General features: G+C 45.1%; 1 pseudogene; it reads right to left on the bottom strand.

The window, feature by feature from the left end:
- Positions 1–31,082: 31,082 nt before the first annotated feature.
- LOC120839590 lies at positions 31,083–101,700 on the bottom strand (annotated as a pseudogene).
- Positions 101,701–103,137: the final 1,437 nt, after the last annotated feature.

Genomic DNA, 103,137 nt, shown 5'->3' with positions numbered 1-103,137 from the left:
AAGTATGGTGCAACTCGTGCGGAAGTGAGTGAATATTTTTCATAGTTGCCTAGAGACGCCAGTATCAATATTTAGCTTTCAATATTTTAATGGAAAAAGAAAATTATTATATATCTTCATTCTTCGCATGACGCCTAAGGGTGCATTGCTCGTGTCCACTCCACCTGTGTTATCATGCACAATAGTGAAGAAATATGAATCGTGAAGCACCTAAATTGCCAGAGAACATACTCTGTGGTGGTAACACGAAGGGGTTATAGTGGTCAGGTTGTTTGAACATGCTGGCACACAGGAGGGATGAACGACAATGGTTTGGAGGCACAGGGAACTCCCATACCTTGGGACGCAGAGAACCGCAGTTGTCCGCGACTCTTTCCTACGAGTAGTGATTCGGACGTGACCAGTGTTCTGTGCTTCCCCCAAGTACGTGAGTGTCATGTACCCTACCCTATACCCCCCCCCCCCCAGGACATCAGCTTCTAGTTCAGGTGATCAGCGATGTTAGAAAGTATGTTGGTAACCATTTGCAGGTGTTGACGTCAGGACAACACAGTCGGAAGACGGGTCTTGCTGGGCATTCTTGGTCGTCACCAGGATCGTGCTCCGCACACAGCAGCTGGCTGCGAGCAGCGAAATCGTCTTCCTGGACTCCACCTCGTCGACTGACGGCACTCGGAGCACCACCATCATGCTAATAGTTCACACCATGCTGGTGCCGGCCCTCTTGCAGTGCTACTGCGCAACTGCCAGATGACGGAGAGCTTCCGGAGTCTTCCAACTCCCGAAGGATGCCTATCTGGTCTGCTTTGGAGGAGCGCATGTGAGTAAGCTGTATGCAAGTAACACCGAGACAGACTACGCTCATAACTAGACAGAAAGTGGAAATTGCAATACAGTTCCCACACTAAGTTGCAAGATCATTGCAATTCGAGTTATCTTCTGTTCAACCCATGCATATTTGCACTTGTTTCAGTGAGCAGATTGCCCAATATTCTCATTTACTTCTGAGTTTCCAATATGAGCAAATCCATTTGTTTCATTTGTGGATTGCTGAATGTTGTGCACACTTTCACATGGTTAAAAATATTAGTTGGGAATTTGCTACATCAGCGAAATTCCACAATAAATATTTGCATCTGCTGACTTGACAACTTAGAAGTGAGAGCCTGTCTTACATAGGACCCTTTAAATATTATTTCTTCAAAAAAGTCTGGAAGTTATGAGAGGTCATGTTGCTATCTGATGCAATTTGGAGAAGCCAAAAATTGCAGCATGCTCATGTTACATTGCTGTACATGCCATTAGAGATTCTCACTCTTAATGTGGCACTTGCAGGCCCCTCAGGCGTTCATGACCGATAATGTGTCCGCTGAGTAGGCAGCCCTGCGAACAACCTGGCCTGAGGCCGTCCAGCCGTGTGCCACTTCCATGTGGCTCAGGCAGAGTGGCACTGTGCATTTGCTGCGACAAACCAGGTTGGTGGGGACACGATGCCGCTACGTGTCCAGCCACGGTGGGCAGAGGGTTCCTGCCATTTTGCTTTTATTTTTTATCCTCATGTGCAATGCTCCTACATGTCAAGTCACGGTGGACAGAGACTTTGTGTCATTGTGCTTTAGTTTTTTTTATCCTTGTGTGCAATGCCGCTACATGTCTAGTCACGGCGGGCAGACTTCTGCCCTGCCGTTTTGCTTTCATTTTTTATCCTTGTGTGCAACGCTGCTACGTGTGAAGTCAGAATGAACAGCCTTTCTGCCGTTGGGCTTTTATTTTTCATCCTTGCCTACAGTGTGGTCGCCCTGGTGCAAGGATTACTTTCAAAGAAGGCTCCTCTCGAATTCACAAAGTTGTAGCCCAGCCCACCAGCTGAGACAGATGCCTGCCTCCAGGGCCGTACCCAGAAAAAAATTTCCGGGTGGGGGGGGGGGGGGTTTCGGGGTCGACGGCGGCCATTTTGAAAGTGTCTATTGTCTTATTTTCGCCTATGAATCATGTGCATCGGTAGCATATAATGGAGAGTTACAGCAAACCGGAGAACCGGTCCCGGTTTGGTACCCGGTAGCCGACTGGCGCCACTGCGCGTGCGCAGAGGCGGAGATTAAAATCAGCTGGCTGCAAGTGCACCGACCAGGGCCGTACCCAGAAAAAAATTTCGGGGGGGGGGGTCAGAACCCCCTAACACCCCCCCCCCCCCCCCCCCATGGTTACGGCCCTGCCTGCCTCTACTGCTGAGTACATCATTCCACTGCAGGACAACATGTATGACATCTGCCGTAACATTGGGACGTGTAGCTGGACAGCAGGACGCCATCTGTAGTCGGCTGGCACTGGTCCACTACCACTACAGAGAAGCATTTTCTAATGTTCCTGTGCTTGCACCAAACTGCTTACGTTAAGAGGAAAATGCCCAGCCGTGTTGTGTCATGAAGACTTCCTGTGGTCATCGCAGCAGCCGTCTACCAGTGCTGAAATTGTCCAAGGAGCCGCACCACTATCGGAGGCAACAAACAGCCTTTTGGTGTTGGGAGTTCCTAACTTTTCGCTATAATTGAGGGAGAAAAATAATTCTTATCATTAAGAAAGACTAAGCCATTTGAAGGAAAAAGCTAGTCACGCTATTATTGACAGAGACAGTACACAGAAAGACGCCTGGAGAAAAAGGACAGAAATAAGACATGCATCAGGAAACGAATATAGGTGTTTGGTTGTCAATTAGGAGAAGAAAGAGTGAAATTGAGCTTATCAGTTTTGTTTCACTGAGGGAAGCGAAAGTTCAGTTTTGCCATGTGTCGAGGTGCAGTGCAATGCAGGCACCGGTTGAAAGCTCGCAGCTATGAGATTCGCTACTTTTGGTTTTATACTGTTGAATTTCTTGAGTTGGTGCATCCCACAACGTTTACATGCCACTCTCATGTGGAAGCCAGAGTTGAAAGGATGTAGAAGGGTTCGATTGGCGTATTGGTGTGTCCTGGTCTGGTGGCCCGACTTGAGTGCCCTATCGCCTTCCACGATCCAACGGTGCTCCACATGCCCGCTGTTCTATCCTCCCTTTTCCTTGCCGCGTCTCGTGCCCCTGCGCGCTCATGGAGACACACAGACAGACAGGGAAGAACAGGGCTATCTGGACCCCTGAACGACAAACAGCTCAAGATGTTTTCCCGCCCCGAATTAAGGGGACTGAACCTTTAAAGAGTTTTTGCTCAGGACAGACGCCACTGACACTTGCGTAGCCGCTGTGCTTCTCCAAGACCACGACAGGCTTCTTCACCCAGTATGTTACACTAGCCGACAACTTTCTTGTCCGTGTGTCGTTGTGCACTTTTTAAATGCTGTAAAACCCTTTTTTCGTGGCCCCTATTTTTCGCGAATCCGTCAAAGAGGACTAGTTGCAGCCACTAAATTTTGCGAATTCAAGACGCCTGCATTGAAACTTAATTGCGCAAACTTTTCAGTTTGCGAAGTTTAGGAGCTCTTGAATATGAAGGGTTTTACAGTACTATGGAGGTGTCCAATTTTGCCGCAAACTAGCCTTCTTTCTTTTTTTGCTCAGTCTCTGTGGTTCTGGATAGTTGTCTTGTTTACTTTTCTGCAGGTGCCTCATCGTGTGTGTCACTGTTTATTTGGCAATAAATTTCATGTACATTTTGAAGAAGTGGCCGCTCTAGCTTTAATGAATTTACCTGCACCGGTGTAGGGCGGTGTGCTTCAGGTATTGTCTGGACAAGGATAACCCACAAACTGTTGCCCCGACGTTGAAAGAAGCTTTTATTTATTATTTTCTCTCTAAACTTCAAATTTTAACATGTAACTCGGACCAATAGAAGACGTATTTGAAGAAATGCGTATTACTGAGCGTCTGCGCTGGCCCAAGCAAACATCGGTGCAGCCCCACTACTCCTTGCATTGCAACATGGAATTGTCAAGGGGCAATGTGGGATTTTTCAGAAAGGTCTATTGGCCGAGTTGGAAAGTGCTGATGTCAATGAACCGCATTCCACATGTAAATTAAGGGGCATGCCATAGAAACTTTTTCAAAGCAACACTGGGTACCGAACATAGTCAATGTGCATGTTGAATTAACATCAATATTTGACGCTGCCTGCAAGCTTTCGAAAAATCGGCGCATGACTCGCCAACTATTGAGTGCAGAGCTTTTAATGCTTACTGCATCAGATAGACCTGGTGAAAACCCTCAGGCCTGTTCAAAAATATTCAGCACTATTTATGTCCACAAATAGGAAACAAACTACTACGGAGCTGTCATTGTTTTTATTGACATTTTCAATTTCATCTGAATCATTGTCATGTACCACAGTTTCACTGCTCAGTATTGGCTGTTAGTGGCGATACCCTTGTAAAAGGTGTGCAGCAGACCCAACTCTGATGTTCTGAGTGTAGGTGTGTGGATACTGACATTTCAGCCCGAATGGAATCGAGCCAGAAAGTGACGACAAAGTCAAATGATAAATTGGATATAGAACACCAAAATTTTTATTTGAAATGCACAGAAACGAAACAACTGCCTAGCAAAAGAAAACACCTGCACGGCGTATTTTGCATAGAGCGGCCATGCAAACAAAAAGCGCTGACGACAAGTTGGCAACGACAAACTTGAGACAGCTAAAGAGTGTGTTCACTTATCCATGCTGCAGGTGTGGATACCCAGCATCTGCAGCGTGCTGGACAGATACGGCTGAACCTTTTCAATCGGGTTGCTGTCTTTGCCACCTGTAGTCGCCTGCATGTTCAGAATAGCAGGACAAGCCCCTCCCACAAAACTATGCGATTGGTGGGTTCCTCCTCTCCAGTGCTCAGTCTGCTAAAAGGGAAAGGGTGGATAGCTTTGTGGAAGGTGCTTGTCCTGCCAATCTTAATGTCGCTCAACATGGCAAGGCATGACATGTTTGTGGATGAAACTGTCATCGCAGAGCTAGTGTCCAGACTGAAAACTAATTCACGACTTCCTCTTTTGTTACACCAAAATCTCGTTTGTGTCTTTTCTATAAAATTTATCATTTAGATACTTCTGTAATAACAAACTAATGTTAAAACCAGCTTTCATTTCACCATACGTAGATAATCTATATAAAGTCAGGATTCCTCATTGTGTTATTTAGCCTATTACATCTCATTAATTCCCAGCACTTTCTCAGACTGGAACAACCTTCCTACAGAACTAGTAAACATACCATCCTCCGATGTATTGAAAAATGTGGAGACCACTTATGTGAATATTACGACCTCTCTGATTGGTTTGTTCTATAATTTCACTTGTATACACTTTTCTTTGTATTTTGTGCGTTTTTGCTACCTGGCTTATGTTTGTATATTCCTGATTGTATAATATTTTGTTTGTCCCACCCCCCTCTCTAATGCCTTCAAGTCCTAAGTGTGTTACAAAACTTTTCAGGGAAGATTGGTGGTGCCTGAATAAAATCCAGCACAAACCTGCGGTATCATGGAATTCTAGGGAGAGTAATCTTAATTAAACACGAATTTTGTTTAACAGCATTTCATGTGTCAATTCGGAAGTCCAATTACAATCCAATTTTAATTCGATAGTGATTATCGAATTGAAATGTTTGCACACCCCCAGTTTTGAAGCATTCACATACGTTTGCAGAAGCTCAGGCAATGGTTTTTTCTTAACATATACACAATAAAAGTGTGAAATTAGTCACCCTTTAAATTTAGGTTTCTTAAAAATGCAAATTAGGCATTCGAAGCCAGCACGCACGCTTAGTCTCCGTCACCAGCACACTCCCATGAATGAAGCAATCGGCGTCTTCCAAAGTGAGTAGCGCTAGCACTCGAGTCTGACCTCCGTTTTCCCATGCACGCAGTCGTCCGCTGCCTAGGTACTCACAAATTAGAAATGTTCTGCACAGGTCATCATTCCTGTTTCTGGGGCGTGTTCCGACATTTACTCGATCCTATTCCAGGGTAAGGTTTTTTTTACCTTGGCGTTCCAAAACCTACCCGTGACCAGCGTTTTTCAATCTCTGTTGTCACGTGACACGACCCGCCGGAGTAACTCGGATTCATTTGGAACACAGCCCTGCTCCCTTCGCTTAATAAAAACAAGAATATAATAGTCTGTTCCGTCCGCAGCCCTGTCGAAGGCACACGGGTGCGTGCGTTTAGTACAGTGGGAAAGCAGGCTGTGAAGCTACGCGTTGACGTGCCACAGCTGCGCAGAAAACTCAGTCTAGTAGCGTCGTAAAGCCAAAAGCGCGTAGATTTGCATCAAACACTGATAGACTCTGGCTATAATTGCCGAGGGAGGCGAGTGTGAATGCGAAGCGTCGTAGCTTGTACGCGCGTACTAACAGCCAGAATCGCTTTCTCAGGTAGGATATTGTTCGTGCAACTTATGCACGTGCGAATATTAGGGCGTTCGCTCGCGTCCTTAGACCCCACGGAGGTCAGTCGTCAATCGCGAAAGTCGGAAAGACGTTTGATAATGGCTGGAATCCAGCAGTGGCGATCAACAAATCGGTTAAACGCAAACAACTAGCTAGCGGCACCGCGCTGTGCTGCGCCAGGGCCGTAACGCGACAAAACATTGGCGTCATCAACGTGTACGCCTGGGCGTGAGGTGGTGAGGAAAAGTTTATTTGTACACGACACGGTAAATAACTTCGGCACGTCCCTCCTGCGCGCGCTAGGCCTAAGGCTATGTGTAGCTATGTGCTCTGCCTAGGTTTGCTGGGAGTATATTGGGCGTGGCGTCTACTGTGAGAACGTCGATCTCACTTCTATATTTTCAGTTTTCTGGATTACACACTCGCGGTGTCGTACCTTTGACTTGACTTCGGCGGGGCCGGCGTGGCGTCGCCCCAGAGCCAGCCAAAGGCCGGTGGCGGCGGTGGCCGTCTGGCCGTCTGCTCGCGGGCGCGGTTTGGCGGGGGGGTGACGGCGGAACAGCCGGGTGCGCGTATTACGTGCCTACGCGGGCCAATCAACGGCGGCTTCTCTCCCCCTTTCCTCCTCTCTCCCACTTTTTTTCCCCTCGCGGCTCTGTGTTCTCCGGCAAGTGTATATACACCGCCGGCGTGCTTGACGACACGTAGCGAGGGACCGCAGAACGCAGGCCCCGGACGAGATGCAGCCAGGAACTCAGGAACAGCGACGAGATGTTTCAGCTTTCTAGTGAAGGCTAATTTTCGACCAACTCCATGGTTACGTAGTTTTTGAGTGTATTTCGGGGTAATCCTGAACAAGCACCTGATATACCCCAAGGACCTACCTGATCACTTTTAAAATTGCTCGTCAACGTCCGCATTTTTATACTGCGCATGCGATCCACCTTTCAACCTGGCTGAGCTGCAGAAATCTCTTACAATATTATCATTCTCGTGATTGTTGTTTGAGCAAGAATTGCTTAAAAAGCCGATAATTCGCAACAACTAAAACCAGGATTTATCTCGGAGTCCGCGGGGCTGTTTAGAGCATTTTTAGCGTTTCTAACTTAATATCAGCATCATATTAATAAGAGATTTCTGCAGCCCATCCAGGTGGAAGGGTGGACAGCATGCACAGTATTAAAAACGCTGACATTGAGGAGAAAGTTTAAAAGCGATATGACAGGTCATTAGGGTATATCAGGCGCTTGTTCAGGGTGACTCCGAATTATGCTCAATACCTGTGTAACCACGAATAGGGTCGAAATTGCCGATCACTATGGGGCTGAAGGAACACTGTTCCCATGATTCTTTTAGGGCGGGCCGGGGCACTTCGGGGATATCGCAAATGGTCTATTGCAAATTTGAAATCACCACTGAAAAATACATCAGTATACTAATTTCCAAAGCAATAAATAAGTAAAAAAAGATAGTCCAGCGTTTTTTTGTTTTTTTTTAATGGCCGCCCGACTTTTGTTAACTTTTTGATGGTAATCGCTGCACATGTACGGCGACGATGACATTTGAAAGTGGTACGTTCAAATGCGAAACTGCGCACGCCGTGAGAGGCATTGCCATTTGTAATGCCTTTGGTGAACTATAAATGTTGCATTCGAACGTTGTTTCGCATTGCTGGACTGGTTATAGCCTTCGAATTAGATGCTCCGTGCACATGGTGCTCACTTTGCTTGCTGTCTGCTCCGGCGATAGTGCCAATGGGAGCACTGGCTCTTCCGATTCGTACTTCCGACGCTTTTTACAGCGGAGCTGTTAAGGGCTAGTAGTTTCCCCAGGATCATGGCCCCCGCAAAGGAATGAAGACACCAAACTTGAACACCAATTGTGATAAAAAATACATTTTTCAAGTCTATCTCGATGCAGAGATGCAGATACTAAGATGTATTTGTTCCTACACCCAATGGCAGTGTCGGAATAGGAATGTATTGCGACCGTCAAAAATGTACAAAAAATGGGTCCGGAAAAAGAAAATAACTGGCGAGGAAAGACCATTTAGAGTAAATATATTTTCCGGAAAGAATGGTCCGAGGTGGCAAGTGGGAAACAATACTTCTGGTGAAATCCACTTTGGAATGGAGATAATAAACTGCCGAATTTCCCCAGCACAGTAATCAAATTCTTGGTGTAAGTGCCGTTGTTTGTTTTTGTTTTCTTTTTTCTAATAAAAAGAAGCGACGAGATGCACTTCAGCACACTGGCGTCAACATTCTAAACACAAGCCGGGACGTTAGATTCCAATGGTATGGACAACTGCACGCGGGAAGACTCGAAATATTATCATCGCTGTGGCGTACTCTTTACAAAAGTTTTGAGACGGCGTTGCATTTGAACGAACGCGGATTTGCTCCCCTTCTTGGGAGGAGCGCCGAATGAGCCCTGGGCATGGTGTGGAACCGAACCCGAACAGAAAACCGGAGCAACACCGTTATTTTTGACCGAACCGTAACAAAACCAACCCGAAATCAGACATTGAATATTGAACCGGAACGGAACCGTAATCTCATGTGGCGGTTATTGGTTCATTCGAAAACGGTTCGGCGTGATCAACTATATATGAGCCGCGCATTATTGCCGGTGGCGGCGCGCAGACAATTAAATATTCGCGACGGTGGTGTCAGCGGCGACGTTCTGAGTAAACAAACGGCGGCGACGTGGAGGCACCTCAATAATATTAAACAAACAACAAAAACATTTCACCTTTTTGTGCAGCGCGATTCAGTGTTGGTGAGTCGGCCGAGTGGCGGACACTTTACCTCTTTTCAAGTTACGATGTTCCGCAAAGGTCGCAACAGACCGCCAGAGCGAATCCATGGCTCGAAGGGTGTCACGTGCACTCCCGGTTTGGCGGTGTGACGCCGGGAGCCAGCAGTCACGTGACGAGCTACGAGCTATGGATTGGCGCGGGTAGCCTCGTAGCGTCCATTGTGGAACATGGCCAGGTGAAACAGTGTATCTGACTATCCCAATAGGCTACAGCTGTTGTGTGTGTGCGTGTGTGTATGTGCATGCGCGCACGTGTGTGTGTCTGTGTGCGTGTTTGTGTGTGTGTGTGTGTGTGTGCAGTGCTCCCTCAACATAACGCCACCACTGGGTTCCCAAACATTGAGCTCGTGTAGGCTACTTACTGTTAAATTTGTCACCAAAACGTTCGGGATGCCTTCTCAGGATCGGATAGAAATCGGGAGGCCAAACATTCTTCAGATAGTTTAATCGGCCGCCGCAGGACCTGTCAGAAACTGCAACTAATGTGGCGATGCAGGCGAGTTGGTTATGCATGTTGAAAGTAGTGAAAGCGCACAATAAAGACGAATACGAAGACAGAGAGGCACTTCCGGAAAAGAAAAAGGCAAAGATGAGGCGGCAATGCACAGTGAAGCAAGTAAACAAATACGTGGAATGTGCGGTGGGCGTGATCTATACAATTTCATTGGGGTGCGGCAAGGTTTACATAGGCCAGACCGGAAGGTACAGCCTAGAGCCCTGAAAGCCGCTGGAATATTATTTTTTTTTTTTGTTTGTGCACTCTTGAAACGCAGCATGTGGCCCTTTTTTCGAGTACTTTAGACCGTTTTTCGTTCTTCCTTCTCTTGAACTCAGCAGGTGCATGCTGCCGTCACGATGTCACCGTACGTGCCGGCTGCTCGACTTCACATGTGGGTACCGTACTTTGGTACTGTTTTTGGGTGCCTGTATGACAGCTGATATTTCGTAAAAGGGTGTATGCAATAAAAAGTCAAGACCACAAAACAAAATTAAGCATATATTTGTTTTGCCGTTCACGTTTCTGTGAAACGGATTTTCATGAACTTTTTTAAGATACAAATTTCGTCCAGTTTAATACACTTTTTGTTTGACTGAAAGGTGCGGACTTTACTTTTTCATAACCCGTTTGAACCGTTTCGGAGTCGGCGTATTGAATTCATCACTGAACCGGAACCAAACCGGAATGAATTGCGAAGCCACTCAACCCCAACGTGAACCGAACCGAAATAATAACCGGTTGGACTTCCTGGTCCTGGGCCATCTTTATGATCCATTTCTCTAAGCGTAAGGCGTGGATGGCCGTCTAGCCTGTTCGATGACTCATGGTTGTGACCGATAATGCTTCCAAGCCTTCTACTCCACGCTTCACACCAGTGTGTCAAAGTGCATTCCGTTTTCTTTCTTTATTTTTTTTTTAACAAAATTAAAAATAAAAATGCACCACTTCAATCTAGAATGAAATTATTTATGCTTGGGGGAAAGTTGCGTTTATAAATCCCATTTCAAAGTGTGTTTCGAGGAAAACGTATATATATATATATATATTCTTTTTTTTTGTTGGACAGTTTTATTTTACTTGCCGCTTGGAACCATTTTTTTTTCGGTGTGGTTTTTCCGGGGCCGTTTATTCCGTGGAAATTTTAGTGGGTTCATTTATCTCGGCAACCACTACACAGCCCTGGCAAAGAAACGTATTGATCCGATGGTTCTCACGTAGCGTGTCTTGGAAAGCTTCATGTGGCCTAAATCGAAAAGGCGGTACGACTGTGAAACGCTTAGCGACCACGAAAAGTGTTTGCCATTCCATCCAACCTCGTTAAGGAAGGCATTAGAAGGAGCGGACATGACAGCGCAACCTTTCCTGAAAAATCGACTCTCGGATTTTCATGGTCTTGAGACCCGCTCAGCACTTCCGCCATCGGTCACACTCGCGAGGCTGTCTTCACTCCTTGAGCCACCAGACAAACACCAGGCTACAGGGGGTCTTTGTCGCAAGATCATCTGTACCTCTTTCGCCCAGCCACGCCGAAATCTGAGGGCGAGACTCGGCGGAAGGCAGACGTGGACAACAGTGCCCCCAGAACATTCCACTGACAAAAAAGGCGAGTATGGCCGCGTTTAAAAAAAAAATATATGAATGCTTCTTTAAGATTTGATTTTGTCACTTGGGTTTTTTCAGTGACCCAGTTGCACAAGAGACAAGTCTCCTGGAGCCTTCAGAGTGCCTTAGAAGATAGCCGTCGCTTTAGAGGCGTAGCTTTTAAGCTTAGCTTACATGGTTAGCTTCGTGATACCGCTCAGCGACTGAGTACAGAGGATTAGGTTAGATACTTCAAGTTCAATGTCAAGTTTAATTACTCTCAAGAACATGTGAATGATGTATTACATGATAAGTTCAAATAGTTAATGAATTATCTTAGTGTACAATAAATGTTTGGATAGCAGCACAATGTAGGTAGTTAACAGTAAACATGAAAAACACGAGAGACATGGGAACAGAAGTGGTCACATTTCCAAAAAATATTTTGCCCTTTAAAGAAAATAGAAGTGCGTCCTTAACAGCTACGATGTTATTAGGATGTGAGTTCCAGTCTTTGATGCAGAGTGAAAACGGAGAATATTTATGTCGATTAGTCCGTAATTCTGATAGTTCAATTTTGAGTACACGGTCGCACCGTTGACACCTGTATAAGGAGGATAACCGTATATAGAGTTTAGGTATGGAAGGTTGTAGTACATATTATAAAGAAGCACTACCGAGGTAGTTTTTTCGTGCTGACAAAGGCGAAATATTAGATTCTGACTTGAGTTGTGAAACACTCGCCACGGGGGAGTATTTGGGATGGAAGAATCGGGCCGATTAATTTTGTCTAACTAGTTTTGGTCAGGGATCCATATGATGCTTCCACATTCTAATCGTGAGCTGTCGAGAATTTGATATGTTATGAGTGTAGTTTAGTAAGAAGCTTGGAAAAAACAACAACAACAAAAACACAACCTAGAGTTTGTGCTGCATATTTTAGAACGGTTTCGATATGCAAAATCTACGTTAGGGCTTCGGTAATTGTTATTCCTAAATTATTTTAAGAAGGCACCTGTACTATGCTGGTTGAGTTCAGTGTATAGTTTGCTCTGTAAAATTTAGTTTTATGATTACTCGTGATCATTTTTGCTTTAGAGCGCAGCTCTTAGGTGCCCGTTCAAGGCTTGAGCGGCGTCGCCGTCGCCGTTGCTGTCGGTGTAACTGCGCCTTGCATTATGTTAAGCTCCCATAATGATGTCGCAGATGACGTGACGTGTGACGTCCCCCTATTACGTCACACGGCGCCTATTTTTAGAGGAATATAAATTTAGCGGAAAAAATTCCTAGTTATATTTAGCGGGGTAATTTTCTCGCAAAATTTAGCGGAACATTACCTCGCTAAATTTAGCGGAAAAATTTCCCCGCTAAATTCAGCGGAAAAAATTCCCGCTAAATTTTGCGGAAACATTTTTCCGCTAAATTTAGCAGAAGAATGCCCTGCAAAATTTAGCGGAAACATCTCCCTGCTAAATCTAGCGCGAAACGTCTCCACTAAATTTAGAGAAAAGACTTCCCCGCTGAAACTACCAGAAAAAAATTCCTCACAAAATTTAGTGGAACACTCCTCCCAGCTAAATTTAGCAGGAGAATGTTCACGGTAAATTTGGCGGAAAAAATTTACATTAAATTTAGCGAACAAATTCCCGGCTAACTTTAGCGAAACTAATTGCACCATAAATTCAGCAGAAAAGTCTTTAGCTGAAAAAATTTCCCGCTAAATTTAGCCAAGAAATTGAGTGAAAATGTCCCGCAAAATGGGAGGGGAGCTGAAGAGGAGGACGGGCTTAACCTTCCGTCCGTACCCTCCCCTTCTCCTCCTCAAGACCTTGATAAGGTTCCTCGCTTCAGGGAGAAACCTTATCAAGGTCGAAATTGAAGCAGAGACAAATCGTGAGAATTCATAACAGGGCGGCAAATGACGCAGTAATCCGCAAACCGGCGTATATATGAAGTAACAGAACATTGTAGATCGTTTACGTACAGTGCTAATCACACTTGTCTATAACGCGCGAGCGTGCGGCTTTCCCCGGGGAGCGCAGGACTGGTGGCAGTCGCGGAAACTAAGCTAGTCACGTGGCGCAACATGGAACGGCCCGCTCGATGTGTCTCCTGCCCACTCTATCAGCTTGATAAGCGATAAAAGTAAAGTGCTTTATGATATATTTTTGTTTTTTGATGACGACATCGTCGATACGGCTTCATGCTTTAGCTTGTTTATTGTTCGAGCAACGATGTTTGTAAAAAGCGTGCGAGCAGCGTTCCGCGTTCCCCGCCAGCTGATAGAGTGGGCAGGACGACACCCCTCGAGCGGGCCGTTCCATGTTGCGCCACGTGACTAGCTTAGTTTCCGCGAATGCCACCAGTCCTGCGCTCCCCGGGGGAAGCCGCACGCTCGCGCGTTATAGACAAGTGTGATTACCACTGTACATTAGAAAGAGTAAGGGATCTAGAACACTTTCCTGTGGTACCCCTGATTGAACTGGAAGAGGTGACCAGTTAAATTCGTTAATATGTGCAGATTGCTCACGGTTCAAGAGAAATGAGGCAATCCATAATATTACTTTTTCATCAATATTAAGCGGCGAGAGTTTCTGAAGTAAACGCTGGTGAGGAGCCCTATCACAAGCCTTGGCCAAGTCTATAGAAATGACATGAGTAGAAGTTGACACGTTGAAATTTTTCGTGGAGGTAAGAGACGAAGCCGAAAAGTTGAAATTCGCAGGAGAGGTGTTTGCAGAAACGAGGTAACTAATTACTTGAGAGTAGATTAGGTGCTTCATAAGTTTACAAGCTATGCTGGTGATTGATATGGGCTTGTAGTGTGAATCAAGATTATGGCTACCAGATCTAAAGATTGGTATAATGTTAGCAATTTTTCAATCATGTGGAATGTCTGATTTTATTTTCGAAGACTGAAACAAGCGTGCCAGGATTACCGTAATGGTATTTTTGGTGATGATCAAAAAGCCGGATGAAACGCCGACACTGCCTGGGGCTGAGTTATGACGTAAACGGTCAATAGCTTTGGGAACCCCGGAGGGATTAAAGTTGTATTGTATTCGCGCAGCTAGAGATTGAAGGGAGAGGAAATGTTTTGTGTGTAAACTGAACAAAAATACTCATTCAAAATAAATTATGCTTTATCACCGGCTAGCTCCCTCCCACCATCGTAAGATAGTTTTGGTAACTTCGATGAACTTTTGGGTGCTGTAGTTTGCCAATCAGTTTTGGGATTATCTCTTAATATATTCTAAATATCTCGTTAAAAATAAACTTGCCTTAAATTACTTCACCTCGCTTTTATATACCTTGGCACATTAAATATAATAATTCTATAACTCAGGTGAATGCATGACCTTGTACGTGAATACTGCTTTTTAAAATTATCCTGTTGAATTTAACGGAAGTGTCAAAATTACCGAGAAAATCAGTTTCAAATGTGTGAAAGTCTGACAAAATTTTCTGTGAAGCTGCCTTATGATAGTTGTGGCAGCTTTTTTTTTTATCGTCATCTTTCGTGGCGATACAGCAATTCACACAAAAAAAGTTTTATGATCACAACGCGGTTCCAGTGTACTGCATGAAACGATACAAGTAGAATCGCTTACAAAGAAAAGATAAAGAATAGCATTGGATCGTGTTGGGTCAGACACAAACTGAGAAAGACCTGACAATTCTTTTACAACTAGATATTTCCTGCAATTAGTGACATCGCGACGGGAAGAGCCAGTGGAGCAGTCGGTGCAGTTGGTACCTGGATAATTGAAGTCACCGCCAGTTATTGTAGGACTATTAGGATGACGACCCTTAAGGAAATCTACACATTCTACGAACATATCAGCCGAACCACTTGTAACGCACGGTGGTCGATAGTATACAGCTAGGATCAATGAGGAATACTCCAGTTGTACTATAACCCAAAGCATCTCTAGGCTACTTATAAAATCTATAATTTCTCAGTAAATTATGTTTTTGACTGCTCTCATCACACTGCCACCTTTGCAGTGGCATCTGTCTTTACAATAAATTGCGAGTCGATGAGGTGAAATTTGATCATAGCGCAGGCAGCTTTGACTTGGTAGTGATTAGAATGTACAAAACAAAAAAGGGTAGACAGTTGGTCCAGTTGATGCTAAATTATTGAATACGTTAAGACAACGCATAAAAACGAGCACAATAAATAATTCTAATCCTGGTTTATTTTATTTTCGTCTTTTGTGCGCTTTTTTAGCAAATTTTTACCAGAACGGTCAGTGTTAATTATCTAATTTTAATAAGAACGATCCCTGTACTTCTAATTCTACATTGACTAGCATTGGGTGATTGAAGATAGAGTGAGTAGGCAGGCGAGTTGGTTGATGATGCACATTTTTGAACAAGCGGAGACGGGACGGATGAAAAAGGGGACAACACAAAACAACGTTTTGTGTGTTTTCCCATTTTTCTTCCGTCGTTTTAGGTTTTTCAAAAATAGTATAGACCTTTCCAGCGACAGTCTCGAACGACGCGATTTACAGCGCGCGTCCCTGGTTTTGAGAGGGCACGTCAGTGTTGCCTGACTACGCTGGGCTGTGGGTATCCTTGTCAATAGGCTGTGGCAGCCTGCGTAGGCGCACTTCCGGACGCTGGTGGCGGCAAAATTGCCTCGTTTATTTCTGTTTTGTGTTTTATGGTGAAGTAAATTTCTTGCAGTTTTTAGAAAGCATTGCACAATTTTCGGGACCAAAAACAAACAAATGAAAGCTATTTTTGGCGAGTTCGTGCGCCGTGAAACAAATTCAACTGAAACGTCTATTCGATTTTATGTTGATCGTTTTTAACGGCACTATACACTCAGTCGTGTGAATCTACAGAGGTCTTAACTGCCCAGTATATTTGACCACACCACAGGATAGCCGACCTGCGTGAGTATTCCCCGCGCTCACAACATGAAATTGAACGAGTCTCAACAATCGAACAACATATATTGTACGTACCCGACGGTCCGAGTTATCCAAACAGCATTTGAGAAAGGTCTCAAACAACACAGCATATCTAATATACAGTGTCGACGATAGCCACTTCAAAACAATCGAACGGAATCCGGCTTGTCTTGGGGTACGTTTTGAAGACTGATGCTTTTTTACACAGCACTAAAGCAAATGAAGGTACATGTAAATTCAGTCCACATACCCTGGACCCAATTAGCTACTCCTCGCCAAGACCAGGAACATAGCCGCGAAGGCTTTTTCGGAGATTATCTCAACGAAAATAATTTTCGAAGAACGTCGAAAGGCCCGCGTCGCAGGCTGCTTGACGTTCGCTTTCTTCCTTCGTTTCACGCGAAAGAGGAGCAGGCTGCGAGCCCTGGTAATCCCTTGTTCTCATGGTGGAAGATGACACAAACACGCAAGCATCGTGAACAGGCAAACAAAGTAAAAACTTCCAAGGAAAGTCGGCGAAATTCGAATGCAGAATGCAGGTGGGGAGCCGCGCTGACCGGGTTTCTTCAGCTCAGGCGGGTGGCAAATATGTTCGGCTGATAGGTGTCACTCGAGTCGCAAAATGGAGACGGCCAGAGAGCTCTTTTTGCAAATGTCTATAGGGTGATTGAAATAACAAGGCTCTACATAAAATATTCCGTAAAACTTGGCGCCTGCACGTAGCAATCTACACTTTTCGTCAAAGGTGTATTTCACAGGTCCGTTTTGTCTTGTAAAATTACAAGGTGTAGCCTTCTCTTTCTGTAAAAAGATAGGGCCAAAAAACCTGCCATGGTCAACGGCAGACAGCGGCGGGGACGACCGAGTCGATTGGCGTGGCGCGTTCGGGGCACATATTGATAGATTGCGCTACTTCTTATCGAGACTGCTCACGACGACCGTGGCCTATTAAAATGAACCTAATTTTTTTGTAAAGTACATTTGGTTTAAACATAAATGTCAATAATAAAAACTAAGCTAAAATAAAAAACAAACACGTTTGCATAACGACGGCGCTTTTGCTGCCGATGGATCTTGTGTGCGTGTCGTCTGCTTTCTTTCGCTGGTCGGCTACACCTCCCAACGCTGCTCCCGACGCCATCCATCGATTCGTGCGCCAATAACGCCAAGTCACCCGAGTCGGTCATCTGCGTTGAAGTCCGTCGTTGACTCTGGTTAATCTTTTCGGTTTTTACAGTAAAGCAGCTACGCTTTATTACTTTACAAGATAGAACCGACCTGTGAACTACGCCTTTGACGCAATGTTAAGATTGCTACGTGCAGGTGCCGATTTCTACGGCCGATTTTCGACCGAGCCTGGATGTTTCAGAGACCCTGTATATGATTTTATCCAAGTGAATCAAAGTTTTAGTATGCAGTACATGTGGAGCTTTTTTTCTTGTGACCAGATATTAATATTCACCTATCTTTGCTCTTAGCGTAATGTTCGTTTCAACTTATGATAATCAAGAGCGGACGATACAAGTCATTCCAGTCAATAGGTCGCTGAATACAAATCACGTGACGGCACGCTCCACGCCTGGCTGTTCTCCTCCCGAAGGTCACCGGACACTGACACGGCTTTGGGTTGGCTTCGAAACTTTGTAGCATCCTCATCAGTCTACCGAATTGTGAAACAGAGTATTTAGTGAAGATTTTCGGCCTCTGCCAGTCCCAGTGTAGATCCAGCAAATGAACTAGGCTTTAGAGTGACGACTTTCAGCTACCTTGGAGCCTAAATTTACTGCTACTACTTTCCTGAAACTTTATCTCAAATCGAAGGGAACTTTTTTTCCGCTTTCGCGAAACGTTAAAGTAGGTTGCGAATGAGGAAGACGATGTCGCCTTAGCTTCTTGACACCACATCGAAAACTCACAAAGTCGCATTTTCGAATCTGAACATTTGACAATGGAGGCTTAGCCTAAAGGGACGCAGAAAATTGTTACACCGGTGTAAGGAACGAATAAAAAAGCATGAACCGTTAAAATAATGTGTCACTTTTTTATGACATCGTTGAAAAGCATACAAGAGGAAACAGAAGGACGTCATAGGAAGAAGCGAAAGGGAAGAGGGAAAATAACTGTGTGAGCAGCTCTTGAGAGAAGGAACGTCTACAGGAAGCCCCGGGCAAGTTTACTGTGGGAGGCCCAGTATCTTCGCACAGTCCATAATAACACCCCGACACGCAGATACCAGAAACGTGAGGGAGATGTGACACCTGTCCTCAACAAATATAAAAAAAAAACTGGTCAACATTGGATATCGGCAAGCTGAAAAAGTGACGTGATAGTGCCCGATATGCCTTCAACGTGGTTTCACACATTATTGGAAACATCTGAACTAGTAACTTAAGTTACGCCTGTCAATACTTCTTTTGTGAACTTTTTGAACCTTGACGTCAAATGCATTAATATGGGGTAGTACAATTCCATGAGAATTGCTAGTGTATACGAGTACCGTTTGCTATGTTCTTATTTAAATAATAATTGGGTTGTGTGTGTGTTTATACAGCCTAGAATTTGGTCTGCCTCACAGGGGCGACGAGTCTCCCAGCTGTAGATGAGATATTTAGCCAGTGCGGTACAGCCACTAGCCTGGGGTCTTTAACGTGCACCACGCAGTAGTGATACACGACCGCACGCCGGTACGATGCTCATCCAGATCGAAACGGGCAGGGGTGGGGCTCGAACCCAGGATCCCTGGGTTCTGCAGCGCAAGCTTTCGCTTCACGTGCTCCGAGCTGGTGTGCGCTAGACCACTCGGCCACCGATCCCCCATGGTCTTATTTATTTTCAACTGATGAATTTATTTCTTTTTTTTTTGTCTAATTTATCCCACCTGACAAAACGCGAATATTCTATCCGTATCCGACGGAGAGAGTTCTGGAATATGTCCTATCTTTCTACCCATTGCGCACTGCACTCAGTTGCTCCTAGCCTGCTTAGATTACTTAAGGTTTATTATAAACCTCATTGACATTTACCGTTTAACAAACAAAAAATGTACTCGCATTTCTTGTTGAGACAAATTATATTGTGTAGTCTTTTTTTTATTACCATGTCCTGTAAGTTCAGGGGCACCAGACCCAGTCAAGCTACTTTGTGGAAGCTTTTTTTTTTCTGGTGCCCTCAGCACAATAGTGCTGAGATGAACAACTTCAAGTTCAAGTTAAAGTTACCGACTGCTTGACGGTGTGGAATGAATGCTGAGGAAGCTCAAGTCACCACAAACAATGAGACAGCGCGAAATACTTTTGTTTTTTTGCTGCCTGCTTTACTTGATAATCGCACAACATGTGACATCAACGGATTGAGAATCGCAGGGTTGATAGTAAACTTGAACTTAAACTTTTTTTTTTTCAGCGCTATTGTGCTGAGGGCACCAGACAAAAATCTTCGACAAGGTGGACAAGGTGAAAAATCTTCGACAAGGTTGTGCAAAACACTATACAATATAATCTGTCAGAACGAAACATGGGCGTACCTATTTTTTTAAACAGTGTATATCAATGCGGTTTATAATAAACTTGTTAACTTTATTATAGTGCGTAATTGGTACAAAAACGAGACACATTCCAGATTTTTGTGCGTCGGATATAGGTGGAAGATTCCTGCTTTATCAGTCTGGACACATTGGTAAGGTTAATTTGCCGTTTTCGTAATATCTATTCTTAATTACAAGATAATAACTACCGTGCTGCGAAAAGTGTAAAACGTAGGTATTTAAAAGAAATTTCTTTAGCTCAGGTAACTAAAAAAAACTCCTTTAGGAGACACGGCGAGTGCCCTAGTGATATTTGCCATTTTTCTGGAATGCATTTTTTTCATTTCTTTTCATACCTTTTTAACAAATAGTGTTTTAGTTTTTGAGTGTCGAATTTGTATGAGGTTTTTATCGTAAACCCAAGAATTACATCGTGCAGGTAACGCATTTCTGAGGCCGTTAATGGCTATGTAGAGAGACACGTGTTCTTGCGTCCCATCACTTACCGTTTCCGATGCTACAGTTACGGTTAGTTTGGCCAGTTGGCTGAATATTGTTCAAAACAAAAAAAAAAAGAAGAAAAGAAATAACGCTTCACCTATGTACATCTTATACTTGTATCTGTCATGAGTGTTGGTATTGTTTCCTTATAAGCCCATTTGATTTTTTCTGAATTTTTTTTCCAGGACCTGCCACCTGCATTTTGCAAAAAGATCTACGAATACTGAAGGGTAAAACCCAACAAGAGGCAAAGTTTAAATAACTTCATTGAGTGAAACAACTCTTTCATCGAAAGGCTTGGATAGAGGCAAAACATGTGCCTCGATAGCTTATATTTTGTATACCAAAGTGCTACTGAATTTCCGAGGCAAAAGCAACCCTAACAATCGAACAACCATTGCCGAGGATAACACAAAGGACAGCACGACCAACCAGTGAAGTGGACATCGATATTCTTCCCTGTGAAACGAGCTCCTGGATCGCTTTCTAAGAGACTGAGCTGCGGTTGGATGAGGTGTCTTCAAGTGTCATATGAAAGACCGCTCATATCCTGCCACGTTTTTTTCACGTTGGTGCTGATTTTCAGACAGGACAGTAAACGGCGCTAGGGGACCTGAGTGACGAAAAGCGCGTTGAGAAATATACTCTGCATCAAGAGGTGCTTTTCTCAGAACCGCTTTCCATACAATACAGGACATAGATCTAAAGGCATTGGGGTGTACGCGTGGACATTATAAGTAGAAATCTTGACTTCTGCCTTAAGCTCTTTCTATAGATGTGTAGAACAAACATTTTATAAAACCATACTGGCTAAATATATTTTAATCGTTGCTTGTTCGCCGCTCCCCCCATCTCCCTCCGCCCACCCCCTACCCGTCCTCCACCCCCTGCCAAAGTTTGGGCGACCAGGGATATATGAACTGTGCGTGAATCCGCGTAGGCAGCTAGATCACATCAGATAATCGAACCCTTAGTCACGACACCTACGAAATTTAGCCGATGCCTTTGGCTTTGTGTCCAAAGTTCGAGAACTCAAAACCGTGACACCGCGCCAAGGTATTCTCGTCCTCATCTTTGTTTTTATTGGTTTTCTAAACGTCATTAGGCTATCATATGACATCAGTTCAGATGATTTTTCCGTGATTTTACCGTAAAGTGCACCTTTACTGACATTATGATATCTTCTTGGTTCCTACATGTTATAATGATGCTCGCTCATGCCCTCACATTCACGTGCGCTGGCGAATGCACTTTTTGGAAGAAAATCGTTGAAAATCCAGGATTCCGTCGCCACGTCTTGGCCACAGCAAGAATGGCTCGTCTGGATATTGGACTCCCACCCGAGTTTGGGTCTGAAGAAACCCATTTCCTAACTAACTTCCTGAAAGAAGCCCCGATCTCTGTCAGAATATTCAGCGAGAGACATGGCTTCTGCACTAAGCGCGGTTGCGAACGCGTGCGAAACGACCGCCGCGCTGTGCTCCTTATGTATTGCAGAACAACCGTCTGGACAGTGCATCGCCTTAGCCTTGCCAACCCCTACGTCATTTACTTGCACGCCATTTCTGCCAACGTGAGCGACGACGATAAACCGCCCGATGAACGTATTGTGGGAGGTAGTGGTGTTTACATTTTTACGGTTCGTGGTCGTTGGGTCGTGGTTACCGAGAATGACCAGGCACGTATATTAACCCATGAAGACGGGTCTCCAAATGGAGCTGCAACTGCTCTGATTAAAGACTTGCCGCTCAGAGGACGGCACATTAGAGTGTTGTGTCTATATCCGTATTTCTGCAAATCCCCTTTGTTCGCAGCGCTCCCGGAAATATTTGTCGAAGCGAACGCATCATTCGAAGCCGTCCCAGTAAAAACTGACGTGGATTTAAAATCTGGCTTCATAGAAGTTTTCAACGAGTCAACAACAATGTTACATTTTCATAGTTTCTTTACCGTCAACCTTTTGTTCCCGGCGACCACCGTTCCTTGCCATTATGACCGCTTAAACTTCTACCACTACGTCAAAGGACTGGTGCCCATGGCGAAAGAGGCGGTGCTCTTGTTGCCTTTCGAAATGCATGTTTGGGTGACCTTCTTGATTTCTTTTGTTCTGTGCGTTCTATGCAGTTTCCTTGTCACTATGTTTGAAAACCAAAGACCCATACAAATCCAAACACTGACAGTCCTCTTAGGCGCATCGTTGCTGCGTCAGAGTTTCTCTATACCTAGGGCGTCGTCCCGTAGTCAATCCTTCCGGATAATTTTCGGCGTATGGTCTTTGACGGCGATGGTAATGTCAACAGCGTTTCAGGCTGTTCTGGTCTCCCTCTTATGGAGGGTTCCCCTTGATGGCGTGCTCCCAGACGTCGCTTTCGTTGCGTATCAAGATAGACATGATTTTAGGGTGTGCCTACTAACCTTCCCGCTTGATCAAATAGTGAAAGATTTGCCAAAGGTAAACGAGCCCTTCAAATCCCGCAGGGGCGGAGATATGACCTTGAGGTACTGCCTTGATCGTTCAGATAGAATTCAGTACGAAAACGAGGCAAAAACTGTGTTCTTGATCTTCGGTTCCGGCTTTCCTAGACCGGAAAAACTGAAGAAGGAACTTGTTAATAGAGGATACGTATTCTTGGCGAAGGACTTTCTCCCTGTTGTAAGCGGTCCAGAGCTAAGGACCGCCTCACCGCACCGAAGAGCCATGACTAAACTTTTGAAGGCAGCCTTAGAGTCGGGCGTGTTTGAACACGCTGCTCGTGTTGCGCGGTTGAAGGGTAGCGACTACCGCGGGCCCCCGCCTGATACCAATGCCTTGGGTTACGCAGCGATGAAGCTCAGCGACCTCCGTCCTTTCTTTGTTGTATTACTCATAGGAACCACTTTTAGTTCCTTTGTCTTCACACTCACGGTTGTGATCTACCGGATTCAGCTGGGAATGACTAGATTAACTCCTGAAGGACGTAAAACGTCAGCTTGAGGATCTCTGTAGCTTATGTTATCCAGAAGCAAATAAAACAACGCCGTACAATCAGAGGTGCATGTAGAATAGAGTTACAGTTATTTCATCTATTCTAGTGGTTCTGACGGCTTATAAGTAACTACCATCTATACTTTTATTTCTCTCTGCGGAAGAGCACCACATACTCTTGGTATTTTTAAAGCGAACTGCAGACAATGTCATTATCTCGGATGTCTTGGGAGGGTGGTTTTATTTGAAATGGTTTAAACCTATCTGGGGAGGGGGGTTTACTTTAGAATAAATGTTTTAACGCAGACGTCTAGAGCTTGAGTGTGGGGGAATAGTGTTACACTATGGCGAGAGCACAAAAAAGGATGCATAGACCGTAGCGGGCAATGCATACCCTTCCAAAGCATAGATAATGAATAACTACGCATAACAATTTATACATGCTAAAAACTAGGAACAAGCAATCGAGACCAAAGTGTCACCAAGAAGATAAGCGGGAATCGAACACCGGTTCACGCAATTCGCAGTGGACATCTTTGCCAGGCGCCACAAGCAGAACATGATGGAGAGCGCAAGCAACTGGACCAAGTATGACTTGCCACCAACAGTCTATTGGGGTGACACGCGACTGTCTGTGTCCAGTGATACTTATTCTAGCATACTGAGAGTTCGTGACAGTTCACTGAAAGTCATACTTAGTCCATGATACTTAGACTAACATAGTTATACTTGAATCCTAGTGCAGCCAATGGAACACTTTTGAAAATAATACCTCAGCCCTGCTGTGTTTTTGGACCCTCTAATCCCATCAAACACCTCATCCTTTCACACTCCTTCAACCCTCCAAACCCTTCAGCCCTTTAAAGCCCTTCAGTACTTCAGACCCTTCGGCCTTCTAGACTCCCTCAGCCCTTTAACAGTTTAGACTAAAAATGACTGTGAACAATAAACAAAAATCGCAGTTTAAGACGTCATTGGAAGTTTATTTCAAATATTGCGTTTTACATGCAAGTTACATCTTAAAAAGACGATAAGAACTAATATGTACTCAAAGCCGGACGCAATTAGCTGTAGACAAGAGTGATCAAAACAAATAGAGAGAACCACGTTTTTTCTCTCAAAATATATCTATCGACACAATGCCGGTGAGTAAAGTCCCGAGATGTCAGGTAGTTCAACTAATAAAACAAAACAGGGGCACCACACGCACACATACACTTTGAGTAGCACGTTTAGCGAAAACCACGAACGCGAAACCAACGTCGGCCGCCGTTGAGAAATTCTGAGCACGGTCACGGTGTCGTCCGTGGTGCCGTCGCGGTGGTGTACCCGGAGACTTCTTGCTCGATGGATGAGCTTTTAAAGGTGGACGGACGAAGAGGCGAAGAATTCGGACGAAGAGCTCGTCGAGGGCTAATTTGTCAAATCCGTTTTCTTTGGAGCAAGTTAGGAGTGGGAGGGGTATACTCGATGGGCACATGAAGGCTCCCTGGGCAGTACCGAAGTCTTTCCGTGTACGTATTCTGGCTATTTCTCGAGCAGTTCTGCCAATTTTGACGCGCATGTTTGCTGGAAATGTCGCCTACAAAAAAAAAAAAAAAAACAACAGCAACAACAACGATTTAGTCGGACGGGATAGTGTTGTCGTTAGCTGTAAAAAAAACAGAAAGCGTGTGCGGCAACAGTGTGCTCAGCCCATGCTGTACGGCATCAGCATTGAGGCTGTGGCATGTTTCTGCGTTTCCCCTCGATCGAGGCCTTCGTCGGTTATAATCAGTGAATTTAATTCAAAACGACTTCTTGCCTGCAAGCTGCAGCCGCGTGCTTTCTGGGCATTTTAATCACGGCGAATGAACCGCGCAGAATCGGTGCCCAAGGTACACCTTGAATACGCTCGACATTAAAGTCACCTTATCTTACCGGTTCTATCAATGCATGTGTAATCGGCGTATCTTCTTTTTTTTTTGGGGGGGGGGGGGGCGTTTTACGTTTAGGTGGTAATTACGAAACGACGAGTACTTCGGAACCCTACCAGACCGCCGCAAACTAGACAGTTCATAACTTGAACTTATGGATTTCTTTTTCCCAATAACGGTTCCGCTTCCGCTGGTCCTACAAAAAGACCAGACAACGGGGCCAACATCGACGCGAAGATATCACATTTAACGACCCAATCTCTTCAAGTATGCCCCCATCCTTTACAGCCTAGCGCCGAAAAATGAAAGGGTCAAAGAGATTCGAAATTATTTGCGCAGAGAGAGGTGAAGAACGCGCTCGAAGTTGCTGTATACGTGCTGTTTGTCGCTGTGCTGTTTTGACGCCGCGCTGTTTTGGCACGTGCTCTTTTGTCGCTATGCCGTTTTGAAGCTGTGCTGTTTTGACGCAAGCTGTTTTGACCATGCTGTTTTGTCGGGTGCTGTTTTGTCGTGTGCTGTTTTGTCGTGTGCTGTTTTGTCACGTTCCCGTGAAATCCTGGGGCCATTACTGTCTTTGACATAGGTTTATGGTATTGTTTTTGTTGTTGCCCAAATTGTGAGCATCCGTTTATTTAATGATGGCTGTGCGTTGTTTGAAGAAGCAATGTGTCCAAGGGATCAATTGCACTGAATTTTAGTTTAAAGTTTACACAGGATCGGTGCGATCATTGCAAGATGAGCCTGAATCTTGAGAAAGCTATTTTTAGAATCACAAACAACAACAATACTTTTCCTTTCAGTGGAAAATAGCGGATCATAACGTTTCTGAGGTAGATAATTAAAAGTATCCTGGACTGATATTAAACAAACATCTGAGCTGGTCTAACCATGTAGACAACATAACATCTGCTGTTCTTAGGACGCTTGAATTGATTAAGCACAAACTACAGAATACGTCCTCTAATGTAAAATGACTGGCGTACAACTCACTTGCAAGACCTAAACTTGAATACGCCAACATTGTATGAAACCAATTTGCCAAAAAAGATATGTATAAAGAAAAAAAAACGAATGAGGTCAAAGGTGGGCAGTCAGATATATTTGCAATGAATCCAAACGATCCGACTCTCGATCCCTCCTCACTAATGCTGATAAGCGAAATTGACTGTTACATTAAAAAAGGAAAAAAAAAGCCAGGCTCAAGTGTTTGGTTTTCTTGCAAATGATAGGATTTCTATTTACCGCCACTCATATCTCCAACCCGTCACTACGAGACAGACCAGATCAGCCACCCTTACTGACTGCTTTCTTTGCTCGCACCAATCGCTTTAATTTTTTTTTTTTTTCACAAAACAATCATTGATTAGAGTTATCTTCCCACTGAGTTAGCCGTTTCCTCCCAGTTTATGACTGCACAGGTTCTCACTGCTACATTACCTTCTGTTGCTCGTAGCGTTTATGTTCTGTATAAACGTTTTTTATTTGTGTTTTCTGTCGAAGGTATTGCTGGTATATTGCCGTGTACTGAGTGTGATTTACTCTCTCGCATCCACTTCTGGACCAACGCCTCAGTAACAAGTTTGGGAGGGGGGGGGGGTGCAGTCGACTGCATGCTGCTTGACATGGTTGACGAGGTGGAATGCTCTCACACCGTTGACACATTTCGCTAGTGCTACAATACTGCAGCCGAAAAGTGGAGTCGTTCTGTGCAACGAAATATTGCGGATGACCTGAAATACACCAAAGAGTGATTTTGATATCGAGTGCAGATCGTTAACCCGAAAGTGAAAGCAGAACTGCCTCGAACGTTCAATACGCATGAGCATTTGTTTGCTCTCGTCGAGCAACACGGGCATGACCTTACCCAGTTAGAAACAGACTTGTGTTCTTATCAGGCCTACGCTGTGATGGAAATCGTTTAACCGCAAGTGTTCTAAAGAATGCATGCAAAAGAGTGGCCCATCATTTCACGCTGTGGGTAGTATATGAACCATGTTGAATTAACCTGAGACTGGGGTGGAGAAGAAACATCAAAACGTAGAAAGGACAGAAAATATACAGGACGACGTCTCAAACTCAGCTAACTCATTTATTTAGTCCACCTCCTTATATAGTCTCAATCTCAAGGTCATCTCCACCAACACAAAAATACGAAGTTATGCAGATCAAGCGCCACAGCCTTCATCACACCATGCAATAACGTTGACAACGTATACAGGTCGACGCGATAAGGCAAGATCCATCCACACTCAAACTTGAACAACTTTTGTTCAAGTTTGAGGGTGGATGGATGTTGCCTTAAGGGTGGATGGATGTTGCCTTATCGCGTCGACCTGTAAACGTTTTCAACGTTATTGCATGGTGTGATGAAGGCTGTGGCGCTTGATCTGTGTAACTTCGTCCTTTTGTGTTGGTGGAGATGACCTTCAGATTAAGACTATATAAGGAGGTGGACTAAATAATTGAGTTAGCTGAGTTTGAGACCTCGTCCTGTCTATTCTCTGTCCCTTCTGCGTTTTGATGTTTCTTCTCTACCCTAGCCTCAGGTTACTTCAACATGGTTAATATTCACCAGCTCGCCTGCACCCTTACGATTTTTTCTACGATTTTTTGTAGTATACGAACTGGGATTTCCCATATCCACTGCGAAAGCGGCCATGTTTCCGGCCTTGTTGCACAAGTAGAGAAGCACATGTTTATTTATTTTGTTTTTTCGCTCACCCAAAAACTGAAACTAAAACTGTAAGTTGAAAAGAGCGTTCGTGAGTTAATGCAACATAGGAAAATATGTCGATATTTACTACGAGAACTTCTAAAAAGTCACAAGAGCCACTGCAAATGGTGAAAATATTGACTACGTAATAAAAGTGCATCTGTAGCTATCTAGTATTTCTGTACTTCAACATTATTTTTATAACGGGTGAATGTCACGCCGATATTCTGAAAAGCTGAATGCTTTTTACAATAAATAATTAATAAACAGACACTAAAAGAAGTTTGAATTTTGCGTGCCATAAAGAAACGACCCGAAAAACTACGAATTAACAAAAAAATATGAAGTCCGGAACACCCTCGGAATTTGTCCAGAAATAAACTCCCAAAAAGCATAGCCCTACCTATCATTTATTAAATCCATTATAGAACCTTGAATGTAGAAGTCTCTGCCATTTTTTTATTGTTGTTGCTACAAATATATTATAGAGAAGATACCTCCTTAATTTAATCTTTTTAATGCAGTGCTAAAGATAAAATGTCAAGGTGAGGAGCCGAATGAATATAATAGACACACTTTATTTCGAAGACTTCTCATGCCATGAGAGCTTGCAAAGTTGCCAGCTTCTTGAGAAAATAGGACACATTAATTTGACCACAGTATTACTGCCGCAAGGGCCGAAGCGCGCAATACATAGTATTTTTGTTTGTCTATGCAGCTTGTTGAGTTTGAAAACACCTTTATAGATGTACGTTCTGGTTAACTAAAATATATATCTAAAATATTCTAAACCTACTTTATCATATTGAACTTTATTTTCAAGAAAAACTTCGTCAACACTAATTCGTCTTGTGTACATCTGTTTTCGCAAGAGCCAACTCGATTTTGGCATCGCTTAATTTGCTGTTCTAAACTTTTCTGTAGGTACATCACTTTTAGGTTTTATCAATTGCTGGATAGTTTTTTGTCAATTTTAATAAATTGTTCGTTTCCGGTACTAGCACACCGGAGACAGAAACTCTTGAGGTAAAATATAAAATGCGTAAATTATAATTTTAGTGCGTTTTCACGTCTGTCAAAGCTCATTGCTTGTAATTTTTATGTGACCAGGTACTCACTTTCTATTAAAACATGAGCAGATCAATCGCTCGCAATATTTATGACGCATTTGAAAACCAATTTATGAAGCACCTTTTGCTTCGGATGTTTTTTTTTTCTCCGAGAGGTTAGTTTGCTCGTGACTCTTTAGAGTAAGATTCACAGGTCAACTTTTATGATTGTTTATGACTAAGATAACACCTCTTAGACATAAAGTAGTCCCTCTGCCTCTTTTCGCGCAGAGTTTATTGTGCGTGATATGCAGATTGAATCTGTCTTTTTTACGTACACTGTTATTTTTGATTTCAGAATTCAGCGGCATTTTCATGCTCGCTCTTAGCATATGATTGTTTGCTCATCGTGTTGCTTACACACGAGACTTAAGTTAGTACACCACAATAACTTTTAGAGCATGAAATGTTTTTTTTGTTTTGTTTTAACGCTGCTTCTAATCCCAAAAGTCTTTGTGCTTGTCCGTGCATTTTCTACTAAATTTAAAGGGAACATTGATATCATGAGGCTTATACACGAATTCAGTTTCTCAGTTACATTTAGGGAGAAAATTGATGTCAAGTGACTTGACATCACGAGATATACAGACCAATTCAGCTTCCCCGCTCAAGTTAAAAAAATAGTTGACGTTACGTGACCTGTACTATACACCAATGCAGTTTCCACGCTAAATTTGGCGGAGAAGTGGTGTCACGTGACGCTCTCTGCCGTAACGTGACGTAACACATTGAGAAAATTGATGGCACGTGACCTATACGTTAACTTAGTTTCCCAGATATACTTAGCGGGAAATTTCACGTCTCTTGGACAAAACATCTATTCAGTCTCCCCCTAAATTCTGCAGGAAATGGAAGTCATGTTACCTATACACCAATTCAGTTAGCCGCTAAATCTAGCGGGAAAATTCACGTCACGTGACACACCGATTCCCTCGGCAATAGACCATATGCAAAAAGAACCGCTATCTAGATTTATTGCACTCATGATCAATATCAAACTTCCGCCATATTGGATGGTTCCCGTACCGATAGCTTCGCCCGCGAAACAATGGTCTCGGAAAAGCGGGAGTGGTGGAAGTGAAATCTGATCATCTGCTGCAAGTCCGGTGTGAACCCTTCCCTGTACGAACCCTTCAACGAAGACCCAGAAGGTCTTCGATGAAGTCCGTTCACTGACCTGGACGGCCCAGTTCACTGCTTCAGTGACGTGTCTTGCGACCTCGCCACTGACATTTCCTTTTCTGAAATTTCATGGCCGTCTTTCTTTTTTTCTTTGAACCGAAACTGAAGAGCAACCCGTCGAGTGCACAAATAAATTGTCCCAGTGTCATGAAAACCGACTTAAATGCAGATGCTGCTCACCCACAACTTGAAGACGTGAAGAAGCAACAGTATGGCGGCCCCTTATGGCTGGATGATGATAGCTGGCAAGCTTTTTGCACATGGTCTATTTCCTGTAATGCATTTCATCATCATATGACTCTGAAAGTAAAGGTCGCTGCCAACTATTTGTTTACACTGTTTCCAACAGCTGTTTCTCAAAAAATCTGTCGGAACAAAAGTGTGCAAACGATGCTTTTACACTTCCGGATTTACGGGGGGATTAGCGTTGCCGGCGAGCGGTTTTTGGAGCCGTGAGGCGAAACCCCCTCATCGTTGGCTGAAAATCTACTTGAGGCCGAGACCCATATCCAGATTTTCCCCCAGCAACGAGTGGATTTCAACACCGGGCACCAAAATCTTCTCACCGCCGGCGCGGATCCGGCCGCGAATCCGCAAAAATAAGCTCACCATGACTGCACTATTCACGATACTAACTGATTCCTTAACTCAAGATGTTGATCGGGTAACTTAATCTTAATCGCATAGCGTGGTTTGATTTATTCACGTTACCAATTCCTTATATGTCTGCGAAGGGTCCGAAACACAAACGACCGTTGTCAATCTGCTATTAACACACTCAAACGTGGTCATCAAGAGTCATAATAATTGTTTGTTGTTTATAACATCCTTCACACGTTTGAAGACGTTGTATTACACAAGCAGAGAGATTCCGTCTATTAGGAATATAGCAGAAGTCATAATTTTTTACTTATTTTGCCTTCATCACGGTGTGCCGGTTTACCAGAGAAAGGACTCCCATGTTGCCTAAATTTGTTTTCCGATCATGCTTCTTTGAACATATATATTATGTGCATATCTAGATTTTTATTACACTTCTTGCAATTGTAGTTTGCACTGGAAGAATAAAAAAACACTGAAATGAACGAAGAACAAAAATGCACTGTTTTTTCAACGAGCAACGACACATATGTATGATGCCCATCGCACTACGAACACCCTTTTGTTCACAAAGGAATTAAAGGAACATTAAATACTAAAAAAATATACCAAAAAAGATAAAAATAAAATTGCTAAATTTATCTCCCTGAAAAAGTAGAACCAAATTAAAAGATGCCTTTTTTGGGATAACTCTGTCGCAAGGAATTCCAGCTCTTTTGTCGATATCTGCTAAGAAGGCTCTGAAACATGGTCTGAAGCATTGTCCCTTTTAAATGCTTTAATAATTTCCCGCCCATACTTGTCCTTCTGTGAGCCAAGCACTGTAGTGTTTGTATAGCTAGGGGTGCGGCCATGATAGGTGCGGGCGTGCACAACAATTGGATGGTAAAAGTCAGATGGCGCCCTGTTGACTTCTAGAAACTGTTCCGTAAGGTGAATGTTCAGGCATCGTCCTGTGTGGCCGATGTATTGACCGCCGCAGAAAATTTAACATATTTTTTGAAGCGCTTGATCGTGCATTCTGGTAGACGACTATCAGTACTCACTCTTTGCCACATTTGTTTTAACTTCATCTTCATGTGAAGACCACTTTCGGGTCCAACCGAGCAGCGAAACTCTTCAGGTGGTAGGCGGTGATATGCACGTACCGAATGAAGGCCGGACGTGTGTGTCTGTGTCCTTTGTTGTTATATGAAAGACGTTTGGAGGCTGGGATGAGACGCTGAAGGGTAGTACGGAGGAGGTCCGCTGGGTACCTGACTTGGAGCAGTCGGTCATGCTGACGTTTGACGCTTGCTGATGAGAGGTGGGGACAGGATTTTGAGCGAGAAGAGGCAAACCGGGATTGGGTAATCCCAAGCTTTAACGACTCAGAGTGGCTGCTGCTGAAAAGGAGAACCGGTTTCTTGCATCGTTGTTGGAAACTTCAGCACAGGCCTTGAGTTTGAAGATGAAGTCTTAGATCCAGATATTGTAGTCCCACAACTTTTGGCGTTTTGCTAGTAAACTCAAGACCCGACGAGAGTCCTTGTCCTTGTGTGAGGCTCACACGAGAAGAAGTATGGGCGAGACATTATTGACGCATTTAAGATCAAGATTGTTACATTATTATAGAGCCCTTGTTGTCGCTATCTACAAAAGAGCTAGAATACCTCGCGTCAGAGTTATTCCAGAAAAAGCATACTTTGATTCGCTTTGTCTTTTTCAGAGAGTGAAATTTAGCAATCTATAATGTTTATATTATTTTCGCTATTCTTTACTTCATCCGTGACCAAATCGGTGTGCCTAGTGCGATGGGCGTCACATGAATGTCTGTCTGTGGTTGGAATGACTTTCCTTAAAGTGTGACAGGCGTTGCTGCACATGATTGTTTCGCTAGAGCGATAGACGCTTGTGTAGATAAGTAAACATCCACGAAGGAATTGACATTTGTGTATAATTTAGTATGCGACATTTTGTACTCTATATATTTACAATGTCTCTCCGGCAACTGTACATGCAGCCCTGCCTTGGCCCACAGGAATGGGCCGCAAGTACTCCTGAAATAAAGAAATAAATAGATACAAATGTGTCGTTATTAATTGTAAGAATTGTGGATTTCTGTCAGTTGTCAATATCAGTGTTTTCCATTCTTTCTGCATGAACATAGCTTACCCAAAGCGATCTGGTACGTGTACTTGATTTTCAATTTTATTCCGAATTCCTTCCAAGGCCTGTGTACAGCCAGGGTACTTGCACACCCAAATACTCTAAAAAAAAAAAAAGAGCAACAACAACAACTACAGATGGTTATTTATTAAATCCGTCTGTCGTCAAGTGTTTCATAGATTCGAGTGATTAACGCCTCAATTGATAATTTAAAAAAAAATCTTAATATCCAGAAGCACCAAACAGTCTAGAAAATGTTCTAATCGAGATTTTTATGGTGCTTCTGGGCTTGGCTCGTTTAGGAGCTTCCGAATGCCTAACACGCCTCGTAACGACAACTTCCCTGGCAGACCACCAAACTTTGAAGACACTCGCGGGCCTTAAAACACGTTACTGTAAAATAAATGAAATTTAAAGTTGAAACAGTGTACGATATCAGCAGCTTACAGATTCAGAGTGTGGTTAGAAAATTGTGCTGATTTTTTCGTTTCGCTTTCTCTCTACCTTTGCGTGATATTGTCACGGGTGGTGACCAAAAACAATAAATAAACAGGAAGAAATAAACGTTTAATGTGGCCAACTTATGCCGAAAATAAAAGGGTACAAAAGATAATAACCGAGCGTCGCGGGCGTCGAAGTCGGCGTAACACCAGAGTCGACCACTGGGGCGAGACTGACTCCGCTCGCCTTGCGGAATCCCTTATGTACACTCGTGGGTTTCTGGATCGTTCGGCGTAGAAGGTTCGGCGCGTGGAACATTCTGACCTCGGGCAAGCAACATGGTTCTCGAATTTACCAGAACATCACTTTACAGAGTCAACAAAAATGCGCCTCCGTGGCCAGGAATGGAACCCTGGCTTTCAGCGTGGAAAGCGCGCGCTGCCTTCCTGGTCAGCTGCGCTCGCGGCATTATCCCCCCCCCCCCCCCCCCCCCTTTAAAAAAGTTAATCGTCCCGATGCAGCACAAAACGAAAACACAGATCCACAGCAAAAGGATAGCAGACTTGCGAGTCGCACTTAACAGTTCACTCTTTGACGAAAGTCCAGAGTTCAATCGTTCCTAATACGGCTTGAGCCGGACGACGTGCACCACTTCGGGTCGTGGCTGGCGCCTTGCAGATGGGCGCGTTCCGTCGGGTAGAACTTCGTAGTTCGGATCGCGGAGGCGTCGGATGATTTTGTAGGGTCCGAAGTAGCGTTTGAGAAGCTTCTCGCTGACACCACGGCGACGAATGGGAATCCAGACCCAAACCCTGTCTCCGGGCTGGAAGTGAACGTACCTACGACGAAGGTTGTTGCGGCCAGTGTCGACGCGTTGTTGGGCTTTAATCCGGAGTCTGGCGAGCTGACGGACTTCTTCTGCCCTTTGGGCAACCACCTGGGCGTCGTCGCTTACGTCGACAGCCGGTTCGTGGGGCAACATAGAGTCCAGCATTGTCGTTACCTTGCGCCCATGCACCAGTTGAAAGGGTGCCACTCCGGTGGTCTCTTGTACGGCCGTGTTGTAGGCAAATGTGACGTACGGCAACACCTCGTCCGGTAGCTTCTTCCGTCGTTGACACTCGTGGCAAGATCGGGTGTAGTGGTGTACTGTCTTCACAAACTTGGCCAGTAGTACCTTTTGCGTATCCTTGCAAGAGTCCTGCTGTAACCAAGGTGTCCCGCCGTCGGGTCATCGTGGCAGGCTTGAAAAATTTCTTCTCGAAGACTGGAAGGGATAGCCAACAGCCACGCTGTGTTGTTGTCGCTGAAGTTCTCCTTGTACAGTACGCCTTGTCGGATGGAGAAGGTTGGCAGTGTTCGTACAAAACCGCAGGGAACGGCGCTTCGTTGTCCCTCTAGGTACTCGATGAGTGCTCGCCGTTCAAGGTCGTCTCGTTGGAGTGCTGCCATCTCGCTGACATCCAGAGTGCCGAGGAAACACTCATCGTCGTCCTCTTTGGTACAGGCAGGACCGGCCTCCACTGGGGCCCTTGACAGGCAGTCGGCGTCATTGTGCTTCCGGCCGGACTTGTACACCACGGTCATGTCGAACTCCTGCAGTCGTAGGCTCCACCGAGCGAGGCGTCCGGAGGGGTCCTTCAGATTCGCCAGCCAGCAGAGCGAGTGGTGGTCTAGCTAGTACCGCACCCAGTCCGGTGTTACTGGCGTCGGTCTGGATCTCGGTGTCAGCAAGCTGGTCGAAGTGGCCCAGAATAGGGGGCGTCTGGAGTCTTCGTTTGAGCTCGCCGAATGACCCCTGGTGTTCTTCTGTCCACTCGAACTTTACGGCGTCCTTCGTGAGGTGTGTCCGCGGTGCGGATAGCTTGGCGAAGTCTCGAACAAAGCGCCTGTAGTAGGCACATAGTCCGATAAATCTTCTCACGGCCTTCTTGTCAGACGGCGGCGTAAATGCAGCTACGGCGCGGGTCTTCTCGGGGTCAGGAAGAACACCCTTGTAGTTCACGACGTGGCCAAGGAACTTTAGTTCCCCATAAGCGAACCGACACTTTGTTGGCTTGAGTGACAGGCCGGCGGTCTTGATGGCTTGAAGCACGGCTCGAAGTCGTCTAAGGTGCTCGTCGAAATCTCGTGAGAATACCACGACATCGTCCAGGTAGACGAGGCAGCTCTGCCATTTCAGACCTGCCAGCACGGTGTCCATGACGCGCTGGAAGGTGGCTGGTGCTGTACAAAGTCCGAACGGCATCACTTTGAATTCGTACAGTCCGTTGGGAGTGACGAAGGCAGTTTCCTCCCGGTCACGTTCGTCGACTTCAATCTGCCAGTAACCACTCTTCAGGTCCATCGACGAAAAATATCGGGAGTGGCGCAGTCGGTCTAACGTATCGTCGATGCGGGGCAGCGGATAGACGTCCTTCTTCGTCACAGCGTTCAGTCGACGATAGTCCACGCAGAACCGCAGGGTTCCGCCCTTCTTCTTTACAAGGACGACTGGGGACGCCCATGGGCTCCTTGAGGGTTGAATTATGTCGTCGTCGAGCGTCTCCTGGACTTGATCTTGAATCACTTTCCTTTTCTTTAAGGAGACTCGATACGGCGACTGGTGGACAGGAAGTGCGTCGTCGTCGGTAACAATCCGATGTTTCGCCATTGGTTTTTTGCGAGTCTTCGATGTCGTGGCAAAACAGTCACTGTATTCGGCAAGGAGATCAACCAGTTGCCGGCGCTTCGTAGCTGGGAGCTCGGGGTCGATGTCGAGCGGCGGCGGCGTCGTGCTCTTCTGCTGTGGCGACGAGGTTTCCTCGGTGATTGCGGTGACCACGGCTGGCGCCTGAAGCTCCTCCACATGGCCCACGGTGGTACCCTTCGTTAGGTGCTGCGGCTCCTGTCGAAAGTTCGTCACAAGAACAGTTGTACGTCTTTCTTGGAGATCCGTTACGCCTCTTGCAACACCGATTCATTTTTCGAGGAACAGTTGGACGTTGCCTTTGAGAAGAGCTTCACCGTGCATGGCTGCGTCGGTTATAACGGTGACGAAAACACTCGACCGCGGCGGTAGGTTCACAAGGTCGGCGATAACTTGGATCGCGGTTGACGTCGTGTTGGTCTCCACCGGCGGTAAAACAGGTTTCGCAGAGTCAACTGGTTTGCCCCGAGGTCGATGACGGCGCCATACTCGCAGAGAAAGTCCATTCCGAGGATAACGTCCCTCGAACAGTCTCGCAGAACGACGAACTTCACAGGGCACGTTTCACCGCGGATCTCGACGCGAGCAGTGCATCTCCCGACTGGCGTGATGAGATGTCCTCCGGCGGTTCGTGGTCCATCCCACGGCGTCATGATTTTTCACAGGGGGCGAGAGAGCCTCCCACTGGCACCACGACAGAACAGCACACGACATAACAGCACGCGACAAATCAGCACGGTCAAAACAGCACGCGTAAAAACAGCACACCGTCAAAACAGCGCAACGACAAAACAGCACGCGTCAAGATAGCACATGACAAAAACAGCACAGCGCCAAAAGAGCACAACGACAGAAGAGCACGTGCCAATAACAGCACGGCGACAAATCAGCACGGTCAAAACAGCACGCGTCAAAAGAGCCCAGCGTCAAAACAGCACGACGACAAAACAGCAGGCGTGAAAATAGCACATGACAAAACAGCACAGCGTCAAAATAGCACAACGACAGAAGAGGACGCGCCAAAACAGCACGGCGTCAAAACAGCACAGCGTCAAAATAGCACAACGACAGAAGAGGACGCGCCAAAACAGCACGGCGTCAAAACAGCACAGCGTCAAAATAGCACAACGACTGAAGAGGACGCGCCAAAACAGCACGGCCTCAAAACAGCACAGCGACAAAACAGCCGAGCGTTAAAAGGGCACAGCGACCGAAGAGAACGGCGTGAAAACAGCACCGCGACAAAAAAACACAGCGTCAAAACAGGACATTGACAATATAGCTAGGGTTTGGCGTTTTAGGTTTTTATTATTTTGAAATTCGGCGTACTTTTTTTAGGTTTTTATTCCAATCAGAAGTTTTCGGTTTATTGAGGTGAATATTTGTACACTCATAAACTTCTTGGTTATTTTCGGTTTATTGACGCAAACCGGTATACTGACGAAAACGCAATATTTAAAAGCCCTTGTTCAAAATGTATAGTGAGTAAACCAGGTACTGGTTTTCATATTTGTTGCTGTCTGTGGCAGCCGGCGCGACCTTTTCTGCAAGAAGCACTGGGGCCCTATATCGTCATCTGATATCGTCGTGTGCTCGCCTTTGTACACAGGGCTAGTATGAGCTTCACTACCACTTCGGTCGGAGAAGCAAATATCAAAATCCAGAAATTTGCAAGAATTGTCCTCAGTGCTTTTTTTTTTTCTCTCCCATTTCACGACTGCGAGAGGTGGCATAAATTCGCGCCGACCACAGAAACGACAATAAAATTATAGCATTTATGCCCCCCTCTGGTAGACGGAAGCTAGGGGTGTTATAAAATGTGCGACTTTTAAGCACGCCCTTGATTTTCATTGTTCAATTCATGATTGAACTCTCTTCCTTGAAAAAAAAAAAAAAAAAAACTCGGCACACAAATCTCTATCAGGTGAAAAATCCAGATTTCGTCCTGAAGACCCCTGCGCCCCCGGAGCTTTTGTTGAATGTTGAACCGATCTAGGAGACAAACTGAAAACTGCGAAAGGAAGTGTTTTGACTGTCAGTATTGAGTGACATCCCCCCCTCCCAATCCCTCCAAACGTCCTCGAAAATACTGACCTTTTTCAGTTCAAACCGAATTTCGAAAAATGAATTCGGCGTACTTCTACCGGTTTTATTCGGTTTAAGTCGAAAACGCTGAACCTTAAATAGAGCACATGAAGTCAACAAATCCATGTCTCAAAGTAGGTACTGTAGAGGACTGGAGGGTCTAGGCCAATTCGTCGAAAGCCAACTTGTCGACGGCCAATTTGTCAAATCCGTTCTCTTGGGAGCAAGTCCTGGGTGGCAGCATACTCGATGCGCACATGAAGGCTCTCTGGGCAGTACCGAAGCCCCCGCTGGTGCGTATTCTGGCTATTTCTCGAGCAGTTCTGCTAATTTTGACGCGCAAGTTTGCTGGTGATGTCGTCTACAATGAATGAATCAATTGCCCAGCAATGTGTTGTCGTCAGTTGGTAAAATAAAAAAAAAAGAACAGAAAGCGTGTGCGGCCACGGTGTGCTCCGCCCATGCTGTACGGCAACAACAGCATTGCGGCTCTGGCATGTTTCTGCTTTACCGGTTTCCACTCGATCAAAGCCTTAGTCGGCAATAATCTGTGAAGTTAGCTCAAAACAATTTCTCGCCTGCAAGCTGCAGCCGCGTGTTTCCAGGATATTTTATTCACGGCAAATGAACCCGCAGAATCGGAGCCCATTGTGCACCTTGAATACGCTCGACATTAAAGTCACATTTTCTTACCGGTTATATCGCTGAACCTGTAATCAGCGCATCTCCCGCTTTTTTGGGGGGGACGTTCTACGCTTATGCGGTAATTACGAAACGACGAGTACTACGGAAACTCACCGGACCGTCGCAAACCAGTCGGTTCAGAACTTGAACTTATGGATTTATTTTTCCCAATAACGTTTTCTCTTTCTCTGGTTCTACAAAAAAGACCACACAACGCGACCAACATCGACGCGAAGATTTCATTTCTAACTACAAAATCTCTTCAGAGATCAGCGTAGTTAAGTAGTAGTAACTTTATTTGTATTTAGCAATCCCACAGTGGCAACACTCGGGACACTGACCTGAGTGCGGTCTAGTCGCAACCAACGTACATTTTTTTATTGACTAGCTGTTGAATGATGGCATACAATGGCCAACCCTTCTCCTTTACGTTATGTTTTGTTTTCACAAAGCGCTACTTATTACAGCCTTTTTAACGCTCAACACTGAAGGATCAAGAAATTACCGCCTTTTGCACCAAACTGGTCAGTATGAATTACAGCAACCACAGCTGATAAGGAGAAGAATTAACGGAGTAAGTCTAATGGTGCCAAAAGAAGTTTTCAGAGCAACACGATATATCAATCAATTCTGCGATTTTCGACCTCGTTTTTTTTTTCTTTTATACAAATATCTAAACGCAGAAATTAAAAAAAAAAACAAAAAAACATTCCTTATTCGAGGCAAGGAGTAATAGAAAAAAAATATTGCTACACGAGTTGGGAACTTTTCACGACGATGTTCCCAAACGAACGTTTGTTCCGAAATTGAGCCTGTAAACTAATTTTATTACTTGTCACGGCGAACGTTAAACTTCCTTCGTTCATAAGAATATAGAAGAAATTGGTAACGAAGTGCCGACCAGCTTGCGAAAAAGTCACAGTTTACTTCCACCGTCGTGTAAAAAATATAGCTACTCGCGTGAGGCGAACGAGCCGCTGCAGCGCACGTTCGAAGTTGCAACATGTGTGCTGTTTTGTCGCTGTGCTGTTTTGACGCCATGCTGTTTTGACGCCGTGCTGTTTTGGCACGTGCTCTTCTGCCGCTGAGCCGTTTTGACGCTGTGCTGTTTTGTGGCATGCCATTTCGACGCGCGCTGTTTTGTCGCCGTGCTGTTTTGACGCTGTGCTGTTTTGACGCTGTGCTGTTTTGACGCGTGCTGTTTTGACCCTGCTGTTTTGTCGCGTGCTGTTTTGTCGCGTGCTGTTTTGTCGCGCTCTGTTTTGTCGTGTGCTGTTTTGTCGTGTGCTGTTCTGTCGCGTTCCCCCTCCCACTCAAGACTGAGTAGTCTGCTCCGGTGTCCACAAGTGCCGATGCGTCGTGGCCGTCGATTATAACGTTTAGGTTGTTGGACACCGATGCAGGGACGTCGTTGTGATCCGTAGCGTCGAGAGAGTGGGAGCGCTCCGTCGTTCTTGGAGGCTCTTTACTACGGTCGTCTTCGGCAACGCCACCCCCAAGCGTTGCCGCACTTAGTTTTCCCGGTGACGCAGGGGAGACAAGCTTTCTCGGCGGGGTCGTGACACTGGGGACGCTGAACGTCGTGGCGATGGGGAGCGGGCTTCACGGCGAGGAGACGACACTGGGGAGGGCGAGCGTCGGAGGTACTCCTCGATGTCGCGAGGGCGTTCGCCGTACCTTGGGCGTGGATCGTTCGGGTGGAACCCACGCAGGCCCATTTGCCGGTAAAGACAACGACGGTAGATATGGTCGGCCTCCCCGCAGTGGCAGCAGATGGGTCGTCGATCCGCTGTCCTCCACACGTCGGTTTTTCCTTGGCGCCGGCTATTCTCGGCGGTCGTACTGACGTACTTCGTCGTTGCGTCGGGGGTACGCCGGCGTTGGTGGGTCTCGTCGTGGCGCCACCGGGCAATGTTGAGCAGTTGGCGGCGGTCGTCGGGCCACTGCGGCGTAGGTCACTGTCGGTTCATCGGCTGCGGCCACGCTGGCAGGAGTCTCCGGTTGAATGCGGAGGGCAAGTTCGTCTGCTCCTTGCGCAGGGGGTAGCGGTGACGTCAGAACGCCGAGCCCTGATTGGCTGATCGCGACCCCCTATCTGAGCGTCGTCTGCTCCTTTGCAACGTCGTCTGCTCGCAACGTCGTCTGCGTCTGTCTTACGTTTCCTGCGACTTTCGGAAGTGCAGAGGCCAGATTCACGAAACGATCTTACGCCAAAAATGTGCGTAAGACAAAACTTAAGAACAAATTCGTATTCACGAAACGAAATTTTCGTAAGTTTTGCGCAGGTTATGGCGAAATCGTACGACAGCTCCGAAGCTGTCTTACGCACTTCTTACGATCAAGTCAGCATGGCCGACAGCGTCGCGGTCGCGACGACCCACGGACGTTTATTTTTCTACGTGAGCTTCTCACGCGTCCTGACTTCAAGCAGCAAAAAAAAAAGTAAAAATTACTTGAAACAGAGCACGACGAACAAGAACGCTGGATCCACAGACACCGGGGAAAAGCTCCAACGGCGACGATTCCACCGAACGCGACCAAACGAGCTGGGCAGTTAGGCCTAGCAGGCACTCTGCGACTCGGCGACCGTCTGCCCACGACCGGCTGACGTGCTGAATGGAATATGCCCGCGCGACCCTTGTGAACCCTTCCCGTGTTATACTTTGATCGCTGACCTCAATTTTAGATTAAGAGGTCAATTTCTTCCTCTTGTTATTTCCTTGTTTCCCGAGGCAACGGTGACTCTCGCCAGGGAAAAAGCGGCGAATCTCCGACAGACGCAGGAAAGGTAAAGCAGCCATCGCTTTGACTAGCAGACGTAAAGCAGACGACGTTAACTGCGCCAACCCGCCGGCGCCGTTAAAGAGTGAGGGGTCTCGCCGCACACGAATGGAGGTAAAAAGTATTTGGGAGGGAACTTGCGGACACTAAGCAAACAAACCTCGGCGCCCCGGGACACCTCGCCAGTGAGTCTTTTGACTTCCCTCCTTGATGCGCGTCTGCTAGTTGTTAGACGAAAACAACGTACCGCTCGAGTTATTTCGTCTGCCCTCCCTTAAAGGCCAAGTCGAGTTCGCTCCGAAAGTCGCAGGAAAGGTAAGACAGACGCAGACGATGTTGCGAGCAGACGACGTTGCAAAGGAGCAGACGACGCTCAATAGGGGGTCGCGATCAGCCAATCAGGACTCGGCGTTCTGACGTCACCGCTACTTCCTTTCTCATGCGCAGAAGACGAAAATGAGCCCACTTGCGAGGCGCATTGCCCGCTGAACTTCTTTGCGTACCACTTCGGCTATCGACAGCGAAGCCGGCTGGTTGGCAGCAGGCAGCAACTTCCTGAGCTCTTCCCCGACGATGTCGCGGACAATTGCACGAAGAGTGTCAGCGCTGATGCCGCCCTTGTCGAATCGGGAAGACGTCAGCGTCGAAGCAGCAGGCGTGCCGGCGAGTCGGTTGTAGTGGGTGGCTCGGATTGACAGGGCCCGCTCGATTTTAGATGCCTCGGCGACAAATTCATCGACAGTAGTTGGTGGGTTGCGAACAAGGCCACCGAAGATGTCACTCCTCACTCCTCTCATCAGGACGCGCAGCTTCTTCTCCTCGGTGGACTGAGGGTCGGCGCGGCTGCTCAGGTGGAGGACGTCTTCAACGAAGCTGGTGACCGTTTCGTTGGGCCCTTGAGTTCGTACTTGAAGGAGGTCTTCCGCTCGCTGCCGTCGTGTCTGGTTCGTGAATGTCTCCTTCAGGCCAGCAATACAGGTGTCCCACGACGTAAGCGACGCCTCGTGGTTCTTGAACCACTGCCTCGCGGTACCCTCCAAGGAGAAGTAGAGGTTTTGGAGGCGTTGCTCAGTGGTCCATGCGTGCTACACGTTCGTAGTGCAGGAGCCAGTCCTCTACGTCTTCGTGGGTCTCGCCATTGAAGGTCGTAGGGGTTCGCTGGGCAACAGGCAGGTAGATGACGGCGGCGGCGGTCGGGGACTGCGATTGCTGGTCGTCCATCGTCGGCCTCGTTGGCTGCCTGGTCCTGGGTGGCAGAAGTCCGTATTCCGGGTGTAGACCTTGGGTGCGGCGACTGGTCCGAATTTCAGGTTCCGCGTTGAGTGGTCTTCTCACAGGGCTTGGAATCGGGCTTGCACTGCGGGCCCTGGGAGGGGAAAGGTGCACGGGCATGCGGTACCCCACACCTCCACCAAAATGTCACGGGTGGTGACCAAAAAACAATAAATAAACAGGAAGAAATAAACGTTTAATGTGGCGAACTTGTGCCAAAAATTAAAGGGTACAAAAGATAATAACAGAGCGTCGCGGGCGTCGAAGTCGGCGTAACACCAGAGTCGACCACTGGGGCGAGACTGACTCCACCCGCCTTGCGGAACCCCTTATGTACCCTCGTGGGTTTCTGGATCGTTCGGCGTAGAAGGTTCGGCGCGTAGAACATTCTGACTTCGAACAAACCCAACATGATTCTCGATTTTACCAGAACATCACTTTACAGAGTCAAGAAAAATGCGCCTCCGTGGCCAGGAATCGAACCCTGGCTTTCAGCGTGGAAAGCACGCGCGATAACCATTACACCACGAGCGCGCTCGAGGCAATATGTTGACGTTTCTGTGAGAATGACGGTGTTTCCTAGTTGCAATCTTGACTTTTAGCCCCGAGAACGAACGCAAGCGTCGCTGCGGTCGCCGCGCCCAATTGGCCGCTTGCGCGGGCCCCTCGCTTCCCAGCCCCGGTTTCCTGGTTTGGCCGTTGTGTCATAGAGTAATATAGTAACCGTAAAGAGAGGACACAGGAGCCGATTCGCGGCCCAGATAGTGCGTTTCATACCCTCTGCTACGTGGCGCTTTTCTAAAATTTGGTTAGGGTGAAGACATCCATTGTTGTCCGGAATGTGCCAGCGCGTGACGCTCTCGCGCACTCGGTGCGTGACTTGGGCGTTAAGATGGCGTCTATGCATCAGCCAAAGCTACGCGCTCGAGCTGAGTGACACCGGATTGCGCGCACTTCAAAATGCATAAAAAAACGATTGGGGGGAAAAATGGCTGAGGTGTCACCACTCAAGCAAAAGCGCGCGTGTGTATGAAGGCACTCTAATTTGGTTAAAATTAATTGATACTCTTTCTGTGAAAAGTATTTATTTTTTAAATGGCAATGCTTTAAAATTGTTTAAAGTACTTAAAACGACTAAATAGATTAAATCAAATACGTCACAAAAACCACGTGATGAATGGCGCCTGCCATGGCCTGCCTGCCTGCACGCCGTCGCCTCTGCATCATTCTGCATGGCCTCTGCTCGTCCCTCCGTCGTTCGTCTGTGGCGTGCGTGCCGTCCATCTGTGCTTTCTGCTTCATCATGTTCGGTCGACTTTGCATCAATCAAGGTGACGCATGACCGCCCGCGTGCTCGCATGCTCGGCGTGAATTCGTGGAGCCGATCGGTTCAAGCTTCTCGCGCTGTTGTTTCTGCCGTGCTGTCTGGCTGCACTTGAACGTGTGTGCATGTTGATTTTCGATGAGATTGTTTTAAAAAAAGAATTTAACTTACGACCCTGCAAACGACATTGTCCATGGGTTTACAGATGACGGTGTTGAACGAACCTCTAACATTGCAGATAGAGCCTTGGTTGTTATGCTGTCTGAAATTTCCAGGAGGTGCGTTTGCACACACTGTTGTGCACACTCCAACAACGTCTTCTGTTTAACGCAGTCTTTTCATTTCTCTCAATCGGGAGCTTAAAGGGGCGGTGCAATAATATTCAATTGGAATGTTTTTCACTTTACACGAGCTTACTGGCACTAGTGGGACTCAAGGATACTCGCACGCAACGCCACTGAAAAAGAAACTCCTCTGTTGCACTGTAATTTCGAGGACAAAACCCAATGTTTTTATTCAATCTCTCCTTCGAAAAACCTGATGACATAGCTGGACGATAGCAGTACCGCCCAGTGACGATATTTGAATACGGCTCATAGATTGGACCCGAGCATGGCGTGGACACTCGAGTTGGGCTCGTGATAATCGATAGCTTGAGAAACATTCGGGTAGTGTCCTGTGTCAAATCGCTGCAATGACGACAACAGCCGAACCATAACAATGTCTGGAACTCAGCGCGTGTCCCGTGCCTTGCCAACCCCAGCGCATGACTATGATGAACATTGGCGGCATATAATCGGCTCCAGATCACGGGGCCGCTTGTTTTGGCTGCGAGTTGAGGGGGTGAACTCTGCTCCTTTTTCTTTATTTTCTTCTGCGACTTCGATTTCGTGTGGTGAAAACGAACGGGTATATTTTACAAATCATTAACGTCAGGGATTCGTTCTAAGCGGTATTTGCGCAAAAAACAAATATCAGTGCATCGCCCCTTTAAGACTGTTGGCTTCACAGTAAAGGCTGTGGTCTGTGGTTAGGGGGCTTCAAACGTAAGCTTGGTGTGTGTGGTGATAAGCCATTTTTTTAAGTTGACAACGAACACGTTTACTTTGTCTTTGATGTTCCGCACCTTCCCAAAACAACCAAGACCAATCATCGAAGCCCACAAACTTTGCATCGGAAATGAGGTCATGGTCTTCTATTGTTGAACTTCATTGTTCTATCCATGAGATTAGCTTGCAATTGACTCCAAAACTTACTGAGAGGCACATTTATTCAAAAACTTTTCTGTAACATGGAAGAAAATTGTGCCCCACAGGTACTGAGTGCCTCAATCTTTCTTGTAATCATATCTCTTGTTTATGCAAAGGAACTTCCTGAGGCAGCCATGGCTACCGCCTATTTCTGTGATAGGATGTGCATACTTTTTGATTGTCTAAATAGCTAAAAAATTCAAGAAGACAGGACAGAAGTTGCGTCATGCCATTCTGAAGGGAGAATCTCAAATACTTGATTTTCTCCACCAGTAACTCGGATGGATTTCAGCATGGCAGTTCCAAAGTAGAAGGCAGCCATAAGCCATCATTGGGTGGCAAGTTACTATAAAAAGTGTCCTCATGCTCTGGGATGAGCTTTCAAGCAGCCATGACTTTAAGTTCTTACTTACACGACGCCTGCAGCAAGACACTCTTGAGAACATTTTTGGAGCTATATACGATAAATGCTGGGCTGCAACACAAACCCAAATGTGCATCAGTTCACCTCAGGACTAAAACACCTCTGGATAAAGAAACTGTTCAAACTGTCGGACAATGAAAACGTAGAAGATGACAAGGCTGACCTCTCAAAGGAGTTGCAAATATCTTCGCACCATGAAAGTTTAAATTCAGACATTGTGGAATGTCTTCCAATTGATAACTTCCCGCTACTATAGGATATTTCTGAGCTGGCATCAGACATCAGGTCTTACATAATTGATGACTCGTCCACGTTTTTATTACGTTTGGGGCTATTTGATAAAGCTTTTGCTTGAACAGACAACTTACAGCTGCGGCTGTTCTCAGCTGCTATCGGATGAGTCTAATAACTTGACCAGGCCTCACCAGTACTGTCTTGTTCCTAAAGCATACCACGTGCCTGGGAAATTCTTCGGGAACTTAGTAGTACCATCACAGGCTGCCTTTCATTTCATTCAATAACTAGAAAATCACTTTGTTCCCATAATAGAGAGTGTGACACATGTTCGAGGAGTGTGTGCCGCCTTGTATAGCATACTTTGAGGTCTGGGTGGTTTTCGCCTTTGCCCAGAGGAGTACCACAAAGGGTTTTTAAAATTGTTTTGCAGTATACGCTCGTGTTGACATGTTTGATTTCTTAACCGGAATTCGGACAAAGTTCGGTTGCACTCTTCAGTGGCTAGTAAGAACGAGACAGGTTTAACTGTTAATAGCGTATTAACAGAGGCGGTTGCCAAACCAAAAACAAAAAGTGATTAAGTGGGCGGTGCAGCTTGCTCTCCAAATATTTGTTTCCCCTTTTTCCAGCGAATGTGTATCACGGCTCCCTAACAAAAATATTTGTCCACTTTCTAATAAAATTCGATAGAAAATAGTGTATAGAGGCTAACAATATCTGAAAGAAAATGTATCCACTTTTGTATCCACTGTCCACAGTTTTTTCGCCGCTTTTTTCTGAAGCCATATTTCTTTTCTGAACAATTTCGGGGAATATTTAGGGACGTTGAATCTTGTCAGATTTCGAATAGAGTTCTCATTGTTTGGTAATGGCTCGCCCGCAGTGAGTTTGAGGCTACGCAAATTGGTGTTTTTTTATATTTGCCGGAAATCGGGAATTTGTACTATCCGGCGTGTGCTTCGCGCTGTTATTATACTGTTATGGCTGGTTATGATAGCGATGTCTTATTTATTTTTGCACTTACTTCCCGTATCCGAGTCGGCGTGAAAGTGAATGTATCATACAGCATGTTCTCCGTGGAAGGGTTTTGGTAACTTGGTTCCGCTAAGAATCTATTACGAAGTGTACGAATGCCGAAGTCCTTCATATTCATTTATTTTTGTGAGTATCGATCTCTTTCGTATAAAACATACAGAGCTTCTGAAGTAAATCATGTCTACATGAATGTGGTCCAATAAAATGTATTCGAACCACTTACTGTTATTGACCCCAAAATGCTCCACCAGCCAGGAGTCAATGCGGTGATTGTGTAACTTCAATGCTTTACAATATAAAAAGAACAAAAAATATATATACTTCTGCTGTGTGAAGTGAGTTGAAATATTGTTTGACACATTTTGCACGGACTCCATCGTAAAAAATAAAGCAAAGGTGTGTCAGTATTAAAAAAAAAAAAAAAGAAAAAGAAAAACAGCGGCTTTGGGAGTTAAGGTGCTCCCGAGAGATGAGCGAGGCGGGGAGGAAGGAGAGAGAGAAGGGTATTAGAGAACGGGAGCAAAAACGCCCAAACCGAAACCGAAACTAACTTGACCGGAAACGGAATCAGATTATACTTAATACCGCTTGCTAGGAGCGCTACCTGTCACTGGTCTATCTGGGCCGCTGGGGCCTATGGCGGTGTCCGCTCTTTACCTTGTGTATATTACTCTATGGTTGTGTGCCGGCGGCACTTCCAGGAGCAGGGTCTCGTTCACCCGGTGTACAAGACGCTCGGTTAGGACGATACCGACGTGTTTCCGTACCTTTTATAAGCGTGTTCTTCGCTTTTACCTCCGCTATGACCCTTAGGGTCATAGCAGAGAGGGTAAAAAGAGAAAAAAAAAGCCCCCTCTCCCTCTCACCCGCATCTCCTCTGCTCCACCCAGTGAGCTGTACCTAGTATCCGGCTGGCGTACAAACCCTGTTTAAAATCGCGTCATTTTGGAAATTTCAAGCGCAGATTCGCAGATTTCGGTATGCCAGTTATCGTGTAATACTATGCTAGGTAAAAATATTAACAGGGTCCAATTGCGATGTTACCTGCGTGCAAATAAAAAAAAAGGGAAAAACTGTGTCAGATTGGCCAGTCTCCGGCGAAAAGTAAATGCGGTTGCTGTACCTTTTTTACTTAACAAAGTTTGTACTGGTGTAGGCCTTTAGTGACCATGAGTGGAAGTCTGAAATAATAAATAAAAACGTGCTCTCCTGCCGCAATACACGCAGTAGTTAAGGGTAGTACTGCCGGCTGACTCAATTGCTATTTAAGTAACGGAAAAGATATGCTAGTTGATCATTTACCGAAATAGAACAACAGAGAGCTCTAGGCTGATTTTGGAGTAGCCATAACTATTCTAAGAACGCGAACCACTTCACAATGGCAGCCACGAGCGAGAGTTCGATGTTCCGTACAGCCCGGCGGTGCAGCCAAAAGACGGAGGATGGCAACCTCCCGGTTTGTCGTCTGCTAGCGGAGTCGGGTGCGTGCCCTCTCTCTCGCCGAACCCGCTGAATCTCCCGGATGTATGGAGAGGGCGCTGCTGTCAAACAAAATGGTTCCGGCCAGAGAGCGCTAAATGGAATGGTCTATATTTGGGTTACAAATCCTGAAAGCTGTCGGCGAAGGCTATTCCGCCGATTAACCTTTTTCACGATCCACACGTCACAAGGCAATCGTGCGGGGGTCGGTAAATCGGCGGCGGAAGTGTTTTAGACGCTAGAGTTCTGTCCCTTGCATGTTCAGGATTTAAGAAAATATTACAGCCGCTTTGCAGACATCTCAAATGGCATTTATATCAAAGGCCTTTGGGTGGTCGGCAAATTAGCTGGCGACGCCGACTGCGCGTGCCACTCTGCATGCGCTGGTTCGCGGATGCTTTAAAGGCCCTGGGTCTGAAGGCCTTTGAAGTGCTCGTGGTATAGGGTTGTGTTCCATAAAAATGGCTCCTTTGTTAAATAATTACATAATTCGTACACGTATGCAGATATGCTTTATTCTTTAGAATATTCACGGTTACTGGAAATTAGTTTGTATGGTAGCAGAAAAAACGGCCGAAAGGGCCCTAGTTGCCTGCATGAGGTGTATTAAACTACCAAAAATATGCGCAACAACGCTACCGTAATTTGGAATGTATGTACTTTTTCCTGTCATTCTTCCTTTATTCCAGCGTTGTGTATTCGGAAAATACGCCATTTAGTTTGAATTGTCATTTCCAATAAAAAGAGACACAGCTGCAGGTGCCCAAAAGCTTCCTCAGCCTAAAAACTTCGCACAGCTGGACTCTGACAACAGAGGAAAACAGGAGGAACAGCAAGCATTCGAACGGCTGTCCAGTTGTAGATGCTGCACTAATAGCCGAGAATGTGAAACATGCAAAGGGTAACAGTTTGCATAAGAAAAGCTTCTGGTATTTTCGCTTCAAGACAATTTGCTTTGAATGAAATCTAAACATTAGAGTATAAGGGACTAATAACGGGCTAGACACCTTCGATTACGTTTGTTGTGCATTACTTGAGGGTTGATATAAGCAAGTCCTCAGACACCATCAGTGAAGTCCATTGGAATACTACTCGAATCCACGAAAGGTCAAATGGCGAGCAACGTACATACATAAATGTTCATTGTTTCTCTACTTTGCCCCTGTACTTGGGTTGTCTCACTTGTTATTCTCTCTATCTAGCCCAGACAATATTTAACATGTTGCTCGAACAGCAAGCAGCTTTTCTGCTTCAACATTAAAAAAATGGTATACATAACCTGCTAATTTATTCACACCATCAACAGCATTCATTGTGTTAGATGTAAATCTATAATGATGCTCCCGCAATTGTGGCCATATTTCTTCATTTTCATATACCAGGTGCGATTCTTGCGTTGCGGATCTTGTTAAGCTTAAGTGATAATATCGAAGCTTAAAGGGACCATGAAATGACCTTTTTACTTTTTCCAGATAACTTTTACATTAAACCGTCAATGTTCACTGAATGCCGAACAGGCATCCGTTTTCGTCTCGGTTTATTAACTTTTACACAAAAAATTATTGAAATATCGACTTTTTCATTCTCTCCAACTGACCGCAAAAGAAGCCGTGACGTAGACCGTTTCCGGAACCGGAAGTTCTCTCGGCAGTAGGAGAATGGGAGTGTTAGCGGCAACGAGTTGGGGTGCGCCGGTAGGTTTTACTGCGCTGATGTCACCGACGTATTTCCTGAATCGGCGCCTCTCATCGCCGCATCGCAGCTGAGCGAAATTCAATGAGATATGTTGCGCTACAGCGACAGCATGGGACTAGTCCCATACGCCGGTATGCCTGTTGGGAAGTGCAGCGAGTCTTGTCACCACCCCGTCATTGTTGGCAGAAGGGCCGGCCCGTGTCAGTCGTTTGCAAAGCGACGTAGATGGCGTTTTTCGCGGCCTCGGAGATGCAGGAGCGAGCCGACGTTAAAAAAGATACGTTTGAACTACGAGTGTCAGCAAGAGCCACGTAAATACCTGCTTACACTCGGAGCGGACGCGCGCGCTTGATGGAAGTCTTGTATTCGCGCTGTTGGTAAGCGCTTCGGGACCGTTCTTTTACGATTGCAACTCGATACTGACGCGACACTCGGCAAAGAAAGGTTGGACCGGGGTCGACAGTGACGTGCAGTCTGTCAGAATAAAAATGGCATACCAATAACAAAGTGTACATACCGTGTTACGAAGGCAATCCATACGGCGTTTATTTCAGCTCTATATCACAAGATAGAATCGACGAGAGTCCCTTTTCGACGAGTGTTCGTCAACACTTGCCTCGGAAAACAAGGGGAAGAGATTGACCTCCTCACCTCTTAATCTAGAATTGAGGTCAGTGATCAAACTATAATACGGGAAGGGTCCACAAGGGTCGCGCGGGCATATTCCATTTAGCACGCCAGCCGGTCGTAGGCAGACGGTCTTGCGACGAAGCAACGCAGCGCCGAGTCGGAATGCCTGCTAGGCCTATACGCTTCGTCGGAGTCGGTGAATCCAGCGTTCTTGTTCGTCGTGGTCTGTTTTAAGTACTGTTTTCTTGCTGCTTGAAGTCGGCACGCGCGGGAAGAACACGTAGAAAAATAAACGTTCAGTCAGTCAGAGTTTTGAGAGGAAGGAAAACAAAAAAAATAAATGTTCGTCGGTCGCCGTCACCCAAGTAACTGGCGGCCCTGCCCTACTGCGCACGCGCAGTAGTTGCTTCGTTTACCACACGATACATGGCGCTTGGCTCTCAGCATTATCAAATTTGGCAATTTTCGCCACACATCTCTAATTATGCTACAAAATGTGGATCTGAATATTATTTAACAAAACTTTTAGGAAACATTCGCCGGCTATTTATTGTTTACGATCGCGGTGCTGGTGAGGTAGGCTCTTACCCAATAGGCGATGTGGATTCGGCTGACGTGCACCGATTCTGCGTATGCATCGTAGTGAACAGGCGAAGGAAGGAAGGCGCAAAAGAGTCCAGTTTTCTTTTAAAAGTTCTATAGCAAATAATTTTTTTGGGCTCCCTATTTTTGTGTTTTTGTGTTTCTTTTCACACCTTTTACGACGTGCGGTGGATGAAACTCGATTTTAAAATCATTTCATGGTCCCTTTAATACTTAAGCTTAGCAACGAATCTTGAATTAAAGAGGGCGAACATGATCTGTCACCCTTTCAATCCTTCCGCAAGGTTGTTGACGCCGTGTGAACAAGAAGGGGACAGGCTTAGCATCTCTAAACATCTTGATACGCATTTAAACCCCAAATTATTTTCTGCTGCTATGATTCAGTGTATTAAAGACAAAAGGCATCCATGGCGAATTAGGTATTTTATTTTTTCTGAAGGAATTACAGCCCAACTTTGTGCTGTAATTTAGCAGGAAATTATTCTTACATCGCACGAATGATCTATTTTTACAGTTTTCTTGTTTATTATAGAAAACCACCTTATCGCGTAATGCCTCGTGATCGTTTTAGAGCGCAGCTCTTAGGCGTCCGTTTCCGGCATGAGCGACGTCGGCGAAACCCCCCCCCCCCCCCCTTTTTTATTTTTTTTTGCAACGATCGGGGGTCACCAGTGTGCTTTCCTGAATCGCTGTCATACTGATGAAAACCCGTCTCGGGTCAAAACGTCTAAGTGAAGGATTTAATTTTTTGAAGTGGCCCTTTATTCTATACAAACTCTCGGCAGCCAAGCCCCGAACTTCGTACTATATATATAACGGGCATGGTGGCGGGCGGCCGAAGGCGTGGGTATATAACTGAGAAGTAAAAACCCTTTGCTGTTTTCACTAGGGGTATCTTATTCTTAGTTATGTATATATATATATATATTCCGTGCGGGAACTATCAAAATTAGAGAGTTCCGCGCCAGGACGAGCATGTACGCCAACTCTTTTTTTGTTAAAACGATACGAGAGTGGAATGGGCTGTCGGAGCTGCAAGTGTGCTGTGAAAAAGAAAGATGTGTTTTTTCAGCATTGTAATCCCCCTGCTGTAACACCCTCGGGCGCTGCGGGGTAATCTCTGAACAAAAAAAAAAAAAAAAAAAAAAGGCGGCGCTTTGAAAAACGCGCGTAGCGCCGCTAGCGGAGGTTTCTGGCGTTTGACAGTGAGGTGCATTCAGCAACTTGCGCCGCCATTTCGCATGCGAAGCTGTGGCGGCAGAAGCGCGCACGGACGGAATTTTTGCTTTTGGGCCGATACGTTGAGGGTGACGTTGCATGAGAGCTGAGGCAGACCTAAGAAGGGAATCTAGTTGTTCTCCGCTTCATATATTGAGTTTGAGTCGTTAATAGGGATCATTTCTCTAGTTGCGGTCGAAAAAGGGGTTGGACTGATTTTCCCAAAAGCAAGATTGCCGCCACTATAACTGGTCTCAGCGGAAAATTTGTTTGGCTCGTCGCTGTAAACGTAGGACTACTGGGACGATGATATTTAGAGGCGAGTGAAATGTTCATTAAAGGAAAGTGTGTTCACTACTGTCTCAGTAGGAATTTTTTTTTTGCACTCGTCGCTTCAACAGTGGGACTGCTTGCACGATGATATTTGCAGGCGAGTGAGATGTTCCAAAAGTTTGTGCACTAAGGTTGCCAAGTTTCATTAGGACAGCAGGTGTGAAAGTTGTGTTTCTAACGAATAAAGGAATAAAACTGTACGGCATATCAAATATTAGACCCAAAACGTTGTGTTATAACCGGGCTGTGCGAAGTGCAGATTTAGTCACACAGGTTCTTGAACATGACCGTAACTTGACACAACACTTATTATACAAAAAATAGGTGGAATAGGGAAACCTGGTGGATATTTGGCTTGGGCGGCGTAACTGAATTGGAACTGGTTTTGACCGTGAAAGGGCTGTAAAGAGAATACCACTCGCCGTGGGAGTTGGATACTTTACAGGTAGAAAAGGACCAGTAGACTGTACTTCCGATAGAAACAACTTTACGAAAAGTGGTTAAAAATCCGAGAAAACAAAGATGTTGGCCAACACACGGTTTGGCCGTCAAAGGCCTTTGCGGTCAGGTGTTGACCCGCATGGTTGTGCGAGGTGCCGATTTTCGGCACACGGGTACTTGGACATGACCGTAACGTGACACAACACTTATTATACTAAAAGAGGTAACACAACGAAACCAGGTAGAAATTTAGTTTGGGTGCCGTAACTGCATGGGAACGGGTTTTGACCGTCAAAGGCTGTCAAGAGACTACCACTCGTCTTGAGAGGTGCACACTTTACAGGTATACGAAGGGACCAGTGGACGGCACATTCAATTCAAACTTTACAATAGGTGGCTCCAAAGCCGAGAAAACAAATTGTCGTCTACAGGACTCGGGGTATCGGCATTTCCACATCCAAAAATTAGCTGATCAAAAAAAAAAAAAAACAACACTACATAAACTTTTATAAGGGAGGAATGTAGGAACGCCGCTGTTTCATTTTTCATTGCTGGAACTGAAATAGGAACTTGTTACATTTTTACAGGAACGGTAAAAGGACCGGCGTTCTTTTTTTGTCCAGTGAGTTAATTTTTACAATATTTCTTAGAGGAAAATTCTAAAAGTATAAAAAACAATACCTCTACAAAGAGCACAATCTCGTTCACGTTTTGGTTACTTATCTCAGGTTTATTTTGCGTGGTCGTCGCTTGGTAGTAGTCGGGTACAGGAGACCTAGTGGAAATTTTTTTTTTATTGCGCAAGGCTACGGTGCAAAAGCCAAAACCTTTAGTTAAATGAAATGACAAAGAAAAAAGGAACGTTTCAAACTCAGCTACTTTCCTTGCTTCCAGGAATCCTCATACACCCAGAAATGTAAAGCCGACTACAGCCATCACTGAAGTTCCACAAAGAGACCTACAGTTACAACCAAAGAACAGTTTACAGACGTTGAACGCACCCTTTAGCCCCGAAGTTTGGTCACTTAAAATAGACATAAAACTTAATTTTTGTTATTTCTCCCTTTGTCCCCCACCTTCAAAATGAACAACGAATGCCTGGAGCTGAGCCTGTTGGTATGAAGTGCTTCTGCACCTTGTCAAACCAACAACGAATCCACTTCCCAAAGACTTGAAGTTTTCAAGACTGACCTTCCAAATGCCCTACCCTGTTCTTCACTTCCTCGTTCTGCGAAAAGCAAAATCGAGAAGCAACTGTTCTTAAGTTCGAACAAAGAACTTTGTTAGATTGAAACGTGTGAGTTTGTTGTAAAACGCCAGTTCAATGTGAAGTAACAGTACATTTGGCTCGTCTGAATTGCCCACCACAAACATAGATATGGTTAAAAGCTGATATTTTTGAAGGTGAATACATCATGAAGGGAAACTCTGCTTCCAATTGTTTCCTTCTCCTAGTGCCCTTCTGTCACGGCATTCAAATTCGCATGTTTTTGTTGGCTGTTGTTTAGTCTATTGCCAATTTAAGATTATATCTGTTTTGCCGCCCCTTCATTGTCGTCACAGACGATCGCTCTCTCTGCTGGTTATAAACTTTAAAACAGCCTGCCAATCGTCTATGGGCTCTTCGTATTTCAGAATAAGACATTACAATTTTACATAAATCAAGTAAGCTTCACCAAGATGCAGATTGTTCATCCTGATGTCCACTCAATATTTAATACCCACAAGATCGACTTCGCCGTTCTTTACATTTCGGACCTCCTCAATATCGCTAGTGAACAGCGCCAGGATCCAGCTCTCGGAACAGTCATCTTCACCTTATACGCTGAGCCCAATAACCGTTTTTGGGGGCTCTACGAATTACGTGAAGAGATTATGTATACCGACAGAATTTCCGCCATGATAAACGTCCTTGGGTCCTCGACATTCCTCGTAGCCTGGAGACGTGTATACTGACAGAAATTCACGACGTCCCTTCATCTGGACATATGAGGACTCTGCGCACAAACACACGATAGGAGCTGACATTTTACTGGCCTGGCTTGTATCCGATGGTAAAAAAATACATCCAGTGATATGACATTTGTCAACGGAAAAACAAAAACCTCCACACTACCCGCAGGACTATTTCATTCTTTACGTCCTCCATAAAATGAATTTGACCGTGTTGGAGTAAATCTACCAGGCCCATTTCTATACTTATCTCACGGTAACTGCTGAATTCTGGTCGCCGTTGTCGGCGCAACTTGCTACGCCGAAACAAGCTCTTCTTTGACTGCCCACGAAGTCATCCAGTCACCCTTCTTAGCAAATTATTCTAAGACATGGCGCATCCGTCAACCTTTTACTAACCGTGGACAACCGTTCATCCCGGGGGGATTTAAGAAATGTTTATATGACAGTTCATATGCTGACGCTCACCGACATGCTTTCAATGTATGTCCCAACCAGTAATCGAGAATGGGGCGCATCTCTGCCCACATTACGTTCGCCTAGAATTCGCGTGGTCATTACACCACCGGATACTCACACTTCTAGCTTATTTTCCGCCGTGAGCCATCACTTACACTCTACTCATTCTTTCGTGGTGATCCAGCCGCTACGTTGACAGAGGCGTCTGCAGCCGTCCCTCGCGCTCAAGCTGCATGCTGACTAGACCGGTTCCGCAAGCATGTCATAAGCTGGTAATGAATATTCCTCTTATAAGCGCAAATTAGAAGAGCTAGCTAGTGCGAACGATATCACAACCTTATTCGACTAAATAAAAGCATGAAGAAAAACTATAAACACGCCAAACAGAGAAACACGATATTTATTCACATATATTTTTCGTATACAGTTATATGATAATAAATTCACTCAAGTTTCAATACCAATTTTTCAGGGCGAGGACAGATTAAACTTCACTGCATTCATAAAAAAAGGTTCAGTGTGAAACGTGAAATATGTACGCTAAGTGCACGAACAAACACTGAATGCACTCTAAGTCAGAGTGTTGATGAAATGTCGGCATTTATGAGCTCTATAGTTAACACGCGTGTTTCACAAAATCACCCAAATGAAGTTTCTGCGTATATAGTACATAGGTGCTAGTGTTGCGCAAATTCTCAGCATTTCACCTGGCGGCAAGTGACAGGCTGTGAATACACTTTTCTGACACTAGGATTCTAACCATCCGGAGCTTTCCAACTTGAATATAAAAAAACGGCTCGGAACTAACTGTGAAAAAGTTGTGCACGAAAACATCTAGTGAAGAAAACATGTACCTCTTTCCAGATGTGTTTAACGCTCATTTCTTGATTACATTTCTTTAATGGTAATAGGCTTTCGATTTTATTGAGGAACACTTTGTTAACTTCATCCACAAGAGCTCGACCAAAAAAAGTAGCATACGGAAGCAAGAACAATTCCTCTTCGAAAACACAAATTAGGGGTGACACTCGAGGTATAAGTAACGGTTGTTTTTTATGAAGTATAGAAACCGATTAAACCTCAGAGCTTGTTATGATAAAAACTTTTTTTTATTGTGCTGTTAAGCACGTTTTTAAACTTTGTCAAATAAGTTCTACAATAAGTTATCTTCCTTTTGTTTTCTTTTTATAATATATCGGTTTCGGAGTCAATGTCTCAGTCCGCAGTGTAATCTAATTGAACATCAACTTTGACTGGTAAACAATATAACGTTGATAGTACACAGTAATTGAACATCCTGTTTTAATTTAAAATGAAGAGGAAAAAGCGTGAATTGACGTGAGTACCTAAAAATTTGAGCTTTAAAAAAAAGGGAAGCTTGACACCTTATGCTAATTCAATACAAGTTTTGGATAAAATTAGAGACAGGAATTTTGTCTTCAAATAGTGTCCGTCCCACGATCGGTAAATACTTGTGCCGAGCGAATCAAGGTTCAGGTCTTTTATAGGCTGATAATTCATGTTCCGCGATATATTGCGAACATCTAAGATAAATGATAAGAATTGTGAACTTATTTTGGAACTATGACGTAAATGCACATCACCTATAAGTACACTATTAAAGTATAAATATATATGTGAACTTTAAAGTTAAAAAAAAAACATATCCACTACTTATTTTAAAATGCTGAAGAGCTTTTCGAATTTTTATAATATGTTCAAAAAATAATTGTCAACTGGCTCATATTTTTGACATTTTCCTTTAGTTTCTTTTATGAACGCGATGACGATCTTTCTTCTTAAGGCGCATGAATCGTGTCAGATATTTTGAACGTTGTTTGGGAATAATCGTCACGTCATCCGAGGAATTTAGGCATCTGGCACGAGATAGAATTGCCTCACCAATAAACACAAGAAGTGAGAAGAACATACCAACGAACCAAGCGAGAAAAAACGGTCTCAGATCACCCAAGGTTACAACCAGCTTTTGGCTGTGATCCAAACTACTCTCGAGAAAGAATCTGCTCTTGTACTCGGCAAGGGCAGCATACCTTTCGTATAGGCCCGCCTCAATCGCCCGACTCAATGTTGCAGTCAAATCCTTTCGGTAGACCGATGATGGCCTCATTTCTGGTCCTGCGGGGTACGAGAACGCGATGCCTTCTGTCTCAGCGTAGCCTCTTCCGAGAAGCTCTCGCCTCAAAGACTCGCTGGGACCTGTTCGCGAGTTGTAGGTAAAAAACGTATCCCTTCCGTCTGCGGAAATTTTAATCGAGCGACGAATACGTAAAGTCAAGCTCAAACTTTGGTAGCATTTAGATCCGTGCTTTATTGGGCCATTCCTTTTGAAGGTCAAAAGCGGCCCATATGCACCTAGGATGCCCGGATCTTCAAGGAAGCAAAGACGTTGCCCTGTTCGGGCAAGATGCTCAAATGACACGAACTGAGTAGGTTTTCCATCGAGCGGAAGGTCGTTCAGAAGTGAAGTGAGACGACCTTTGAATGCTGTCGACATCACGACAAACATTAATGCCATTGTGCCGTACAACATTCGGGAAGGAAACGTGTTCAATAGGCGACTGTGGAGCTGAGTGCTCTGCTGAAAGAAGGCCGCCACCATGGGGATTACGAAGACTAGAGTATCAACATTAGCCTTCAGCATAACCTTCGCGATAAGGCCATACGTCAAGACGAGTAACAAACAAGACGCTATAAGTCCCAACCACACCTCGTTTAAAAATGGGAAGATAAAGATTTTCTCCTTGGAAACCCGATCCCGCTTGCGAACATAAAATGAAAAACCGACCGATACGTGATGATGAAGTGCGTGAAATAGGTCGTCCGTGTCCCTGTCTGCCCGATTGTTTAAACTATTTATATATGAGCTGGACCACTGCTCATCAGTGTAATAGTCACGGTCAACTCTAACCGAAGCGTTGCGGTGCGTCAACAGCTTTAATGTGACGTTGAAGCTTGGGTGCTGGCAGGCGTAAATGCTTGCACATACCAGGTGTATGAAGCTCCCAGTTAGCGTCCTTTGCCGTTCTAACAATAAACCACTCATAAGCGCCTGGTGTTCGATTCGTTTTCTTTCAAACTCGCTAGTCAAAAAGAGACTGCCGTTCTCGAAGCTCATTACATATCTTCCACTTGCTCTAGGGTACGGTGGTAGAAATGGTACTCTAAGGACATTCCGAAGAGCTTCCCAGGGATGTTTTACGTATTCATCGACGACGAAAGCAGACATGAAGTAATCTGTTTGAAAGCTATGAGCTATTTGACGAATATCACATTTCCTGCAGATAAAGTAAACTATTTGAAAAAATGACATCCTTAATCTGTAGCAGATATTGTTTCTGCATTGACCGACGTGCATCATGGCGTCAGTCCACAATGTGACCGGTTTCGCGCGGGAGTGCAGAAAAGCCTTGAACACCGCAGTGTTTTCCTTGAGGCACTCTGTAGGAACAAAGAGGTCCATGAAGCCGTTGTCCGACTCAAATGAGAGGAGGAAATCATTGCGTATATCTTCGACGGTCTTCAGCACACTGTCTTGAGACTTCACACTGTCCGAAAAGCCCGGTTCCTCCAAGACAAGAAACAGGAACATTGTTGCTTGCAATAATGAAAACATTTCTGGCAGTCCGTGGGTCATATAAGTAAACCAGGGTCACTATTATAACTTTCGTAACTCTGCAGTAACGGAGATTTGTTTATCACATTGACTTTCCGAGGATTGTTCTTGAGGTTAGTCTTTGCATCAAAGTAGCGCACTGGTAAATTGCACCAAAATCCTACGTGTATGTCTTCTCTATTAGAACAGCGGCGTTTATACGCGCTGGGAGTAGTTTCGTTAAAAGCCTTCAGTTTACCGCTGTGTCAGTGTTTGCCGGCGTTCTCGTCGGGGGTTTTAATGTAATTGTAGCAATATACCGAAAGCGTGAAGCTATCCCACTAGTAAAATTACTCTCGCCACCTTTTTGTGGATAGACTCATTGGGCCGCACATACAACCGTGCCAGTTTGAATATTTTAAATTGGACTTGAACTTATGCGGTATGTTCTATGGCCTGCACGAAACAAGTTAAAATTTTTATAGCTTAAAGCTAGAAGGGAGATGATATCTAAATATTTTTAGTACACATATGATGTCTGAAACAAGTTTACAGGGAAGTAGCGCTCCCTTTTTTTATTTCTGGTGGGGATAGTATCAGCTGATGGGGCAGAGTTAAACGCATGGTGCCTGACAGTGCCTTTGCTATATTGTTTATATTAAAATCGGCTTTTTATTAATCGATACTTTTGTTATTCAGGCAAAACTCTTTTTTTCGGAAGCGTCGATGTTGTTTTTTAACCTGCTATGTAATGTTTTTTTGTTTTTTTTTTCACTGTGAAGTATGTTTCTGATAATATACAAAAGACCACTTAACACGGTTGCTGCGCAAGTATCTTCAGCCTCACCCCCGAATTCGCAGATGTTATTTCATCTGAAGCCGAACTTCGACTTGCTCAAATCTGCCTCAACCGGAAGTTTCACTTGAAAACACCCAACCTGGCTTTGACGTTTGATAAACGCTCCCGTAAACTTCCTTCTTCAAGACTGCGTTAAAGCGGATGCCGTTTTGCGGCCTTGACACTTTTGGTCGACGGCTTCGTTTTGATGGCTGGCCGTCTGATGATGACCGACCCCTCTTATTTTTATTTGCAGAGAGAAGGGCCATCGCCACTATTGCCCTGAAGCCCTTCAGGGGCATTGTCTGCGACGCTCCATGCAACTGGGCATCCCGCCGGGAAAGCAACCATGCATTGTTGGCGCAAATGTCAAGTAGCTGGCCTAACTGTTTTAGGTAATAGCGTCTCGACTCTAGAGGTGTTCGGTACAACTCCACCAGCATATCGGCAAGGTCTACACCGTCCATGTGTGAGTTATACTCCAGAATCACTCGGGGCGCTGGAACAGCCATCTTCGTTTCGTCTTTCACATACCTCTTCACATTTCCAAGAGGCTCTAGAGCTGTCGATGTGGACGCAATATGTTCAGGCTTCATATCCAACCATTTCACAGCAGTGATCCCACTGTCCCTGTCTGACCGAAAGTCATATGATCCTCACCCTTCATTTTTTATGGTCTTGTCGTCCTTTGGAGTGCAGTTCCGCAGCCTCTGAGGTCGAATGATCCCAAGGGCTCGTATCTCTTTTTTTTTGCTTCATTACCTCAGCAGCTCCAGGCTACAAAAGAAGTTGTCAAAGTAGACCACACTTTGTTCTGGTGACTCTGGGGTTTTACATAAAGCAATAACAACTTTTGCTCCTAGTCCGAGGTCCTCCTCTTCTTCCGTGAATGTGGTGGCAAAAATGTATCCTACACAGCATATTGCAAAATATCATTTACCATCCCTGAAACGCCAGCACGGACGAAAAGCTTAAAACCCTACTTGTGGGGTTTAATTCTTATGTATTGGCGCAGCTTACCAGCGCGGGTTCCTTTGTAGGGTTTCATCGTTTCATCGATCGACTGCTGATGCTCTTGCTCAATGCTGGAGCAGTTCTTTTGTATTCTGTTCAGCACTGGTCGGATTGTGGCGTATTTGTCGGATGCATCTTCTTCTGACACGAAATGAATCAAGCGCCTGAGTGTCCGCTATCATGGGATAGCGAAACTCCTCACTCCAATAGTCTGAAAATGCAGGTATGGTTACTACACCCATGAGAAGTAAGATGCCGAGAAACTGCTCAAGCTCTTCATGAGTTGTACCAATAGGAGCTCCTAGTTGCCGTACAGAGTAGAGATTTGTTTCAGATGTGATTATTCTGATGAGGTCATCATCAAAAGTTTTTGAGGTATGTAAGGGGGAATGCCAACGCATCTGGTTCCTCGAAGTCGTCTGGAATCTTGGTCAAGTTGTCGAGGTGCTCTTCCATTCATTGGAAAGAGTGATGGCTTTCCCTTCTTCACCCTTGAGCAGGACGTCAGTCGCGCGCTCACATCATCAGTTACCTCGCTACAGGAATCGCTGTTATCAGGAATTGAAGTAACGGTGTTGAGTACACTCGTCTTCCCAACAACTGGTGGGATGTAGTCTGGGTCATTATCAGAGTCGGAAAAGCTGTCGTCTGATGAACCCGATGTCGGACAAAGTCCCACTTGCAGGAACCAAAGCAACATTTTCCTTCGGCCTTCTTCCGTAGAACCGTGATGCATTGAACTGCATGTCAGTAGTCGTCGTAGCCTTCAGAAGCAAAAGACGTACGTAAATGTTATTGATTCCGTTAGAAAGCCGATCGTAAATATTATTAATCGCGTTAGAAAAGTGAATGTTTCCCCCAAAAAGCACGCCCAGTATGACGGCCGCTGACGAGTCCCCAAACAGACGCTGTATTCCACGAAATACGTAGGAAAACGCTTGCACGTCAGACCCATCCAAGGGTGGCTATTCACGTCCAAGACACTACAAATCAGTTCTATGCCGCATTGCCTGTACAAAAAGTGCATAAACCGGGAAGAAATAAATTTGTACACCACCTTCAGAGACAAATTCGTACTGACCTGACAACCGCCAGCGTTCAGGTCGGCCATGATGGCACTTGTGCTCTCTCAGAGCCCCCTGGTGAACGAGATATACTAACCAGGGAATTGGTTTTGGTTTCGGTTGGCTGCTTGGCTTTTGTACCTACGGGATACACTGTCCAGCAGCGGGAAACTTTATTGTCAGGGATCTACAGTGTATCCCGCTAGATACACTGTTATGTGATTATGTCACAACATCACGCCGTGCTCCGAAGAAATCGTTGTTATGGCCCTTTTTTATGGACAATCGCATGGAGGCTCAAGGCCAGGTTAAAGGTTCTTTTTTTTTTTTGAAAAAAAAGAGAAACATTTTATATAAGCATCCCGACTGTCAATATGTAGTCATAAAGACTGTCTCTACTGTCTCAATGCCATATTATGATAATTAAAGCTAGCAATTAAGCATTATACCTGGTTCTGATTTTGTAGTAGACGACACAATTCATTTGCGGGCCTAGCGGTCATCTCTGACGAAGCACGTGACTGCGTTGAATTACGTTGGTGCAGAAGGGACGAGACTACTATTTCCGGAGACAACACTTTAGGGCATTTCAGAAGCGAGGAGGACGCATGCACAGCTTTCATCGATGCCAAAGGTCCTCGCGGACATGGATACCTACACAAAGAGGCTTTGCAATATCGGAGAAAATCGAAAACATTGTGGGACCGAATCACGTATAACAAGTCACAGTGGCAACTTGATCCCTATCAGCGTCACGCCAGCATGCATTGCAAGGTACTAAGACAACACAGTGCTTTGAAACAAGGGTTCATGACTGAGAGAAATAAATTTGCTTGATGTTTTCACCCAGTTTTTTCACTATTTGTGGTTTCAATGCAAACTAGAAAATAAAGAGTACTTCTCATTGCGACGTCTACAAGCGGGTAACACACTCATCTATCGTGAGCTTCCGAACATAATTTAGGCTATCGAAACTATCACCTTAAGTCCGAGCGCATCAGGCGCTACGAGACGAGAGGGAAAATCAAGCTGCGACAGGGGTGCAACGTCACGAAGTACATCGCAAGGTGATCCAATCAGGTGCAGAAAATGCACAGTGTCATTGCGCTTTTGCTGCTGCTTGATTGGCCGCGTCTTCTCGTAGCGTCTCCTGCGCTCGCAATTCAGGTGAAACGGAGTATAGACCACTAATAGTTGCCCCTCAGCCTCCATCGCGATGCAGGTGAGTCTGCAGGATGAAAAGCAGGCGCATTTCTCCACAATGCAACGGCATATTTTTAGCTGGTAATGCTTACGTGTGATGATTTTCGTCAGACAGTATACGGTATCGCACGCGAATACAATTTGTATTTAAAAGCCTAATTAGCTTTCCCAACACTGACGTGTTCTCGGTCAATAGGAGACGAAAATTGTATCATCATGCGGCAAACGATTAAACCTGGTGCAGACGGCCACTTGTGACATACTACTTGCACCAGTCGTGAGCTGAATCTCGAGAGGATCAGATGACCTAAGTTGTGTTCGGAAGTATTTCAGACACAGGCGATTCTCCAGAAAACTTCTGTCAAGATTAGCATGCCATACAATTGTTCTATCTTTCCAGACGTCTAAATCCAACATTTCATCTTTGAACGAATGTTCCTTCGCAGCAAAATCCTATAGACCTTTGCTAATATAGCCAAGCACCCAAAAGCATGCTGGGTTTGAATGTACATAAACTGCGCGTTGTCGCGTCTACCGCGGTAACTTGTTAAAAGCAAATTTTTGAAACAAATTTCGACCAGCACGTACGTACGTCTAAATCTTATTTTAGTTTTTTTTTTTTTTTTGAATATTTCATGCAGACAACGCGAGTTCGTAGATTGCTCGTGCATACATTCCCAGCAGTCTCCTTGGTGCGTGGGTAAATGTTACCCTAGCAATGGTTTGTTTGGGACACCGATGTCGCGGTGTCAATACGCTGCGATAAACCGACGAATTTCGCACGGCGGCGACTGCTTAGCGCGTTTACTCGCCTGGAGATTGAACCGTGTCGCCACCGTGCAGCTGTAAGGCGGAACATGCGAAAACGGGGATACCACCGTGTGTCGTCTGCTACGGGCGAAAGTTAAGAAGCATAAATCTAGACTGTCTTCGGGAATTTACCTTGCTTGTTCGTTAATGGATGTCTTTCGCCTAGAATGAGATTTTTTTGTGGTATTTGTATTGAGTATTTTAGTTTTATCGGTATTTGTATTCTAGTATTTTGTGCACCACAGTGGAGACTAAACGTTGTTTATGAGCACAGAAAATAAAGATTTATTATATTATTATTAATATTATTATTATTATTATACAGACGACGCAAGCGCGTTTGCGGCTGAGCTGAGCCCTCCATTGAAATGCTTGTTGTTTTTGTGGCCGTTTATTTCTACTAAAGATTAGGTTGTATCGTTTCAGATTTTGGGAATTCAGCAAAGCGATTATTATTAAGTCGGATGCTTCCATAATCTTAGTGTTGCGGTTTGTAAACAAGCGCTGGTCCGACATATTTTTGTTATCTCGCAAAAACCATAGCTTTCATAAAACATTCAATGTTAAATGGAGCTGTGGCTTAAATAGAAAAAATAGCTCTAGTGATCGCTCCCCTTTAATTGACTCATCAATTGATAAATATGTTAGTTTATTTTTCACCGGTCATATTGCAGAAAGTCGTTAAAACGACATATATTAAACTATGTTTACAACGTCATAAATAGCGTATTGCATTCTCATTTTAAACTTCACGTTCTGACGCCTACAGAAATATAAACACGGGATGCCTGTCAAGGAAGCCAAGCCAAGCAAAAGACACAAGACACTGGACTGTCGAGAAAGCCAAGCCGAGCTAAAGCCACAGGCTCGGAGATCCAGCCATGGCGTATCCAGCGTAGCATCATCGAATCAATAAACATCGTTTTCTGACAATGCCCTTTAAAGTGAAATAAATGTTTTAGTTATTATTTAAACACGTATAATCCCACTCGATGACGTTCACAAGTATGTTGAGTTGGTTTCCCGTTAAGCCTGTGCCATAAAAGAAATAAATACGTCAGAAATATTACAGCAGGATTTTTTTTTTTTTTTTTTTGTTTTGTTTTTCCCGACTTTCGACAGCACGAGATTCAGAGTAAACGGGACAAATAAATATCGCAAACAAAGCATCATTCGTATGATGGGAAGGTTAATCGATGAACCGCCCAGTCCCAATATGCGTTAGGTGAGGACGGAAATTGATCGGAAAGTTTCGTGAGAGCAGCCCTCATCAGTAAAAGAGTATCGCAGCTGCCGATGCTATCTTTGTCGTGGCGCGGATACTTTTTAGAGTTTCAGAGTCTACTATGTTTAGATATAAGAATATGTAGCCAGACACTTATAATATTTGCCTCCTGACATCCGCAGCCCTCAATGAGAAAATTAAAGTGGGTGAATCATTACTACCAAGTAAAGCATCTAATAACACGCACGTTACTGCTTTGCTCGGTTACTCTCGTTAGTTCCACTCGTGGCAGATATATTAGAATCGTTTCTTTTAATTGTCTCAGTTGTCCTGTAAATGAACAGTTTTCGGATTGTAACTAGCAGAGTCACGCTCTCCTTATCGCAACGCAGTAAAAATGTTCCATCTCTGAAGAACGTACCTCTATTATACCACAGGAAAGGAAAATATTGGCTGCAGCAGAACTCACTCGTACGTTAATTTCTTTTACAACAGTAACTTCTCTTCAGGCATAACCTTTATATTACTGCAAAGGCTAAAAGTCAGGAAAAACAAAAATGCATAAAACCTGCTATTTTACAGCCCACAGTGCCAGTATTATGTTATCCGGATTGGATTTTATTGTTTTGTTGAAAGCCCACCGCGGTGAACCGATACATATAATTTAAAAGACACAAATATTTAACATAAACACCGCAGTTCACCCAGAGACAGGCATTCGTCGTGGTAATCCATGCATAGAGCTGACGATGCATCCCCAGAAGCGATTGATTAAATTTAGACCATACGCTGGTGACACGAGTCGAACTTCATTGAAGCATGAAGCACCGAACAGTACTGCGCCATTTTTGGCTAAAATTGTTTTGCTACCGATAATATGCGATAAAATTAACGCGAGAAACAACTCCACCTCGCGCACGACCGAGAAGAGCCCATGGGGCGGCCAAACTTCTATCCCCGATTGATGATGAGGACTGCGCGACACTAGCGCCACCTCTAGGTCGATCTTGATGCTGTCTGGAGGATCTTGAGGAATATCTGGCCGAACATGTGAGAAACGTAATTGCAAAAATAAATCAATTAAAGGGGAAAGTGTGGCACCTTGCCAGGCACTCGTACAACAAGTATTTGGTGGGCACGATATTGTGGAAAACACTCGCGTCCCGAACGTTACCTGCGCCAACGACGCGCTCATATGAAGCGTGGCCGGCATAATACGCTTGGACCGACACCCGTACGAGCTGGGAGGTGGCTTCTGGGAAGAAGCAGCTGCACGGCTAAAGCAGCAGTGACGGGCGAAATGGACTGGTCCACGTACCAAACCAGGGAGGCCAGGCCCAAACTACAATAAAAGGGAATGCTGAAATCCCTTCCGCCTGAGAGCTACGCGCGGAGGATTTATTATCCCATTAGATACAACGGAACGAGGAAAAATTGGGTAAAGAAGCTAAAAGCCGCAGATTCCAAATTCATGGGGGTAAGGCCAGGCAAAAGGCGACCACCAAAAGGGAGCGTGCCAGAACGAATCGAGAAGAAGTGACACGGGCCGGAACCCAGCAGTGGCAGAGAGCGACCCAGACGAAACAGAGCCTCGAGCTCCACCGAAAGAACAAGAGTGAGCCAGCCCCATAATGCCGGTACAAGGGGGACAGAGCCAGCGCCCTACTTTTTCAGGCACGAACGGGCTGCCTCTTTACCCAGAGCCGGAGGTGCGATCTCTACAGAAACGACCCATCCTGTCGACTTTGCTGACAAGAATAAGAGACAGTGGAGCATGTCGTCAGTCGACGAAAACGCCTCGAACACACCAGGAGAAACTCCCCAAGCTGCGGCTTGGGACGTGCCAGGGGACTCACGGACGCAGACGACACCGGAGCGCAGAAGGTAAAGGGACACACGGAGCGCCGCCAAGTGATGTTGGAGAGACTTTGCCGCAATACGAAACCCCTCGACGGCCGTGGATTTCGGAAGTGAACCTTTTATTTTATTAAAAACCAGAGGTACTCTTAAAAAGTACCCGACCAGATCAAAAAGTGGCTTGGTCCACCTGACTTACTTATTTTCCCATAGCTGTTGCGTAGGTAACAGTAGTAAGGCTCTTGCACAAACCGCTCATTCCCCCCCCCTCCCCCACACACACACACTATTCTTCTCTTACAACGCATACACCCACACGAACGCGTGCAGAGCGAATGTGCCGACGAACGAAGTAGGTTGGTTGTTGGCGCGTATGCGCTCCATGAAGTCCTTTCCATACTTATCAACCCAGCAGTAATACATGAAAGTAACGCGTCCCCGATTTGCTGATGCCGCTTCAAAAGTAAATTTGCTTCGAGTTGTTAACCCATTTCGATACGGACCCGAAACCAGCAGTTCGTGTTGCAGCGCGAGGATCTATGAAACAACTCACCAGCAACCTCGAACCTTTCGGGAAAGTTGTGACTTCCGAAGCACGTTTAAAGTGCCTTTTTACGAGCAAGCCGCTTTCGAAAATACGCGGCTGTCGAACGAGGTTTCAAGTGGCGCTTCTTTTGACGAGCCTTGGCCATCAATGACTCCGAAGCTATTTGCTCCACTGGAGCTGAAATTAGGGTGGTTTGGGTTTCTTTTTATTTTGTTTGTTTTGCTTAGAACGAGCGGCGCAATTGCACACACCTCGACACTTTTGACCAAATCACGATATCTCTACTCGTCGTCGAAAGCTCAACGCCCGAATACGCCGGGGCACTACCGAGCACGAGAGGCACAATTCTTTCCACCCTCCTTCAACTACGTCTGACAGGCGTAGCGTAGCTTTGATTTAGCCAGCTCGAACGCACTCTTAGAAAAAAGGGTATCGATAGTCCTCCCTACAAGGAGGAACGGTCTTGTAACCTTTGTTCCTTTAGAAAGGGAGAAACTTTCGTCTCTGAAGCAAAGGAGCAAACAGTTCCTCCGTCGCCTGCATCTCATTATGGCAGCCCTGAATCGAGCAAATCGAGCTCCGTGACGCTTAACGAGGGCGCTACGTCTCTTGTACGGGACGGGAGGAGCAAAAATAAAAGCGTACCACGAGCTTTCCGCGAGCTGTGTTTATTTCCGATACCAGATTCTCCCCGCAGGTACAGAAACCTCTGTTTCGAAGGCAGTTACTCAGTCTTCTCGTTGTCAGCACTGCTATGTTAAACGGAGACAACCGATACCCAGTTACTTTCTCGCCCTATACGTCTTACCTTCGCTGTTCCTAGAGTCACGATTCCTTTGTCAACCGCACATCACGAAGGAATGGAAAACTAATCCGCGAAAGCAAAGGCCATTCTCTTTTCTTGAAGTTCTTCTTGAAGCCGCTGTTGATCGCGTAGCATGAAGGAAGATTAAATCGGTTGTCACCAGATAGCAGGTTCAAGCAGAGTAATTAAATTGCAAGTAGCTAGGCTAGGTGGCGCTAGGTACCGCCCAATTCATGTTCTACAAAAATGTTCTTTTCTCAGGCCACCATTAGGCATCGACATCCTCTCCGGCCTCTGCTACACACACATGTAGGCACATTACGCATACTACAAGCATCAGGTGAACATACATTAAGCGCATACACATACATGGCACATACAAACATCAATACAACGGCACAGTAATAGTATATTCGGCTGGTCACTTTCGAGCGCTCCAATCATCTGAGTCGGAGCTACCAGATCCCGGAGCGCCTCCGCATCGGAGCGAGAGAATCGGCGCGCCCAGCCGAACGCTCCTCAGCTCTTCGGAGCGGCAAACCGAGCGGATAGAGGGTGGCCTGCGCCACTAAAGGACGGCGCGAACCGCCCTCTTGCGGAACTTTTGCTTCTCGGATTCAAAGGGTTCAGCAGTATTCAGTCATCCATCCATCAGTCAATCCTTAAAAAATGGCAGCCGTCAACGCGGACGCTGATAAGGTCATCGCAAGCCAGCCGTGTCAAGCGAAGTTCCTGCGAAACTATCACAAAAGGCAACATTACAGCTTGAAAACTCTCGTACTTTTGTTCTTACCGCTTTGTCCGAGTAGGTTCGCACTATAGAAACATAGGCCTTGACCTTGGGCACCGAACAAGGTGCGTCAAACAACTCAGCAAACTTCGCTTCGTAAACACGGCCTCGTCGTCGTCGTCGTCGACGTCCAAGGTGCTCGTGTTGTCACTGTCTGCTAGCTTCGCCAGCAGCACTGACGGTGCCACCCCTAACATGAAACGTCTTCGTTTCAACGACATTTTACCTCAATTCGGGGAGCACAACACAACGGTGACGGCGTCGAGACTGACGGCTGTTTTTCGCAGACCTTTTTCTACGCAGTAGCTGCGTTCTCGCCGTCCGCTTCCGACACAAAAGCAAAATGGCGGAATGGCTGGAGTCACGTGACCGGTCGGCATCCAGATCTCTCGCGCGCTCCCACTTCCAAGTCAGAGCGCCTCAAACCGCTCCGATTTGGAGGACGGCGAGAGTCGGAGCTTCGAGAGCGCTCCGAAAGATCCTGCCGAATATACATGGAGCGCCTGGCATCGACCAGCGAATGCACACCGGCTTTTCAGAGCGCTCCAAGAGGCTGAAAAGCGACCAGCCGAATATACCATAACTCGAGCACTGCACCCGAGCTCTGCGTTTCCGTCTTTTATACTGGTTGTTTTAAACGCACGGAATTTCTGGGTGACTCCCTAAGCAATAAAAAATATTCCCAGCATGTTGATTTCTTTCCAGCAATGTCATACCTCTGAGAGTATTTTAAATGGCTCAGGAGACGAATCTCTTATTGAAGAGGTAAACGCTCGATCATGCCGTAATTATTTGAAAGAGAATAAATCAAGCCGCTCCAACGCTGTTCGAAGCCATTAGATTGTTTCTCCGTACGGCACGTTGTAGCCTGCATTTCTATTGTAGTGTTTGTTTTCTATTTGGCTGCAAATGCCGTCTTGATTTAATCTCTGTAGAGCGGATATTCACTCAGCTGGAAGTGATGCTTCACGGGCAGAGACATCGCTTTTCGATCAACCTGAATGCAGTGAAAGCCGCGACCTGCGGCAGGTGTTAAGTGTACTGAGCTACGCTGTGGCGAGCTCGAATACTTCTAGCTCTCATCCCAGCGCGCCACTTAGAGGGCAGTTTCTCGAGGAACAGTAGTATATTTAAACAGCAAAATAGGGGTAACTTTTTTTTTCGATTTTACCTACTATACTTTTTTAATGCTAAAACTCCACACTGTAAATATACGTACTTTCAGTCACAATTTTGTACTGTTCAGCCCTTTCCCCAGAGCGCAATGGCTCTCGGCGAGGAGACAACCGACAGTCACATTGGTCACTGTACGATAGGAGCTAACTGTTCAGACCAGCGTTCCAACATGACTATCCGCAAGTCGATCGATTGCACGTGCCTATTCCTTCAAGTGCTCCTAAACTTTTTAATGTAAAGCGGAATGTCAACCTGCGACACCCCGCCCCTTCTGATCACGGCCCGACCAGCGGCATGGATGCTCGATTGTTTACGTCATCTCATCTTGTTACACCACTGATAGGCGAACACGCGGTCACATCGGCTATAATTCCAGTCTTCTGTACACAACCAACAACACTGCCATCACGATGTTGCTGCTGTGTTGCTGACACGCAGAAATTCAGAACCACGTTGAACGCCGGTTGGCCCTCGGCAACGGAAAACAGAGCCGAACTCAGCACGGAAGGCACCCAGGGAGCAGGCAACAAAACCTGCCTGTCTTGGACGCAGTTCCTGCGATTTCCATGACGTCGAAAACGTCGACGCAGTTCCGCGCGGTTCCCCTACTGTAGCCCGGCGTGGGCAAGGAGGTTACAAGTACCAGGAGAGGGCACGTTGAAATATTGGTGAAGCCTAGTCATAAAAAGTTTAAATGATTTTGTTGCCAACGTGACCGTAGATCTCTGGCTATTTGTGACTGTGACATGTCACGTGTGAGATGGATGGTTGATTCTAGAAGGATTCCTTACAGGCTTGCGCGAGCTCCGTCCGGTAGGTTTTATCAGATCAAAGGCTAGACGAAGGCTAGCTACGGTCACGTGATGTGGTCACGTTGGCCTGATAAGTGAGGAGAGTAAGGAGGAAAATGAAAAAGAGACCAGGCGGTCAAGGGAGCATGGCTTGTGGAGGCTACGCGGCTGACGTCATGGCCGCTCCTACCATTCTATCCTCCTTGGGCGTGGGTCCAGCAATCAGGAGATGGCCCGGCCGTCTTACCCAGTGTACGTAGCGCTGCTCGCACTGCTCCGGAACCTCGCTGTTTCTAGCGGCTTCGTTTGCTCGTTCGATAAAATTAGTGATAAAAACGTCAATGCAACCGAAACGTTCTGCACGTTTGGACTAGAAGACGGAGTTACAGGTGGCCTTCGCTACCGCTGAAGCTCAATCAACTCAACAACATTTATTAAAACAACGTACGCGACATGCTAGAAAAACAAAACCGAAAGAAGATGAGTCGGGAGAGCAAAAGCTTTCTCCCGTCTGCCTAAAGAAGGAGAAAAACGTTTCGTTCCTTCCTGTCTCTCGTGTCCGCTTGAGGGCGCGTTAGTAGAAAGGAGGAAGACGCGCCGTTGCTACCTTTTCTCTCCATTTTTTCTTAGAGTTCACTAACTACTACGACGGGCATTTGACGAAGCAATGTTGTGCTTCCACGCGCGCTCCCGTGCTCGATTAACACGAAACTCCACGAAACTGTCACATGTATACACAAGTTTCCACCGCCACGTGAGGTAGGGCCAAATAACGTTTGACAGGGAGGCCAAATAAAGCAAGATGCTGTGATTTTTCTTGGCGTCGAATGGTCTCGAGGCAGTGGGCACACATCGATCTACCTTACGTCCTGTTTTTGACATATTTTTTCGATTTTCCTCTGAGAAAAACTTAAATAGACGCACGCGCTCAATCTTGCTCATTTAAACCTTCGCAAAAACCTGATCACATGGAAATCATTTCGGCCGCAAGAAGTTCTTCGATAATTAAGATGTGCAAACCCGAGACTGACGCGGAACAATTTGAAATTTTAAAGTTGAAAGCACCAGTTCGACTACACCCTAACTGTTCTTGCATTGCTTTGATAGGCATAGCGCGACGAACGTTATGCTGTTCCAAAATGAACTTTACTCCTGTCAATGGAAACTAAGCGGAGGCATTTGGCGAGATCCGACAGCGTAAAAACAATGCGCGAACAATCGTTTTTGCTAGCGGGGCCCGTACTCAACTTTGAGAGGTATCAGTAGCAAACAAAGCAAACTGAGCGACCGGCAGAGCTAGCAGACGACAACTGGTGCCGATTGTACAGTTTGCACAAAGGAACAAGCGTGACTTAGCTTTGGAAAAAGCAAAGAAAAGGCGGTTGTCTACGTCTGAACTAGGTTTTGAAGAGTCAACACATGTGTTTGTAAATGAGCATTTATACCCTACATTGAAAAGACTGCTTGGAATGATCCAAACACAAAAAAGCAAGAGTGTCAATGGGCGCGTTCAGGAGCGCCTCCCTTGCCTACAAATGGAGTGGCTCGAGTCAGAACTCTTTAGATTTTCTCGCCGTAAATCGTCACCAGTCAGGAAATGAGGTCATCTTTAGCTCCTGGGACTCTACGTGCACCGTCTCCGGACTCGGTGCTTCGGAGCTTGACTCCGCCGCTCCGGAGGTACGTGCAACGGAAGTGACTTTGGGCCGTCCAGTGGAAGGAGTCAATGACTCTTTGACTCCGGGGCCGCTACTGAACGCGCCCAATGGCGCTTCGTTTGGATCTAAAATTGCAAGATAATGGCACGAAAATTGGTGGGCACTTTGATTGTCTCAATACGCATGAAGAGGATGTTGACCAGGTTTGTTAGCCTATTATAAAGCCGGTAATTTTTTTTTTTTCTTTCTTTTCTGATGCACTACCACGAATTATACACGTCAACACACTGGCAAAGTTTGAAGGCTTTAGTTTCTCTAGATACGGAGAAAAATATTCTTTAACCCAGAGCGTTATTGAGCAATGTGCCGTGTTTGCGATTTGTTTTCTCAAAATAACTACCCTAATACTCGGTGATTATTACTTTTTGTCAATCCTTGCTATGTCTAATTTGTCAATAAATATTTCTAGACTCGTAGCCTGAACATTTTTTGGGGGGAAGCCGCCCGAACTGTCAGCATCGCACACGTGACTGAGAGGGTGCTTACAAAATTATTAGCAAAGACAAAAAAATGTTTCCGAAAACATTAATTGGTTTTATTCTTATGGGGATTAATCCAGCAAAATGTTTTCTTTTCTTTTTTTTTCAAAACTAAAAATGGTTACCAGAAATGGGTGTTCGATCATATCTGAAAACGCGCAGTGGGTCGACCTCACTGAGGTCTACCCACTATGCTTCCTATCAAAGCCAATCAGAAGTCGTCGTCGTCCTGACGTCACCTCAGTCCCTGCGGAAGAAGAAGATGACTTGTTCTCCGCGTTGGTTGTGCTTCCGAGCACGGGTTAATGAGAGCTGCTCTTTTCTGGTGGGAGCTGGTCCACTTGGTCTTTTGGGGTTGATGGGTGCTGTTCCGGCGTGGGGAAGTGTTTTCCCCTATACAAAGAGCTTCTCCTGTAAATACATCCTTCAACTGTAGTTTGAGACGTCATTTTGTGTCGCCTTTTGTTTCCTGAGTTTTTTCTCGTCTCGTTTTTTTTTTTTTTTTTTTTTTTTTGTCAATGTCGCTTTGCTACAAAGCAAAAAAAAAGGATGCAATTAAAAAAAAACTGCAGAACTTCCTTTTTTTAACTTAATCGCAACAGCATGGTCACCTAACAATTCTACATGATTTAGCAAACAGCAAAAAACAAACACCACAGAATTTAGCAATGGTAAGAACGAGTGCCACCAAGCCCTGCATTCGCCGTTTCTCCGGTGAGATACCCTCTGTCGTCGCACAGCAACGGGCCCCTCCAGTTACTCCGATCTCGGAAACTACGTGAACTTGAGTTGCTGGGACGATGAAAAACACAGCCAACCCTGCACGGTGTTAAACACGCTCTTATGAGGGGGCTGCGGGAGGGAGAACTATGGAATTGGAAAAGCGGGAGTCTGCCTTTGGGAAATCTAGTTCCGTAAGCCCACATCCGCACCAAGTCGTCAACGCAAGTTGCATGTGGCCCACAACTGAGTACTGCTTTTTCGGAAGTTACACTTACACCCTGAAAATTATCTGCGAAGTGTGTTTTATTATGACGGAAGGAAATCGAAAAATCCCGAATTATCATTGAATGAAGAAAATTCAGGCTTCTTGAGAAGAAATCTCTAACATGAGCAATACTTTCTGGCTGAACTAAGCTGAATGCGGTTTCATTTATTGGGAACTGCACCTAATGTCGTTTCCTTCTCTTGTATGTACAGCGCAGACTTGTACCGTACGCAATAGAAGTAATCAAATTACTTGTAATCGATTACTTTTTAGAGTAATTTTTTCATCAGTTGAATACTTTTATTAGGCAGTAATCCCAAGAGTAATCTGATTACTTTTTGAAGTAATAAAATTACTTGTAACCATTACAATTTGTCCACGGGACCCCCCCAGCCCCCGGCATACGCCTTATTTTTATGAAATAAATAAAATAAAATTAGCTTTTTTTTATTTTTCGAACGGAAAAAAGAAGGATTTTTGCGGAGCTGCAGGAAACGAGGTCAATCTCTTTCTATGTACAGTTTCTGCGGAATGTCCGCTTTTTTTGTTTTTTTTTTTCGAGCTGGGACTGGGAGTGGGAAGCCCCAGGAAAGCCACAGCGCATGACAACGGCCATTCAGGGCGAAGTTTGAGGAGGCAGAATGTAGCTTTGTGAGTCCTTCGTTCAAACTAGCCCCTTCACGCACACACGCTCAGAAATAAAAAAAGTAAAAAAAAAATATCCTGCTTAGGGTACCTACTCGCAGCCCGTAGGAGAACTAGAACCCAAGAATGCCTAAAGCGGATGCAAGATATAACAAAAGCAGTTGAAATATTTCCCCATTTCCCCCATGTGGTCTTTGTGACAAGCAATGTTTCCAGTTGAGAAGTGGTCGGGGCGATCTCTTCCGCTAATGGAGACTACACATGATCCGTTTCAAATCCTGGAGCTGCTGCTCTTTTGTATAACATGCGAGCTCATCCACATGTGAATAATAAGGTTAGCGACGCAAACTTTGAGCGACAACCCTTGCTCAAGCTTAACAAGATCTAGAACCTCCTCCGCCCCCCCCCCCCCCCCCCCCACACACACACACTGGCGAACGCCCAAATCATTAAACGTCTTCAAATGAATTCTAGGGTTGTGTCCGCATTGTGAAGGTGCAACGACCACGAAGAGGGAGCCAGTTTTTCTTTTTCAATACTTGTGCAAATATGAAATATAGGTTGGAAGTAGTTCATTGTTATGAGCGCTAAAGATGTGTCTTCACACAGTAAAGTAATCGGAAAAGTAACGATTACTTTTTTAAGTAATGTCCAATTACTTTTGCCGACGAGTAATCAAGTAATCTAAGCGAATTCTTTTTAGCCAAGGGTAATAGTAATTGTAATCGATTACCTTTTTTTAGTAACGTGTACAAGACTGTGTACGGGGATGTTTTGCAACTGTTCGGGTCGCGCTCATGTTCCCTGGAAGTTGGGGAATTTCACGCCCGTGTCCTATTTGCATCAACCCCAAAAACGTCGGCGTTCATCAAAAAAAAAAAAAAAAAAACACCTATGAGGTTGAGCGCACTGAGAGTGCACAGCTGGTAGTCCCGTGTGCCTTTTTTGATCTCGCACACTTTTCCTAAAACTTAAAGGTTTAGGCAAACTAAGACTACATTGATAGTTACAAAAAAGATGGGATATTTATCAACACTTTCTACAACGTTTCTATTAGAGGCCTTCCACACAAATTAAGCTGTAAATAGTTAACATTAGCCAGTTTGGATTATAGCAAATATATACTGACTTACTCAATAGGACTCTTAAGAATCCGGGGCTGATTTGACTCGCGGAGCGTGCACTAGCGTTTTAAGGTCTTGGCACAAGTTAGCTAAAGAAACCACTTTACTACAAAATGGTTATATCTAGAACCCTTCGTTTTTTGGGCTAAACCCGATATTTTTATGCATTCACTTTTGGAACGTGTGCTTCGAAAATAAGATTCAACCGGATTTCTCCGTGAATTCGGAACAAAAACTCCTTTATTTTTTGTCTGTGTTTTAAAAAATGCGTCGCTGATTAACTAATCCTGTTAAAAGTGCTCGTGACAAAAACAATGCGAAAATATTAGAGTGACACTTTCCGGAATTTGTTATTAAGGCAATTGTTATGAGAGAGTGCTACACCAATCTACCAAATGCCTCGTTGGGGTTGATTTGCGCTACTGACGAAGCATTTAGGTTGAGAATATATTAGCTCAGATAAGATATATTTGAAGACTGTCAGAGATCTGCTATCGGGACATAAATGCTGCGCACGCAGGCTTTTTTGTGGAAGGCGGGGGAGAGGGGGGAAGAGAACTATCGGTTTTATACAGGACCAAGATTGAAATGCTATTACACAAAATGGACACGTTTTTACAGAAGCACAATACCACACTCAAGTAAGTTAAACATTTCTGGCAGAAATGCCTGAGATAAAGGAACTAAATTCATCCCGACTTCTAGCTATTAGGACATGTTCTGGGAGCTTGTTCTATTGCAGTGTCGTACACGTTCCTCAAAAAGAGGAACGGAAGCTCGTTCCTCGTTCCTCTTGATTTTTGGAACGCGTTCCCGTTACAAGTTTCATCTGCGAGGAAGGAACTCGTTCCCGTTACAGTTTAAAAAAATAGAACGTGTCGTTACATATACGTTACATTTGTATTTTGCTAATTAAAATATTTATTTAGATGAAACCAACACTTTTTTATCTCTCCCATTAAATAGCAACATACGAATTCGAATGCCGTGATGGAAGGACGCTAGAAGAAGAAAACAAGCGGAAGCAAGGCTTCATTTGTTGATATATTCACTTTTAAAAACTCTCAGCGTTTTGCCATAGTCACGTTTGCGGTGGACAATTCAGATGAGCCAAATATACTGTTACCCCCGATTGCAGAAGCGTTTTACAACAACTTCACACGTTTCAATCTAACAAAGTCCCGTGTTCGAACTTAACAACAGTTGCTTCTCGATGCTGCTGTCTGCAAGACGAGCATTGGAGAAGAAGGTAGGGCTTTTTGAAGGTCAGTCTTGAAAACTACCAGTCCTTTTTCGTGAATGTTGGACTCGTTGTTCAGTTCGAAGGTGGGTGAAGAGCACAGAGAAGGAAGGTTAATTTCTGTGCATCTGGCTAATGTTTTGCATACAAGGGTGCGTTTGATGTATAGTAACCTCTTCTTTTGGTGTTACTGGTTTCTTTGTAGAAGTTCAGTGATGGCTGCAGTGGGCTTTAGATTTATGAGTGCATGAAAATTCGTGAAAGCAAGGAAAGTGGCTGAGTTCAAGACGTCCCTTTTTTCTGTTTTCCTTCGGCCAAATGTTCTGACTTCTTTGCCGCAGTCTCGGGCACTGAAAAAAATAATCTATGGTTACAAGCTCTCCTGCACCCTGCTGTTGCCAAGCGAGGACCCCACAAAATAAACCCTAAGTAACAAAAAAACGGAACAAGACCCTCCTCTTCGTTAATATAATGTTGTTATACTTTTTTTTTCAAAAATCCCCTCATGCAAATAAAATAAAAATGACCACACCGGACGAAGAAAAAGGAACGCCGATCCTTTTTTCCGTTCCTGTAAAAATCTAACGAGTTCCCATTCCAGTTCCAGCGATGCAAAATGGAACTGCGGTGTTCCTTCGTTCCTCCTAAGAGGAACGCGTTCCAGGAACGCCGTTCCTTGGAACGCCGTTCCGTACAACACTGCTCTATTGTCACGATGTTTGCAAGAATATTTAATACTTAGAACAATCCTTAGAAATCTTTGGTTCCTCCACATGTGTGCTTATTGTGAGTGTTATGTGACATGCTCTCATTTGTCTACTGTTGTTCATTTACAAGAACGATGTTTCTTATTATGTTGTAAAAATATTAAGACGTTTCTTCTGCTATCTTGTGTTATGCAGGGCCAGATTCGCCCTACCAGAAAGAGGTGACCCAGAGTCTAGCCATATCTAACAAGAGTAGATAAAACGTAACGCACGCCGTTGCACCTGTTCCGAATTTGAAGCTAGATGTTTATTATGCGGGTCCCAGACTTCGCACGCGTATTCTATAAGTGGTGTTAAAATTTTGTATGCAGTAACCTTTGTTTCTGACGAAGCAAGTTCAAGAAAGCTTTTAACGTAACCCAGATTATGATTAGCTCTTGCGACAATGGTATTAACGTTCTGGGTCCAACTTAGATATAAAATTAAAGTAAAACCCCAATGTACTACTCTGATATTCCACTCAGTGTTTTCCCTGCAGCCTTTACACCTAATGTAGAGGCTGTCGTTTGTGAGTAATCGTCATACGCACTATCTAGTCGAGGCTTATTAACATTTCTCACTTAACACAGCATTTCTTGGCTTTAAACAAATATATGTTTAGCATAATTTCATCATTTGGAAATTGAACTGCCGCAAAAATTGTGGCTGTAACGACAGAGTCTTGAATAAGACAATTAACAAAATTCAAGAACCGCGAAGAATGCAAAACTGAACCATGCGATACTCCAGAATTTACGTCACATTCGTCTAAACTTACTCATTCAATACTGACATACTGCCGACGATTAATTAGGAAGGCCTTAATCCCTCCAACAAATTTATAATCTTCTAAGATAAAATAAATTTAATACGAGACTTCTACGGTTAATCTTGGCCGAATGTTTTTTTAAACACAAGAAAGTAGCATATCTTATAGTCCCTTAGGATCCACTATCTCAGAAAAGTGATGTAAGGTTTAAACTAGCTCCGCGACCGTTGAGAGCCTCTCACGGGACCCGTGTTAGTACCGGCTGAGACCGCTATTTGATGATGGAAACTGCCGGGCATGTTTAGATACGATATTTCTGGAATCTTTGCACGATGTTGATGCTAATGCGTGGGAGCTATAATGGCACGCTCACTTAGCGTCTTCACTTTTCAGTACTGGTATTGCGGAGTTTTAGATAACCGATTATGCAAATTAAATACGGAAACAATGGGCCGTCCGGTACGAATCGCTCATGCGAGAGTCTTCTGCGATGGCGCATGCGTAGTTCGTGCGGACGACATATCGTATCGGAAGGGCAAAAACGGTTCCCCAAAACTCCCTATTATTTTGCTGAGCTTTCAGTCATATGGTCCTATACCGGCCAAAGTGACTATAGGGCGCTGTACGTCGAATTGAAGTTTTGGGGTGTAATATATGGGACAAAGGGTGTAGCAGTACACCCCTTTACACCCTCTTTTCTTGAGAGCGTACGATGCAGATGATTATGCATGTCAACAAAACATTCTTGGAAAATAAAATGGCCAAGTTTTAAGCCTTTTATCTGCCAATTAATTATTTCATCGTGTAAATAAAGCATGCCATGCCGTAAACCCGATCAATAGAATTTATGGTCAATTATAGTCACATACAATATAAACCGAGATATTAGAATTCAATGCATGATAGTATCTAGAAAAACTCGATTTTCTCCCATTAGCTTCGAAAATGAAAACAGAATCTGCGCCCCCCTTTAAAAGAAATAGAATCCTAAAATGAAGGGTTTTACTTAAACAGCTGCCCCTTCGACTAAACAAAAGGGCCGTTTTGTTTTACTTTGTATGTTCGATATTTTACCGTAAAGTCGAAGAGCAAAGTCACGTCCGCAAAAACCGCGTTAAACTTTTTTTTTTCTATTACAAACGCGCACTTTATGGTAACACAAGGCAATAATTAGCATAAAAAGCAACATCGACGTTAGTAGAGGTACAAAGTAGCTCGGTCTATGTATAACAAAATATTGATTTATCAATAAAAAAACACTTGATATACAAAACGCGCAGTGCCCAATAAGTATGGTCCAACCTTCGATTCAACTACTCAGCCTATTTAGATAAAACGTTTCTTCGATCTCTTGTGCAGTAGAAATGTTATCTCGTTTGGTACAAGTAACGGGACAGCATACGTATCTTTACATTCACTTTGAAAGTCTGGGCCGCTACAATTATTTACATGCTCTTAAATCCATTCAACGTCTGATAGCAAGACAACATCTCAACGTTTAGCATTACCATATTGCTGGAAACTACTGCGAATCCAGTGGGACAGAAGGGGAGGAAACCCAGCATACTTAGCTGCAACGATAGATTGATGGGCTTCAAAGCACTTACTGCCAGGGCGCATAAACTCTGTCGTTCGGATTACTACGTATATAAACCGAGACTTGCAGTTCCGCATATCAGTGATTTATTTCGAAGCAAAGACTCTCCGCAGAAAATGTTGTCTCAAAGTATCTGAGAAAAACAAGCACGTGAGTTTCTTCAGAGCGGCGAAGGTAATAGTGGCCTTGGGTTACAAAATGGAACTCTAACGGACAGTCAGACATGTCGTCATTTCTACAAAGAATAATCTTTCTGCTTGTGATTTTGGAGGAACCGACGTCTTCGGACAGTTTTAAGTTGGAAGACACTGGGAGGGTCCTGAAGACTATGCAAGACATATACAACGAGTTCCTGATCCATTTTGAATTGAGAAATTACTTCATGGACATATTTGTGCCCACAGAGTGCCTCAACGACAACACTGCGCTGTTCAAGGCTTTCCTGAACTCCCGAGCGAAACCGGTCACACTGTGGACTGACGGCATAATGCACTCAAGACATGGCAAGACAAGATATTCTACATCATTAGAAAGTCGTTTTTTTCAAATGATGTACTTCATATGCGGCAACTACGATGTTGTTCCTCTAGTGCTTAGCCTTGGAACAGAATACTTCATGAATATTTTCGTCGTAGCTGAAAATGCAAATCACGGTTCGGAAGATTATCGAAAGGCGTTTTCATTACCATTTGAGCCACCGTACCCTAGAGCTAGTGGTACATACGTGATAAATTACGACAACGGCAGTCTTTTCATAACTAGTGAGTTTGAAAGAAAACTAATCGAACGTCAATCTCTCACGAGGGGTCTGGTAGAACGGCAGCGGTCGTTGAACGGAAGCATGATACAACTCACTTGTGCAAGTACTTATGCCTGCCAGCACACAAGCTTCAACGTTACATTACAACTCTTGATGAACCGCAATGCTTCGGCTTATGTTGACCCTTCAATTAACAATCGTAAGTCGTTTTCGAGCACAGATATAAATAGTTTAGTTAATCCTGCAGATAGAGACAACGAAGGCTTTTCCGGCGCGCTTCATTATTTCGGATCGACCGGTTTTTCATTTTATGTTCTCAGGCGTCGTCCAGTCCTCAAAGAAACAATATTTTTCTTGCCTTTTTTATGGGAGGTTTGGGTTGGACTTCTTGCGTCTTGCTTGTTACTCGTCTTGACGTATGGCCTGATTGAAAAGCTTACACTGAAGCCGAATGTGAATATTTTAGTCTTTCTATTTCCCATGGTGGCGGCAATCTTTCAGCAAAGCACTCAACTCCACACAATACTCTTAAACTCGTCTCCGTACCGAATGTTGTACGGCGTAATGGCATTAATGTTTGTCGTGATGTCGACAGCATTCAAAGGTCGTCTCACTTCGCTTCTCAACAACCTTCCTCTTGAGGGAGAAGCCAGTCAGTTTGTGTCGTTTGAGCGTCTTGTTCAAACGGGACACCGACTCTGCTTCCTTGAAAGTCGGGGCCTCATTCTTCAATTAGGTCGCTAAAGATCTTCAAGAAAAATAGCCCAATCAGGGGAGGAAAGAAATGCTACCAAACTTCAAACTTGGCTTTAGGCAGTTCTCGCTCAATCAAAATTTCCGCAGATGGAAAGGACACCTTTTTTACCTACAACTCCCGAACAGGTCGCAGCGGGGTTTTAAGACGAGAACTTCTCAGAAGAGGCTACATTGAAAGGAAAGGCACCGTGTTCTCGTACCCCGTAGGAGCAGAAATAAGGCCATCGTCTGTATACCGAAACGCCTTCGGTGCAACAGTGAGTCAAGCGATTGAGGCGGGCCTATACCAAAGATATGCGTCCCTTGCCGAGTACAAGAGCAGATATTTTAACGAGGCTAGCTTGGAGCACGCCGAGAAACTGGTTCTGAACTTCGGCGATCTGAGACCGTTTTTTCTTGCTTGGTTTTTGGGCATGTCCTTCTCAATTCTTGAGTTCATTGGTGAAGCGATTTTATCTCGTGTTGGATGCCGAAAGAGCTCGTATCCCGCGAAGGTGATTCCCAAACGACCTTCACAAAACTTGACGCGAACCACGCGTCTTACCAAATTAAATCCTCGTCGCGTTCTTAAAAGAAACTGAACAAATTATTCTAAAAAGTTTGAACCAGATTGGGTTTATACTTTGTACAAATCATGGCAGTTCAATGTTCACAACATTTGAAAATAAAGAGTAGTTTTTTAATAATTTTTTATGGATGGTTTGAGAACTTTAAAACTTAATTTTGTACACTTATTTGTAACTCATGATTTTAAGGTTATTTGTATATGTATCATCTGTCGATGATACTAATACAAATATATACATATACATATAATGATGAACACACATTATCTGTGTAAATCCTTGAACGACGATTTGCTTGGTACAACTATTTACCGATGGTGCGAGGTTCCTCTCTACAATATTTGTGCGCCAATTTTATTCCTTTTCTATTCAAAGCGTATATAGATTTAAGTTATACTCTCAACCTTGCTTTGTTTATCATTCAAAGCTGATGTTCAATGAATGAATACTGTAAAAAGTAAACTTTTATATTCAAAGCTGATTTTCAATAAATGTATGCTGCCAAACCTCCTTTTTCAGTTAAAAGCCGATATTTCGTTAGAGTACGTTGTCAAAGTACCTTTTTTCATTCTTTTTTTTAAATTAAAGTGATGTGTAATTACAGTGTTCTGCAAGCGGGTTTCCTTGTTTTCTTCTCAAAGTTGATATTTGGTTTTAGTATGCTGAGTACTGTGTCACTGACGGACAACGGGATATCTCAGGAAACAGAAGAGAAAGAACTGATTGTAAAATATATGTACCCAACAAAGTTTAAAGGCGTACTCTGCCTCCCAATTCACAGAATGCTGAGATCCCAAGAAGACCTGAGGTCCAATCGGTTAATATACTCCATGGTAAATTATTGTTATCTCTACTTAGGAATTAAACATAAGCTATTGTCGAAGGAAAATTGTTCACGCTGCGGCACCGTAATTTTTTTTTTTTTTTTTGAGAATGTGTCACAATTGATGAAGCTTTACTACTTGATGACCTATTCGTGATTTTAAAAACGTAAAAAGACGACGGATGTTAAAGGCTGCTGCTGTTTCCAGGTTTTATGGCGCAAGAGCTACGACGGCCATACTGCGCTCAACTAGGTAAGCTAAAATGAACTAGAAATGATGTACCAAGGAAGTACTTGCGCTATAGTTTGTGTAAAATCGCTATATTTCCTAGAAAAGCTAGGACACGGTCAAATGGTATTAGAGGTAGCTCCAATAGGAATAGAATAGGATGAAAAGGGATACAGTACTTGAAAAGTCCAGGAAGGAACAACTTGTGTTGTGGAAGAAGACCAGGAGAAAGAAAAATATGTAGAACAGAAAAAGTGTTTTCGCAGTGGCCGCGCACCGGTGGTTCCTCACCAACAAGCAGGTATCGATGGGTGAGGAAGATGTGGCCGATCCTCAACCGGCACAGAAGAACCTCACGGAAGCGGCTCTGGTTATAGGAGTTTTCCCAGGTACCGATGCCTGGCTTGATGATATGAAGTTTATTGTTATCGGCCAAATCCCACTCGGACTGCCACAGTGTTAGAAGTGCAAGCCATATGGGCCTTGTTGGGTCTTGGTATGGTATGCATGCGTGTGATGGTAAGAGGTTACATGAGGAGGCGGCCAGGCTATCTGCAGCCTCATCACTCTAAGAAAAAGCAAGCACCCCCCCTGATCATCGTGCGTTTTGACGGCTGTAACTACCCCACAGGCTTACTTAACTACCCACTGGGCTCGAGCCATTGAGAGTTAGCACCCTGTTAGAAGGTGACAAACATGGGGTAGTCACGTTTTTTAAACTCTTGAATTGAATATTCATGTGCATGCAGTCGTTCAATAGTAAAAGTCACTTCAAGAACCTCAAAAAATACTTAAAACTTGTTTTCTTTGTGCGTTGGTTATCATTTATTCAAATTTGAACCGGTCGAAACAAGCGTGTGGCTCAGTTCGCCTAAACTGGCAGAAAAGAAACAAGTACAGGCAACCTTGGTAGGCACCTACTAAAACCCAAGGCAGATAAAAAGTATCGCGGTTGTCCTTTTTGGTTCCGTCGCGGGTTTTACCATGTACAACAGTAAACAGCTGGCCGCTGGCGTCGTGCTCGAGAAATTTAACCAAATCTCTACAACAGCACAGAAAGCTACGCACAGGCGTGAGTTGACTTGAAAGTTCGCCGTCCGAGATACTCTTGTCGTCTTTTATTGTGCGGTTCAGTAAGGAGCATGCTCTCAATAAAGGTGTGATCGGTCAGTTCTGCGTGCAGTTCAGTTGCAAATGGCCTCCTCGGCTCCGCCCGTTCCGCCGAACTTGCGCTCCTGTCGTACCCAATTTTTTTGCTTGCAAGTGCAGTGAAGTATGAAGCATTGCACACCACGGCTCAGGCCGGACAGGACGAACCTACACAGATATCTTGGATCATGTCCGTGTATTTCACTTTTTCTCTGTCTCGGGATACATGATTCGCCTTCACTAGCTCATTTGGCACATTTCATCGAGCATACTCGATACAAAAAAACGCTTCAAACAAGTGTGTGTCATCCAAGGCGGAGTACTTTGAAAGGGACTAGGATTTCAGTCCTTCCGGCACGCGTTCCTTTTACCTACATAAAAGATTACAAGTAAATTTCCAAAAATAACGCATTGGCAAACATGTACGGGCTTTTTGTATTAGATTTTTTTTTTAGGAAAAGTACTGTTGGAGACGACAGCAGGTGCAGCGCAGAGAACTATGTTCTCGGCGTTCTTTGATGCTCAACCGCTCATTCACACTGGAAGCGGATCCGTATTCGCAAAGCGGTTGTGAGCGCGGTTGTGTAAAGATCCAGTCCAATTGCACGCGCACTTGATGTAATGGAGTGCGCGTGCAACTGTATTGGATATTTATGCAACCGCTTTGCAAACGCGGATCCGCTTCCAGTGTGAATGAGCGGTAAGGCCGGTTCAGACACTTGCGTTTGAATGAGTTTGACAGCAATGCGTCGAGAACCGAAAGCGACTCACCGGCACGTCTGTGCTTCGTATGAAGCGTGGAACCCAATTCAAGGAATCATCTTGGCACGCAATGTAAGCAGCAGGGATGCCCTGGTTTCTCGCTGCCGCAACGCAGTCAGACGCAGTCAAATGCAACTGCCTGAACCAGGCTTTACATAATTTAGCATGCGTATTTTGCGTTCGTTGCAGGTGAAGGCACGGGGCCGAAAGCGGCAATTCTGCACTGTCCTCTTGGCGCGAGCGCGAGCGCATAGAACGCATAGTTGAAAGACACGCGCTTGAGCAAAAACAATTGTAGCGAAAAGAAGAAAACTGAAACAACGCTTCGGGGAAGACCGGCGGACGGGCTTGACTAGAATCATCTGCGCGTGCTCAGTGTACTCAACGTGTACTCAACCGCCACTAAAGTCAGTCGGATATGTAAAAAGAAAAAAGAAAATGCAACAGCGTGTTCAGAAAGTTGTGATTGCAGAAATTGGTTTCGATAATTAATACAATTAATTAAACAGGTTTCTGTATAGTTAAAGTGTAGGCTAGCGAGAAAACGAAACTGATGAAATCGTGACGTGTAGCGACTATTCAAATTTATTCATAACCTGCAGTTCACTTTTGCAATGCACATTGCAAATTGCACATTAGAGATCCGAGCGCTTTCCTAAGGACAGTAGAGGAAAATAATATATACGCGTAAACCTTGCACAGTCTTTTCGTATTAATGCAAAATATGACAGTGGTCACCATCCTAATCGGTCACAGAAAATACAGCAGTATAGAGAGTGGTGGTGTCGACTGGACGTGTGTATAGGAATGTAGAGTGTCAATATTTCATGAGGTGGTTGTGCTGTGTCTGAACGCGTTCCGGTGTAGAATGCTATGGTGCCTGTATGTCGCGTATGTGTGAAGTGTGTTGTGGAAGATGTACATACCTGCATGTCTGGCGAGGCGCTGAACACAAAAACTGTTACTTTTTTTTTCTAGTTTGAGCGTTGTCCGTTAGGTGGAGCGTGGCGCCGCCCGATTCAAGGAGTCGCGCGTTTAGGTGTCTACTTATTTGAGTGGAAAACCTGGAGGTGTTCCATGGCTCTACGGAGCAGCCCCAAAGGGTTCGGTTCTCGGCCTCTCGTACCAGTGGGATCAGTCTCATAGCCAGTTGAATGGGTGTTCCGTGCGGTGAATAGCGCCAAGTGCGCGCACAGACGCGGTGAGGATTACCAGGGTCCTGAAAGTGGATAACGAATGCTAACAGGTGAGCAGGAGCATTGAACAATCGGAACCGACGCCGCTTAAATCGGTGATGCTTCGCCTCGCCCCTGTCGACCGAAAACGCAGAATCCCTGGCGGCAAGCACAGCAAGGGGACGCTCTGTTCAATAAAGACATCATTCCATTTGTCGCTATACGATTCCTTTCTTGAATATTTTCTGGCCGCGAAGTAAATGCAGCCGGCCGCGAAGCAGTCGCAGACAAACCCCCTCGAATGCTCCCCCCCCCCCCCCCCCCGCCCCCTTTCACATCGTCGCCTCTACTCGTAATAGGTGCGGTGCAAGTGGTTCGAGGCGCGTTTTGGAGTGCTTCAGTACGCACGGAAGGCCGCGAACGGGCACACGCACTTGAGAATCGTATTTTAGCAAAAAAAAAGTCCAGCTCGCTAGGCCTTACTCGTATTGCTCCACTGTCGCTTGCCAGCCGCCATGTTGCTTTTGGGGGTGCTCACTGTGACAACCTGTTGATTGCGTGCCGTGTGACTACCCATGCGGTTGTTAGTATAACGAAAGGGGGGTAGCGATATCTGTGACGGCTTCTGACTACCCCAAAGATAGTACCCTACAACTACCCTTTTGTTGAAAGTGATTGCCTGCAATGCCCACATGGCTCGGCAGTAAAAACGCTAGCGACATTTTTAGCCGAGTCACATGCGTAAACAAGTATAAATAAACAGCTGGGCCTACAGACGTTGAGGACTTGGCTCCATCAGTGTAAAATTGATGATAATTCTTGTATTTTTCTTGCAGAGCAAGAAATTCCTGCTGTAACTTGAGTGGGGAGACATTATATTTATTAGATTTTGTGAAGTACCAATTACAAGCTATAGGCTTGATATCCCATGGGGGAGCTTGACATGGACTTTCTAGGAGGTGGACATTTTCACGAGGCACGCCAAGGGAGAGACGGAGGTTCTCAAAACAAAGACTCATAGGTCGAACAACAGTTGGCTTATGGTCAAAGGTACGGCAAAATCTAGACTCTCGGATATAAGTGTGAGCTGGATGACCAGAATCCGATAAAACTTTGTAAACACACACTAGACTAAGGAGCTGCCGCCTTTTCTCGAGTGAGATTTCAATAGAGTCGAAATACAAGCTTAGGTTAGGGGATGCTCGAAAAGCACCACTTGCTAGACGCAACTTAAGATGGTCCACTGGTTCAAGCATCTTCAATGCAGACGGCCTAGCAAATCCATACACAGTAGCACCGTAATCAAGACGTGATCGTACGAGAGAGGAATAGAGACACAGCAGACACCTTTTATCGGATTCCTAAGACTTGCGAGAAAGAAATTTTAGGATATTTATAGACTGCATACACTTTTGCTTCAGCCACTTGAGGTGAAGTACAAAGCTAAGTTTACGGTAGAAAATCACTCCCAGGAACTTATTCTCTGGTCTTACTGTAATGCTATTTCTATTCAAACTGGGAGTCGGATCTGACCCAAGCCCACGACGCAGAGAAAAGGGGACACATAGTTTTTCCGGGAGAGAACTTAAAACCATTTTTATTTCCCCAATTAATCTTTTTATTTAGGGCTAGCTGCAGCTCTCTTTCACAGCTAGACATATTACAAGATGCCACAGAAATCTGAATATCATCCACATATATTGTGAGTACGACACGGGAGAAGGTATGACCTGACAGAGAGTTATTTTTTACGGCAAAGAGAGTGACACTCAGGACTCCACCCTGAGGAACACCGTTTTCCTGAACGTACGAATCCGATAATGTAGTCCCTAGCCGGACACGGAAAGTGCGTCCACAGAGGAAGTTCTTCATGCAATGAAGCATTCGGCCACGTACTCCATACATCATACATAAAAAGGTCGAGCAGGGTGCCATGTTTCCAAGTGGTATCATAAGCCTTTTCTAAGTCAAAAGAGACGGATACACAATGCTGCTTATTCACAAATGCCTCACGTACAGTTGTCTCCAGTTCAACTAAATGGTCGGTTGTGGAGCGTCCAGGTCGACAGCCGCACTGATTTATATCTAAAATATTGTGTTGTTCGAGGAAATAAACAACCCGTTTATTAACTTAACCTTTCAAAAGCTTTCCCCAAGCAAATTCTTATTGCTATTGGCCTGTAACTGGAAGGAAAGAAAGAATCTTTTTCAGGCTTCAGCAGCGGAATAAAACATGCCCGCTTCCATTCGGAAGAGAAGTGATGATCGTTCCACAGACGATTGAAATAAGCGAGAAGGGTAGCCAGTGATTCCTTTGCGAAGTGTGGGATCATCTCCTAATGTACTTGGTCAGGACCAGGGGACGAGTCTTTCCGGACATTAAGAGCCATTTGGAGCTCGACCATCGTAAACGGTTGATTGTAGGGTGCAGAGGCTTCTCCTGCCAAGCTGACTTTCGTGCTTTCTGCATCTGTCTTAAACTTCAAAAACGCTGAAGAGTAATGGGGGGAGTTGGAAATGGCTGCAAAATGTTCACCCAACACATTAGGCTGGTCGCGCAACGAATCCTCTGAAGGAAAACGAGGAACTGTAAAGCAGCGGTATTTGCCTTCGACTTTGTGAAGTCGTTCCCGCGCTTCCTTCGCTAGGACGTAGCTGCTCGTAGAGGCCAGATAACCTTTCCAAGACTTCCTCTTTGCCTGCTTCCTGGTTGAACAAGCGTGAGCTTTATTTCTATGAAACTCTATCAAATTTATAGACGTTGGATATCTACAAAATATACCCCTAGCCATATCCTGTTTTTCTTAGTGGTGAAGCAATCTTTATTCCACCGTGGCTTACATTTTTTTTGCAATATCACATGAAGTCTGAGGGATGGAGCGAAAGGCCGCATTTAGGATCTGATCTGTAATGTAAGTCGTGGCTTCATCATGTGTTGATGGCGAGAACATGCAAGGTTTGAGCTCCGAGTTTGGCTTAAAAAGGCCCCAGTCTGCCTTTTCCAGTTTCCAACGTAGACTGCGTTTCATGAGGCTTGGAATGGAAACCTGACTCTCCAAAACGACTGGAAAGTGGTCGCTCCCAAAGGGGCTATTTAAAACTTTCCAAGTAAATATAGAAAACACTGAGGGAGATGAAATTGAAAGGTCAATATATTTAAATGAACTAGAAAAGGTTGGCTTTTTCGTATTCATAAGGCACAGCCTAGAAGATAATAAAGACCGCTCAATTACCCAACCACGCGAGTCCTGACGGGCACTACCCCACAAGGGGTGGTGAGCATTAAAATTTCCTAACGGTAAAAATAGATGAGGGATCTGTGTAACCAGCCGTTGAAGATCATATAGATGCAGTGAAGTGTTTGGTTGAATATGAATAGAAACGACAGTAATAAGGCAGTCCAAAAGAAAACGTACAGCCACAGCTTCAAGAGGCGTAGCAAGAGGAATCTGAGAGCAGGCGACTTCATTCTGCACAACCACAGCTACTCCACCAGCTGAATTAGATGCAGGGCGATCTTTTTTAAAAACCTGATGGCGGAGCAACACAGACTTATGATGATCAATGAGGTGCGTCTCTTGTAAAGAGAGAGCAATAGGACGTAAATCGTCCATAAAAAAATTAACATCATCAATATTACGTAAAAGACCGCGGCAGTTCCACTGCATGAAATGAAATTTAGCCGTGCCTTTAAAAAATTAATGAAAAAATTAAACTAAAATGCTGCTAAACCTGTAAAGCTAGAAGGGAATACATGATAAGTAACAAATATGCCGCTCATGGCACCAATAGATCAGAAACACAACTTTGGGGAGATTACGGATTTTTTGTTCTTCTGTTTACTTTCTGGAGTCTGCCATCTCATGTCGTTTTGGTCAGACCCATAAATGGAGACTTCCGTGCCCTCATCCATTGCCTCTACTTCTTGAGGCGAGGCCTTTGGTGCTGGTTTGGGAGGCTCGGAGGATGGGGCGCCATGCCCCGTCCACGACCAGCCCCAGTCGAATGGGCGGAGGAGGTGCTGGGTGAGGAATCGCCCGAGTGCACCCGTTCCTGCCCCTTAGGTACTGCAGGAGCGGCACGAGAGCCATGCCACTCCCTCGATGATGCTCTCTCCAGGGAGTGTGGGCAAGAGTGTCGACCCCTCTGCCTGGAAGGAGATCGCGGAGGAGGGACGGTTGCCGTAGACGCCGGCCCATCCTGAGCTTGGGAAGCAGCCTGCGTCACACTTGTACGTAACTTAAATACTCTACTCAAGTTACTGTATCTTAAATACTTTTGTAAGCAACTTGGTATCTTGCAAATACTTTCGAACGTCAGTATATACTACCCTAACTTAAATACTTTTTTCAAATAACTTGTAATCATTTTAGAGTTACTTTTATGTTACTTTCTTTTTTTTATTTTCTTTAGAGGCGGGAAGCTTGGAAAATATTGAACTCCAGTTATTTTGGATAGGCGCCCGGCCATTTCAGATACATTTCGTGCCAGGTAATGCAGTGCACTTCCAAGCTTCCGCTGAAAGAGGTGACATCGAGACGCAGGTGTCGAAGCCTCAAGCGGAGCGGGCATGTGCCGTGTCTTCTAACTGGGCAAAACGTCAGAGCACTATTTCTTACAATTTTTTTATTGCCAAGCCCAAGAGCAACAGATATCCCAAAGCAGAAGGGCATGCGGGCGAAAGCATAAGATGTGTACAAGGCTACAAGCCAGAGGGAGGGCACTTGTGTCGGAGGGAGGGTGGGTTTTACAAGTGTCTGGTACGAGTCGACAGTAAACTGGAGTTTATATTTCTATGTTATGGAGTGAAAGCATATAAAAGAAAGCCTTCTTCAGAAATGCTTTTGCATCTGCACACAGTCGCACACACCGAACGTTCGTTTCACTAGGCTCTCTTCGCACACAAGGCTTGTAAGACGCGACTACACGGCTTTAATCCGGCGGCCCATCGCTCCCGGTGTAGGCAGAATTAGCAAGTTTTAGTAGACCGTGTTTCCCCCTGCGCTAACCCTCCGCTACGAAGAAACCGCCACTGCGCCTGCGTGCTGATGGCCTTGGCTGTAGAGTTGCGGGTAGCGGAAAGGCTTAGCGGAGGGGGAAACACGGTCTACTAAAACTCCCCATTGTCTTCAGTAGCACGAATGACCGCCGGTGCCCATTACGGTGGCGCCCGCTCACCCCTGGCCTGGACTCCCCGACCCCCTACTGCACGGCACCGCCAGTGCACTGACGGGGAAAGCAGAAATGAACACCTGGCACAAGGGGAGCTTCGGAAGCGAGTCTCTGTGTAGAAACTCAATCCGCAGGCGAACGGGCATCGCGCTGCCCTCATCTATGTCCTCGCCATAGCAAGGGTATAAGAGATAAAACATTTTTATTTTTATTTCATTCGTAGTTACTTGGGATTTTCTAGGAGCTTGAGTGGCAGCCAAAGTCTAGCTAAGAGATTTCCAGCAGATTCCATAGTAGCTGGGAGGTTGAATTTTTCTGAGTTCGGTTGTGCTTGACAATGACTTGCAGAGAAAATTGTAACTTGAGAGTATCTTGAAAGTAACGAGTTACGTTTTTGAGTATTTTGTACTTTACTCAATTACTTTACAAATTTGAGTATTTAGTACTCTATTCAGTTACTATTTTTCATGGTACATACTCAGTAACTTAAATACTTTTAGTGAGTATCGTGTACAAGCCTGAACTGCCTACCTTCTACGTGAGAGGTTTCAGGCAGTTTTCCCGCAGTAGCGCGAGTGTTTGCGCTCTGGCTGGGAAGGTCAGCAGACCCACCAGACTAGATTGCATTCCCTTGAAGCTGAAATTTCAGCTAGGGCGTGGGGTACTACTGTGGCTTCCCATAGTCCAGAAAGGACACCTGGGTTGCCACTGCCACCTTCAGTGGTGCAGGCCCCCCTGCACCACCTCCGCATAGCCACCCTTGCACAATAACGCAAAGGGACGGCTCGCTTCCGGGTAGGAGAAGTTTTCTTTGACTTTGAAGGTAAGCCCTTCTTTCTCTTCTTTCCATGTCTTGCAAGATCGAGAAGAGGCTGGGTGTGGATCACTACAGTTCACACAATGTGATTCGTTGGAGCAAGAGTCTGCACAATGGTCATTTTTCCGACACTTGGCACAAGTGGACTTACGACGGCAGTTCTGAGAGCTGCGGCCAAACCTCTGGCAGTTGAGACATCTCCGACGGTTAGGCACATGGGGCCGAACCCTGCAATGCAGGTACCCAGCTTATACCGCGTCGGGAAGTGTGGTAGAGTGCAAAGTTAAAACTATGTGCTTGGTTTTACGTCCCTGGCCATCACGGCGCAGGGAGATGCGCCTTGGAGCGAAAACTCCTTTATCAGAAAGGCCCTCAACTATTTCAGTGTCAGTGGTCTCAAGAAGGTCATCCTTGGAGATAACTCCTTGGATGGAGTTCAAGGTGCAGTGAAGTGTGACTGTTCTTCATGATCAGCTACAGAACTCAAGGCAAGAACAGCAGCACTCTGCTCGCTTGATTCAATTTCGACGAGTAGGTCACCCGATGGCATATTGTTGAGTTTGAATTCCTTGCCGATAACATTTTCGAGTGTTTTTGCGACAAAAAACTGGGGATAATTTCGACAGCTGTGTCTCATTCTCAGAGTGATGTACCAAGAACTTGGGATATCTGGCAGATGTAGGTGGTGTATTTTTTGTGGCTTGGACTTCGGTGCGGACCCTTTTCAGGGGCCGATTGAGGGAGGTTTCTGCGCGAGAACCTATAACATGGGAAGGAAGGTTCAGTGCCCGAGTGCACCGCAAACCACGGAGCCCAAGAAGCGGGTAAATAATGTGCCATACAAGATGGGCTTGGCTGACACAATTACTGTACTAGTGCTGCCCTGGCACTATACCCTAGTGTGGTTGCAGGGACAGGACCTGTTTCCACTCAAGGTTGGCCCTTGCTGCCCAAGAAGGTGAAAAAGGAAGGGACTGGAGACGAAAAGAGAAAGAGGTGGAAGAAAGGTGAAAGAGGGAAGAAGAGTGTAGAAGAGGCGACTGACTGAATCATCCTGGTCGGGCCAAGCTGGGGACACCCGTCAACGAGAAGCAGGGGCCGAAGTGGTGTATTGCCTCGCCCGGGGGGGCCCCAAAGGGTCCAAATATACCCGGGTTCAGCTCAACCACCAGAGTCCCCCTTTTCCCGGAGACGGGTTAAGCCACCCACAGCCAGATGTTGGTGGGCGAACCCACATGGCTCAGAGTTCGTAGTGACGCCACTCACCAAGCACCTACTAAAGTAGGTGCCGCCTGCGTGCGGGTATGGTGGCCCACGCGGCTGGGGTCCTTGGTGACGCTACTCACCGAGCACCTAGCATCTAAAGTGCAGGCGCCTCCTCCAGGGCTCGGGGTCCGTGGAGACGCCACTCTCCAAACACCCGCTTTCACAGGAGCCCCCTGCGGGGCGGATGTTAAAGGCATCAAAATGAGATACATATTCTCTTCACTAGAGTGTTATCTGTAAAAAGGCTTTTTCACCCAAATCCCACCTATTCTTGTTTTTTTTTTGTACTCAAGTTGGAAGGATACAAACAGTCTGAAGAACTGTTTGTATCCAAGTGTCTGAAAAAAAATTTGATTACCTGTCACTAGCCGTCATGTGAGACGCCTTCTGCAACAATAGTATTACGTTTTGCACATTTGTACCATAGATGCAGAAACTGATTTTAAGGCAGTTTGCGTAATCGTGTTAATTGTGAAGTTCATGAATTAAAATCGAAAATTCAACACCTTCACCAAGAGTGCATTCCGCATTTGTAAGTGTAGCTTGCAGTTTTATTTCACGTTTGATATGAAGGCATTATTTTTGCGTAATGTATACAAGTATAATGTATCTTAGCTCTGTGCTAAAGTGGTCAGGGAGCTTGAGTGATTCCCATAATTTTACCTATGAAATATAAGAATAGCTGTAAAATGACGAGTGTGTTAATAAATGTCGTGTTTTCTCGGTTGGCCACATTTGTTCTGGTTTTGTTTCATGAATTTATTCACTCACATAAAATTTGAATTCTCTTCATTTTAACTAGCGCTGCTGGTCTTCGACATCAAGAGGGATCTTTTCACCAGCTTATATCATGTTTGCCTCCTGCTCCGAATCCGTCAAAACATATTTAACCGCCCTTGTGTGCACTACTGTGATTTTGATTGGCGATTTCAAAATGTAGCATGAATCAGCCTTTCGTATAATTCTATCAAAAAGGGACCCAGAAAACTTCACTGCACAATAAACTTCCAAACAACTATATTTGTTTTTGGAAGGTGTTTCACATCCACTGCAACTTTTGAAAGCGATATATTTTTTAATAATAGGTGCAATGTCTTTAATACACGCATTGAGCACTTGAAAGAGGTGTTGTTATGCCCTTTGGCGACTTCGAGAAGGTGTTCCAGCTATATTTTACCTTTTACAAAAACGAAGGGGTTTCCAGCTGAAAACACCTTTTTTTTAGTTTGCCGGAATATTACTTTACTGAAATAACAGACCGGTGTCATACTGGGCTCTGAGTATCACGCGTTTTTGGGAACGTTGGGGGACGTGGGGTGGTGAGGTAATCCAAACAGAAAAAAAGGAGGGTTGAGCACAAAATTCGAGGTGAATGCCATTTCGCATAGTTTTGGTTTGGAATTCTAAATTACGGAGACACATTATTGCTATCAGTATCAACAACAAGGCATGTCGGTCCAACGGACGGTTGGAAGTATATCGTTTGTCAGTTAGGTAAGTTGTTTCTTACATTTCAGGATTTTGGAGCAAGTATATGACTTGGAAATGTCAATAAGTGACTAATCGGGACTGCCGTTCTATGAACGTCACTTTTGTAACTGAATCCATAGTAGAATGTTGACTATAAGCATATTTGTTTCCGAGGCTGCCGAAAACCGGAACTGCCAATAGTATGCTAGCAATTAATATAGTTATATATAAACTTCAATTTGCAAATGGGATGCCTTCATTCGCCATATTTTCGTCAGTGATTCCCCTAGTCGTCAGTAAGAACTTTTCCACGATTCAGTAACGAAGGTTTACTGTTCCAGCCTAAAATATTCGAATCAGAAAGAACTGGCGTTTAACTACCTGTTGCAGATATACAACATCAAGTTCTTGGGACAGTCGGTCTTCGTGTGCCGCGTCCCGAGCCACTCGGGGAATTACTCACCTCGTCAAGTATAAGAGGCACGAGTCTATCGATTATGGCGGATGTATCTCGGCATAAACCCCCGCTACTACTTTTGGACCCAGCCACACCAAAGCCTCTTCGTATGCTGTTGAATTTATAAAAATATAATCGTCCCATCAACGTAGTAATGCCTCGTAGGCGCTGCGAGGTAACATAAATAAATAAATAAATAAATAAATAAATAAATAATCTGCGTCACAAAGAAATAAAAAAAGAGCGAAGATTTTGAATGATGGCTGATTCAGCCTCAGCATGCGAATGCATAGGTATGAATGGTGTTGAATACAAGAAACGTGCCACATTTTCTATTGTAAATTTAGAACAATAGTTTAGACCTTTTGGACCAGATAAAGGCAAGCTGTGTAACTTTGGCATCTGTTCCAAACCACCAGAGCTACACTTCGGTGGAGGCGGAGGCTTTGGCAATGCAAAGTTCTTTTTTTTTTTTTTTATTGAGGTGGAAAAAGTCAAACATTTTTTAGAGACACCCGACACATATATGTTTGGAGTTCATTTGTGCTAACGTTCAAGTTCTAAATGGTGCCATACTCACAAAAAACAGGTCGTCCACATCTGAGTACGAAACCTTTTCTCAAGTGACTTAGATAACTGATATTGTATCTGAAAACAGGCATGTTGTCCATAGTGGAACAACTCCTCGCAGTTACAATACAAAACCACTCATCTATCTTAAAATGAAACCTGCTGGGGCATTAGCTTACGGATTATGTTTCTTTACTAATTTTCTGAATCTCATATATTGAGAAAGTCCTTATTGCAGTGTGTAACGTATCTTATCGGCATGATAAGGGGGACGGGCGCATGCCCAGTTTTCGGTGCGAACTCGATAAAATGCCACTGCACCGGCCGTGGGAGCGCTTTTTGCTTGAGACGTGATTGAAATAAAGTCGCCTGCCAGAACGAAGGTGTCGTCACTCCGGCCATCCCGGCCGAAACGTTCCAGCTGGTGGCAGCGGTGGGATGAGCGGCGCCGGGGGCCTGCGGCTTTGGTCGGTGAGTGCTGGTCGTTTTCCGAGTTTTCGAGTGTAACTTTGTAAGATTTTGACCGGATTCCGGAAAAGCAAAATACCGCACGGCTTCATTTTTGTTTGTTTCTCAAGCAAAGGTGCCATGGACTTCGATAAGATTACGAAGCCTCGATTACTAAACCTAGCGGAAGAGCTGGGTGTAACGGTAATGAAGTCCACGAGAAAAGCTCAAGTTATAAAAGCTTATTATTATTAAAGACTTGAGCGTGTTGGTGATCTACATTGACTTAAAACGAAAGAAACACACAAACGAAAGAAACACACAGGGGGAGGGGGATGAGGGGAAATGTAAGACACACAGGGAGACCGTTGCGGGGACGAACACAGCGGGCGGTCGGGAGTCTGGTCCACGGCGTGGACTGGTCTGTGTCGCCTCTCTCGTGGATGACACCTCGCGTTGCTTCGTGCCGTCGGGGGCGCGGCGGAGAGCGGGGGAAGGGGGGAGGGGGTCATCGGAATTCCTTGGGGAAGGCGCAAGACGGACCAGAGCACCAGAGGGTCAAGCGAGAACAGAAGGCGAGAAAAAGTAAGTACAGAGGGCGGCTTTCCGGGATTGTTTTTGTTTGCCACTGTTTTTTTAAACCTTCAAGTTCTAGTGCCACGTGGGCTGGGGGGCTCCCCACCCTCGCAGGAAGCTAATCTCTGTCTCTGAGAGGGAAAGAGAAGGGCTGGAAAGGTTTGTTGTCGCCGACTTGATGCTTACGGATTCTATTATTTCTCTTACGAATCGAGATCGGTGTCCCCCTATGATTTTTGTTTGGGTAAAATGGGGTGTGCAAGAGGAACATTTTTTTTGCGTGGACAACAACCGGATGCACGGAATCCTCGGGCGGGCTCGTCATCTCCCTCGCGTGTTCACGGAGACGGTTGTTTATACATCTGGCCGTTTGACCGATGTACTCCGCTCCGCACCAAAGAGGGATCCCTTACACTTTTTCTCGCGCGCAGGGGCGGAAGCACAGGGCGTGTTTTCTAGTGCAGGAGGGCGGAGGTTCGGGATTGTTGACGCGCTTGCACATTCCACCCAATTTGAATTTGCAGGCGCCACTCCGCCTGGGCCACATGGAAGTGGCACAGGAGCTGGATGGCCTCGGGCCAGGTCGTTCGCAGGGCCGCCTTCTCGGCGGAAGCGTTGTCTGTCATAAACGCCTGAGGAGCCTGCAGGTACCACATTAAAGATGACTATGACTATTAGCATGTGCACCAATGTAACATTGGCATGCTGCAATTTTCAGCTTCTCCAAGGCCGTGTTCCAAAATTTACTTGATCCTGCTCCAAGTAAGGGTATTCTAAAACTTTCCCATGTCCACTGTTTTTTAATTTTTGTTGTCACGTGACAAGACTTGCTGAAGTAACTCTGATTCATTAGGGCAAGGTTGGGAACACAGCCCAAATTGCATCTCTACGAGATATCTTTCTGCCGCTAGAGTTGTGTGCCCAATAACTCCTAGTGAAATGACCTCTCAGACCTTCCCGGCAGTTCTGAAGAGGGAATAGTGAAATGGTTTTATGTGGATCGGGCTCTCACCTTAAGTAGTCAAGTCAGCACATGCAAACATTTATTGTAAGACCTTGCTGATGCAGCAAATACCCAACTGATATTTTCAACTATTTTAAAGTGTGTATGACATTCAGCACTCCACAAATGAAACATATGAATTTGCTCATATTTATAACCAAGAAGTAAATTAGAATATTAAGCAATCTGCTCACTGAAACAAGTGCAAATATGCATTGATTGAACAGGAGATGAATCAAAGTGCAATGATCCTGCAACTTAGTGTGGGAACTGTATTGCATTCGCCACTTTGTCTAGTTACGAGCATTGTCTGTCTCAATGTTACTTGCATACAGCTTACTTACATGCGCTCCTCCAAAGCAGACCGGATAGGCATCCTTCAGTAGCTGGAAGGCACGAATGTAGCTCTCGGTTGTCTGGCAGCTGTGCAGTAGCACTGCAAGGGGGATGGCACCAGCCTTGGTGGCAGCTAGGAGCACGGTGGTGGTACTCTGAGTGCCGTCAGTCGGCGAGGTGGAGTCGAGGAAGACGATCTCGCTGGCCGCAGCCAGCTGCTGAGTGCGGAGCATGATCTTGGTGACGACCAAGACAGCCCAGCAAGACCCGTCTTCCGACTGCGTGGTCCTGACGTCGACACCTGCAAAAGGTTACCAGCAGCCTTCCTAACATTGTTGATCACCTGAACTAGAAGCTGATGTCCTCGGGTCCTTGGGTGGATACATGACACTCAAGTACCTCGGGGAAGCACAGAACGCCGGTCACGTCCAGATCACTATGCTTGTAGGGAAGATGAGCCACGGGCAAGTGGGGGTCTCTGCATCCTGAGGTGTGGGAGTTTCACATGCCTCCAGACCATTATCGCTAATTCCTTTTGTGTGCCAGCACCTCTCAAAATCTGTAACCACTATAACCCCTTCTTCTTACCGCTATAGAATTTGTTCTCTGGCAATTTAGGTGCTACACAGCCCATATTTGTTCACTATTGTGCATGATAACACAGTTGAAATAAAGGTACACTTTTCAAAGTGGTTGGTTCATGGCTTTTCGTATGAGCTTATGATTCTTGCTTGAAATACAGGAAACTTGACAAACTCGTCCATTTCTTTTTGGTATCTCAGTCAAAAAATTCGTTGGAGACACTGAACATTGCTTACGTGTGAAAATGTGAAAGCATGGCACACGCACTAAGCACAGCTTTAGTCAGCTGGAACCATGGAGCCGTCGTGTTTGGGTAAGCGTGCTTGTCTCGCACCCCGGAGGCCCGGGTTGGATTCCACCCAGACCAAAATGTACGAAATTTTCTTTTCAAAGCCATTCATTTAGTTCTTTAAAGTGCCGTTTTTCACTGTTGCAGACAAAATTCACGCGCTGTTTTACTCAGCCATTGAGAACTTAGGTGCTGCTTATCGCTGCTACGGACAACGATAATGCCGGCAACGCAGTCAGATGACGCCAGTTCGTTCTATAGTACAGTTAATGCTTTCGCATTAATACGGCTCGGTTGTGTTCATGTGCAGTCTTTTGAGGGAGAATCATTATACAATCAAATATGTTGACAAAAGATGTATTATAAACCAAAAAAAATGGCAAGCTCAGCCAAAGCAGACTGCAGCTATAGTCGGTGCTCAATAGAAGTGCCATTACTGTAGGTGTTTTTTGTCTTCTGCCAGGCTTTAGTTGTGTGTGCACCAAGGTGTTACCAAGGGCAGAAAGCTCGCCTTGGAGGTTGTGGGCACCCCTCATAGCGGAACGGCTAGGTACCGATCAGGTTGCAAGGACATGAATCGTTGTCGGCTGTCCCCCACCAGGGGTAAAGTATGAACGGCCACAGTAACAGCGCTCCGTCAGGCATGAAAGGCACGCGAATGTTTGTGTGGGGTACAGTTTGTGAGCAGTGCACGACGGGGCCGGACAAACGAATTAGTATGCTTTGTTGTGCCACCTCACTGTCATACTCCTCGACAGGCAGCAGCAAGGAAACATAAGTTGGAGCATGCACTGCATTTTGGACATTTTACTGACCGTGCTAATAAGGGATTTATGCAACATATAAGTTGGTGACTCAAAAAGATCCCTATCTATTCAATGACAATCAAATGGAGGTGGTGAGTGACATACCGTGCTGTAGATACATCGCCGCCTTTTCACCGAGTTTCTTGATGGGGTCCACAGGTTCACCATAGTGCTCGACCCGCCAAGTTGAGTACCAATGGTACACTGTGCGTGCACTGGGGTTCTCAGCACCGCTGGCCAGGTGCTCCATGGTAGCAGTAGTAGCTGCCAGCTTTTCTCGGTGCAGGCACATCGCCTCTGCCGGGGTGAGCCCGTCCTGAAACCAAATCATCCTCAGGCTGAGTGGGATCTGGGACAGGTGCATTTTAATTTCCCTGGGCAACCTGAGTTTTGAGACGAGGGTTAACGTCTTGAATAAAACAGACTCTGCCCCGATGGGCAGATGAAAGGAGATTTTGCAAAACCAATTCGGGGATGAGGGAGAGATTAGCCTACCTTGAAGTACTCGTAAAAGAGTGCTCGGGTGTCCGCCGTGCTCTTCAGTAGCCGCAGTCCGTCGGCACACTGAAGGTTGTGGTTGTGATCCTCCCTAAGCTTCATCACCGCTGCCAGCGGGACTGCCTTCTTTAGGAAGGCATCATTCTTCTTGGTGTTCTTGTTAATTTTTTTTTATTTTGATGTCCACGAAAGCTGGGCAGTTGGTGGCATGGTGACCAGCTGTCTTGTTAACACTGCTGTGCTGACAGCGCCACTTTTGGTGGAACACCATCCTGTTGAGAAATTATATTAAGTGTTTGAGGTTAATCCATAGCTTTATCAATAATGTGCTTAGTTTTGGCACATTAATTATGGGAAGGGTTAATTGCCAGAATTTTTATAGCTACCTGAATCTTGTCTATAATAGCACAGATCAAAATTGGTTCTTCCCTTTCTTAGGGTGTGAAATGATTTCATTTCAATTCTATATTTTTCTTTAAACCGTGATGTTTGAACATTGTACACTGTACCATATTTTGTTAATATTCTGTACCAACCTTATCTGCTATAGCAAGTAGAATGAAATAAATAGTAAAAATTTTTTGGACGTGGGCTTTTTTTTTTATTGTTTAGAAGCACTGCGGAGGAGTTGTGGGGTTTGATATGTAAAGTGGAAACGAAGCAATTATTTCCTTGTAATAACCTGCAAATGGCCTAAAACAAATTTATGTTTCGAAATCGTGCATTTAAAATGTGAAAGATCAGCGTCAGTATCAAATGTTTTCAATGATTTTCTATGTACTTCGCAATTTAAGCGCAGTAAATATTCCGCTACAGTTTTGCTTCTATGCAAGTATGATAAATACACCGCAAACGACCTAATTTCAGTGTCGCAAGGTATGTGCCCGCGAAATATTCCTGCACCCACAATAGGAAATGTCGTGAGTAATATAGCATGTCAGCTAGGTTGAATGGCTCTAGGTCAATCATTCGATAATCGGATGTAAATACCGTTGCGGGTCGGGAATTCTCCAGTCGAAGATCCATGAAGTGTTGGTCGCTTTACCGTAGCTGGTGATCCATTCATATGCGTCCCCATCGCTTGTTAAATTTGCGCGAAGAATAGTTACGTTGTTTTCACAGCTTTCCAACTCGCACCGGAAAAGTTAGGCCATTCTTAATAAGAAGGACACGAACAAAAGAACGGCACATCTACCTATCAACCTGGATGACTGTTAGAGCATTGCTCCAGTTACAGCAACTGTGGTTACAGCCAGTGTGGTTACAGCCTCGTGCCTTGCTCCTGCACCCTCGAAATTGGAATTAAATGTGTAAATGCTAATACATAATTTTTTTATAGTTGTATTCCTTTGTTTTTTTATTTGAATCATGCCTTTGTGTTTTATTAACTTTCTCTATGGGCCTAGACCACGGCCTAGACTCAGTTGTCTGCTGCTGCCGTCTGCTACTTCTCTAGAGGGGGTATAGTCACTGCCAAGAAGAGCCTTAGCCTGCCGTCACGTGACTGCGAAGGCGGCTGTTCCCGACGGTGGCCAGCACAGACCATCAAATCAAGGCGCAGATGGCGCAAATTATAAGCACATATGTAATAACTCTATGATTATAAGTATCAACAGCATGAACAGAGCTTCAAAAGTACAAGAAAGCGATTTAAAACAAAAGAAAGGCACGTATTCGTCGGCAAAATTTACATATCTGTACTTTAAAAA

Source organism: Ixodes scapularis, unplaced genomic scaffold (assembly GCF_016920785.2).
Source record: "Ixodes scapularis isolate PalLabHiFi unplaced genomic scaffold, ASM1692078v2 PGA_scaffold11__112_contigs__length_91849675, whole genome shotgun sequence".
Lineage (NCBI taxonomy): Eukaryota > Metazoa > Arthropoda > Arachnida > Ixodida > Ixodidae > Ixodes > Ixodes scapularis.
Note: the sequence above shows the minus strand (reverse complement) of the source record. Positions and strands in the feature narration are given on the sequence as shown.